The sequence below is a fragment of the Talpa europaea genome (genome assembly GCF_964194135.1).
Source record: "Talpa europaea genome assembly, chromosome: 11".
NCBI lineage: Eukaryota > Metazoa > Chordata > Mammalia > Eulipotyphla > Talpidae > Talpa > Talpa europaea.
In genome coordinates, this window is record NC_140078.1 from 17,652,207 (window position 1) to 17,783,979 (window position 131,773).

The following is a 131,773-nucleotide window of genomic DNA, read 5'->3' on the forward strand; positions in this document are numbered from 1 at the left end:
GGTGATGTCCAGTTATTCAGTTTTTACTTTCATGGATTTTGCTTTTGGTGTCTTTGCCTAACTTCAGGTCACAATATTCTAAAGGTTTGATGACTTTACATTTAAATGCATAATCTGTCTTGTTATTTTTACGTAAGGTGAGGTTTGGGTTAAAGTTCATGGTTTTGCATGTGGGTGTCCAAGTGTTCCAAAACCACTTCGAGAAAAGAGCGCTTTTCTCCATTGAACTGTCTGTGTTTTTGTCAAAATTCATTTGATCATACTCATTTGGGTCTATATACCTGCATTCTGTTCTTTTGATCTGTTTTATCTCTTTGCCAATACCAACATTTTGATAACTGTAGCTTTGTCTTAAAATTAGTGTGATTTTGCCAGTCTTATTTTTCATTTGCAAAATTGTTTTGGTTATTATAGTTCATTAGAATTTATTTTTTAAGCCTTTGCACTGGTCTTTGTCGTTTACCTGGAAAATTTGTTTATTTATGTTTAATATAATTAGTTGTGTAAATGTAACTTTTCTGTTTCTTAGGTTCTGGATTTATTTCTTCTCTTAGCATTCTTATGAATTTTTTTTTTTAAACATTTTTTTAAAGATTTATTTGTTTGTTTATTTATTTATTTATTTATACAAGCACTGGGTACAGTCAGAAGTGCAGGAGGGTGAGAGAATTCACCAGAGCCAGAGCCGGGAGCAGAGCAGGCAGAAGGAACCGAAGTACACTGCTGAGGGGAGCAGCGGGCGGCAGGAGAGGTCTGCGCGCCATGTGGGACCCTCCTCTGGTGCCAGGGGGGCAGCCGGGGATCGAACTGGTGCCACAGAGGCTGCGGACAGCTTCGCAACCCAGCCCTCAACCGCTGTGCCATCGGGGAGGCCCTTCTTATGAATTTTTATCATTCTATTACCCTACCTTTTCTAAAATTGGAATACATGATATTTTTTGTTCTATAAATAGGTATTTTAATTTGGAACCATAACTTAATCAGAATAATATTAATCACTAGTCAGTTTGTGAATTTTTCCATGAATATTCTCCTTTTTTACACTTTACTTTCAGCTCAAATCATCCAAATAAGTTGATTGTTCTTTTATCATCTTTCTTTAGAGATACTTACAGAATATAGAATTTTAATTTGGCAAGGTTTTTTTCCTTTTAGCACACTGTAGGCATTAATTAAACTCTTTGTTTCCTTGTTGCTCTTGGAAAATCAGCTGTTCTAATGTTGCTCCTTTTGAATGTAATCCATCTTCTTTCCTTGTTTTTCTGATTTCCCTTTGTAGTTCTGCTACTTTATTTTGTTTGGTTGGTTGTGAATTTCTTCTTATTGATTTTGTTTGGAACTTGAAGCCTTCTGGAATGTGATTGTGTCTGATTGCTTTTGGGAAATTTTCAACTGTTACCTCCTCAAGTATTGCCTTTGCCCTTTCCCGTTTTCTCCTTTTCTTCTATTCTGATTAAACTATTCAAATCATTTCACAGTATTATTCCTCTTATTTTTCCATAGTTTTAACTTTACTGCTACATTGTCATTCATGTCATGCTTATCTTCCAGTTCCTTAGTTTTCTCTTTAGCTACAGTTAATTTTTATTTCTAAAAGTTCTATTTTGTTCTTTCACTTTTTGGAATCTGCTGTTATTTTTATAAAGTGTCTTGTTCCTGCAGATATTCTGAAACTTACCTCATTTTGATAAGCATGGTTCTCGTAGTTTTTTTGTTGTTGTTTGTTTTTCAAGTTTGAGTCTGATAGATCAGGAGTCTGTGGATCATTAGTATTCTTTTCCTGCCAGTTCTTATTCTTGGTGTCTTCCTTCATCACCTTATTATCTTTGATTACAAGTTGGGTGTATTTGAAAAAAAATATTTGTAGGAGTAGTTGAAAGTCAATAGCAAGATACTTTATTCTACAGAGAGTTTGCTAATTTCAATTATTTGTGGACATTGCTTAAAACAAGCTTGAGAGCTGATATTTCCTACATAGGGCCGTAATTCTCTCCACCACCCCACCACCCCCATTTACTTGCTCTAAAATTGCAACCTTCTGAAATCTCACCCTCTAATAGAGTGTCTTCTACTAGACTCCTCACCTTGTAAGGGTCGTGGGGTTTGGTGTCTGTCATGACAAAATTCTAATTTTAAGGGATCATCAAAGAGCCTTTGAACTTGCTTGCTTTTCTCTCTGGGTTCTCATTTTCTCTTCACTTTTGGCTATAATTGCTAATCTGTCTTGTTTAAGAATGAGAGAATTTAATTCATACTCCTTAGTTGTCTCAGTGGGAGAGTTGACCCAAATAACCACCTTTATTGAAAAAAGGAATATTACCTGCAAAAATGATTTCTTTACTTTGAAAATTGACAAGCTCTAATCACATAGTCAGTGCTCATCTACACCCACTAGCTTGGTTGTTCTCTTGGCATTTTGCCTTATAACTTCTGCATTAGAGCTGATTTGTATGTGGAGAAGAGAAAGGAAAAGAGTGAGATCTGGATTGCAATGGTTATGTGAATTCATAATTCATGTTTTAAAGGTACACACAATAATGTATAAGTAGAATAGACTAGTGATTCTCTCAATCATAATATAAAAGAGTTGCTGATACTTAGCGAATAACAAGGTATGCCTACTTTGGTTATTTTAAGGTACAAAATTATAGGCTTCAACACTCTTTAAAATATTATTTTACAATTTCTTATTTCAATGTTTTTCACCTGTATGTCCTGTGCATCCTCCAAAACTAAGCTTACATGTTATTTTTTTCTCCTGACAGGTTTTCCCCAAACCTTGAGGTATTCCGTAAGAATTTGTTGAGTGAATGATAATGGGTTAGTGGGTGACTTAAGTTCCCTTCAGTGACTGCAGAGCATCATGATTAGTTCTTTCAGGCACTGATCATTTGAGATTTTGTAATTGCCTGTTTGTCAGAGGGCAGAGATACTTTCACTTTATTCTCCAGGTCTAAAGAAAGAAGCCCTTCTTGGCAGTCAGGCACGTATTTCCTGGTACATAGATAAATGTTCAATAAAATGCTTACTGAATGAACAGTCCATTCTTGATTTGAAAGGAAGGGAAAATTGGAAACTAAGGGTATCTGTGGACATTTGAAATAAGAAATTAAAATAGTATTAATGCCTTTTGTGTACATATGCCTAAGTAGTGCCACTTTTGTAAATGGAAAAGGCAAGTTTGTATGATTAAATTTTATCTTGTTTCTACAAGTCATGGACATATACATAGTTAGGCGCGCTCGTAAGTTCCACAAATTCTGTATATTTCTTACCAATGTATGCTGCCTGCTTGCTAAGAAAAAGTTTATTCTCTGAAGCAGTGATTAAGAGGTGTTTTCTTCACACAGCTGCTTTTCCTCTAAACAAATAGTCCTAAATCATGCAGTCAGTGCAATATGAACACGTTACACATTCTTTACTCTAGAAATCTTTGTTCATTTTGGAGTACTGAAATCTTGTCCACTTACTATGGTTAATCCGGGGTGGGGGGGTTGTTGTTTTTTGGGTTGGTTTGTCTGAAAATGGAGACCCTGATTAAATAATATTTGCTGAGCATCCTACAGAACGCAAAACCTTGAGCTGGATACTGAAAGTAAAATAAATCAGACAGATTTTGACTTTGGGGAACTGAGGGTCTATTGATAAGGAACTTAAAGTTTGAAGACCACTATATATGAGGGTACAAAGTGACGAGTTCTGTAGCAATAAGTAGAGTTGAATCTTGGAAGACTAGTGACTTGACTTTGAATCTCAACTCCATCTCTGTTGGATATTTTAGAAAGAAACATCTACCTCATAGAATTGCTAAAGGATTAGAGGTTTAAAACTTAGGGGCTTTGTTAACTGCAGACCTGTACTATCTCATCGCTTATTCGCTTATCTTTTAAATGTTGCAAAGCTATTTTAGTGTAATTCCTGTGTACTCTCTTGAAGAATGTTTTCTATCTTCATGAGTGGCATCAACAATCTAGCCAGAAATCTTCAAAGTCACCTCCTATTGCTTAACCCATTTTCCAGAGTTACTGATTCTGCACCATAAATTTTGTTCCTCACATTAGTCCACTTATCTCCATTGTTGCTACCATATGTCAGGGTTTCATCATCTCTCAGGTTTCATTCTCTCATCTCATCACTACTCTCAGGATCGGTTACTGTTAAAACAGCCTTTTGTCTCCCTAAATCTACTCTCTGCTTATCCCACATTCAGTTTTAATAAGCTTTTTAAAACTGCCCATGAGCCATTTTTCTGTTTAAAACTCTTCAATGAATTTCCATTATTCTTAACAGATTAAAACTTTAATGGTGTAGGGCCTCCCTGGTGGCTCAGGAATTAAAGTCAGTGCTATCAAGCTATCTCCAGCCACAACAGCGTGAGTTTGATCCCCAGCCAGAATGCTGAATCACATGGCACAGCAGACCTCTCCTGTCTCGCCCACTGCTCCCCTCAACAGTGTATTTCAATAGATCTGCCTGTTCTGCTCCCCACTCTGTCTTTGGTGTTTCCTCTCACCTTCGCACCTCTTTTCTGCACCCCAGTTCTTGTATGCATAAATAAATAAATCGTTTATTAAAAAAAAGTTTTAATGGTATATTTGTCTTACCTGCTTTCTCCCTTTTTCATTATTATATTCCCAAGCCTTATTAACACAGTAATTTTTTACAGTAAGTAGATGCTCATATTTTTAAGGGATGAAACAAGGACAGAACATATAAAAGACCAAACCAATAATTAAGAAATGTAGGCTGTTCTTGCTCTTCATTCCTGTTAGAGTACATGTGACTATACATACATTTATAAAAGTGTGATGAAATATTAGTTCTGAATAAAATGTTTATCTTTTTTTTACTTTCCTTCCAGTCTTCTTACACCCCCCCCCCGAATCCCCAAACTATTTCCTTCCCCCACTTCTCTTTGCATCATTTTATCTAAAGTTTCCCAGCCACAGTTGAAGAACCCCCTACTTTACACTCCCTTATAATTAATGAAGGCCAACCATTTAAAATCTGTGCCATTTAAAATCTGTGCGGATGACTCTTAGTATAAGCAGATTTTGTATGCATGACAGTAAAGTAAGGCATCTTTTTGGGCTACTGCAAAACAGCTAGTTGTCCTCCCAGTGGAGAAGCAACTCCACCAGTTCATAAATTAGGTCCCAGCTGGTGAGGCAGAAAGCTGCAGGGGTCAGTCAGACAACTACTTGGGAATCTCAGGAGTTTCATTAGTGATTAGTTTTGTTCTGCTCTTCACAGAGAATACTAAGACCTTAGAGTGCAGAGGAAGAGTCAGTGATAAGGATGATAGACACATGGGCTAGTAAATGAGAGTTGGGAAATATTTTCCATGTGAAAGGATTTCTTAGAGAAATCCCCTTTCACATCTTGTAATATCATTCCTTTTTTATTCTTTTGTTTTTAAGATTTATTTATTTATGCATACAAGAACTGAGGTGTAGGGGGTGTGAGAGGACTCAACAAAGACGGTGGGGAACAGAACAAGCGGATTGGCCAAAACACACTGCTGAGGGGACCTGCGGGCCAACCAAGAGAGGTCTGCTGCACCCATGAGGGTCACCTCCCTGGCCAGGGATCAAACTCAGGCTGTAGTGGCTGCAGATTGCTTCACAGTGCTGTGCTTAACCCCTTGCACCATCAGGGAGGCCCCTCTTTTTTTTTTTTTTTTTTTAAAGCTTTATTTGTTTATGCATACAAGAGCTAGGGTGTAAACCAGAGGTGGGAGAGGTGAGAGGATTCACCAGACACAGAGTGGGGAGCAGAACAGGTAGATCTACTGAAATACACTGCTGAGGGGAACAGTGGGCGACACAGGAGAGGTCTACTATGCCCTGTGGGTCAACTCCCTGGCCGAGGATCGAACTCGGTGGTGTGGAGGCTCTCGATAGCTTCATAGTGTTAAGACTTAACCCCTTGTGCCACCAGGGAGTCCCCATTCCATTTTTTGTTTTTTGTTTTTGTTTTTTAAGGAAAACTATGAAAACCACAACCTTTTAAAATAGATTTCTGGTCATTTCCATTAAGAGCTGTGGCATAGTCATCATTTAATAATTTACTTAGGTTTGGTGTTTCTGAGCCCTTTCTTTAAGATCATCTCATTTGATCTTCCCTTCAGTCTGCAGGTGCTGTTAGGCAGGTTTTATAAGTGACAAACCAAAGCTGGATAAAATCCAATAAAGGACCTGTAGTTAATGAGGGATTTGAATCCAGAACTCCACCGCTATTTCATCACCCTGTTGTATTTAGTCTGCATTACTGAATTTGTGTTGGTTGTACTGATAGGGAGAGGACTTTGAAATCTACAGATAAAAAGTTATTTTATAGCTATAAATTATCAACCAAAATAATACGATGCCTATAAAAGAATACAGAAACTAAAGGGAAAAAATACTTTTCTCAGAGAAGAAACTAAAAATTTTAAAGTTCAGTGTCTTAAAGTTACAGATTTTTAGGGACAATGTTTCTCCTGGTTTCCTGCCATTATCTTTACTGTTACAGTTGTGCACATACACACATTTGTCCATCTTCCTAGCATCTTTTGCTGTTAGTACAGACATAGGAGTCACAAAAAGTCAGCAATTCTGCAATAATAAGTGTCCTTGTTTCTTTGAAAATAGAGAAGTCACGATAACGATGGCAGCTTTCTGGTTTCTGACTTTACTTAATATTAGGTAAAGATAAGTTACATTAGTACTGCCCAGATTATTTTATAAAAGCAAATAAATATTTGAAAATAATTTTAGTGACAGTTTTGTTTCATTATTTCATAAGTGTTTGAATAATTTTATTTTTCTGGTCATTTAAATTTTATATTCATGGGACACCATAAAATTTTGATTGGAATAGGGACAAGTTTTAAGGACTTTGTGGCTGGGAGAATTCATAAGTAGACCTATGGATCTTGTGATCTCATGTTTAGGGTTAGGGAGAATCACTGGTTGTGCTTGTCATACTTAAGGAGTACAGCATCAACATCCATCTTAGTCTCTTGCTTTTCTCTGAAAGCCTTCAACTCCTGAAACCATGAGTATAAAGAGATGCTATTCTGACTTAAACCTTCTTTGGTTATGGTAAATAAGCTCCAGTTTAACTATGGTACTGGGAAAATGTACAACTTGTAATAAATCTCTTAGAGCTCTCAAATAGGCAGAGTTCTAAACACTATAGTTTTTACATTGAATCTTTATCACAAACATGAAATAAATAGAATTATCCCTATTTTATAGTTTGGTTGAATGTTGACTCCTTCTAGCTGTTAAGTTCTTTGGTAAGTTAGTTAACCCTTCAGTTTCTTCATAGAGAGTAATCCCACACATATCCTTGTGTGGTGAGAATTAAAAGAAGTAGCCCACCTAAAATACATAGTAAATGTACATGCCTGGCACATGAATACTTCTAGATGTTGTTAATTAGTTTATGATTACATGGCTAAAAAGATCTGTATCACAATAATTAGAGGTTTGTTTTCTGGTTCTACTCTGCAGAAACATATGATGTGGGTACATTTTCCTCTTTCTGGGCCTCAGTTTTCTTATACCGGTTGCTTTACAGTTTTTATATTTAGAAGTAACTTCAAATTTACATATGAGGCCAAAAAACAAACATAGTTGTGGCACCAAGAGCCTGGTCAACAAACGACAAAATAGATAAATTGGACTTCATCAAAACTAAAAGTTTCATACATCAGAGGATACTATCAAAAGAATGAAAAGCCAACCTACAGAGCAGGAAAAAATATTTGCAAATCATGTGTATCTGATAAGGGATTAAATCTAGATTATGTAGAAACTCCCCAAAATCAAAAAACCTATTAAAAAAAAAAGGCAAAAATGATGAAAGCTCAGTATTATTAATCATTAGGGAAATGCAAATCAAAAACACAATGAGATGTATCTCTTTACATATTAGGACTAGACTATTAAAAATACACATAGAAAGAAAATAAATGCTGACAAAAAATTAGAACGTTCATGCATTGCTGATGGGAATATAAAATAACCTAGGCACTGTGGAATAGTATGGTGGTGCTTCAAAAAATTAAACAGGCCTCCCTGGTGGCGCAAGGGGTTAAGACACAACCTATGAAGCTATCCCCAGCCACTGCAGCATGAGTTCAATTCCCAGCCAGGGAGCTACCCACATGGTGCAACAGACCTCTCCTGCCTTGCCCGCTGTTCCCCTCAGCAATGTATTTCAGTCAGTCTGCCTGTTCTGTTCCCCACTCTGTCTCTGGTGAATCCTCTCACCCCCAACACACACCTCTGGCTTGTAACCCAGTTCTTGTATGCATACATAAATAAATCTTTCCCAAGAAATTAACCATATGGACCAACAATTCCATTTCTGGGTATATATACAGAAGAATTGAAAGCAGGAATTCTAAACAATAATTGTACAGTGGTCATGGTATCATTCACAGTAGTGTTAATGGTGGAAGCAACTCAAATGCCCATCCCTGAAGCACTGGATAAAATGTGGAATATTCCGCCTAACAAGTGTATCTGAACAACCAGGTACACTCTGAGAAATGCCTTGTTAGGCAGTTTCTTTATTATTTGAATATCTTAGGGTAATCACACAAACTGAGCTAGTGTGACTTACAAACCTATGGAATATCCTGTTGGGACCACTGTCATATATGTGGTCTGTGGTTGATTGAAATGTTAAGTGATGCATAACTTTGCATACATGGAATATTAGCCTTAAAACGGAAGCAAGTTCTGCAAAAGCACAAAGCACAACATGGATGAACTTTGAACACATGGGAAACTGGCAAAGCATTAAAGGACAGATATAATATGATGCAGCTTATATGAGGTATCCAGAAAATTCAAACTCACAAGGACCAAAAAAATAGAATAGGGAGGAGAGAGCTGGAAGGGGGAAGGGAGTATTTAATGCATACGAAGTTTTGATTTGGGATGGTGGAAAATTTCTAGAGATAGATGGTGTGGGGATGGTTGCACAAGAGTGTTTATGTATTGAATGCCATATGGTTAAATTGGTAAATTTTGTGGCTATTTTACCACAGTTTTCAAAAATAGATGTTTCAACAAAAAAATTATAAAAGAACATCTGTATTCCCTTCACCTAGATTTGCCTATTTGTAATGTTTTACTCCCATTTGCACTGTCATGTGCACATATACTCATGCATACACCTAACCTACCATCTAAATTCCAGTATTCTTAGTTGATATAATAGTATTGTTTTTTATTTATTTTTTTTAAAGATTTATTTATTTATACAAGCACTGGGTACAGTCAGAAGCGTGGGAGGGTGAGAGAATTCACGGAGCCAGAGCGGGGAGCAGAAGGACCGAAGTACACTGCTGAGGGGAGCAGCTGGTGGCAGGAGAGGTCTGCGTGCCATGTGGGACCCGCCTCCGGTGGCCAGGGAGCAGCCAGGGATTGAACTGGCACTGCAGAGGCTGCGGGCATCTTCGCAACCCAGCGCTCAACCGCTGCATCACTGGGGAGGCCCCAGTATTGTTTTTTAACAGAAATTTTCTCATTTTCTGATTTTGTAATTAGAGTAAGGTTAAATAATCTTGGATAGAAAAATGCACAGGTGATGTGTTCATCTCAGCTTATGAGATCTGGAGACTGAATACATTTTCAGTTAAATGCTATAGGAGAAGTTGGGGATGTGGGGGGATGCTGTAGGAATTTCACAGAACTGAGAATTACATTTGAATGGTCAGGAAAGAATCATAAAGGAGACATTACTTACTGATTTTTTTAGAAATTGCATTTCTAAAATTTTACAATTTCTTTTTTGCATTAGTTGTTTGTATATTACTATCTCTTACCTGTTTTTATTAAGCTGGCTCCAGTATTGAATAAATCAAGAACATTACTGATTCTTTTTTTTAAATTTAATAAAATCAGGTATGCCTTTCAAATGGTGTTAAGGAATCTGTTGATTATAAAGCGCCCCCCCCAAATGACTTGAGTTTATATAAAATTACATTGGACTTTGATGTATGAGAACAATTCTCTTCCCTTGCTGGTTTCATCAAATATTAGAGACTAACAATTTATACTCAGCTTTTCTACCATTCTAGAACCTTTTAGCACTGTGCTTGAGCTGTAGAAAGCTGCTGAAAGGAAAGCACTGTTGTCAATACCTTTTGAAGAATGTATAGATAATAGTTATGCTGAGGGTCTATCCTTAATGCCCTTTTTCCCTTCCAGGCTATTTTAAAAGCAGCGAAACTTTCCATGAGAAAGTAACAAACTACTTTGCAGAATAGGATTAGGGTCATTACCAGTTTCAGCATGTTTTTTGATTTATTTTATTCATATTACAGATTGAGATATATTTATTGGCTAATTGCTAGGAGAGCTAGAGGTATATTTGAGGGCTTTATTAGTAAGATGGTTATTTTTTGTTTGTTTTTTCCCCACATACTTATAATTTCTTGGCCTTTGTGCATTTTGTTTCTGCAGTTTGAAGAAAACAGGTCTGAAAGGAGGTCTTACCCTCCTCCCCCCGCCTCTTTACAAAGTGATTGCCAGATCTCCAAACATCAAGTCCAGCTTTGTCTGCCAACCTGTCTGACATGTCGGGACCCGTGCCAAGCAGGGCCAGAGTTTACACAGATGTTAATACACACAGACCCCGAGAGTACTGGGATTACGAGTCACATGTGGTGGAATGGGGGTAATTATTTCCTTTTACTTCTGTATACTCTCCCAAAGGGTTGACTCTCCTGGATCTGTTGAAAAATCTTAGAAAACTTCCTTGGCTGCGTTTTTTTAAAACCTCCAGCTTGAACCCCAATTTGTGTTTTCTTGTGCAACAAAGAAGCAAGAACATAAGCTTTGGCATGTTAACTCTCAACAGGCTTACCATTTAAATATCATTTCAGTCTCTTAATCTTTTCTCTGATTTATGTACTCTACAAAACTGGTAACAAGTTGCCTATCAGCTTGCTAAAGGCTTTACAGTAAGGTGAGACTGGATACTTGACAGACTTTGAAAACACCACACTCTTATATAAAGTATTTTTGAGGTCAGAGAATATTGTCCCATGATGATACTAAAGGATGAAACAGTTCTCCATGAAGGTGTCCTCTTTCTAATGAGAAGCAAAATTAAACCCTTAAACATTTGCCTTTATCAGGAGACTAGCTATGTAGAACATGGCATTCAGTCCAGATTCCATCTTGGACAGTTGCAGTGTGCTTTGACAGCTGTGTTTGCCCTCCTAATTCTCTGTGCAGTCTCATTTGGACATTTGTATTTCTTGTGCCAACGTGGTATGTATTTAGTTGATAGGGTTATACTTTTTTATGATGAAAGCATCTTGACATTTAAATATTTTTAAAAACCATAAAAAAACCCAGCTCCCATATACTACATTTTATGCCTGTCACATAAGATGTCCATTTCCTGCAAGTAGCTAAAGACAGTTTCTCAAAAATTGCCATAGTGTATATTTTAATCCTGATTGGGCCTTGATTTTTAACAATAAATATATTTTCACTGCACAAGAAGTCATAGTTGTGCTTCAGAGATACAATCAAGAACCAATAGTACAATTCCAGAAAAAAAAAAAAGAACCAATAGTACAATTCCAATAAGTGATGGTGTCATTACTGATAACCTAACAATTCCCCTCTTATATTGGAGGCTTTGGACTCTAGGAATACCTGTGTTTTACTGCAGAAATTTCAAGCACCCTCTTCAATTTGAGTGTTTTGCACTTAGTTGTGCCTAAATAGCACTTAATAGCCCTGTTGAGTTTTGGCATGGTGCCATTTGCTTGCTTGCATTTGTTGGTTATTCTCTCACAGGAGGACAGCTCAAACAGAATAGCTTCCTTCCCCTAGATCTGTCATTATCACTGTATTGTGCATTGTCTTCTCTGTTCATTCACTCTGTTTTTAGTTGCTTAAGGAAAATGAAAGGCTGATGAGTCTTAGTGTCTCTAGTGGGAGTATAGGAATTTAGGCCTTATTAAAAGTACCCCAATTGTCATTCGTTGGAGCAAAGTTCTCTGTGTTGTAAGCAGGGGCAGGGAGAAAATGTTGGCATACTTCTGTTGCTTATTTTTTGTGGAGTATGAGTAAATGGAAAGAAAGAAACAGACTCCAACCTGTGGTTTCGTGATCTGTACAGAAGTTCGCAAATTCCAGTGAAATATTATCCTCAGAACTTGCCTCAGAGAGCAAGCAGGAGGTCAAACCTATATTTGAAGCCACTTATGGGCGGGTGTTGAACCCACCAAAAATCAGCTGTTCCCAAATTGTGGCTGAATTGAAATATTACTACAAGTTATATATGGCCTTCTGCTGGTTACCAGCATGGAGTCAAGACCAGGGTTCAGGAACATATAAAACTGTCCTCCAAGGGAAAGCTCTTTGTTGTTGGAGCCAAACATATATAACGAACCCTATGTGTAGAATGCCAGTTGAGGTGTAAACAATTTGGGATTTGAAGAATTATTAAAAAGCCTAAATTTTTTTAATCCTAACATTTGGAACACACATTTTTTTATTAACCCAATTTTAAAAATACAGTGACACCAACTTGGGAATTATTTGAAATTCCTCATTTCTTTTATTCCTAGTGGTAATAGTTTTATAAATTAAATTGGTACTTGATAATTTGAACTTTTAATCATTGTGTGTCTTTGACTCTTTGTTCACAGAAATCAAGATGACTACCAGTTGGTTCGAAAATTAGGCCGGGGTAAATACAGTGAAGTATTTGAAGCCATCAACATCACAAATAATGAAAAAGTTGTTGTTAAAATTCTCAAGGTCAGTACATGCAGAGAGATTATAATTTTAGAGGTATTTGGAATTAGATTTTTTAAAGTAATAGTGATTCCTTTTTTTAAGTAGAATTTATTTAGAAGGGTTTTTGGAGTGCTTTGTTGTATCCTCTGAAGTCAGTTGAAGAGGTTGCCTTCATTTGACAGATCAGGAAACTGAAGCAAGAGAAGTGATTTGACTCAAGTCATGTAGCTAGATTGTGGCAGAAGAGAGGTTCAGTCTCCTCTCTCCTGAGTCTTGCTTAATACCAACTTCATATATTTTTGGTTATATTTCATGCTTCTGTTTTCAGTAAATTGTTACTTCTACTTTGTAAGCCTATAGAGGGCAAGCAGATCACATCAGTGCAGTTAGTCTGATGCAAGTGCCCATGATAAGAGAATGTGAGTGATGACTGCTGCAGCAGACTCCAGCTCATTGTCCTGTAGTAATGCAAGGCCAGTGTGACTTAATGCTCTCTTGCAAAGGGAAACCGGACATTTACGTATTTTAACTCCCCTGGTATTTAAATATTGGCTCAGGAGTTCTTGAACACACTGTACAGGCCACCTTTGGCCAATGAGCTACCAATGTGGAACTTGTAATTTTTATTGCACTGTAATTAAAACTGTAATTTATACTGAGTAATTTATACTCATTTAACAGGAACTTAGTATATAATGCCTTGCCATAGGAACTTTTCCATATCTGACACTAAGGAACAGGGGTTCTCACACTATCTCAATTTATAGCACTTATATTGTCTTAGTTGCTTACTGACGGTACCCCTGAGCCAAAAGAAATATCTAACACTTCTGTATATGAAATACTTAAGTCCAAATAATTAAGAGTGTATTTTAACTTAGTACCCTATTCGAAAAAAGTTAAATACACAAATTGAAAAAAAAGAAAACAGGGCGTCCCTGGTGGCTCAGGGGGTTAAGTCTTAGCACTATGAAGCTAGCCGCAGCAACTACAGCACAAGTTCAATACTGGCCAGGGAGCTAACCCACATGGCAAAGCAGACCTCTCCTGTCTCATCTGCTGCTCCCCTCTGCAGTGTATTTCAGTAGATCGGCCTGTTCTGCTCCCCACTCTATCTCTGGTGAATCCTGTCACTCCCTCCCCACACCTCTGGCCTGCACCCCAGCTCTTGTATGCATAAATAAATGAAATCTTTTTTTTTTAAGAACACTATTTTAATACAACTATAATTAATTGCTGTTGGAATAAATATGCCTGTTAATCACTGCATAGTTTCTCAAATGTTGGAATCAGTTTGGACATTAGTAGCTTCATTGCCTATTCCACAGTGATTTTTGTGTAATACTCGCTTCCCTACACTCACACACACAGCAGCTACTGAAAATCTGGCATCTCAAAATGTCATTAAAAAGTGTAGTGCAATCTAATGTTGAAATTATGAACTACCTCAAGCTGGTAGTGCATTTAGTGTCTGGAAGATACCAAGAATTGATGAGTATTTCCCTCAAAAATTAAAGCAATCCCACAGGCCCTCTGTCACTTTAACCTAAGATATATTTGTTCATCTATAAAAATGAGATAATTTTGTTTAACCTATCTTTCTCAGTTATGAGAATCAAATGCAGTTTTGCGTATAGAAATAAATTGGGAGACTGCAGTTCATATAATAGTAGGATGACATTCATGTGGTATATCCTAGAATGAGGTGATATTTAAAGTCACATGAAAGGCACAGGGTCTTCTAGCTTAGAAGTTAGTGGTGGAGCTATTATCAGGCCCCAAATTGGAGGAGGATTTGGATAGGTGTAGGTTAGAGTGGGAAGCATGATCTAGAATGCACGAGATAAAGAGGAAAACATAAGTGAATAATAAGAATGTCTCTTGTGGAAGATGTCATAGGAGGTAAACTTAGAAAGGGAGATTAATAAATTGATGATGGCTTGGAAAGCATAATCATGCATTTCCTTCCAATCTTTTTTTTTTTTTTAACTTTAATGCTCCAAAGAACCCTATTTCATTTATTTATTTATTTATGTAAAGATTTATTTATTTACACAAGCACTGGGGTACAGGCCAGAGGCACAGGAGGGTGAGAGAATTCACCAGAGACAGAGCAGGAAGCAGAACAGGCAGAAGGACCGAAAGCACTGCTGAGGGGAGCAGCAGGCAAGACAGGAGAGGTCTGCCGTGCCATGTGAATCTCCCTGGCCAGCTGGGAATCAAACCAGTGCTGCAGAGGCTGCAGACAGCTTCGCAGCACTGTGCTCAATCCGCTACACCACCGGGGAGGCCCTCCTTCCAGTCTTAACAATTAGAATTTGTTTTTCTTGTAGTTAGTTAGGAGCTGGTGATGGTTTTGCATCAAGGGTGGTTAAGAAAGATTATCTTTCAGTCTTTTCCTACCTGTACTATATGTTTTACTATAGTGTCTCCCCTGTTGAAGACAAAAGTTGTATTGATCCCATTAAATTAGGGTTTAAGTCACCTGTCTGGTCTATCATAAACCAGCTTTGTAAGTTTATAGATTTTTAAGGATTCTGTAAAATAGAGATTTTTGTCAACCAGTAGCTTTTGCCATAGACCATCAGTTGGGAAATAGAAATGTAAACATAACAGAATATAGATCTCCCATATGCTGTAGCAGATCAGAAAGATCTTATACTTGAAATAAGAAAACATCTGATCGGCTTGTTTCCTGGTCTCTGTTCTAAGTTCTCATAGAAGCAAGACTTCAAGGCCTTGGATTGAATTAAATTTGGACTATGTGGATGTCGCTACAAACAGCGTTTCCGTTATTGTCTACGTTACAGTGAGCCCTGTTCTAACTGTTAATGTGTACATCACAATTCTCCAAGATAAATACAGTCCCTCCCCAGCAGTGATAAAAATAAAGCTGAAAAATACTTAAGTACTTTTCTCAAAGCTACACTGCCATGAAGCCAGGTTAAGAGGACAATCTTACCAAAACTTGCTTTGTGTGGAACCATTTGCTTAGGACTTAAGATGAGGTTCAAATAGTGAAGTTTGCTAGTTCCGAGACCTGGCTCTTCAACTTGGAATCATCTAGAAATAATCTCTGGCTTCATTCCTAAGATTCTGATTCAGTAAGTCTAGGTAGGCCCTGGGAATTGATATATTTTATTTGAAATATAAAAAGCCAGGTGATTATGAAAACTTAGCAGTCATTGGTCTTATTCATGAAGAGATGAAATATACTTTAAACAATTTCTAAGAATTGTATGATGTGCATTAGTACTCTTGAGGTCTTTCACACCCTAAGAAAGACTTGCAGACATATACCACATGTGGCTATTTGAGAATTTGAAATATGACTGGTGCAAACTGAGATATGTGTATGGATAAAATACATCAGATTTCAAAGACTTCGTACAAAAAAGTGTAAGATTATTCATTAATAATTAACAGTGTTTTGATTTTATATTAATTTGATACATTGATTTGGTTGCATGAGGTTTTAGATATATCTTGTTAAGTATATTATTACAATTTTAACTATCTTTTTACTTTTTTAACATTGGTATTAGAACATTTAAAATACACTTGTGGCTTACATTATATTTTTTTGAGCCAGCACAGTTTAAGACTATTTAGAAGGAAGTTTTTTGGAGGAGGTACAGTTGAACCAAAGCTCGCCTCAGAAAAATGAAAAGGATTTCTGTACCAGAACAGATGTGGAAATGATGGGTGAGAACAAAAGAATCTGAACACACATTCAGAGGGTTTTGCAGAGTAGTCTTTTAGAATGAGGACATTAATTTTTACAGAAATACTGGTTATAAGGCTAGACAAGTATGTATTATGCCTGAGACACATTCTGAGATCATTTCAGTTACCACATTTGATTCTTGGAATGAGATAGATATTCCTGTTGAAAGACTTAGAGAGGTTATGTAACTTGCCCATAGGCACACAGCCAGCAGGTGGTGAAGGTAGAATTTGCATTCAGCAGTCTGACTCCAAGATCCACACTTACCCACAGGTTATACTGCATGTGCAAAGATGGTTTGGCCATCCCACTATTGATCCTGATTTCCTTCATTTCTACAGGGTGTTTGTAGACTTAGAAGAAGGAACAGAAAGAGCTCGTGTTTCATCCTAGTTGACAGAAGTATTTTACTAGATAGATACGTTACTATTAGTTACCATTTTACATTCCTAGTTTTGTATGGTTTTCATAAGTTAACATTAAGATTGAACATTGGGATTAAATGCTAATTCTGTGGTGGTCTGGTCTTTGGGATGGAAATCTTCTTTTCTTTCAATATTTGCAAAGTACCTGCAGAATGCCTACCTCAGGGCTAGAAGGGGATTCAGAAAGATCTGACATTTCCTTCCTTCAAGGAGCTCATAAGTAAGCCATTTACATACTATATTACCTGTTGAAAATACTCTGAAATAATTTACTTCACTTATGTATTTTGTTTTCCCTTTCAGCCAGTAAAGAAGAAGAAAATCAAGCGTGAAATAAAGATTTTGGAGAATTTGCGAGGTGGTCCCAACATCATCACATTGGCAGACATTGTAAAAGACCCTGTGGTGAGTACAGTAGCTACTAGCGAGGCCCACCAGGGCTGAGGTGATGTTTTGACTTGGAGAACAACTGGCCTCTTTCTGTTCCCCCCTCTACCATTAAGTCCTGCTTTAAAGTGCTTAATCAGTTATACCATTTAACTAGCTTGGGTCTTTGTTTGAAAGAGACCTCCACCCACAGACTATTTCTTATTCTTCTAGGCTAAGAGACTGATAGCACTGGAAACTGAAATGTGTTAATCCATTTTGCAAACTCAGGTCCGATGCCGATGGGCGATGGGCGCATTGTCGGGCTGCCTAGAGCCTGGTGAGACTTCAGCTCCATGTCTTCTGTTTGAAATCCATCCCAAAAATGACCTAAGTGTGGTGATGATCAGAGCGGGGAGGGCTTTTAGCAATAGAGGGTTTCCTTCTACTGAGGCGAGGACTGCAAAGTTCACCACGTAGCATCGAAAACATTGTGCCCACTAAAGCTGCCAGTGCTGTTGCTAATGTGTGTTTTCTTTTTCTTTCCCCTAGTCACGAACCCCTGCCTTGGTCTTTGAACACGTAAACAACACAGATTTCAAGGTATATATGACCAACTGTTCAAGTTGTTGGGTTTTCAGACAACATAGAAAGCATTCTAGGGGACCTCCCTGATGGTACAAGGGTTGGGTCTCAGCCTGGCTATCAGCAGCCACTGCTGCACGCACGGTTCAATCCCGGACTGGGAGGTAGCCGACATGACATGGCAGACCTCTCCTGTTTTGCCTGCTGCTCCTCTCAGCAGTGTATTTCAGTTAGTCCACCTGTTCTGCTCCCTACTCTGTCTCTGGTGAATCCTCTTGCCCCCACACCTCTGACCTGCACCCCAGCTCTTGTATGCATAAATAGATGAAATAGTCTTTAGAAAGAAAGAAAGGGCCTCACCTGGTGGCGCAGCGGTTGAGTGCTGGGCTGCGAAGCTGCCTGCAGCCTCTGTGGCACCGGTTCGATCCCCAGCCGCCAGTTAGGGTCCCACATGGCGTGCAGACCTCTCCTGCTGCGCCCTCTGCTCCCCTCAGCAGTGTATTTCGTCAGTCTGCCTGCTCTGCTCCCCGCTCTGGCTCTGGTGAATTCTCTCACCCTCCCGCGCTTCTGACTGTACCCAGTGCTTGTATAAATAAGTAAATAAATCTTTAGAAAAAGAAAAAGAAAGAAAGCATTCTAGGGATGACAGAAGAACTTGCTTCTAGCTTGCTTAAAATGGGATTTTCATCCTTATAGTGCTTAAATTTAAAATAGAAAATTCCTGTATAAGCAATACCCGTCCACATATTCCTGTCCACATCTTGGTATTTTTTGTTCAGGAAACAACTGTTCAAGAAGGAATGCATAGTATACATAAATGCAAGAACTGCTTGCATCTTAGGATGTCTCAAAAATGATAGGCTATAGGTTTTAAAAGGGAGTGAGATGGGGAAAACTTTATCAGGGACGACATCACTAGTCATTTAGTGATATGTACATGTTTTTTAAGTCTGCAGCTCTGGAAATTAGAATGGATATACATTTATGTTTGCTTTCAACTTGGCAGGATTAGTTTAAATTGACTTTACAGATTTGTCAGCAAGTCATTTGAATGCCTTCTGGTGATCTGCAGTGCCTATAACTATATAAGTCAAAGATGGGTTAGTTCCCCCTTAAAGTGTTGAGAAAATCTGAAGGTAGATGAAAAACAAACTAAATTGTGAATGTGTATCTGTGCATGTTGTTGCATATAGGAGTTTATGTTCCCAACAGTGAATTTTATGACTTTGGCAACACAAGTTTAAGTAATTCCTCACATTTGCTTACAGACTTAAAGTTCCAAAGTAAGTCTTTAAAGTGAATGCTATGTTGAAGAAGTAGAGAACACCAACAGATCTCGAAACAATGGCAAATGGACCAAGTATTAGTTTATATTACTACAAAGGATGGGACATAGCGTTCCTATCAGCATTTTTTCATGGTTCCAATGTATTTGTCTTTAACAGCAATTGTACCAGACATTAACGGACTATGATATTCGATTTTACATGTATGAGATTCTGAAGGTAAGAGCACCCTGGATATTAATAAGTATCTTTAGATTGATTTTCCCTTTGTTGAGTAGTCCAGCTGACTATAGAAAAGCCATGGGTTAACTTTGTCAAGTGTTTTGAAAGAAGGAACCTCTTCATATAAGTCTTACTAAGTTAAGAGCATCAGAACCTTTGTGCTCTAATGTAAGGAATATATAACATGAATATGGAAAGGACATTTAAAGACAGCTGGATCCTTTAACAAATATTTGTAACCTCTGTCTTGCTCCTATGAAAGTTAAATTGATCAAAACTTGTAAAAAATACCTCCTGATATGCTGGCTTTGGTATCCTTTTTTCACTTAAAGCTCCACAAGTAAAACAGTAAACTTAATTCAACCCTCAAAAGTTGTCATAAGGATTATGTAATCTTTGCTTAGAGATGACTGATTTAGAGCAGACTTTGATTTCTAAAGTGGAATCATCAACTGTATCTTGCTCCCAGTAGTCACAAGATCAACTTTATAGATAATTATTAAGACATGGCCAAAGTTACTGATCAGGGGATTGAAAAGTCTGTGCTTGAATCTTAGATGTGCCTTAAAGAGACTGCCAGCAGAAATATTTGATATTTTCCATGGCTCATGCAGTCTTGTGGCAATCAGGGTTTAACAAAATTAAGGATATACTTGCTTAGCACTGGGAACCATAGGAAACCCAGCAGCCCATAACCAGTGACGTTCGCTGACTTACAGGCCAGGATTAAGAAAACCCAAAGGTTATGCCACTCTGTTCACCTTAATTTGAAACTGGATATGGTTTTCAAGTTGGATTTGATGTTAAAAGTGAAATTTTACAGCTTTGCAGCCCTTTGGGTCTTTCTTACATTACTACACTCTGCTGTTGTTGTACACACGCAGCCATTGGTAGATAATATGCAAGCAAATACACGTGGCTGTGTTCCAATAAAATATTCACAAAAATAGGCAGCAGGCAGTATTTGGCAAGAGGACTATGGTAAGTTCTTAAAGTAAGAGGTTTGTAGTAGTGTAGGCCAGTTTCCTTCCTTTGAGAGACCTGTTTGTGAAAATCATTCAGGCTTTGGTAAGAGGAAGAAATTAGAAGGGAATAATTGATGTATACTTTGGGTCTCTTTGAATAGAAAGGATGTGAAACAACAGTGCAAGAACAGAACTTGAAGTTCAGAGATGTGCGTTTTCTTGACTATGGGATCTTAAGCCAAGTCTGAAGAATAGTTACGGGAGCAGTTGTCCTAACCCTGACTCCCTGGGGTGTTCTGAGACTAGAAAGAAAGCCATGGAGAAAAAGTATGGAATTTAAAACTAAAAAATCACTCTTATATGCAAGCTAATTCCCTTTTCTTACTTGTACCTCCCACAGGCGTTGGATTACTGTCATAGTATGGGCATTATGCACAGAGATGTGAAGCCTCATAATGTCATGATTGATCATGAGCACAGAAAGGTAAAGTGATAGACTAACAAGTCTTATTTATCGACATTATAAACACTTTATTCCTAGCATCTGTCTTAATAACACTTAATTCCTAGAATAATAACACTATTAACACTTTAATAACACTTTATTCCTAGCATCTGTCTCATTCCTTAGTACCTTTTAAGTATTTGATAAATATTTGGTGTGTGAGTGAGCAAATCAGAATGTTTAAACTGTTACTCATTTTCCTAAGAATACTATCAAGAAGGCAGCAGATTTGTGTAGTTGGCAAAACATTAGTTTTGAGCAAGAAAACTGACTTTTAGTCTTACTGAAGACTACTTTCTTGGGAAACTCCTTTTTCATGCTCCTTTTTCTTACCTATATAAAGGACATAATAATATTTGGCCAAGATGTCATTAGGTTATTGTGAGATTTAAGTGTGCACACTTGTGGAATGAATAAAATATTCAGAAAATGCTGCTTACTAGCAAGTGTCACGAGGACCCTGAGCTCTTCAGGTGTTTTCAGTGAGAACCTAACTGACCACATACTTTTTTTTTTTTTTTTTTTTTTTTTAATACAAGCACTGGGTACAGTCAGAAGCGTGGGAGGGTGAGAGAATTCACCAGAGCCAGAGTGGGGAGCAGAGCAGACAGAAGGACCGAAGTACACTGCTGAGGGGAGCAGCGGGCGGCAGGAGAGGTCTGCGCGCCATGTGGGACCCTCCGGTGGCCGGGGAGCAGTGGGAATTGAACGGGCGCTGCAGAGGCTGCAGGCAGCTTTGCAACCCAGCGCTCAACCGCTGCGCCACCGGGGAGGCCCAGACCATACTTTTAACACTTCGGTCTTTTGCATTATTATTTTCTTTTTTTTTTTCTTTTTTTTTTAAGATTTATTTATTTATTTATACAAGCACTGGGTATAGTCAGAGGCACGGGAGGGTGAGAGAATTCACCAGAGCCAGAGTGGGGAGCAGAGCAGGCAGAAGGACCGAAGTACACTGCTGAGGGGAGCAGCGGGCGACAGGAGAGGTCAGCGCGCCATACGGGACCCTCCTCCAGTGGCCAGGGAGCAGCCGGGGATCGAACCGGCGCTGCAGAGGCTGCGGGCAGCCTCGCAACCCAGCGCTCAACCGCTGCGCCACTGGGGAGGCCCTGTATTATTATTTTCTTACATCATTGTTCATTTTTGTACAATATTTTATTTCTCCCCTCATGTGTAGTTTCCATTAATTCTCCTACCACACAGCACCCATGACCATCACCATAGTCCCTTGTGCTCTTCCTGCCCCTGGTTCTTTTTTTTTTTTTTTTTTGTGGGACCCTCGCCGGTGGCCGGGGATCGAACTGGCGCTGCAGAGGCTGCAGGCAGCCTCACAACCCAGTGCTCAACCACTGTGCCACCAGGGGAGGCCCTCCTCCCCTGTTTTGACCCTTCTCTTCTCCTTCCCCAGCTGCTGTATGCCTCAGATATATGGTTTGCCTGCAAGATTTGTCTTTTTCGGGCCTCCCCGGTGGCACAGCAGTTGAGCGCTGGGTTGCGAAGCTGCCTGCAGCCTCTGCAGCGCCGGTTCGATCCCCGGCTGCTCCCCGGCCACTGGGGGAGGGTCCCACGTGGCGTGCTGACCTCTCCTGCCGCCCGCTGCTCCCCTCAGCAGTGTACTTCCGTCCTTCTGCCTGCTCTGCTCCCTGCTCTGGCTCTGGTGAATTCTCTCACCCTCCCACGCTTCTGACTGTACCCAGTGCTTGTATGTACGTATACATAAATAAATAAATAAATCTTCCCCAAAAAAAAGAAAGTTGAAAGTGATGCGAAGGAGTAATTAGGAATAGGGAATGGTGATGGAGTGTTACAATTTTAAATTAGATGATTAGAGGGAAGGTTTCTTTAGAGAAGACTTGAAGGGAACCAGGTCATAGTCTCTGAAAGAAGTGTCAGAGGCAAAGGAAGTTGTAGAGGCAAAGGCTGTGGGGCCAAACTGTACCTGACCTGTGACAGCAGCAAGGGTGGAACTGGGATCAAATGACCCAGAGGGGAAAGAAATGAGGTCAAAGAGGTAAAGAGAGCTGGATCATTTAAAACCTCAAAGATCATTGTGAGACATTCTCACTGACGGTGCAAAATTTTTGCAGGGCTTGAATAGAAAGTTGGCGTGTTTTCATTTGCTTTTTTACTGCACATCATAATAGAATAGCTAAAATGAAAAATGACGATACTAAATGCTAGCAAGGATACAGAGAAACTCAGTCATTTACATCTTGCTGATGGGAATGTAAAGTTTTTACATTTTTGGAAAATACCAAACAACTCTTTTATAATTTGTCAGTTTCTTAAAAACCTGTGTGCTCACCAAATGATCCAGTGATGGAATTTATCCCAGAGAAATGAAAACACAAACGTACACATGAATGCTGCTTTATTTGTAATAGCTCAGAATTGGAAAAAAACTTCAATGTCTTCTGTGGGTGATTAATCAAATTGTGGCAAGTTCATACCAAATGTAGTAATCATTATCAAGTAATATTACTGAGTAGTATTACTCAGCAATAAAAAGAAATAGACCATTGATAATACAACTTAGATGGATATCATGCTTAAGTGGGGAAAAAAGTAATCTCAAAAAGTTATACTGATGATTCCATTTATATATATCATTTTCAAAATGACAAAATTACAGTTAGAGAACAGAGGATTAGTCAGGGGTTAGAAAGGGATGGAAAGTAAAGGGAAAGGCAGGTATAATTGGAGCAGTTCTGTACCCTGTGGTGGAAATTATGTGAATCTTTATGGGACAATAAGATGTAATTGTTAGGGGAAACTAGGTGAAAGGTAGGTACACAGTATACTTCCAACTTCTGTGAATTTATTACCTTTTTTAAATAAAAAGGCTTTTTAAAATGAATCATACTGATTGCCGGTTAGAGAATGGAGGGACAAGAGTGAAAGCGGGCAGACCAATAGGGTGAGGGGACAATTGCAGCAAATGAGACGAGATGATGGTGACATGGGTGAAGGTAGTGGCAATGGGGGGATGATAATGGTGACAATACGGTAGAGCCAACAGAATTTGTTAACTGATTTTTTTGTGGTATGTCAGGGAAATTAGTCCAAGATGACTAATTTTGGGCCTGAATGTGAAGATGAAAGAAATGGGGAGGTTGTGGGAGAAGCAGGTTTTGTAAGGAATCATCAGAGGTTTAGTTTTGAGATGTCTGTTAAGTGATCATGAAGATGAGACTGGTTGGAGGCATAGGCTGGATTATGGGTGTGAAGCCACAAGACCAGAAATGGTCACTTGGGAATGCTTGTCAGGAACAGCTGTGGAGTGCTGATGTTAAAGGGTTGTAGAGAATGACTAAAAAAAATAAGCTACACGTTCTCTAATTTTGATAACTTTCCTTGGCTTATTAAAACAAGGAAGACTGGGCCTCCCCGGTGGCGCAGTGGTTGAGCACTGGGTTGCGAAGCTGCCCGCGGCCTCTGCGGCGCCGGTTCGATCCCCGGCCACCGGAGGAGGGTCCCACATGGCGCGCAGACCTCTCCTGCTGCCCACTGCTCCCCTCAGCAGTGTACTTCGGTCCTTCTGCCTGCTCTGCTCCCCGCTCTGGCTCTGGTGAATTCTCTCACCCTCCCGCGCTTCTGACTGTATCCAGTGCATGTATAAACAAAACAAACAAACAAACAAATAAATAATAAAACATGCCTCTATTAAAAAAAAAGGAAAACCACTGTATCTAATAGTTAACAGTGATCTTAGCAGAGACAGTGCCAGAGCAGTTGGGAATTACTTAGTTCCTACTACTCCCACATAAAATAATGACCATACTTTGCACAGTGGGCAAATAAAGATACCAGTCATATCAAATATGATACATTTTGGTAAGAGCTATTTTGTGTGGCTTTTGTCTTCACATAGCTTTTTTTTTTTTTTTTTTTTTTTTATTTAATACTTCTATGTGCTGGGCATTTTGTTGAATTCTCAAGTTACAAAGTAAATAAAATAGTCCTTACCTTTAAGAAACTTACAGTCCATATTGAAAAAGAACGATAAAAAATAAATACAATAAAGAGTTGTAGATTCTATTAAAGAAATAAATCTGATATTCTGGGGCGTTAAAGATAATAATGATCACTACTTGGACAATTAGAAAATACTGTTAAAGGAATTAAATATCTCAGAAATATAAAATTGCTCATAATTCATTCTTTTTTTTTTTTTTTTTTTCCTTTTCAGCTACGGCTAATAGACTGGGGTTTGGCCGAGTTTTACCATCCTGGCCAAGAATATAATGTCCGAGTTGCTTCCCGATACTTCAAAGGTCCTGAGCTGCTTGTAGACTATCAGGTGAGAAGAGATGAGCAGATAAAATTTCTGTTCTATGTTTGTTTTGCATATAACTTGTGAAAAACGTCATTTTGTGCTTTTGAGTAGGCCACTTATGCACATCCATTGCTGTCTGTTTTGTATATGGTTTTTTTTGTTTGTTTGTTTTTTAAGATTACTTTGCATACAAGAACTGGGTACAGGCCAGAGATGCAGGGGTTGAGAGGATTCACGAGAGACAGAGTGGGGAACAGAACAGGCAGATTGACTGAAATACACTGCTGAGGGGAGCAGCGGGCAAGACAGGAGAGGTCTGCTTTGCCATGTGGGTTGCTCCCTGGCCAGCCGGGGATGGAACTCATGCCGCAGAGGTTGCGGGCAGCTTCATAGTGCATTGCTCAACACCTTGTACCACCTGGGAGGCCCCCTTTTGTATGTTTTTATTGTCATGTCATTAGAATATGAATAGGTCTGCATTTCATTTGACTCTGAGGGGAAAGTACACCAAAGATATTTTTTCAATCGGAAATTTCCAAACTAGTTAAAGAATTGCTAGCTAGGTTTAACCAACCTTTAAGTAAAAATGTAAAAAAAAAAAAAAAAAAAAAGTGATTTTCCTAAAGGTAATCTCCTACCAGAAAGGAAAAAGCTTTCTCCTTACAGAAAAACAAAATAATCCTTGGGATTACCTTTCATGCCCAGTATTCCTGGGTGTTATTATTGCATACCTAAACTTTAGTTCACATTCTTAGTCCTAGGATCTTGAAGACATTATCTGAGCTCAAAACATATTTTATGCCTAAAAGTTTTCTTTATAGCATTTTAATGGTGAACACTGAAACACTTTCCTATTATAGGGAGATTATAGATTAAGCTCAAACCTTTATGCAGTAAAATTAATGATACATATTAGAAGGTTTCCATAGGCTAACAATTTGGGAATGTTCGTCCGTAAGTGAAAAAAGGGATTCAAAGTCATCTATACAAATTGTTTTTAAATGGGATGGGAGGGTAGGTGGGATATATAGAAGAATGAAAAGGAATACATGAAGATGTTACTAGCAATTGATGTTGAGTCATGGAGTACTTTTTTTTTTAAGTTAAATAATTTATTTTGAAATTACAAGATATTTCATATATGAATACAATGATGTTTTCTTTAATGCAGATGTACGATTATAGTTTGGATATGTGGAGCTTGGGTTGTATGCTGGCAAGTATGATCTTTCGGAAGGAGCCATTTTTCCATGGACATGATAATTATGATCAGGTGATTTATGTTATTCCCATCAGGGAACTAATTGGTATAACCTTGTGATGACCAAATCTGCCTACTCAGTTGGAACTGCACTGGATATTACTAAAATACAGATGCCTAACCCCCACTGGAGACCTATTAATTCAGAATTTCCGAGGACGGGGTCCTAGAATAATTTTCAGTTTACAGCTTGTTCAGCAACTTGACGTTCATCCTCAGATTACTTTGGGAGCTACCAGTTTAGTTTTTGATTCCAGAGTTTTTTCCATCTTCTTAATATGCATTGCTTGTTTTATTGTGAAATATAGCTACACAATATTTTATGATACAAAAGTCAAAGAATAATTGTTTGAGAACTAGGACTTTACCTTAGAATTTCTTTTTTTTTTTTTTAAATAGAGGCATGTTTTTATTTATTTATTTATTATATTTGTTTGTTTTGTTTATACATGCACTGGGTACAGTCAGAAGCGCGGGAGGGTGAGAGAATTCACCAGAGCTAGAGCGGGGAGCAGAGCAGGCAGAAGGACCGAAGTACACTGCTGAGGGGAGCAGCGGGTGGCAGGAGAGGTCTGCGCACCATGTGGGATCCTCCTCCGGTGGCCGGGGAGCAGCCGGGGATCGAACCGGCGTCGCAGAGGCCGCGGGCAGCTTCGCAACCCAGCGCTCAACCGCTGCGCCACCGGGGAGGCCCTACCTTAGAATTTCTTAATATGAACTTGCCTAGAGCTGGAAATGTTTTCTCATTGTGTTGATATGTGCTGTTTCTATGATCCTTTTGTCTCTTAGAGCGATTGAATTGATGTATGTTGGTAGAAATAGAAATGGTGTTTTTTAAGATCAAGGGGTCATTTCATTTGAGAGGATCTAGAATGATGCTAGGATTAGAGGTACCTAGTATTGCTTTATTTGAGCACAACGACCACTTTTAATATGAGTCAAAGAATACCACCTAAATTAAGTTAAACGCAGCAACTCTACTGGGCTCCATGCAAGATTGAGAAATACAGGGAAAAAAGAGAATAGTGCCTCCTTTCAAATAGTTCATAGTCTACTAAGGGAACTAAACACACAAAGAAATGTTAGGTCATAAATGCCAGAGTAGAAATGTAGACAAGGCACAAAAGGTAGCTGTAGTGGGAGTGGTCTGAGTGTTTGGGGAGCTTCCCAAAAGAATAGCATTAGCTAGGTTGTGAGGGTGAAAAATTAAGATTCACCAGGAATACATTTCAAGGGGAAGAAACCAGGTTATTAAGTGGGGTTTGATATTTTTTCTTGATATCGCCACACGGAATAATAATATGGGGAATTTTAGGGAGCAATCCATTTCTGCTGTGCACAGAAATTTGGAGTAAATTAAGGTGTAACATTCATACTTGTAGCAATGACAATCCCTTGCTGTTAATTCGATTGTGCTTGTTTGTTGATTTAATCATGTAATATGCTTGTGGTGTGGGTTTTTCTTTTCAATCCTAGTTGGTGAGGATAGCCAAAGTTCTGGGGACAGAAGATTTATATGACTATATTGACAAATACAACATTGAATTAGATCCACGTTTCAATGATATCTTGGGCAGGTAAGTTATAAAATGAAATCTGTTCTAAAGCTCTGTGGGTGTAAACTGACCATTTGTTCCCAGATAGCTATTTTCTCTTTGCCATCAATGGCATAGTAGCTATAGTATGGTGCCACAGCATGTTGCATGTATGGGCAGCCCTGTAGTGAAAGCATTGCACAGACATTTTTCCAATTCACTTTTAGAAGTCTGAAAGTGAAATGATAGTCATGATTCCTGTGAAGTGATGAAAATGTAGATTCTAGTAAAAGGATCACAGTTGAATCAGAAATCAGAGTCTCTTAATTTCACTTGCCTTTTCCAAATGACAAAGCCTTTGCTAAAAGAAAATATATATAAATAGAAAACAAGACATACAGATACACAGACACTGGACTCTGAAATTAGTGATTGACATAATTCTAATTCATTGACCACTTAACAGGTAGAGGTGGACTTCCCTGATGCAAGGCTTTTGCTGACCAAGTGGCAGAAGTGCTGGGAATGTGTATGGGGATGGGAAAGAGTCCTGGTTGGCACAGCCCACTGACCTTCCTTGCTGCACATTCAACCCTGTAAAGTAACCTGAATTATGTTTCATAAAATTATAGGACCCAGATTTTTCTTCTCTGCAACACTGCTATTTCCAGTCTTTCCAATTAGCCTTTTTGTCTCCCCAGAGGCAGAGTAGTACAAGACTAATCTCTTGAGTTTTAATAATCCCTCTTTACTATTGGCTGGGCTCCTAGCCACTAAGAAAACTTAGGAGTGAAATTTTGGGCTTTTTTACCCCTTGGTCCATTTCTGATTATTTGTTTTGGCCCTGCAGACACTCCCGTAAGCGATGGGAACGCTTTGTCCACAGTGAAAACCAGCACCTTGTCAGCCCAGAGGCCTTGGATTTCCTGGACAAGCTGCTGCGATATGACCACCAGTCACGGCTTACCGCAAGAGAGGCCATGGAGCACCCCTATTTCTGTGAGTCCAACTGCCTAGTCCATAGAGCCTGTGCAGGCCTGTCCAGCAGACTGTGCAAGGCAAAAGACAGTATATGCAATGGGAAATAAGCTCTGGGCCCAGAGTCCTACAGAACAGAGTTGGAATCCCAGTTCTCCTTAGCTTACCACAAAGGTACTTAGCCACCATGGGCTTCAGTTTCTTCAAATGGGGACAGCAGTGGCAACTGTCTTTAAAATTGTTGTCTTACTGTGTGGGCAGTGCTTCTCATTGACTGGTCTGGAGTGGTTATTTTAGGACAAACAGCCCTATATCTGTCTGTCGTGTCTGTTATTCATTGGTGAGAACCAAGCAGGTTTGAAATCTGCTTATGAACATTTGATTGAGTTTGTTAGTGTAACTAATTGTGCTGTCTTGGGTTAAATGCCACGTAGATTAACTCCATCCTCACTGGGATGTTAGCTTCAGTATTGGATTGTTCCTTTGGGGTATGGTTATGTGGAGAATCACTAACATTCTTGCCCAGCTCCTATATCTGAAGCAGACTTCCAGGCTGAGAATAGAGTGAAGTCTGTAGTCATATACTACCTACCCAAACTTAATAACACTGGCCTGGTTGGCACCACATTTGACCAGCTGCACTGTGGACTGCAATGCAACCAATTCACTGATAGTGTATTACTGTCTTTGACAGGTTAGATTGTTTTGTCTCATTATATCCTAATAGGGTCATTTTTATTTTAAGTTAGCTCTACTATGGGTAATTAACTCATTTTCCTACCATTTAGCTTAGGAGTGGACCTTTACCATTGTTTGACAGGAGAAATAATTCTGATGTATATTAGTTGTCTAATTCATGGTGAAGGTATTTGCTACCTACCTTCTGGGAACAATAGCGGGTATTAAATGAAATGCAAAGAATGAGGGTCACTTCATTAAGGCCCCAGACTGTTAGTTTAATCCTTCAGGCATAACAGAACCTAATCCTTTGTCTTTTTTTCTAGACACTGTTGTGAAAGACCAGGCTCGAATGGGTTCATCTAACATGCCAGGGGGCAGTACGCCTGTCAGCAGCGCCAATATGATGTCAGGTCAGTTCATTATTCTTAGTTTTGCTCCTTCATTATGGCCTGATTTCTTTGGACCGTCTCTTCTCTGTCATGATTATCTTATCAATATATTGGCATGTCTGACTCACCCCGAACAGGTTTCAAAATGCTTAAACAAATGGGGCATGGAGGAGTTTGTGCCTGGGTTTATATATGTACATAAGAAAGATTCTCCACATTTTTTCCCAGAGCAACTAAAGTGTGCCTGGTAAATTGTAAAGGCGTATATGAAATTATTATTCATTGTTGAGTCATCATGATTTAGAGCAAGTTTTTAGACTATGTACACAATTATTCAAAAGAAAGCATAGGCCCAATGCCTAAGAATTGTACTTTGGGGCTTCCCTGGTGGCACAGGGGTTAAAGTCTCACCACTATCAAGCTGTCACTAGCCACTGTGGCATGAGCTCAATCCCCAGCCAGGGAGCTAACCCATATGGCCAGCAGACCTCTCCTGTCCTGCCCACTGCTCCCCTCAGCAGTGTATTTCAGTAGATCTGCTTGTTCTGCTCACCACTCTGTCTCTGGTGAATCCTCTCACCCTCCTCCCCCCACACCCCCCTCTGGTGTACACCTCAGTTCTTGTATACATACAATCTTTAAAAAAAGAAGAAAAGAATTGTACTTTGTAGGCATTACCCACATTGGTAAACTTGTAGTGAGAGCATTTACTCAGATACCCTCAAAAGAATTCCTGTTGTCCCTATTATTTTTTAAAGAACTAATCGCCTTCTAGTGTTTAGCCTCTGGGTATCTTGTCTATTTATAAAATGATGTATATCCAGCTTTGCTTATTGCACTCGTCTTTGTAATAGAAAACATTGAAACTAACTCTCTGTAGGGAACTGATTAAATGAATTATGGGACTGCCATTTCAGAGGGATGTTATACAGCCAGAGAAAAGGATGAGTGTTTCATGTTCTTTTCTTGCTCCAACACCAAGGTAATAATGTAACATGATAAAAAGCAAGATACAAAACCATATCCAAGACCCCAGGAGTGGACAAAAATATATGTCATGTTTTTATATATGATTCTTATATGCATGTCATGCATGCACACGAAGTATTTCTGGAAGAATACACCCCAAAAATGGTGCCCTAAGTTGGTCGGGTGAAATTTTTCACTGTAAACTCTTTTGAACCTTTTGTATTTTGAATCATATGAATATATTGCCTGTTCAAAAAACACATACAGCATATGAAGATTAAAGAACTTAGCTGATTGAGAGCCATGTAATGGATAATTTGGGTCATTGGATGAATGGTAGAAATCAGATAGAAATAAATTCTAAAATACAATTTTAGCTTAGAAATAGGAAATGCTCCTTTGTCCCACTGAAAATCACTTTAGTATAATAGTTTCCCCTTAACCTATGGTTTCACTTTCCACAGTTGCAGTTACCCACAATGAACTACAGTGCAAGAATACATACAATAAAATATTTTGAGAGGCCACATTCATGTAGCTTTTATTATAGTATTTTGTTATTAATCATGCTTTTTAATGTCTTACTGTGCCTAACTTAAAAAATTGAAGTTTATCATACCTATGATTTATCATAGATTTATCACAGGGGAAAAAAAGGTAGTACACTAGTCACTAGTAAGTGTGTATATGTATATATATACACATACATACACACATATTAGCATATATATATATATATCTCAGAGGGAGTTCTGTACTCTGCTTACATATCCACTTATCTTAAAAGTTATCCCCCACAAATGTGGGGGATGAGGGATTATTACTATTTAGTTTGAAAGCGGCCAGCTACCTTGGCATTGTGGTATAAGAACTTTGACTCTGACCCTCTGCTGTTTGGTATGACTATTAAAATCGAAAAATTTAGAAATCAGTTCTTTGGTTAACATTAGCCACATTTCAAGTACTCAGTAGCCACATGTGGCTGTTGACCACTGTGTTAGCACAGATTATAGTGGATAGTGCCACCCTTTGACAGGCCTCAGTTGGAATCCAATCACAGTTGCCACTTACTAGCCTTGAACACACTGCTTAACACTCTGCAGGTTTATCTGTCTCCTAAATTTATTAGAACTTGCTTTTTTTAAGTGTGAAGATTTAATTTGAAATTATGTTTCATTTGTAAAAATTAGGTTTAGAAAAGTCCCGCTATAAAAAGAGAATTGTTATTGTGTTGCTTTTGAGATAGTTACTATGGAAAAATTGGTCACTAAGATTTCCATGGCTCACTGTCACCTGTTTTTCTTTCAGGGATTTCTTCAGTGCCAACCCCTTCACCCCTCGGACCTCTGGCAGGCTCACCAGTGATTGCTGCTGCCAACCCCCTTGGGATGCCTGTTCCAGCTACCGCTGGCGCTCAGCAGTAATGGCCCCTTCTGTCTCCTGATGCCTGAGCAGAGGTGGGGGAGTCCACTCTCTCCTTGATGCAGCTTGCGCCTGGCGGGGAGGGGTGAAATACTTCAGAAGCACCGTGTCTGAACCGTTGCTTGTGGATTTATAGTAGTACAGTCATAAAAAAAAAAAATTATAATAGGCTGATTTTCTTTTTCTTTTCTTTTCTTTTTTTTTTTTAAACTCGAACTTTTCATAACTCAGGGGAGTCCCTGAAAAATTACTTGCAGGTGGAATATTTCACGGACAAATTTTTTTCTCCCCTTCCAAATTCAGTTCCTCATCACTGAAGAACAAAGATAAACCAGCCTCAATCCCAGCTGCTGCGTTTGGGTGGAGATTTCTTCCCATGCCCACCATTGCTCCCCCATCATCCCACACTTGGGGAGTTTGTATCTCATGCTTTTCTCCAGAGATTACAAAAATGTAGCTTCTCAAGGGCAATGGGAAGGAAGGAGAAAGGAAGGGCCCAATAGTGTACTGCTCGTCACTTATATCACTTTACTACAGAAGTGCTTCAGTGGGTTTATCCTGGTGAATCTAGTGGAAATATGTCTTAGTAAACACTGAGATACTGAAAGTCTACCCAAAAGTGCAGACAGGTCCTAAAAACTCGTGTTCGGTATGAATCATGTCTTATTGACCTAATTCTCAGTCCAGCTCACTTAAGATTTTAGTTTCCATTTAATCTAAAACTTTAACAACGTCCTTCCCCAACTTCTTGGTCCTCTCCCCTTTCATCTCCTGATATGCTCCTCAGCAGGTAGGAGAGGGAAGGCAAAACCTTTTCCAGTTTTTTTCAACTTGGCCATTTTGAGTTCAGTTATTTACTGGGTATAACCTAATACTTTTTACAGGAGAAGGAAACATTGTAGAGGTTTCATGAGCGCAATTCTTTAAGAGCTAATGGGAGATGTGGCCACATTGAGTTTCATTTAAGCTTTCTACAGTCTTTTCCTCCTGCCTTCCCCTTCCCTCACATACCATCCTGTGAGAAGACCTGCCCCATGGTCTTGTAAATGTGTCTGAGAGGTAGAAGCAGAGCCACTATCTCCAGTGAAACTGAAATGGTAGACCTGTAATTGTGGGAAAATGATAAACTCTCTTGTTACAGCCCTGCCACCCCTTGCTGTGTGTACATATATAATACTTTTGTCCTTCATATGTGAAAGATCCAGTGTTGGAATTCTTTGGTGTAAATAAACGTTTGGTTTTATTTATCAAGGTTAGATTTAAGTTCCCTGTGTAAAGGTCTCGCTGGGTGGGTGTCTCACGTTCACATCTGAGGGGCCTGCAGCCCTGTACCGTGGAGGCTTCCTTAGGCCCCCATTTTTATACACCCCTCATTCGACCCATGGTACCGGGCAGGGCAGAGAGGCCTTAAAAAAGCACCACAAGCCAAAGCGTCTCTGGGGATTAAGGATCCTTTGCCATAAAATTCATTTTGTGTCTCAGCAATGCAGGGATTGGGGATGGAAAAAGTCGCCAGTTTTGTGTGTTTGTGTGTGTGTAAAGTGGATTTTCCACTGTAATCCAACCACCTAAGTTTATCAGGTGCTTCACTGAAGAAGCCTAGTTTTTTAAGCACAATAGCAAAACCATCAGCTCTGTATTTTCTCCTGTTACTTCATTACAGTAGCTGCTTGTGGGGACTAGGAAAAATTCTTCCAACATATTTTAAAGCCTAAAATCTTAGTTCCCCATTCTCCTACCTTTATAGATTCACAAACCTTTCTCACCTGGGCATCATAAACATAACTGTTTGAGGAGTTGAATTTAATGAATTTATCTAACTTTGTAATCCATCTTGGCTTAAGTAACTTTAACAAGGTTGGTGGCTTTAGTGAATATAGCGGTAAACTTTAGAGGAAGCTAAAGCCTTCTTTTATAATGCTTCTCAACTGGTAGGGAAAACATTCTGTTGTGGCAGGTGATTTTCTTCCTTGTGGCCACTTACAGTGGATATTTATTGTTCTTGACCCTTTTATGCCCTAGAATGCTGTGAGGGTTACCATGTTGAATTTCTGCAGAAGCTAAAAGCACCAGATGTGCCAGAGATGCAATTTGTGATTACGTTTGCACTGGATTGTGATTTGAACAGAATATTTACGACTAATGAATTCTTTCTTTTGAGGTGGGGAGGAAGGTTGTAAATCAAGACTTCACATCCCACCCTTATAGGTCAGAGAATCTAGGTATAGCTGAGGCTGATGTGGGGAGCTGCAGACAGCTGGACCTCCTAAAACGCATCAGACCTGGCAAGAAACTGAAGGTGAATGCAGAGGACTCTGAATTGCCACCCAAGAGCCTTTTAAAATAAACACAAGTTTTAAAAATGCTTATGGAGTCACTGCAGAAGCATGGGAGAAGAAAAAAAAAGACCCAGTTGGGTGGGTGGGAGGGGCAAGGGTTTACAGAGTAACAACTTCTGTGTTGTTGTAAATTACCTCATCTGTATACCTTGTATTGGGACACTTTCTCAGCACTACCTGTGTCTGCATTGATTAGATGACAGGAAACGGAATGCCAATATAAGGCAGCTGTGTTGGCAATTACTCTGAAAGGTTTTTTAAGTATTTTTTAACTTTGTTTGAAGTGCCCCCCCCTTTTTTTTTAAGTTTGAAGTCAGACGATCCCTCTCCTCCCTGATTTATTGGTTGTAATTGTATTGTAATTGGTATAACTAAAATACAACTGTGCTGGGAAGAAGTTGTGCCATGAAGGTCTTTAATTTTTTTTTAAATAAAAACATTTAAACAAATGAAATGTCCCTGCAGCCTGAGCAATATGCTTCTCCAACCGACACCGTATGTGATAGATGGCTTAGTTCTCACGTGCTTTAAATTTAATATTGGGTTGATGGAGATGTAAAATGGGGTGGATTAAGATTGGTTAAGGAGCGCTGAAGTCTGGGAGTGCAGTGAAGAGCATGATGTTATTAAACAGCACTGGTTTCAATGTTGCCCTTATGACAGACTTAACTATTAGCAAGTTACTTAACTTCCAAATCAGTTTCATCATCTATAATTTAGGGCCATTGCTTTCTTGGAATTGAATGAGTAAATTTCAGGAGTCTGGCACTTGTTGTGCTCTTGATAAACTTACTTCCTCTCTTTCCCACCTCACCTCCCCCATTGGATTAGTCCTTGTTCCTGACTTTACAAGTAATTAGTGTGATCTCTGTGGAAGGCCCTTTTCTCTCCTTAGGACCTTTGTGTGTTCAGTCAGTGAAGCTGGGTAAGGTGTCTTCTGAATTCCTTTTTAGTTTTAATGCTGAGTTTAGTAAGTTTGAGAAATATTTAAAGGGCCTATTGAGATAATTGGTTCATTATCAGAAAAGGCCATTGTTCTGTGAGTGAAAGTGAGCCCGGTGGAGGTCAACCTTGGAGACATCCCCAGCCCTGTAGGCAACTAAGTCTCTGGGCCTGAAATGAAGGTGTGCTGGGAGCCTAATTAAAACGCGATTAAACGGACTTTGAGGTGAGAAACAGTTTACTTGCTTATTGATGCCAAATGAGTGAATTCTACAGAATATATACTTGGATTGCTATTTACTCTTTCTCATTTAACCACAATTTTAAAAGAATTGAAATCAAGAAATGCTATTATCCCAAATATATAATTTCCCTTAAATGTTTACTGCATACTATTTCGTGGCATTCACTTGTTTTTAATATTGGTAATTGAGATGTGTGGTTTAGTGAAAAGTATTATGTACTACCTCATATCTGAAGTACCTTCTAACTCACATAAACTTTAATTTCTGACATTTATTCCCATTTTACACATGTGATAGATAGGAAGATTATTAAATTGTTAGAGTGTGAGTCTTTTAAGGACTGGGATGTATTTTGTAAAATGGACCTTCAAGGAGTAGCTTATCATTTAGTCCTAAAATAGAGAAAATTGGAGTTTGATTAGCAGATTTGGGAATTTTCATTCCCTCTTAGTCTTTGTAGATAGACATGGTCTTAGTCCTATGTAAGTAGACATAGGACTGACCATTTGAGCATCTCTTGTAAAATCTGTGTAGTTCTACTACGTACAGATTTCCACCAGCAGATTCTCTCTGAAGATCAGTATTAGGCTTGAGCATTTAGTTGTTTATCAGTCCTTGCCTGCCTCCCTACTGGTAATTTGTGCCTCAGACTTGTGTCTCAGCTAGACTTTTCCAGTTTGAGGAAAGGATGAACCAAAGGGCTTTGAAGTAAAGTAGGTCTGAAACGTTGGTTATCGTTGACAGCTCTACTGTATCTAGTCACTTCTCCCTGTTTCCCTCCACTGCTGTCACTACCCCCTTTCCTTTTTTCCTCATAAACACCTCAACTTCTGTTGATATTGTATCTCTCCCCACCTGCATGTAAACTCCTTGTGGCCTTTTATGCCTTATAATCTGTGGGTCTTTTATAAGTACCTTTTAAAGAGTGTGCCAGTAAGCCTCAGAATTGAAGTGGATTGAATGGAGTAGCACAAGAAATATGCTTAGCACCATACCGGCTGATAATAGGTGCTTAATAAATGATAATTCCATCCTCCATTCCCACTTTCACCTCCCTCAATCTTCCCTCTCACCCTAAGCAGTAAGTTAATGAAGTATTTTACATAAAGAACATCACAAGACCAGAAGAACCTTGCCTTAGGTTTATAGCTGTAATAATAAACCACAGGCTGAATGAACATGACAACAAAGTGTTTATTGAAGAGCTCTTCATGAAATTGTGACTGAAGACTAAGCAATCATCATGAACAATTCAGTAAACTTAAATGGTAAAATAGCCCTGCTTTCTACACTTTTATATAAGAAATTCAGACTATTCTCCAAGTACTAAATGTAGTGAGAGCATCACAAGTCTGGTTCTGTAGTCTGACTTAATATAGACAAATACTCTAAATGTTATAACCTCAATGATTCTGTGCTAAATTTAACCACTTCAGAGATACAACCTAGTAAAACTGCAGGTGTCCGGGTTCTAATCAGAGTTCTGTCTGGCTCTGTGGTTTTGAATCAGTTACTTAACCTCTGAGTTTAAGTGATATAAATTACTATTGTAAATCATTTGAGGCATGTGCCAAATTATGAATAAACTAACCTATGCACCAACTGCCCAGTCTACATTACTAATACAGATGAAGCCCATTTGCCCTTCCCTTTCATCTTTTCCTCTCTGCCCCAGAGGTCCTAATAATTTCTTCAATTGTAAAATTGGGGTATAAATATCCATTTTGTAGGGTGTTTCTGATTAGATGATAAATGTATGGAAAGTTCCTGTCACACTGGCACATAGAGTTGGACTAAATGTCACTTTCCACACTGAGTTGTGTAATTGTGCAAATTATATACAGGGAAAAGATGCCACACATACAGGAATGCCAGATTTGTGTATTCATTCTTATAGTTTCATGATAGGTGGCAGTAAAGTGTTTTAGAAGGAAAAAATATCCATGCAATAAGTATTGCAGGTTAAAAGTCAAGTTTCTAATTGAATGAAGGCCACCCCCCTCTAACTCTTCCACTCTAATATTCTATCATTGTCTCTAGAATATTTCTTTTGAAATATTGTGAAGCAAACTATAATCTGGTGGCCTAGGGATTAAGGCCGGGCACTATCATCACTATCCCCAGCTAGGGAACTGACCTGCGCATAAAATGCAGCAGACCTCTTGTATCACCTGCTGCTCCCCTTAGCAAATGTATTTAAATCCACCTGCTCTGCTCTCCACTCTGTGGTGAATCCTCTCAACCCCCTGTACCTCTGGCCTAAATTCCAGTTCTTCTACATGCAAAAAAAAAAAAAAAAACCTATAATCTGATTTTGTGTCCCTGTAACCATAATCACCAGGGAATCTAAGTTACCACAATGTAAGTTCTTCCCCAGGTACCTCCTCCAGGTGGGAGCCTATGGAATGGCCACTCCATTTCTTGGACGAGTTCCTAAGGGAAATGGGTATTTCTGACTCAGCTTCATTCTTGCATCACCTGCTTTGATAGTTTCCTTAGCTCCTCTAATGAGAAAAAAGGAAAAGCAACAGCAGCTGGTAAGTGGTTTTCTGGCCTCACCACCCTGTATCAGTCTCAGCTATCAGATAATTGTAGATTTATCTAGAAAGGAAGAGCCTTGCTTCTGTGTATTGAACAGTTATGGGAACTCCATTGTCAACTTCCTGTGAAGATTAAATACCTACAGCTCTCAGTACCATGGAATGTACCTCATTCTGTTCCTCACTCAGTTCCATCCCCTCAGCCCAGGGTTGTTAATGCACTCACCTTCTTGACTAGTCTTTACAGAGTCTGTTTACAAAGATATCCTTCAACAAATATTTGTTAGCATCTCTGCGCCTGACTGCTAAACACTGGCAACTGAAAGAGGTGAGAGGAAGCCCATGGGAAAGTATACATTGTCAAATAGAAAAACAGAAAACAGTTGTGTGTAGGCAATAATTTCCACAGTTTGAAAAAAAGGGAAAAAATCAGATTGCCCGTCAACATGGTTGAGTAGGATCAGTAGCAACCTACTGCTCCAAATGTGTGAGGATACTGACTAGAATAACATGATTTACTTTAAAATTAAATAGCCAGCTTCAAAAGAAGAAATTCCCAGGCGGCATAAAGGAAAACCATTAATAGTGAAGGTAAGTGGATTTTGAAGTCATAGTGGCACCCGCTACACTGGGCTTGGATACTGAAGGGCTTAACAGACTAAGGACTAGGTTTTGACTCCCCATAAGGGAAGGAAAAATAGCTTCAGGACCTATCTATTAATAGGTAGAAACTAAACTATCCCTTGGCTCTGAAAAGGCTTCTATTAGGAAAAGATTGGAAGGGAACAAAACATTAACTCTATTTGTCTCTGGGAAGTGAAATTTAAATGGATGTCACAGGGCCTCCCCTGGTGATGCAGCGGTTGAGCGCTGGGCTGCAAAGCTGCACGCAGCCTCTGCAGCACCAGTTCGATCCCCGGCCGCCGGCGAGGGTCCCACATGGTGTGGCAGACCTCTCCTGTCGTGCCTGCTGTTCCCCTCAGCAGTGTATTTCGTCAGTCTGCCTGTTCTGTTCCCCACTCTGGCTCTGGTCAATTCTCTCACCCTCCCGCACTTCTGACTATACCCAGTACTTGTATAAATAAATAAATAAATGTTTAAAAAAAAATGAATGTCACAGAAAAAGTTGAATATCTGAGCTTTTAGTTAAGGGGGGCTGTTCAGAGAAGCTTTCCAGAAAAGGGACTGCCGGAACTGGCTGGGGAGAGAGCCCTAACCTCCGCAAGTTGGTGCTGTCAGGGTCTATACCTGGGATCAGAACCCGTGTCACCTAACTCAGTTCCCTGGATTGATTTTGCGTAACTCTGCTTCTAGGAATCCCTGTCCAGGCTTCTAGCCAGTATTTATGTGTAAACTTTCTCACAAAAACATCCTTACACAGATCTCTAGTCAATTATAGTTGAACTGCTTTAAACTGGCTTCACCCAAGCAGCTTGACAGTGTTGGTTGAGTATTGGCTTGCCAGGCTCCTGTATTGATTGGATTTTGGTTTGTTCCATGTGGTTCTTTCTGTGTCCCATGCTGAAGTTACAGCAACTACATGGGTTATATACTCATGGTGGATTACTGGAGCACAGCAGGTCAAATGAAAACACATGGACACATTCCAACTTTCTGCTTGTATCATGTACTATTGGCCAAAGCAAGTCATATAATCAAGCCCAATATCACTGGGGACAGGGAGGTGTACCCTTGTGTTGCAAGAGCTATGCAAAATTAAATGGTAAAAGGTGTAATAATTTCATTACAGGGAGGTGAAGAATTGAAACCAACAATACTGTTGACCCTACTATCCGAGGCCCATATATTAATATGTATTATCTGTGTATATGTATATGTTTGATTCACTGAGGGGATGAATTATGGTTAATTTATTAGCTCTTAAATATAACTCATGCAGACTATCTTGCAGGAGTGCAAAGACATACTATACCCAGAGTTACGTCAATTTGCATTATTCAGGGAGAATTCTTGTTTTCAAGCAACACGAATCCAGGCTTTGAAGTTCTGTGATCAGAAATATTCAAAGCTTCCAATGGGCACAGGTAGTCTCTGGGGCTAGCAATGTTCTGTTTATCTGGGTAGTGGTTATGTGTGATATATGCTCTGTAGTTATTTGCTAAACTTGCGCATTTATTTTCGAGGTGTTTGGGGAGTTTCTCAGTGTTTAAACATTTGTTTAAACATTTAAAAAAAAACTAAGCAACTTAAAACTGAAACGGTAATTATTAACTTGGGGGGAAATGGAAGGAGTTGTGAAATGAAGGAAATTTAAATATCCTAATTTGGATACTATTTACATAGTCATAGTGGATATAGAACATTGGTCTAACCAAAATTATGGTGTAATAAGGAAAGGATGCGTGATGGGAAGTATGGGTATGTGTGGTTATTGTTGGTAATAGGGAGAAGCAATTTTTTAAAGCTCTTAACTCTTGTCTTTTATAATGAGAAGTAAGTAATGCCCATAATTGAGAAAGCAACAATTACTATATACATACTACTTTGAAGTAAGAAGATGAACACTAAAAGTAGCTCAGTTCTGAGTAGAAATTGAAAAGGTAAAGGATACTCTAATTTTGTTGTGAACATGCTAACACTGTTTACTTTTAAAACTATGATTATTCCTCTGTTAAAGAAAAAGTAAATTTTAATAAATGGATATATATCTTCAGTATGCCCACTTCCCACCATTCCAACTACCAAAATCTTCATCCCAGGTAACCACTGCCACCGCCAAATAACTGCTATTGACACCTTCCTATCTTTCTTGATTACTGATTCATCCTATACCTTGAAGCCAGAAAAATCTTTCAAAAACATGTCCTATATCAATCCCTCGCTTACTTTCAAAGACTCCTGATTGCAGACATTGTTATTGGCTCCCATGAGCCATACTTCCCATCTATGTTGACAAATCCCCAATTAAAGAGGGGATATCCACCCTACCCCTTGTGATCCAGGGTTTATTGTGACTGGCTTAGAGTGGACACTTAAAGAGAGGTCTGGAAAGCCAAGCTTCATGGGCAATCAGTGGCTCCAAATTAAGGAAAGAGAAAAATAAGATAACAGGTAAAATACGAGCACTGTTTAATTGGCATAGAACTAGTGTACACTGGTGAAAAGACCAGAGAAACTTCAGCCTTTTGAGGATTTTTTTTTTTTTTTTACAGTTGACTGTAAAAGAATGTTTACAGTTAAAGAATGTTTTCATGAAATGTGTCATGGTAAAGATCTGGATACAGAATTAGCAACTGCAGTGGAAGATCACTATACTCCACCCAAACCCTTCTTCCAGATCTCCCTATTGAATAAAAACCTTAATTTGTGAAGGGAAGAGTAGCCAACACCCACTTCCCACCATTCCAACTACCAAAATCTGTGAAATTCCTTTGCATCTGAGGGGAAAAACTGGGGTGGAAACTTGCCAATAGGCAGGGCCAGAAATATATACTAGTCCTAGAACTACAACTACAACTGGAGCAATAAAGAGACCATGGCCCCCCAAGACTTGGGCAACGTGCCAGACAAAGACTGAGACTCAGAAAAACAAAGAATGCCCTCCCCCATCTACCAAATCTAAGCTAACAAGCATTGAGTAAAAAGTAACAGTACTGCTGCGAGATGGACAAGAGCATGCCGAGAAGACCTTGTCTGAGGTACAGACAGCCCTCTGGGAAACCAGCATGCGCTCTTTAAGTCCAAAATGTCATTAGAGAAGTTTGAAATTTGGGCATTGGTGGTAACCACAACAGTAAGGCTCCAACCCAGCCAAAGTCTTTTTTATTTTTTTAAGATTTATTTAATTTATTTATACAAGCACTGGGTACGGTCAGAAGCACGGGAGGGTAAGAGAATTCACCAGAGCCAGAACGGGGAACAGAACAGGCAGACTGACAAAAATACACTGCTGAGGGGAGCAGCGAGCGGCAGGAGAGGTCTGCAGTGCCATGTGGGACCCTCGCCAGGGGCCAGGAATCGAGGCGGCACTGCAGAGGTTGCGCGCAGCTTCGCAGCCCAGCGCAGCGCTCAACCACTGCGCCACCAGGGGAGGTCCCCCAGCCAAAGCCTTACCTAGAATAACTAGTCCCAGTATTAATAGCCTCACAGAAGAGGTGTACCCATTTCACATATACAAACTTTTAACCTTGACCTCTTTTGTTCTACACAAAATGTCCAATTTTCACCAAAACTTAGCATACCAAAAGGAAAACTTTGTTTTGTCAATTGACAAAACAATCTTAAGACTTAGATACAACACATTGGAGCTATCTGATAAGGAATTTAAAATAACATGCTAAAGATTCAAAGGGGGATAAGATCAGATGTGTAATCTTAAGGAAAAAAGATGTTAAACATGCAAAAAATAAACTCAACAGGTGAAAATTTCCTTCCATGGGCTGAACAGTGGACTCATCACAGCCCAGGAAAGGATGAGTTAACTTGAAGATGATCAGTAGAAATTACCCAAACTGAAAACACAAAGGCAGAAAAGAATGAAAGAAGTAACAAAAACCAGCATCTCGTAGCTGGTGGGACAATATCAAACAATCTAATGTGTAGTTAGATTCCCAGAAAAGAGAATAGAACTAAAGAAATACTTGCAGAAATAAAGCTTAGGAAGTTCCCAAAATTAAGGACAGATGCCAAGCCACAAATCCAAGAAGCTCAAAGAATATGAGAGGAAATCTATACACATAAAACTAGGTATATCATACTCAAATTGCTAAAACAAAAGACAGAAATCTTGAAAGGCAGCTCAGGGGAATAAATGACACATTATATATAGAGGAAGCTAAGATTTATCAGAAACCACACAAGCAACAAGATACTGGAATGACTTTAGTGCTGAAGAAGAAAAACAATCTGTCAACCCAGAATCCTGTATCCTGTGCAAATATCTTTTAAATGAAGGCAAGATAAAGCCATTCTTAGACAAAAAGCATTGTCACTCCTTCACAAGAAATACTAAAGGAGGTTCTTCAGGCAGATGTAATGTACTAGACTTGGATCTATGGAATGACAAACTAGGATTGGAATAAGTTAAAATAACTCTTTTTGCCTTAAAAATAAATGAAGTTTAAAGGAGGAGGTCAACAAACTAAAGGAACAAATAACTATTTTAGGCTTTGTGGGTCATATGATCTCCATTGCAGCCACTCAACTCTAATGTATTATGAAGGTAGTCTTAGACAATTAGTAAATTAATGAGCATGACTATTTCAACAAATATTTTTAGACTCAGATTTGAATTTATTTTTCATGCCACAAATTATTCTACACTTGTTTTATTTTTATTTTTCACTTAAAATTGTTAGAGCAGTTCTTAGCTGATGAACCACCCAAAATCAGGCAGTGGACTGGTTTTTATTTTCAGACAGGCCATGCTTTGCTAACCCCTGGTCTGAAGCAAAAATATTAGCAATGAATTTTGTATTGATAGTACCTGTAAGAACAAAAGATAAGTGAATTATGATACAGCACTATGGTGAAATGTTACTCAACAGTAAAAGGAAACTTGATAATGCAACAACATGGATTAATCTTTATGCTGAGTGAAAGCCAGACAAAAAGAACTACATACTACATGATTCATCTATATAAATTCTAGAAAATGCAAACTAAAATTTCTAGTGACAGAATGTAGATAAGTAGTTTGTCAGCAAATGGGTGGGGAGGAGTGGAGGTTGGCAAGCATAGGAGAAAGGGAGGACAGATTTAAGAAAAGTGTATGGCAACAGCATGAAGAAGAAGGAAATGGGCCTCCCTGGTGGCGTAAGGGGTTAAACACAGCATTATGAAGCTATCCGAGGCCTCTGCAGCACTAGTTGAATTCCTCAGCTGGCCAGGGAGCTATCCACATGACACAACAGACCTCTCCTGACAACACCTGCTGTTCCCTTCATCACCTTAGTTCAGTCAGTCTGCCTGTTCTGTTCCCCACTCTGTCTCTGGTGAATCCTCTCACCCCCTACACCTCTGGCCTATATCCCAGTTCTTGTATGCATAAATAAATAAATCTTTTCTTAAAAATACAAAAAAAGAAGAAGAGGGAAGAAATGAGAATATACTGTTGTAAGGTTTTCATGCTATTTATGAAGCAGGATATTATTTGAAAGGAAACTGGTTATGATTCCTAGGGCAATTACTAAGATTTATCTCTCCTGCCTTATTCCCACTGTCTTCCAGGGTTTTGGGCAGGGCTTCGCCCATCAGCATGTGGTGGCCAAGGTGATTGGTTCAGAACCTAGGCAGGGGACACAGAACCAGTGAGAAATATCAAGACTTTGCTTGGAATTACTGGGACAAAGAGGGCTGCTGTATTCCAAAGGATCGGATGTAGAAATTCTGCAAGTATCAGAGTCATGAGCCCAAGGCCTATGGGAGAATGCAGTTAACATGAAGAGGTGGACAGCTGACAGATGGGAGAAGGGCAATGCAGAAGAACCAGACTAATAAATCCTTTTTGCCTGAACTTGTCCTGGGTGAGATTTTTAGTCATTGGGCTGTGTAACAAAATAGCAGAAATTTCACAACTTCAAACAACACAAACATCTTTTTTTCCACACCAAACTAGTTGCTCTTTATTTTAATTTTTAAATGTATTTTTTTTCCTTATTGTTAGTTTTGGCATAGTGATTTCTCCTTTCAGGTGTCACCATGTGCTCCACCATGTTCCCTTGTGCTCTTCCCACCCCCATTATGATTATAAAGCAAAATAACCAGCTTTCCCTATCATGCTGTCATGTTACAGTTCTGGGATGATGACGTGCAGTTTGGTAATGTGCTATCCAGAAAATGAGGGACCTATCTGGAGACAGAAACTGGGTTTGGGGACACTTTGTGCATTGCCTTGCTGAGCACTTGACAGTAGCTTAACCATTTCTCCCTTGTCCCTGAGAACCAGTCACTTCTTTGTTTTACAGAGCAGCTGACCCAAGCCTACAATAACCACACACTGCTTAGTCCTAATGTAATGGAGAGGGGAAGGGTCACCGTCTCATCACTGTTGCAAGGACAGATTCACTGATGAGCACAGTAACTGAAAAGGAAGTAAGTACCCCAAATGGTTCCACCCAAATTGGGATAATTTAATTCTTTTTTCAGGCCAATTAGCCTTTTAACTTCAACTATGATTTAATAAAGACCAGAAATGTTTCTTGATGTTAACATTTTTGTGTTAAGGGAGCTATGTAAATGTAATTCTTTAAATTCTTATCATATTTAAGATAATTTTGAGAATTTTAACATTTATGTATTAGTTACAAATAGACTTGCAGTTTTCTTAGACTTGAAATTTTATGTTGAAATAATACTAGGTTTGTATTGACATTTTAAAATGTATGACTCAATGTATTTACAAGCTTGTTTATTACATTTACAAGGATTACATAAGGACTCAGTTTTGTTAGAAAATTGTAATACTTAAAAAAAGGAAGTGAATTATTTAATTTGTAATTGCAGTTTCAAATTTTCAAAGGAATTTAATTAACCAAGTATATTAATGGGATGAAAGAAGTGATTGCTAAAGTTTACTAGATTTATGAGTGAACTGTAAAATTTGTCAGTTGAAATTAAGAACAAGGTTTGGGATTTCGAAATTTAGTAAATTGAATATTAGTTCTAAAAACCAGGTTACCTTCAGAGTAATCAATTTTGCTCCTGTAAGGTACCCAGAGAAACTTTTTTTTTAAAAGATTTATTTATTTATACAAGCACTGGGTACAGTCAGAAGCGCGGGAGGGTGAGGGAATTCACCAGAGCCAAAGCGGGGAACAGAACAGGCAGACTGATGAAATACACCGCTGAGGGGAGCAGCGGGCGCGGCAGGAGAGGTCTGTGGTTCCATGTGGGACCCTCGCCGGCAGCCAGGGATCTAACTGGCGCTGCAGAGGCTGCGGGCCTCTTTGCAGCCCAGCGTTCAACCGCTGCACCACCAGGGAGGCCCCAGAGAAACTTTTTAAAAAGGACTTACAATGTAATGGTGGGTCATGGAACCTGGATTGAAGGTTCAGGATGGGCATGAAACCCAGAGGAGCAAATAGCAGTGGCTTTCCGTGGGCTGAAGGTCTCAGGAAAAGGAAACACTTATGGTCGGGGGTCGTGCAGCAGCCAGAATAATGGAAACTTCATTCCATTATGGGGCCTGGCATTGGCGATTTGGGAGATGGGACAGTTTGGGGCCACCAGGATGGGGGTGCCACGAAAGGAATGGGTGATATTTGAGAGAAGAGATTAGCACTGGAGATGCGAGACCTCACAAGCCTGATGGCTCATTTTATTTTATTTTTTTTATAAATTTTATTGTTATATTCCCCATACAATTGCAGCCCCCCCATTCTGACCCCAATCCCTCCCCTCCCGCCCCCGCCCCCCTAAAAGTTTCTCTGGTTCATAGTTTTTTGTTGATTTTGATTTTCACTTTCTTATATTCATTTTCCTGGTCCCTTATTTAAGTTTTCTAGATTCCTGCTATGAGTGAGACCATCCGGTATTTTTCTTTTTCTTTTTGGTTTATTTCGCTGAGCATGATCCCTTCCAGCGCTGATGGCTCATTTTATAGGAGTGACCGGGTGGAATCAAAGAGGGCACACTGCTCACATAATCGCTGCGTGAATAATGCCTCCTGGCGTTGTGGTGTGTGGTTCCCCTTAGCCCTGAATTCGCCAAGGACAAAGACGAGTACTTTTGAGCAGGTGAGACATGAGGTAAAATCCCTGGCAGGCAACACCAGTAGTGCGTAATACCGGAATAGTTACCACACGCTTGGTGTATTCCAAGCCCTTCCCAGTAACTGGGGGCCGGGCCTTTCCTTACCACCAGGGCCATCTTACAGATAAAATCATAAGAAAGTGTTATAGGGCACCCAAAAGGACAGTACTCGTTGGTCCTCAACGCCCTCGGTCAACAGCGCCGCACTCTAAGGTTCAAACGCAGCTAACTCCCGGGCGCGCTCCCGGCAGGCTCCAGTCAGGGCTGAAGGCGCCTGCGCGCGTGCCCCGGCGACGGCCGCCGGCCCCTACGTAGCGAAAGGTCACGTGCCGACGCGGGGGCGGGGCTGGCGCGGGGACGCCTGCGCGCCTGCGCGCCTGCGCGCCGCAGGCTGACGGAACCGAGCCTGCCCGGCGGTGCCGGCGCTGGGCTCCGCGGCCGCAGCCTCGTCTTCTCTCGGCTCCGCCACCTGCCGGGGCTCGGGCCTGAGCCCGGGCCCCCGGAGCATGGGTCTCCGGAGTGCTCAGGACGACGCCTCCACGTCCAGCGGCTGGACCCGAGACGCGCAGAAAGCAGGTACGGAAGCCGGCCGGGCGCGGGGGAGCGACCTGCCAGGGCGGCCAGAGGGGCCAGAGGGGCCAGAGGGGCCGGCGACGGCGGTCGGAGAAGCGGCCCCGCGCCCAGGGGGTGCCGGGGGGTCGGGGCGCGGGCTGGGGGGGCCCAGGGAGGCTGCGCGGGGCCCCCCGGGCCAGGACCAGAAGAGGAAAGGCTGACGGGCCCGGCTGACGTCTGAGGGGGAAGCGAGCCCGGAGGGGGGGGGTCGGCGGATGCCGCGGAGCCGGGGGACCGTGGTGGCCGCGCCGCGTCCCTGCCCGGAAGGAGGGCGGGGGCTCTCGCTCCCCCCGGACTCCGTGGCGTCCGAGCAGAGTTGGGTCTCCGAGAGCCGAGGCCGTCCCAGCCCGGCCCCGCTGCCGCGCCACGTCCGCGAACCCCGCCGCTGCCTCTCTGGCTGTCAGGGAGGCTTGTCAAACTTCATTCATCCGTCGCCGTCTCATTTGCCCGGTGTATCCTTGTACCACCGATTTCTTTTCGTTGCCATAAAGTGCACAATTCAGAGCATTCACAGGTTGGGCGACCCTCACCGCTCGTAATTACAGAACATTTCTTTCTCACCCAAAAGAAAACCCATCCACTCCCCATTCCCCAGTCTCCACAGCTCCTGGCAACCACTGATCTACTTTCTGCCTCAGTCCTTTGTCACCTGTTTTAATGCATTTAACTGTAAATAGCCATTCTTCCTGTTTTTATATTTTTTCTCACAAAGCAATAATTTCTATAAAACAGTGATTCCTTGTGTTTTTAAATATGTTTTACATACAATTAATGCATAGCTAAAATTATGATTGTTTACTCTGTGCCAAGTAAAATAATCTTTTTCCCCTTGGGGAAGACTAAGGTAACTTTTCCACTTTTCCATCTTCTCATAGGTGGTACCCATAATAGGGTCAAGCGTACATTCACATAACCCATATATTTTAATGAAGCACCTGCTATCCACATCTTGTTTTTCTCTGGATTCATTTTCTGTTATCCCCTTTTTCTCGGGTCCCACTCCTGGGTGGAAATGGTGCTCGCGCCTCATATTAAGTAATACAGGCCCTTTGACATTGTAACCCTTTGCTGGCATTTGTATGACATCTGTCCTCGTGGCTTAATAGTCAGTGCCCCAAGAGATATAGTCTTGTGACCTGTTGCAATGCTGTGCCTAGGTTTCGGGACTTTCCCACCTCAGTTTCCTTAATTTTGCTTCTTTGGGTGAATGGAAGGAATTTAGACATGAGAGTTTGGTAGGGAGGGTTCTCCTTTTTAAAATTTTTTTGTGTTGTTTTTAATCATATTGGAGAATTGTTGGCATAGTTAACTCAAAGCCCTCCTTTATAGAGTTTCTGATCAAATTGGTTTGCTCTCTAGAATGGCTCTCTGTTGTTGGGGTAAAACAGTTTGTCTTAATATGTGCTTGTCTTTATGTTCCAGGTAGTTAATGAATCTGCTAATTTGGATACTGTTTGTTGGCACTAATTGGGAGTTGGGACCTCAGAAAACAGAGGCTACTTTGTTTTGTTTTTGTTTTTAGTGGGAACCTTAGATCAGAATAAAGTAAGGTTTTCCTCACCTACTGTCATTCTTTGACACAGATATGAGGTTCAAGTTTAAATTGTTAATTTTTACTGTCAACAAAGGAATTTAAGGGGTGGGATAGAAGAAACATCTGAGGGAATCTCTCCCTCTGTTTCTGACAGTCTTTTCCATTGTTATGATTAAGGCTAACATTGCTTAGTTTGCATTTGACTTCTGTTTAAAGACTGTAAGTTTTTATTTTTTTTAAAGATTTATTTATTTATGTATACAAGAACTGGGGTACAGGCCAGAGGTGAAGGGGTGGTGGTGAGAGGATTCACCAGAGAAAGTGGGGAGCAGAACAGGCAGATCTACTGAAATACACTGCTGAGGGGAGCAGCAGGCGAGTCAGAAGAGGTCTGCTGCCTGCTGCGGCATATGGATTGCTCCCAGCTGGGGAGGCTGGGGATCTAACTTGTGCTGCAGTGGCTGGTGATAGCTTGATAGCGCTGTTTTTAACCCCTGCGCCACCAGGGAGGTCCTAAAGACTATAAGTCTTAACATGCAAGCTTAAATCAAATAATCAGTATGGGATTTTGTACTCACATATGATTCCATTAGATCATTTACCTGCTATAAGTCACTAATAGGTATTTCACTGATGTGGTACAACTTTTAAAGGGAGCTTGTGCTCTTTGGTCTTCTATTTTTTTCCCCAAGCCAGGGGCTTTAGGAGGTACCTGTTGCTCTGAGGAGACAGAATTCTTTACCTGGGTTCTGTAGCCAAAGTTGGGAGAGGTTTGAGACAATAATGAACTCAACCACTTTTATCCGTTGTTAAGAACTATTTCAGTTTCCCTTATTAAAATGATTGTTTTAATGGAGACCTTGCCAAGCACTGAGTGCCTGTATCAGTTCTTTTTCCTATGTTGAATGAATTACTTTTCAGGCATCAGAAATTTATTTATAGCAGTGTCATTTTGCAGCCAGCTGTAGGATAGTCATTTCATTCTGTCTTGGTTATGATAGCCAAGACCTTTGCTATAAAAGAACTTGGAAGGTACCAGCTCTGGAATATATAATACATCTCTCTTATGCGTGGAACAGTAAAGGAATTGAAGAAGAATGGATTCAGGGGGATTTGAATTTCATATATACAACTTTCAGATAAAATGTGTGCTTTTATCCTGAGCCCAAATATAAGCATTCTCAAGTTCAGAAATGTGTATCCCACTCCAGAATGCATATATAAAATTTAAGATAAAATAGATAGTAAACATTAATTTTAATCTCCAGAGCATCTCAAGGGTAGTTATGCTTTTTCTGAGATGAAGAGGATATGTGTAAATTATTTGGCTATTTGATACAACTGCTAACCCTGTAATTTATATAGCTTTAGTTTTCTGTCTTCTCTTTTTATGTCACAATAAGAGCTTATCCATTAGATGCAATAAAAAATTTGGGCACATATGGGCATGTTAGACCTCATCTTCGATTAACATTTGATCAGCCTGAATGTGCAGTCACCAAAATCCACATATGAGCAACATTCTACTCTGGAAAGCACCAGTAGCTACAAAAAGTCTACAAATCCAAGTTTGCAGTATTTAAAGCATATTTGTTCAACCAATATGAGGAAAATAATGTCATTTACTATAGGTCAAATTTTCCCAGAGAGTAATAGGTAAATAATTATTTCTTTCTGCATGTATTTATTGAGTTCCCACAGAGTGCCAACAGAAAGAAGATAGTAACTTTGAAATACAGGATTAAAAATGGAATCACAGCAATGTTAAAAGGAGTATTGAAGCTGTGATTTGGTTCAGAATTAGTTAAAATTCTGACATATTATTTGCTAAGATCTAATGGAAATCCAGCTGATTTCAAACTGTTATTTTCCCCCAAATATAAGCAACAGTTTTCTTTTCTCCTAGGTTTTGAATAACTTGGAAAGAGGGGCATGGGTCGATCCATATCTAAACAAATTGAGGAAAATTTTCTAGTCTTAGCAAACAGGTTAACAAGCTCTCTAAATACCAGCTTGCCACAAGCAGTAGTATTAACTACTTAAGCGCTTTTAATTTGTGATGTATAAAAAGTGCAAGGGCACACTAACTTTAAAAAAAATATCTGGTAGATTTTTTGTTGTTGTTGGAAATTAATTCAAATCCGGCTCATATTTTGTCTTAGCCTATGCTGTATTGTCTTCTCTGTTTCGTATTGTGAACTCAAGGACTACGAGGAAGTCGTAGTCATCTTTTTATCCCCAGTACATGCTTAGTACTAGTAGATGCTTATTAAATAATAGACTGAGAAATGAATGGAATAATGGTAGGTGGGAGGGTGCATAAATTAAATGACGCACCCACATTTATACACACCAAGAGCTTGAAGCACCTTGTGAGCAAACATTTAGTTAGTTAAGTACTATGCTGAAAGAAGGAATTAGAACTTGACTTTTCTTCATTCTAGGTAATGTAGCCATTTAATGCATTAAATTAATTTTGTCTCCAGACTGAGACATTTTTGAGAATGCAGAAAGCGGAGGGGTTTGCTTGGAACAATATGCCAGGACTGTAGTTGTAAACCAAGAATCTCTCAGACAAACTGGAACAAATGGTCACCCTGCTAGGTTACCAGGGGAAATAACAGAACAGTCTAGCCAGGAGAACAGGTTTACCTAGGCTTAAAGTCACCTCTGTTATTTTCCTGTCTGTCTCAACTGCATATGACTCCAAACTCGTACCTTTCTTTATATGACAGCACAGCTGTCATATGTATATAGGCAGGATCATGGGTGCCAGCTTTCATGTATGCTGATGAAATGTGCCGCTTGTCATGGAAATAGTTTGAAGGCTGTTGTTTCAGAATAGAACATTACTACGGGTAGCCTTTAGTGTCCCTTTTTAAGACCTAATCTACTTTCTGATGTTAGTCCCTTCTAAAGCCTAACTTTGGTGCTAGTCCTCTGTAAAGTCTAACCTACCTTCCCGTGTTATCTTCCACTTTATATCATACTGTTTTCTATTTACTGTTATGTTTTTGAATGAGTCTATTTACTGTTAAGGGAAAGGGCCTTATGTTTCTTGTCCCGAAACCTCCTCTCTTCCCTCCCACCCAGTCTCTCAAAAGCTTGCTGAACTTCCTTTAAAATTGCACTCTTCAGTCATGCTGTCTCAGCAGCCTGACCCATAGCAGTCTCGAAGCGCTTGTTGTCTGCACATGCCTTTTTTTGGCAATTACTGTACACTGCTTTGTAACATCTCCTCGGTGTTGTCTTATTTAACTTTTCTTATGCTTGCCATGCCTAAAGTTAGAAATTCTGCATGAAAACCCTGGGAACCTGTTGCCCCAATATTCTAAATTGAAAAATTATTTGATAGAAATCAGTCACAGACTCTCAGCCAATTTCCTAAAAGGTAATTTGAGCACAACTAAAGGCCAGTATATAAATAGCAACTATCACATAAGGATATCAGATGCTTGAAATATTACTTCCTGATCACTAGTTATTTATTAACTGTTAATAAACCGTTGCAATCAATCAATCAATAAAAGAAACAGTTGCTTTGTGTTACTACCAGCCACACTAGAAGTGTAAGTTTACCCTTTGGCGTTCTGCTCTTGAAAATAGCTGTGATTCTGCCATTTTACCAGTCATGTTAGCATGAACTGAAGACCTTTTCCACATTTGGTTTTGTTTAAAAACTGTATTACTGGGCCTCCCCTGGTGGCGCAGTGGTGCCTGCAGCCTCTGCAGCACCGGTTCGTTCCCCGGCCGCCGGCGAGGGTCCCACAAAAAAAAAAAAAACTGTATTACTGAATTTTGGTGACATACATTTTTCCTCTGTGAACAATAGGAAAATATTATTTATTTATTTTTTTAATAGAGGCATTTTATTTATTTATTTATTTGTTTAATTTGTTTGTTTTGTTTATACATGCACTGGGTACAGTCAGAAGCGCGGGAGGGTGAGAGAATTCACCAGAGCCAGAGCAGGGAGCAGAACAGGCAGAAGGACCGAAGTACACTGCTGAGGGGAGCAGCGGGCGGCAGGAGAGGTCTGCGCACCATGTGGGATCCTCCTCCGGTGGCCGGGGAGCAGCCGGGGATCGAACCAGCGCCGCAGAGGCCGGGGGCAGCTTCGCATCCCAGCGCTCAACCTCTGCGCCACCGGGGAGGCCCGGAAAATATTATTAAGAGATATGAATGCTTTATAAACTTTGGTATTAACAAAATCATTCTGTTAGAAAAATATTAATAGTAACTGTTAGATATGCCTGAATTCATTGAGCATTTATTATAACTGCAATTCATTGCTCAGTGCTTATCTCTCCTTAGTGGTTTGTATTTTGTCTACTAATTAAATATCTGTAGGTTCACTTTAAAAATAGCTACCTGGGTCCTCCCTGGTGGCCTAGGGGTTAAGTCTCAGTGCTATCGCCCTGAGGGCCTGAGTTCGATCCCCTGCCAGGGAGCTAACCCACATGGTGCAGCGGACCTCTCCTGTCTCACCCAATGCTCCCCTCATCAGTGTAGTTCAGTAGATCTGCCTGTTGTGCTCCCCACTATGTCTTGGTGAATCCTCTCACTGCCCTGTCCCCCCACCCCCCACGCCTCTGGCCTATAATCCAGTTCTTGTATGCATAAATAAATAAAAATAAATCTTAAAAAAAAAAAAAAAACAAGAAAAGCAGAATGATTTAAAAAAAAAAAATCTACCTGTACCGCAAATGAAATAAGAACATTGAGCCCTGAACAGGAAATGTACAGATGCTGAGTATGTGCCTCATGCCTTTTCTCCCCTTGTTTTGCAGACTTTAATGCCAAAAGAAAGAAGAAAGTAGCAGATATAAACCAGGCTCTGAACAGTGATCCCACAGATGTGGCTGCCCTTAGGCGCATGGCTATCAGTGAGGGCGGGCTCCTGACTGATGAGATCAGGCAAAAAGTATGGCCCAAGCTCCTCAATGTCAACACCAATGACCCACCTCTTATATCAGGTAAGGGGCGTGTGTACTGTGAAGAAAGCCTGTTCAGGAGATAAGGGAAAAAAAAAAAAAAAACATTTCCAGAATTTTTACTGTTTTCACCCATTTCTGCAAGAGTGGATAAGTAAATCTGAAGCATTTTTGGATATGCTTGGACCCACTCTGAAAATAAGGCCAACCTGGCAAGTAAGGGAGTTTATTAAAACTGCATGTTGCTGTCAGAATTCACCTAGAGACAGGATGTAGGTGTCAGTGTTTTATTAAGCACCCCACCTAAGTCTGATGTGGCTGGTCTACATTTGGAAAAACATTAGGTTATAGGGAGAGATTACAACTTTTGGTCTTTTTTTTTTTTTTTTATGATGCCAGTTTTATTTTTTTTTTATTTTTTATTTTTTTAAATAATAAATTTTATTTTTTATATTCCCCATACAATCGCAACCCCCCCATTCTGACCCCAATCCCTCCCCTCCCGCCCCCCACCCCCCAAAACTTTTGGTCTTTAAACAAACAAAACCATATTTTTATTCAAAATACTAAGATCCTTTTGAACTCTAAAATTCTGTGATTCTATGAAAAGGCATTACTTAACTGTTTCTGCAAGGCCCATGAAATAAAGTTCCTTGGAATACAGTACAAAATACATAAGAAAGTACTGTAGAGGAGTGGCTCCACTCGTCATTCCTTCACTCACTCAACAAACATTTATTGCTTTTTTACTACATAGGACAAAAGTCCAGGTGCTAGAATTCTTTCATTCATTTGACAGATGCTAGCTGTGCTCTTACTTTGTGGTAGGTACTGGCCATGATTAAAACAGCCCCTGCCAATAAAGCATTCAGTGTCGCGGTGCAACCATGTAGGTGGTAAGTTGCCACTTACTATCTTTGGCACCAACTCCCTCAGAGCAGTTAGCTTTTTATTGGAAGGACTGGGCAGTGCCATCTTCACACTCTAAATGTCAGATTCCAAATTTCCCACATTTTAATAAGATGAGGTCTGTGTTGGGGCAAGTATTACACAGGTTCTTCTGCTATTTTTTGATTTCTGTTGCAAGGAAGTTTACTTGTTATGTAACACTTGCTTTAGGCTGAGAGAAATGTACACTTGTTGCACATGTAACAGCTAGAGTCTTCTTTCTTTCATACTGTTGGGGCTTATCAGCTGAGCACAAATACTATCTCTTATTTGCAGGGCCTTAGTTATAGAATTTCAGGGTCAACAGAGGTTAGGTTCTTCTTTATGTGAGTTTATCTTAATATTCCTCTCTGAACAGTGGCGTATTCCCTTAACTTTATAGATGGTAGAGTTCTTTCAGGGGTCTCTGGTTTCCATATTCATGATCCTTACAGTAACCTGGGAAATACATAGGGAATTTTATAGATGTGGGCCTTGAAATTCCGAGCATTTCCCCAGCAGCACACAGCGGCTGCCTACACTTGGCCTCTGTCTTCCTGACTTCTCCGCTGCTTTTTCCACCTCACTCTCTTACCTCCCAGACAGTCTGTGTTCCTCCTTTACAGTCATCATGACTTGCAGGAAATAGCATGTTTAAAACTAGAGATCCGGGCCTCCCCAGTGGCGCAGCGGTTGAGCACTGGGTTGCGAAGCTGCCCACAGCCTCTGCAGCGCTGGTTCAATCCCCGGCTGCTCCCCAGCCACTGGAGGAGGGTCCCACATGGCGCACAGACCTCTCCTGCCACCCACTGCTCCCCTCAGCAGTGTACTTTGGTCCTTCTGCCTGCTCTGCTCCCCACTCTGGCTCTGGTGAATTCTCTCACCCTCCCACACTTCTGACTGTACCCAGTGCTTGTATAAATAAATAAAAATAAATCTTAAAAAATAAAAATTAAAAAAAAAATAAAACTAGAGATTCCTCTCCAGATGTTGTAACGTGAATCATACCTCTTCCAGAAAAAGCCGAAGCATGTGCTCCAGGCTTGGGTGTCATACCAGAGTGTTTTGCTCCTGGTCTGGCTTCCAGACATTCTCGCAGTAACATGTTGCCTTTTCTCCGATAGGAAAGAATCTACGACAGATGAGCAAGGACTACCAACAAGTGCTACTGGACGTCAGGCGGTCTTTACGGCGGTTCCCTCCTGGTGAGAAGCTCTCCTGGTCTTGTCATAGGAGGGTTTCTGTCCCAGCTGCACTTACTTTCTTGCGTTGGTGCTTGCTAGTCCCAGGGAGTTTCCATCCCAGCAACCTACCGGACCCTGCCTCCTCAGGGTCCCGTGGGCACCCCGTCTGCTGAGCTAGCCTTACATTGACTCCACCACATTCAGGTCTTCACTGGGAAATCCTGAGCCAGAGATTTCTCTTGACCTAGAGATGGTGAATGAGAGAAAAGGTTTTTCTCCCCGCTTCAGAACTATAGAAGTGACTTCACAGAAATTGTTAGAGTCATCAGTCTGGCTTTAGAGAGTAGGTTGGTTTAGAAGTGGGTCCTAACTAGAACTATTAATATCTTCATTTGACTAGATTTACAAATAGTGGTATCTTACACATACATACTTTGGACTGGAAGAGAAGTCATTCTCGGCATGTTTAGAGTCTATTCCCAAAATTACCTTTCTGCTTCCCCTAAGAATGAGATTGATGACTGTTGTCTCCATTTTCTCTTCCTTTGACAACTCCACCATTAGGTGCATGAAGAGAGGAAAATTGCTAAAAGGAACAAGAGCCTCAAACCCGTTGCTTCACTCTTCTGAAACTATACTCTGGCTTGCACTCTGTCTATTAAAGGGCCTTCTTTCCTGATTGCACCCTTGCTCCCTGGAGAGGCTTCTGTGATTCCTGAGGAGCCATTGGCCTGCTGGCTTTTGGTTTTGATAAAAATATAAGCCCATGGTCAGTCCCCTTGCCCTATCCTGCTGGAATGGACATCACAGGACAGTTGCCTCCAAGTTTGTTCCTTAGATGGCCTGCTACCTCTCTGAGTCCTTTCTTCCTCTTCCATTTTTGTGACATCAGTCTGTTATATTCTCTCTGTAGGCTGAACTTTCCATATAGTTTCATATTCTTTTTCATTAAAGTTCCTCTGAGCTTCGCTGACCACTTTATACTAAAGATTCAAACGGGATATAATTTTTTTGTCTCTTATTACTTTACTTTAGCTACATAGTTCTTATTTTATCCCATTTTCTTTTTATCTTTTAGAGTATGCCACTTTTCTTTTTTTAAGTACACCTTTTTGAGAACTGGTGGGAGCTTTGCTCTCACTGTAAGCCCTTTGTTCAGTTTAGTCTGGGCCTTTACATTAACTGTTTTCTCTCACAATATTTGTTTTTAACTGGAAAAGTTAACAGTATAGCAAGGCTATGCTTTGTGCCATTCTAAAGCTGTTCACAAGGCCAATGTTTGGCCTTTTTATAAATTCAGATGAGCTGAGGAGCCACCCTGACCACAGCCAGAGCTAGCTGCATATGCTGAACGAGCTCTGGGGACAGGGTGGCCTGTTTCCAGCTGAATCTTTGGATCGAGAAGATAAGTTTTTCCTGTGATATTTAGTTTGCTTTAGAAAGGAACATACAACTGTTAAATTTTGTATTTGTATAGTTTTATACCTATGGAAAAGTTACAGAATAGGACAAAGAATTCCCCAGATACCTTTTACTTCAGATTTCTGTATATGTTTTTTTTCAAAGATTTATTTATTTATGCATACAAGAGCTGGGGTACAGGCCAGAGATGCGGGGAGGTGAGAGGAGTCACCAGAGACAGCGTGGGGAACAGAACAGGCAGACTGACCGAAATACACTGCTGAGGGGAGCAGCGGGCGAGTCAGGAGAGGTCTGCTTCACTGTAGGTTGCTCCCTGGCTAGCCGGGGATCGAACTCGTGCTGCAGAGGCTGTGGATTTGCTTCACAGTGTGGTGCTTAACCCCTTGCACCACCAGGAAAGCCCCAAATTTCTTTATATGTTAACATTTTGTTATATTTACTTTATTATTACTTTTCTTTCCTCCATACACACATGTAATTTTTTTCAGAACTGTTTAAGAATAAATGACAGACATGGCACCCATTTGTCCCTAAATATTTCAAAGCGTATTTCCTAAGAACAAGAGTCTTACATAATTGCAAGTACACTTACAAATAGTACCAGCATTGAAAAAGACTTATCTACAGCTTTTATTCAGATTTATCCTTGTAATGCACTTTAAAGGAAAGGAAATACAAATTTATATATTTCCCATTCAGTCATATATCTTTAGCTTCCTTTAACCTAGAATAGTTCCTTTGTACATTATTATTAGCCATTTATTTTACAAAATTCTGTCAATTTGGTTCTGTCAGGTATTTTCTTATTAGATCCAGATTTATGCACTCTTGATTGGAATTCCACAGACCTGATGTTCAGTTCTTTTAAGTGAGCACATCTAGAGGCATATTTTGTCAAATGGTCACACTGCTAGCAATGTGAAAGATAGTGACCTGTCTACAGGTTCCCTCACTGTAAGATTGCTAATCTGTGGTTCTTTCCTATATGCCAGGTGGTATCAGTGCTGTGCGATCTTGATACGTGTTTCCAAAATTGTTTGCAACTAATATTCTTTTATTCAAAATCCATTGCCAACTGTCTTCCAAACCTCTGTATTACTAGGCTGCTTGCCATGTTCAAGTGCACCCATCCCCCTCCCACCCTCTCCCTTCCCCAGGCATGCCAGATGAAGAGAGAGAAGGACTCCAGGAAGAACTGATTGATATCATCCTCCTCATCTTGGAGCGCAACCCTCAGCTGCACTACTACCAGGGTTACCATGACATCGTGGTGACATTTCTACTGGTAGTAGGCGAGAGACTGGCAACATCCCTGGTAGAAAAATTATCTACCCACCATCTAAGGTACCAGTGCAGAGGAGCAAAAGAGCATGAGGTCACTCCTCAGGACCCCCCTGGGTTAACTGCTCCGCCCATTTTCTAGTCAATTGTTTCAATTTGAGCCTCATTCCACTCCCCCACCCCTGGTCTAAATGTTAGGTCTGACTTTGCTTATTGAGCTGTCTCCCTCTAGGGATTTCATGGACCCAACAATGGACAACACCAGGCATATATTAAACTATATGATGCCCATCATTGACCAGGTGAATCCAGAACTCCATGACTTCATGCAGAGGTACATATGTGTCATATTTGTGTGTGTGCACACACACCCCTTCAGCTTTCTTCTCACCTTTATTTCCTCATAAATTTAGCTCAATTTCTTCATCATCCTATGGTGTTAGTGTTAAGTTCTTCAGGGATGTCTTCTCCTGTTACCAGCAATCTGGATAATTCAGTTCTGTACACAGTTTTAGAGCACTTTGTAGGTATTGTGCTCTTTTGGGGGATACAAGAAATGTCACAGCTCATGCCTAAGTAGACTTTAAGGTTATCGCCACAAGAGAAGTAAAAAGAGGCCTCCCGTGGTGGTGCAGCGGTTGAGCACTGGGTTGCGAAGCTGCTATAGCCTCTGCAGCGCCAGTTCGATCCCCAGCCACCGGCGAGGGTCCCACATGGCACGCAGGCCTCTCCTGCCGCCCGCTGCTCCCCTCAGCAGTGTACTTCGGTCCTTCTGCCTGTTCTGCTCCCCGCTCTGGCTCTGGAGAATCCTCTCACGCTCTCGTGCTTCTGACTGTACCTAGTGCTTGTATGAATAAATAAATAAATCTTAAAAAAAAAAATTTAATTTTTAAAAAATTAAAGAGAAGTAAAAAGTCCTTTAGAATCCAGAGGCAAGGGGCCTCCCCGGTGGCACAGCGGTTGAGCGCTGGGTTGCGAAGCTGCCTGCATTCTCTGCTGCGCCGGTTCAATCCCCGGCTGCTCCCAAGCCACCGGAGGAGGGACCCACATGGCGCACAGACCTCTCCTGCCCCCCGCTGCTCCCCTCAGCAGTGTATTTCGTCAGTCTGCCTGCTCTGCTCCCCGCTCTGGCTCTGGTGAATTCTCCCACCGTCCCGCGCTTCTGACTCTACCCAGTGCTTGTATAAATAAATAAATAAATCTTTAAAAAAAAAAAAAAATAGACTACTTGTCAGAGTTATTTAAAAAAAAAAAAAAATCCAGAGGCAAGGAAGACAGAGCCGTTTATGGAAGGTTTTAATAACCATGTCCAAAGGAGGAGCAATATTTCTTTTCCCTCCTCTCTTTAGTTGACCAATGCCTCACTTTTTTTTTTTTTTTAAAGATTTATTTATTTATTTATACAAGCACTGGGTACAGTCAGAAGCACGGGAGGGTGAGAGAATTCACCAGAGCCAGAGCGGGGAGCAGAGCAGGCAGAAGGACCAAAGTACACTGCTGAGGGGAGCAGCGGGCGGCAGGAGAGGTCTGCGCACCATGTGGGACCCTCCTCCAGTGGCCGGGGAGCAGCCAAGGATTGAACTGGTGCTGCAGAGGCTGCGGGCAGCTTCGCAACCGCTGCGCCACCAGGGAGGCCCACCAATGCCTTACTTTTAAAAAGAAAAAAATAATAATGGCAGTGTCTTAATGTATTTCAGTTGTGTCATGTTAACTGAAAAATTAATGCGGTTGTGTTTTCCAGCCTGAGAATATATGCCTGTGCTCCTGAAAAGCATAATGACTTTCTCAGGTAGAAAATCCTGGTGTAGTTCTCTGGAAAGTTACTTTTTATTCTTGTAATTGACAATTGTTGGCCATCAGGCAGCACTCAGTGAGATAAGGAAGCCAGGATCCTATTGAGATATTAGTGTCATCTGGTGGGTACAACTTAAGTGTTTTGTATTTGTGAAGAGAAAATGCTGAATTTGTGAAGAGAAGGTGGCTGAATTTTCCAGAGAACGTATTTCCCAAATGTTTCCTTATCACAGCACTGAGGACAAAAGCAGCCTCAGGAAGGGATCTCAGCAGGGAACCTAACATCTGGATTTCCTTGCTTCCAGTGCTGAAGTGGGGACCATCTTTGCCCTCAGCTGGCTCATCACCTGGTTTGGGCACGTCCTGTCTGACTTCAGGCATGTAGTGCGGTTATACGACTTCTTCCTGGCCTGCCACCCGCTGATGCCCATTTACTTTGCAGCTGTGGTAGGTACAGGCCATGAGCCAGCAGCTAGCTTCACCATCACCTAGTCCAGCCTGATTGTTTTTCCATAAAGGGAGGCCTCCTGCTGATTGTGGAAAGATGTGAAAGGCAGCATTTCCCAGACTGGTGTCCCTGGACATGGTTCTCTGCTATATTAATGGGAGTGTCTGGAAAAAACTGCTGTAAAATAAGTTTGGGAAATGCCAGTTAAACAGAGTTAAATAGATTTGTTTATTTCATGGTTCTGAACCTTTCAAATACTCCTTAAAGAGAACACAACCTTTCTTTGTACTATTTGGAACCATTTATTCTGTGCGGAAGCTCCCGGAGTCTTCCATAATCCTACTCCTTTTCATCCTTCTAGAAGAATCGCCTTCATTTAATTGGTCAGCCTTTCACTTTGCCTGTAGCAGCCCAGTAAGAAAATCACTCAGATATGCTCTAGCAAACAGCGGGGAAAGGACAAACTCTTAAATAATTGGTGCTATACATTATTATTCCTATATGGATATAAGAGTTGGCTGAATATTTGGAGTGAGCTCTGTCTGTTACCAATTTGAATTCATCAGTAAGAAGGCCTGGTGTGTTCTGGTCTCTGATATAAGACTCTGCTCCCACAGATCGTGTTGTATCGAGAGCAGGAAGTCCTGGATTGTGACTGTGACATGGCCTCGGTCCACCACCTGTTATCCCAGATTCCTCAGGACCTGCCCTATGAGACGCTGATCAGTAGAGCAGGAGACCTCTTTGTTCAGTTTCCCCCATCTGAACTCGCCCGGGAGGCAGCTGCCCAACAGGAAGCCAAGAAGTAAGTGAGGCGAAGGCCCTGGTTGAGTGAGAGGTATCTGTAAGTGAGCAGCAGTGATGGCAGATTGTGTCAGCTGGGAGACAGGGCTAAGGGGAAGGAATCCCCATTTTAGACTTTAGGGGTCTTTATCAAGCAGTGCTTACTGAGTAATGAATGACTCTGCCCTTAGCCTCTTTAATCTAGTTCCTTCTTTCATAGCATTTCCTTCTTTCTGTCTCTTCTCCCTCTGCAGAACAGCTGCTTCTACCTTCAAAGACTTTGAACTGGCATCAGCCCAGCAGAGGCCTGACATGGTGCTGCGGCAGCGGTTTCAGGGACTTCTGCGACCTGAGGATCGAACAAAAGATGTCCTGACTAAACCAAGGACCAACCGTTTCGTGAAGCTGGCAGTGATGGGGCTGACGGTGGCGCTGGGAGCAGCTGCTCTGGCTGTGGTGAAAAGTGCTCTGGAGTGGGCCCCGAAGTTCCAACTACAGCTGTTTCCCTAAATGCCAGAGAAGACACTTCCTCTTACATTGCATTAAGGTCTCACCCTTCCATGCAAGGATTGGGAGGGGGTAGAATTTCCTTTATTAAAAGGGTTTCTGTCAAGGGTTTTCTATTCCTACCACCCTTCCCTGTCGGGCTATGGTTTGCCTTTGCTTCAGAGGCCAATAGCAGAGCCTGCCTGACAGTAGGCACTTGGGGGTGTTTGGGCATATAACTTCTTCCTCCCTGACAGTGGGCTCTCCCCTATCTCCTCTTGTGTTGGAGGAATAGCTTCCAGAAGCCTTTGGTACCCATTGGGCCGGGTAACTGGGGAACTTCTTAATTGCCCAGCAGTAAGTAAGCTGGACCGTGAGTGCCCTCCTCTCAGCTCCTCATGTTCTGTCTGCTTCAGCTGGACAGAGAAGGGAAGAGCTGCTGCTAAAGAAGTCAGACCTTGAAAAGACAGCAAGAGGGCCAAGGATGTTAGCCTGGGAACAAGATTAGCCTCACTTAAGAGCAGCTGTATTCCTGGTCAGAAATCAAAGCAACAGATGTAAACTAGGTTACTAGGTAAATCCTACGTATGTTCAGCCTAGAAGTCACTGGGCGTTTCCAGTGAAGCAGGAAGGAGTATTAGTTTTTAGGGCCCAGACATAGACTAGTTTTGCCTGCTTATTTATTTTTGTTCCCTATTCTTTTCTGCAAACCATACAGTGTTGCTTATAAAAGACATTTTTATTGCTAGTTTTTAGAATAACATATACCCAACATATAAATAATAGTTCCTTCTTGAAAAAATGATAGTTCTCACAGAAGGATGAGCTTCTAAGATTCCAAAGTTTTCTTTCTATTGAATTATTTCACGTCTCACAGGACCCAGAGTTGCTATCCGTAAACTCCACTCCCCAGGCGCCCCTTGTCGTCCAGCTTTCCTTCCTCACTGTTTTCTTCACATCATCCCTCTACTCCTATGCAGGTACCCATTCACTCTTTCTCAGCTTTGTTTTTCTTGGGCTTGATTGATTTCTTTATGGCTAGTCTCTCCTTCCTAGTTGGAAATGTCATGGGAACTTGTCCGAATGGGACAGACTGCCGCCTGCAGAGCATGGTAGACGCCTGGAACAGCCAGCCCCGCTGTCCCACGCTTCCCGGGGACGCTGCAGGCTTCGGGGAACAAGACAGATCATTCAGTCCTTCTGGGACTTTTCTTGTAAGCAAAGCCAGGTTTGCTTTAGATTAAATCTGGCTTGAAAAAAGTGCCTTTTGCTGCTTTAAAGAATTGGGGCGTATAGTATGAAGCAGCCATGTACTTTTATTTTCCTGGTCTCTCTCGGGCACTGTTCTCTCTTGGTAGATAAGTTTTCTTAAGGTGAACATGCCAGAAGCACTCCACCCATCATACCCAAACCTCCACAGCCTTTCCACGTGCCCACCATATGCAGAGTGTAGTTAGCGTGCCAGGCAGCTGGTTAGCCCAGAGCAGTTAGGAGAGGTATCTATGCCAAGTTACACTAAGCACTTTAAAACCAAAAATAGCTCCAAATAATGGGTCATTCTCCACAGCAGGAGTGCCACCTGGGGTGGTTATGATGTGGATGGATTCATCTAGAAAATGGTAGATTCATTAAGACAAAGGAAATTCTCCCAGGATCCACAGGTGATGTTATGACAGGTATTCCCAGTCTTCTCCCACAGCACGGGCGTCCTCTTGTCATCTGTACACATGGACAATCGCTCTGGCCCCGCCTGCCACGGGCGCTCGGCCTGTCTGTAAACACTGAAGGAACTGATGGGAAAGAGGAAAGGAGGTGTGTGTGATAGGGTCCCAGAGCCACAGCTGTTTAGATCCCATGAAGGAAGTAGCATTTGCTTCTGTTGTGGCCTAAGGAGAAAGTTCATTTTGTTTTACAGCTTTGCTGACATCAGAATTCTCCTCTGCCAGTGAGAAAAGAAGCATTCTCTTTTTACCTTCAGGTGGTTTACTATTCTGTAAAGAATATGTGTAAATATTTTGTACAGAGCCCTGTATGAAATAAACAGCCATATGTGGTTACTAATCTCTTCTGTCCTTGTCCTCCCCTTGCTGGGTGTGAACTCTGCTCTTTAGACATCTGGCCTAGCTGCTTCCCCGCCTGTCCACCCCGACCCAGGACTGCTGTGGTCTGGGCTCTTGGTTGGCCTTAATCTGCCTGGAGAGCTTGGGCAAGTCTTGCAGTCCTGTTTCTACTTCATCTGCGCAATTTATGACCTGTGCACTCCTGCTGCTGCCTGAGCGCGCTGGCCATGGGCACACGAAGTGGTGTGTATAGTAGTCTGAGTGACCTTGACTTTTTCACACGCCGTTCTGGAAATGCCTTCCGCTGTGAAGGCTGAAAGGAAGAGTACACCACAGGCTTTGCCAGATGCAGCCAAGAGGTGGTCTCTGTCCTGTTGCTGTCCTACATCCCGTCTGCTTTCTGCTGGTGGTTCCTGCTGCCTTTCCCCCCATCCTCACAGAGGCCCTTTCACTCACTAAGAGTCTTTTCTCCAGATTTACTTATGGTTGGAGTTTGCCCAGCTGTCTGTGAGCAGACAAGATCATGGGCTCACCTCCAACTCCCTACTTTTTAAGCGAGTGGCTTTTGTGCCAGGCCCAAACTCTAGAGGAAATCACGTGTTAGCTCTGGCATGGCTGGGGGACCCATCCTCCACTTCTGCCCTTGCCACCAGCAGCTGCTCTTCAAGCAGGGGCCTTCCGTCACCTTCCCCTGCTCTCCCTGCTTTGGTGACAAGGTTGTGGCACAAAATATATTTGCAACCACCTGCTTCTTCCTTGGGTAGGTGGTTTTGAATTCCAGGCCCCTTAGCATAAGCTGTGGGATAAGACCAGCTCTTGTGCACCTGGCAATCGAAGCTGCTTGCAGACAGTGCAAGTGGCAGTGGGGGATGGGCAATTTACTGCCCACCACCAGAGGCCCCACTGGGACTCTGGCTGCAGGCAGAGGCCAACAGTGATGGTGGGTGACTGGTTCCTTTACCATGCTGCCCCAGGGCATGCAGCCCCAGTGGGGCTGCAGAGCTAAGGCTGCCCTCTGGCCAGCACAAGCTGTGGCATAGAAAGCAACTGCTAGCCCCACCCCCTGGTTCAGGGCTGCAGGGAGGAGGTTGGGGCCCTACTGGGACAGCTCCACCCCTGTGGCTGCACCAGCTGCGGGCAGTAGAGAGACCAGTGGGACCAAGCACGTGCAAGCTGTGAGCTGATTGATGGGGGCCAATCAGACCTGTGGGTGGGGCACCCTGAAAGAGGATATAAGGCAGGTGAGGAGCCAGCTTAGTACTCACTCTGCTCCTGAGAAAGACTTCCTGGCCTCCGAAGCAGCATCCAGCAGTCGACAAGCAGCAGGCCCTCGTTGGAGGACGGCGCTATCCTGAACGGGTGGCGTTTCTGGACACCGCATACTATCCGGGTGAGACAGCTGGCCATGTGTGGCCTTAGAAACTGCTTCCCATTTGTTAACTAAAGCCCATTGTTGTTCCCTGAGCCTGAGTGGTCTTGCAATTGCACACGTGGGTGAAAACCCACAGTGACTTGTCCTCTACTGGCCACTGTCCTGAGGTTATAGCTGTAGCCCGGCTCAGCATTCTTGCCGTTTGAATTCAAGGCCGCTGCGGCTTGGTTTCACGTTTTCCCCGGAGAGTCGGTACTGGGTTCTCAATCCTGGGGTCTAGACATGGGGTGACCCTTTGGGAGGGGGTGGCCTCTCTCCTTGGCCCTTCAGTACACAGCACGTGTGAGCTTGTCCATCTAAGACCCTTCCCTGCTGGCATGTTAAGCAGAGCACAGTAAGCACGCTAGAACCCAGGGCAGTCCTGCATCCCCGTTTGTGGCGGACACAGACTTGCTGCCCATGTGGATGCAGATGGAGTGGCCGAGTCATAAGGCCAGACACCCCCTCCGCTGTCCCGTCTTCACCTTTCACACGGCCAGGGTGAAGAGATGTTTCATTAACACCTCCCGGTACTTACTAGAAAAGAACAATGCCAGGGCGCAGAAAAGCATGGTAGGGGTGAGGATGGCAGAGACAGACAATGCTTGATGACTCCACTCCTGCCGCGTGGAAATGAGCACCCAGGCTCACTTTTTAAAGAGTTTTAAAAGAAGCTGGGCATCTAGGTTTTTATTGTAGCATCTCTCAATTTTAAAATGTTGGCAACTGCTTCAAATTTCTACATCAACATTGGGTGAACGAACCTGTGGTTTGCCAGTTTGCACTCTCTATACCAATGTAGTAAGTCTCTGCCCTCAAGGGATGCCAAGAAAGACCCTGAAGATGAGGGAAGAGCTGGTAAGAGAAATGCGTCTGCCCCAGGCTGGGTTCGGCCTCACTCTTGCAGCCAGCTCTCCTCAGCGCTTCTGACCCTTCTCACTCCCAGGGCCGGGGCGGCGGCCTGGGGCTGCCCTTCATCAGCTGTGACAGTTGCCAGCTGCCATGAGCCAGTGCTGACAGAGGAGGGCACTCACCTCTGCTCCCTCTGCGGTCAGCTGTTTCAAGGCCTGGCCTCGGGGGTGGCAATGCTTTCCCAGGGCTGATGCAAGCGCCGACCACATGCCCCAACTTCTGGACCCTGGCACTCAGGCCTGCCTGATGCTTCCCATCAACGCTCAACGTGTTCACCGTCGAATACCAGCTCTCAACAGCGGAAGGGCGGGGACGTCAGAGAATGACGAGACACAGAATGGACGAATGGACCGGGCACTACGCCGAGTTCCTGCTGGGCTGTGCGTCTTACCTGAGATGTTAAAGTTGGGATGGGCAACCTCCCCGCTCAATGGCAGCAGCTTCCCTCATTCTGCAGTGTTTCTGCTCCCCAACTCTACATACTCACAGGCCAGAAGGGAGCAAGGCTTTCCTGCAAGCCTCAGCTGCTGCCTAGGTCCGCCCTCCCCCTTAACGCTCATTGATGAGCCCTTGCTTTGTGGACGTTAACGCTGCAAACTTCTCCCTGTGCAGGGTAGTGTTAACCAAGAGCATCCTGCCCCTCAAGTCAGGCACACGGGTGCAAATTTGGCACAAGGATGCACGGTGCTCAGTCACACTCTTTTCCCACCATCGAAAATGGCTGATAGATCCACATTCTGCTGCTATCCCCAGAGTCTGGGATCCGGCCTGTGTGTAGTCCCACCCTATGACCCTCTCATTCCCTCTCACAGACGACACTCAGCCCTTCCTGGAAAACCATTTAATTACCTTACTATGGCAGCAAAGAGGGAGACACAGAAGCTGGACCTAATGGGCTGTGCTTTAAAAACTGCCAGGTCTCCCTCCTGGCTCAGAACAGAATTAGCAGCAATTCTAAGAGGCCAGGCCTCCAAGAGCAAAGGACGGGAAGGGTCACCCCCAGAAAGCTGACGGGGTATGTGGTAGGCTGTGAGAAATCAGCGCTCAGCAAGCAGGGGTGGTGGGAGCGTGGACTCACACAGGGCTTTCAGATACCATCCAGCAAGACCTCTGGCCAGGCTGAATTTCAGGCTGAATCAGGCAGAGGTGGGAGGCGCAGAGGAGACGAGAGGTCTGGCTGGCGAGTCCCAAGGGAAGGACCAAGGCACTGAAGCAACAGCCCATTCAGGGCACATCCTTCACAAACAAGGCTGTCCATGCAGCCAGGGGCTTGGCCCCACTGGGCCCATCTTAGCCAACCACAAAGGCCTCTCACAGGCCAGAAATCAGCCAAAGCACCAGCCCCGTCCCACAGCAGCTTGTGGAGGTGGGGCTGTTTCAACTGGACCAGAATATCCTCATCTCAGTGGCAGTTCTGACAGCTGGGGTGGCAAGGAATCCCATTCACGCGGCAGCGGCAGCCCCCACTGGTGTCTCCTGGGCCCTAAAGGGAGGGGACGGAAGGGAGAGAAAGTCAGGGCAGTGCAGACAGTGCCCCAACGCAGCGCCTGCTCCTATCCGGGCCTTGGTTCGGATGGGTCCCCCTGCTAAGAACGGCCTTCCAGCCTCAGAAACCTGACACAGGCAGTCATGAAGGTCTTTCTGGGCTCCCAAAGCACCCCCAATTACACGGTCTCAGTCTCCCACACCTAGACCCGGAGCAGGGAGACCACCTGCATGTCCTGGGCCGGTCAGCACACCAGAAGCACAGGAAAGGGCAGCTCCCTCTGTCGCTTCCTGTCTTTTTGGGTTTTTGCCTCTTCCTGTCTTGGCATCCACCCTCATAGAACAAGCAGCAGCCCCAGGTCCAAGAACAGATCTGGATAACGTCAGCTACCGCGTGCAGAGCACTCGCCAGGGACAGGCCCCGGCTAAGCACTCTGCTAGCATTTTTGTTCCACTTGATTCTGACAACCAGCCTGAGACAGGCCCTGCTATCACCTCCATACTCTCTCTGCAGATGAAGAAAGCGGGGCACAGCCTCATCACGCAGCAATGTATGTGCCGGCGGATCCCAGGTCTGCAGCCTCTCTCTGCAGAGAGCCAGACACTTGTAGGCTTTGCGGCCCAGTCTCTGCCTTTGTGGTGCAAAAGCAAGCACAGCAAGCGTGTCAGTGAACGAGGCTGGCAGTGCTTCCGTAACTCTAGTACAAATATAGGTGGTGGGTTACATTTGTCCCATGGGCTGTACTTTTCCAGTCCCCGCTCTTGGGCAAGGCCCACAAGTGCCCTCCCCATGCCCCTCCCCAGTCCTCTGCTCCTGGAGACTCACCCCTGGGCCCCAGCGGGGGCCCTTCGTGACCCAGCAGATCTCGGTGTGGCAGACGGTGCAGCGGATCCAGTCGCAGCCGTCCTTCTTCTGCACCACGATCTGGCACTGCGGGCAGTACATGGCCTCGCCCTGCTGCAGCATGGTCTGGAGCAGAGCAGATGCTGACCTCCGGGCCAGGATGGGGCAGCCGCCTCGTTAGCCCCTCCCCCGGCCCCTTGTGCACTGAAGAAGGACACTGTCCACCCCTTGGGAAGAGCGGAGTCACCCCTATGCTTCTCCACCCGGCCAGGCTCCATCCAGCCTCCTCGCCTTCGGTTCTAGTTTCCTCCCTCCACTGAGATGCTGTCCCCGCTGCCCCCCACCTGACCGCTTGTCCTGAGTCTCATGTCTAGATGGCAGTAGCAGAACAGGGGTGAGAATCTCCAAAGATTCTCCCTTCTGAGAAGCCCCCAAAGCCAGAAGCTGAAGCCCAAAGCCCCAAACCAGCCTCACCTTCAGCATCGCTGTCGTCTGCTGAGCAGCCACATCATTCTGAGCCCGCAGGGCCAGGTCGTCCTGGTACTCCTTACAGTTCATCTTTTCGTGAATGGCCTGCAGGGGTGAGAAGATGCAAGAGTTGAGCAGGCATCCATTCAAGCGAGCACTGAACGCCTCTGGATACTGAGGCTGAGGAGCTCGCTGTGTAAACCAGACGCCCACTTTCCAGGAGAGGACTCCTAGGCCAGGCAGGTGAAGTCAGGTCACACTAAGTAGTAACAACACATGCTTATTTAATGATGGGTACAGAAACCCCTAGACCTCTCCCAGGCTGTAGGCCACCCTATGGCTAAGCCTAATGTGTGGAGATGGAGCGTGCCTGGGCTGCGACCAGGTTCAGGCCTGACTGCTCACTGAGAGCCAGTCTCTGAGGTGATGGGGGCAGGGAGGTCAGCCTGAGGTAAAGGCCAGGACTCAGTCCAGGACGGGTGGACGCTCAGTTTGGGGTGAGGGTTGGGCTGCTCTGTGACTGGAATTGGGTTCAGAGGTGGGCTGTGGCTTTGTCTGGGGTGAGGGCTCAGTCTAGGGTCAGGGCAGGGTGCAGGTGCAGGTGAATCAGGGCAGTTAGGTCAGGACCACAGCCTCATTCCCAGTAGAGCAAGCCCTGAACAGCAGCGAGCTGGGTGCCAGGGCAGCAGGCCCCACCTTGCAGAGCAGGCAGTTAATGTGGGAACACACGGGGCAGGTGAACTCATTGACATCATCCTCGAAGAAGCACCATCCCTTGCAGTCTGGGGTCTTGCAGTGGTAGCTGAAGGCACTGCGGTTTTCAGCAATGGAGATGCCCAGGTCCAGGAAACGCTGGTAATCCTCAGGGGGGAGGAGCTGCCGACAGACCACCGCTTAGATGCCCTGGATTCAGTATGGCCCCCCTGCCTCCAACCCGCCAAGTCCAACCAAGCCCCATCCTATTTTCTTCAACCACACTCAGTGTTTACAAATTCCATTTAAAAGGAGGGAACTGGGCCTCCCTGGGGGCCTAGGGGTTAAGCCCCTGCACTTCCACCTCTATGGCCTGAGTTCAACCCCCAGGCAGGTTGCTGATCCACATGGCGCAGCAGACCTCTCCTGTCTCGCCCGCTGCTCCCCTCAGCAGTGTATTTCTGTCATCTGCCTGTTCTGTTCCCCGCTCTGTCTCTGGTGGATCCTCTCACCTCCCCCGCCTCCCCCCACCTCTGCCCTACACTCCAGTTCTACACTAAATAAATAAAAATCTTACACTAAAGGAATATTTAAAAAAATAAAAGGGGGAAGCCCTGGACGTGAATGGTGGCCATGACTGCACAACAGTGTGAATGCTACTAAGGCCACAGGACTTTCCATTCCAATATAGCTAAATGGTGAATTTTGTTAAGTGTATTTTACCACAATTTTAAAAAATGGACAAAGATATGTAGTTATGCCAGTGCCTGGCACATCTTACTCGGAGAAACAGTGTCAATACAGGTTTAACCAACTCAAGCTTTCTGACATTCTAAGGTCATTCCCTTTCTATGAGCTTTTCCTAAGAAAATAGTATGTAAGAAAGAAGAGACACCAGGCCAAGTGTTCCTTGAAGCAGCCCTAAGACACTGGGAAACTAGAATTACTGAGAGAAGAGGGATTAACAGGATAGAAGCCGTTGAGCTTTAAAAATAATCTTTAGAAAGAGTCTGCTGTGTAACAGCAAAAGCGGTCGTACTGATGCTGGTCACAATGAAGTAGAAATCATGCCTCGATTCTGCGATTCTTCACTGCACACTCACAGTGGGTGTGTGGAACTGTGTGTAGCGTGCACCTTAATAAACTAGATTTAAAAAGGAAAAAATCCTATCTGCCCCGGGATACCAAGGGAAGCAGGAGAAAACGCCGTGGAAGATGGTGGGGTACTGGTGACTTTTCTTTGACTTCTGCTCTGGCTCTCTGTGGCTCAGGCAGGTTTTTTGTAAAAGCAACATCCACCGCGTTACTCTGCTGATCCCTGCCCCTTTCTCTGCCACTCTTGACCACTCTGAAGCGTGGGTCAACTCCCAGGGCAGCCTGGCCCCGCAGCCCCTTGGAGTGAACTCTGGTCCCCTGACAGTGACCCCAGGCAGGGTGGACTCCAGGGGGAAAGTGGGGGCAAGGACTGCGGGTGCCGCAGAGCATGGGAAGACCTATGTCTTAGGGCCTCCCCCGGCCAGGGCACACAGGCCTCAGCCCCCATCCAGAGCCAGGCTTCTCGGATACCCCACAGAGACAGCTGAGCTTGGGGCTGCCCTGGGGCCACAGATGGCGTCTCCCAGGCCCTACCTCTTCCAGCTTCCCTTCTTCCCCCCTTTGAGGCCCCAGGAAATACTTGAAATAGAAGGTTTCTTTTTTCACTTTTTTTAATGTTTTGAAAGGACAGGTTTATTAGGAAAAAGAAAAAGAGGCAGCTGTGTAGTCACAGTGGGCAGGAGAGCTGCTGCTGCTGCTGCTGCTGGGCAAAGGGAAAGGTTTGTGAAAAGAAACACCTGCACATCACCCGCAGGTGGAGAGCTGCAGAAATAGCGGGTTTCTCAGGAGGAGGGCCGTGAGAGGGAGAGGAGTGCTGGGAAGAAACGGGGTCCTGTGTATGTGCCTGCAGGAGTCCCCCATTAGGATCTCAGCCGCTTTCAGCCCTGCCTCCATGTTTTGGCCTAAGAATTCCAATTCTGGAAAGGCCATTCCCCTATGGTTTAAAAACCCAAGAACCAAGTCCAACAATCCACTTTACAGATGGGGAAATGAAGACCCAGAGGAGGGAGAGGACTTGCTCAAGACCACGCTCAGTCAGGGAGGGCGCTTGGCACAGTGACACCAGCGAGTAAGCAGACGCGGCCGCCACTGACAAACGCCAAGGCCCTAACGTAGTCATGTCTCCCTGACTCCACAGGCACAGAGGAGGGGTCTCCCGGATGGATTCTGGAGCATGTGATTAGCTTTGGCCAATGGGACAGCCGTGAGCGAGACGCGAGCGAGACCTGCGCAGAGACTGGCAAAGCTCTCTTCCACCCGGCTCCCCGCTGGCTGCTCCTGTGTAAGGTAAATGAATCAATCAGGCTTTTTATGCCACTAGCCTCTGTGGCCATCACATGTGGCCTTGATCATGTTCATGCAGAAGGTGTCTGGGGGCGTGGGCGCGGGGCACGCATGGCTGATTGTGGACACTGGAGCATGGGTGTGGGCATGCATCAGTGTGCATGCCTGGGCCTAGAGGCGGGACAGAAGCAGCAGCAGCAGTATGAGGACAGCAGCGTGACGACAGATGAGATGAGATCACATTATGATGAGCGAGAAAATTCCAGAGACCAGAGAAAGAGCATAAAGATTCGAAGGGAACTGGGAGGCTCAGTTGTCAGCCTGGCTCCCAGCACCCCCTGCCCAGCCCATGCCTGCCTCCTTGCATGCCAGCCTCCCTACCTGGCTGCCTTGTGTACCTGGTTCCCTGAGAGACCATTAAAACCTAAAAAACCCACAGAGGGCTCTGGGACTCTCCTTTACCCATCTGCCTGAATCAATAGTGAAGCTGCCCTGTGCGTGCTGGCACTAGATCCTGGAAGTGTGCGGTCACTACCATGTGAACAGGAAATGGTCAGCTTGCTGGCCGAGGAGAGGCCAGAGAAGAAAGAGGCCCCAGCCATTCCAGCCACCGCACACAAGATCATCATAAATCAGTTCAAGGCAGCTGGTCCACCAGCTAAGCCCAGGTGAGATCAGCCAGCCTGGACCGGAGATATCTGCCAGCTCAGCCCACTCAAGTGACTAATTAGCATATTCACGAGCTATAAATAAGCAGCGGTTGTTTTAAGCCACTAAGTCAGGAGTGGTTTGTCACACAGCAGACTGCTGCCAGGGCCTGCCTTGTGTCCAACATCACTCGAAATTCTCCATACTTCTCTGCTGCTATCATCTTTGAAACCCTGGAAATAGAAATGAACTCTAACTGACCCTAACTAACCCGGATGAGAAAGCTGAGGACCAGAGGCTGAGCACCATACCTGAGGTCACCCCGGCCATCTGGGCACAGGGCTCTTAACCATTTTGCTGCTTTTCTACCACAGGGGTGCCCCTAACTCCTGTCCTGCTCACAGCCTGGGCCCCCGCACCCTACACAGGGGTAAAAGCCTCGCCACCTGAGATGGACGTCTGAAACGTTCCCACCTAACAGCCCAGGGGGCCGGTGCCCCCCTCCCAGGCCTTACCGCTCGGATCTCTCTCTCCTGCAGCTTGCTCGAGCATGAGTAGTTGGTATCAATGAAAGGGCAGGTGATCTCTGCCTCCTGGCTGTTGCGGATGGTGCCCTGCAGACACTCCCTGCGGGTGGAGGGTGGAGGTTAGTTCATCTGAACCCCATCCCTGGGACTCTACCCCTCACCTGGCAAAGTCTGACTCCAGAGGCGTCTCCTTAATATCTCCCTACCTTCCTGTCCATCCATCATGTTCACCGCTAGTGTCCAGGTTCCCATCAACTTTGGCTGGAGGGCTGCCACAGCCTCCTCCTAGGCTCCGGGCAATCCATCTGGCCCCTAGTCTGCTCTCAGCACAGCCCTCCCCAGTGGCCTCCATCTGCCTTGCCCAGAACAAACCCAAAACCCTGGCTGCAGATGCCCCGGAAACTCACTCCTCCCCCAAACCTCTGTCTACCCCTCTGCTCCCTGAGCCCCTGCTCATATCGGCTCGACCAGGCACACACTCACACCAGATCTCTGCTTGAGTGCTGCTTCCCTCAGAGCACCCTGGCCCTGGGAGCAGGGCCCATTGTTCTGATCATAACCCACTGGCACCTGGCATTCGACAGGCGGAGGTCAGGATTATGTCATTAACATTGGCCTCCATGCAGGAATGGAACCTCTTGGGGACACTGAGCTTTCTGTTTACTCCTGGGTCCCCAGGCCTCGCACAGCCCCTGGCACCCAGGGCAGCTCAGCAAATGCTGCTAGGCTCATGGAGGGCTCAGTCTCAACAGCACAGAGACATAGGTCAGGAGGGAGCCTCAAAGGAAGGCACACTGCCCTCCACCGAGGTAGAGGGTGGGGTTGGCAGGCTGCCAGGGCCTGTCTTGGTAGGCCTCATACCCTTGCTCCAGTCTGGGAGGTGGTGGCTCAGGTATATGCCTGAGCCGTGTGGCCTTGAGCAGTTGCTAGGCCTCTCTGTACCTCACAAAAGAAGAAATACAGGGAGAAGGAGCCTACCTCACAGGTTTTTGTAGGGGTCCAAAGAGATGTAAGAGCACAGGCCCCACCCACTCTCGGCCCTGGGAATGGGCCGCTGTGCTAAGGCTGCGCGGCGGGGGTGGGGTGGGGGCCGCACCTGCAGAAGATGTGCAGACACTCACGCAGCACCACCGCCTCACCAGGCCCCAGCACCGAGTAGCACACGGGGCACTCGGCGGGCTCAGCATTCAGCACCAGGCTCCTCTGGTCCAGCTGGACGTGCCGCAGGTAGTTCCCCTCCTGCTGCTGCTGCTTCCGCTGGGCAGACGGGGACGGGGCCACGGGGTGGTGAGGGTCTCAGGGGCAGGCGGGACCAGAAAGGGAACAGGACCACCGGACCCATCAGACAGGATGTGCCAAGCCAGGAGAGTCAGGATCCCAGGTGTGATTCCGGGGTGAGGAGGGGCCAGCTAGGCAGTGGGCAGGAGCAGAAGACTTGGGGAAGTTGGGAAGACTGGGCAGGAAGCAGCCAGGCAGTCAGGCTGGGCTTAGGGCCGCAGCCAAGGGCCAAGTGAGGCCAGAGCGCGATGGTGAGAGAAAAAGATGGGGCCAGGGCCTGAGTGGGGAAGGCCCACATCAGCAGGGTAGGGCTGGCATCAGGGGGTGAAGGCGGAGCAGGATCAAGGTCACAGTGTCAGGTGTGGGGAGGTGGGTGAGGATACAACTAGCAGAGCCGGGGGCAGGTGCAGCCGGGCAGCATTTGAGAACAGTAGTAAGGTCCTGGCTGGGGGAGGGTGGGAAGGGCAGCCCTGATTCCCAGGGGAATGCAGGTGTGGTTGGGGCCTCCAATCAAATTAGGGCAACACTCAGGATGAGGGATCTGTAATTAGTGCAGGTGTCAGGATAGGGGGTGTGGCTAAAGGAGGGGCAAGACAGAGGGCGGGGTCAACCTCCCAGATTGCAGTGAGGGGTGGGAGTGAAGGGTGTCCTGGGTCACAGGAAGTCGGGGATGGCCTGCAGCCAGAGAGGGAGGTGGGGTCAGAAGTAGTGGAGTCCAGGGTGAGGTCATGGCCAGGTGGCTCAGGAGGTAGGTCACAGGCAGATGAGGGCGTGGCCAGTTGGAGTTAAGGTCACTGCTAGAGAGACTGGTGTCAAGGTCAGGGGCAGAGTCACAGCCCCCTTGGGGAAAGGGGTCTGGGGAAGGCCAGGGAACAGGGTCTCCTGGAGAAGAGTGGTCAGTCAAGTAGAGTCACCGCCAGTGTTGTGGTCACAGGGGGCAAAGCAGCAGTGGGGGAGGAGAGGCAGTAGAAGGGGCTTCCCTTCCTGGCCTAGCTGCCCCCTCCAGGGTGCAGCTGCTGGTCAGGGACTTTGGTGCCCACCTGCTGGTACTGGCGCAGCGCCTCCTCCTCGCTGGCCAGACGTGCTCGCTCCTCCTCATCAGGCTGGTAGGAGGCCGGGACTTGGTAGGCCTCAGGCCGTGCCCGGCAGCACATCTCGCAGCCTGGCCGCGTGGGCTTGTTGATGAAGGTGCACCCGGGGCACTGCCAGCCCACCTGGGGGCAGAGGGGTGGTGAGCAGAGATGCAGGGCAGGAAGTGTCAGGGGCATGCTGAGGTGGCTTACCGGTGGGGGCTCAGGCACAGCATCTGGCTGCCCCCGCCCTGGCTCCTGGGGGACCCCAGGCTTCGGTGGACCAGTCTCCAGGGGACCCCGTGACTGCAGCGTGAGGTCCTTGAAGCCCAGATCTGCAGAGGAGGGTGAAGGGGGTGATGGATCCATGATGCCAACCCCCTCCACAGCCTGAGCCACAGCCTAAGCCAGTTAGGAACCCCTGCACTAACCTCCTTTTTGGCCTCTCCCTCCCTGGAGCTATCTTCAGCTGGGTCCTGCCAGGTGACCCAGCCTGGCTGAGCATCCTGACTCCCACAGGGTCAGTGTCTACTCCAGCCAAGTCTGTTCCTGCGTACTCCAGGCTAAAAATCCCTGCTGAAAATGTACTCCTATAGCCTAAAGGGATGATCCAGAGGGACACACTTCTGAGGTGCTCCCACCATAATACTGAATCTGAACTCACTGACAAGGAGCCATCACATTAAAAAAAAAAAAAAAACTGGCCCGGACTCTTCAAGTACCAGAAAGTCAAGGGAAGGCTGAGAGGAAACCAAAGATTGAAAGAGGGAGCACAGCCCAGGAGTCACAGCTTGCACCCAGAAGTGTCCTGTAAATGAGCCTTTCACTAAACTCCTGTTTATGAATCCTCTGCCATGTGTCAGGCACTGTTCTAGGCTCTGAGTTCAGAGCAGTAAACAAACTCCTGGTCTCCACAGAACAGACTTCTAACTGAACTCTGGAGACAGCAAGTACATGCACGGTGGCTGCCTACCAGGTCTCTGCTGTAACAGACAGTGAGGCAGCTGGTGAAATGGGGGTAAGACCTGCAGGTTAGACAACAGAACTGTCTCGTGTTGTCTATAGTAGTTATGTGAGCTAATATAAAAAAATGATCCCCTGTTTTTTAAAGGAAATACAAGTATTTACAGGACAGTGTCTGCAACCTACTCTTAAAACAGTTCAGAGAAAAATTACTTACATGTCTAGAAAGTTATATGTTAAGTACAGGTAGATGAGTAATTTTTATAAATAATTTTACACAGAAAGAGTTAAAAAAGCAAAGCTTTTGGTAAAAAATGTTAATACTTTGGGCCTTCCATAGGAAGCGGACATGGGAATTCTGCAATTTTGCAACCTGTCTATAGGTAGGAAACATCTCAAAATAAGAACAAAGTTTAACATAAACACTATCTATTAGCATCATCATACCCCATTTTCAGATTTGGAAAACTGAGGAACAGGGATAGGAAGGGACTTATCCAAAGTGACCCAGCTGGGCCTCCCCGGTGGCGCAGCGGTTGAGCGCTGGGTTGCGAAGCTGCCCGCAGCCTCTGCAGCGCCGGGCGAGGGTCCCACCGGGCGAGGGTCCCACATGGTGCGCAGACCTCTCCTGCCACCCGCTGCTCCCCTCAGCAGTGTACTTCATCAGTCTGCCTGCTCTATTCCCCACTCTGGCTCTGGTGAATTCTTTCACTCTCCTGCGCTTCTGACTGTACCCAGTGCTTGTATAAATAAATAAATAAATCTTTAAAAAAAAAAAAAAAAAAGTCACACAGCTGATTAATGCCAGAGCCAGGGCTGAACTCAGTTCCTCTGCCCCGGGCCAGCTGTTCTTAAACTCTGAAATAGCCTCCAGGTGTCCTTTGTCCTCTCTTCCCCACTCTGTATAAGGTTCTGGGGAGGTGCGGGGGAAGGGGGGTGGTGTGGGGGAGGGGGGTGGGCCTCACTGAAAGCCCCTGTGCCCTGCTCCCTCTCATCTAGACTTCAGCTGAGTTCAGGGTCCCAAAGCCCCTTTGTGCCCAGGGCCTGCACCTCACCTTCCAGCATCCGCAACTGCCGCTCCCGCTGCAGCTCCTGAGGGTTGAGTGAGGTGTTGCGGGCAGACAGCAGATACAGGTAGGCACTGTCCCCATTCCGCCGTACCCCGTGCGAGTGCAGGGTCTCCTGGTCCCTGGCCAAGCGCTGCCCAATCACCCACTGCTGCAGGGTTGGTGGGAAGCCATAGTCCAGGAATACCTGGCAAGGGGCATGGAGAGAGGGAGAGTGGGAAGGGTGGACTGCAGTATAGAGGCAGGGGCCAAATGGGGAGCACTTCACTCACCATGTCCTTGAGAGAAGCCACCGTCATATCAGGGCGCACGGTGAGCCAGATGGTGACGGTGTGCATCTGCGCATCCTCCACACTCACCCACAGCCTGCAGAAAAGGGGAAAGGTTCTGGCCACAGTCCAACCTAAGCCACTAGGCATATGCATGTACATGTTTGCACACCTGCGCATATAGCGCACACACACACACACCCCTGTGCTTGTGCATACATGACCCCCTGTTTGGACTAGGGGCCTCTCCTGGATCCCCACATTCCTGTGCATCCTCCTTTATCAAAATGCACTGTTTCAGCCTCTCCGATGGCCCCACACTGCTCTTGGAACCAAATCCAAACTCCTGGTGGCACACAAAGGCTCATGATGGCTCCATGATTCCCCCTTCTACAGCTTCTTCCATCTCTCTCCTTTGTCCCTTAGCCAGACCACCAGGATGCCATTTACTATATGCCAAGACTATCCCAAGCACTTAACCTGTGCTAACTAATTTAATCTTCTCAACCGACCCAGGAGGGTACTATTGTCACAGAGAGGTTATAGCATCTCCAAGCAGGCAATTAAGAACTGTCAGAGACAGAATTTAAACCCAAACAGTCAGACTCCAGAGAAAGCGGTTGAAATGACAACTCTCTCCAGCATCTGCATACACTTCTGGAAAACCAAAGGCATGAAAAAGAAGGGCTGTGGTGAAAAAAGGAGAACTGATCCCAAAGGATTACAGAGATAAATCAGGGGCACAACAATAACCCCAGTAACATCTGAGTATCCTCAAGGGGTCCAGGGAGACACGGGCAGTAAGCGAGACCCAGAGAAGGCAGAACATGGGGAAGAGCCCCCAGAAATGTAGAAAGTGACTACTGACTAGCCTAAACTTTTGCTACAAGTGCAAGTTCATCAAAAAAATTGGAGATTTTAAACTATGCACTGATGAGGCAATTTATAAATAGAGAATGAGGAAAATCCTGAAGGTTAAAGACCGGGTTTCTTAAAAAAAATATCAATGGTATAAAAATCGAAAGGGAGAATAAAAGAGACTTAGACAAGATTAAAGAATGCTACAGGGGTATGGGGGGAAGAAGAAGGATTAGGGTCAAAGTAAGGGGGGGGTGCAACTGTATGGGGAATATAACCAAAATGAAAATGCATACATTGTGCAAAAATGAATAATGATGTAAGAATTATATAAAATATTAAAAAAAATAAAATGATGAATCAATAGCAAAAAAAAAAGAATGCTACATGTAGGTCTTGTTTGGCTCCTGATTGGAACAAACCAACTATGAAAAGCAGGAATGAGATAATCAGGATGTTTACATATAAAGAGTATTGGGGGGAGTTAAGGACTTACCGATATTTTTTAAGTGAGATCATTGTATTGAAGTTATTTTTCAAAGACAGCTATCAAAATATTTATGAATAAAATGATATCTGAGATGTTTTAAAATACTCCAAAAACTACCCTCAAAATTCCCCAGGAGAATGATTTTCAACACCTAGCCAACAATCAATGAAAGGAAAAGGCAAATGTTGACATTTTTAGACATGTAAAGACTCCAAAAGTTTACCATTCCCTTTTCTTTTTTAACTAAAATAGCATTCATTAGAAAAGTTTTTGAAATACAACAAACAAGAATAGTTGGGTCTATGCAGAATGGAAGAAAACAACAAAAAGAATTAAAAGAAGGACTAGATCATAACCTTCAACACATTCTTCTCCAAGCCATAGGGATTTTGAAACATAAAAATGAATAGTTTCAACTGCATTGCTTCTTGCACAGTGAGTGGTATTTCCACAATTAAAATACAATGAATGCAGTTTTAGTGGGTTTGCATTTTTAGAAGCTATCTAGAGGCAAAGCACTGCAATGTTATTTATAGTTAGAAAACAAACATCTGAAAACACTACCCTAATACCAATAACAAAAAACATAGCCAGAGCCCTAGTATCCAATGCCATCATGATAAGTAGGAATAATTTAATCAGAAAATTCATTAAAGCAGATAATAATCACAAAAATAGACAATCTTATCAAAAAGCTACTGTCATATCCCATTTTATTTTATTTTTTTAAATAAATTTTATTTTTTTAAAGATTTATTTACTTATGCACAGAAGTACTCAGGTACAGGCCAGAGGTGCGGGGGGTGACAGGATTCACCAGACAGAGTGGGGAACAGAACAGGCAGATCAACTGAAATACACTGCTGAGGGGAGCAGTGGGCAAGACAGGAGAGGTCTGCTGCACCATGTGAGTTGCTCCCTGGCCAGCCAGGCAGCTCGTGTTGCAGAAGCTGCAGATCGCTTCACAGTGCTGTGCTAAACCCCTTGTGCCACCAGGGAGGCCCTGTTATATCCCACTGTAAAATGGAAAAAACTGAAACTCTGAGAGGGGAAGAGTCCAGCCCCTGATTTCAGTTGATTAGTGACAGAGCTAGGTCTCCTGATATCAGAACCTGCCACTGAGAACAATTAATCTATAGGCAAGAATATGCTGGCCCACAGCGGGGTTGGAAGTCCTAAGTTCTTGGCCAGCCATGCATTCCTCACCTGATGTCCTGTGAGGGGTAGACCTCGGGCTTCAGCTTCACACTCAGAGGCACCCGTTGCTCTGCCAGCCAGATGGCACATTCCACAGCCGCCTGTTCATCCCCGCCTGCCACTGCTCGGGTGAGTCTCAGGGCCATCTCCTCGGCTGAAAGCCAATGGAAGCAGGTTAGCACAGGATTTATTTTTCAGGAGTTGGAGTCAGGAGTTGTAGGATGAAGTGGTCTTTTGTACATGCTGCTTCCTTTCTACCTTCTATGTGAACTCCTACATACCCTTCAGCACCCAGCTTAAAAAGCCCCTTTCTCCGGGAGGCCGTCTATGACATGATCCCTCTACTCATACCTCCTCTGGTTCTACTTTTCCTTCATACTTCTATTCATTTATCTGATAAACATTACTGAGCTCCTACTGTGTACCTGACACTGTCCTAGAAACTGGGATTTAGCAGTGATTAAGATAAACAGGGTTCCTCTCCTCATTGAACCTGGAAGCAGCCAAGTGAGGAGACAACAAATTTAACAAGAGAGAAAAATAATTCAGATGTGAGCCAAGCTGGCAAGGGAACAGAGTAAGGAGATCAGGGAAGGTCTATAAGAGGATGTGACACTGAAGATGAGACATGATGGAGAAGCTGGACAGGTCAAGACCCAATTGGAGAAAAACATTCCAGATAGAGAAAAAAAGTAAGAACAAAACACATGGGCAAGAAATGGCTGGATTAAAACAGAAAGCAGCCAACAGGGCTCCAGCAGAGTGAGTAAGGGGGTGAAGAAGGGACGACTGTGTGGTCAGAGAAGCCAGCAGGGCCCTGATTGACCCAAGGACTCAGGGCTTGGTTCTAAGAACACAGGGGCAGAGGGGAGGTCCTGGCAGCATGGTGACATGGCCTCACTTATGCTCTACAAAGCTGGGTGAAGTGGGCAGGAGGGGAGGGAATTGAGGTCTATCTCCTCGGTCAGCCTAGGGGCCTCTCACCCCATCTCAGCCCAGAGCTGGTCCAAGGAGGCCTTAAGGAAGTCAAATAAATAAATGACAAAATACCTCTGGAGGGCCTCCCTGGTGGCACAAGGGGTTAGAGCACCGCACTATGAAGCAATCCACAGCCTCGGCAGCATGTGCTTGATCCCCAGTTGTCCAGGGAACAACCCACATGGTGAGGCAGACCTCTCCTGTCTCGCCCACCGCTCCCCTCAGCAGTGTATTTCGTCAGTCTGCCTGTTCTGTTCCCCACTCCGTCTCTGGTGAATCCTCTCACCCTCCCGCACATCTGGCCTGTACCCCGGTTCTTGCATGCATAAATAAATAAATCTTAAAAAAAAAAACCTCCGGAGCAACCAGTCCCTAAGGAAAGAAACTGAAGGGCAGGTGGGTGGCAGGTGGGCAGAGTTGAAGGCCCCTCTCCCAGGCCCTTCTGGGAAGGCAAGGCAGGTTCTCCAGGGCCCGCCTCCCGCACGCAGCTCCCCAGTCACCCGCAGGCCATGCCCACCTTTCTTGGTCTTCTCGTCCATCCGGCCTGGTTGCGCCCATCCCCCCGGGCAGGGGCTGCAGCTCGGAGAAGTGCCGCCTCCCGGCGCCCTGGGAGAGGCGGCCACCGACCTACGGCGCGGCCCTCGCCCTCGCGGTGCCTCGGTGTCCCAGGGGGCAGTCGCGCAGCATCGCACCACCTGGGGGCAGGGGATGAGGCCGGGATGGGCGCGGGCGCGACGCCGAGTGGGAGGTCAAAGGGCAGAGGTCACTGAACAAGCCGCTAGAGGCGACCGAGGATACGAGGGGAAGGGCCGCCGCTGGACGTACACAGCGAGGGCCCCGACTTTTCCCAGCTGGGGGCGCCCCGGACGCCTAGAATTTCCGCCCAACCGGAAGGTACCGAGCGGGTAGGTGAGCGGTCCGGGCGGAAGAGAAAGCGAAAGTGGCGGCCCCGGAAGTGGGGCGGGGGGAGTCGCCCGGGCCAGGCCCCCAGCCCCGCTCGCCTTCGCGGGGCAGAGGCCCAGGTAGTTTTCAGCGACCCCGCCCTGCTCAGGGTCGCGGCGGCCCCGGGCGCCGCCCCCACCCCGGCTCCCCTGGCTGACCCGGGGCACCCCGGCCTCACTCACGCGCCGGGCCGCGCAGCTGGAGGGGCGGGGCGGGGCCGGGCCGGGCGCGGGGCGGGGACTGGACGCGCTGGGGCGGGGCTGGGGCGGGAGCGTGGATTGGGCTGCGTCGGAGACGGGGCGGGTTGTGGGCGGGGACTGGGCCGGGGCTGCGGGCGGGGCGGGGCGGGAGCGCGGATTGGGCTGCGTCGGAGATGGGGCGGGTCTGTGGGCGGGGACTGGGCCGCGGACGGGGCGGGGCGGGAGTTCGGATTGGGCTGCGTCGGAGACGGGGCGGGGCTGAGGGCGGGGACCGGGCCGCGGGCGGGGCGGGGCGGGGCGGGGCGCTCGGCCGCCCTGCGCAGCGGCGCGGTCCGCAGCCGGGGGTTGAGCAGTCTTCAGCTCGCTGTGCGGAAGACTTGAGCGGGCTGTTTAGGACCTGCCGAAGGCCAAGCAGTGGAATTTTTTTTTTTTTTTTAAGATTTATCTATCCATGCATACAAGAGCTGGGGTACAGGCCAGAGATGCGGGGGGGTGAGAGGATTCACCGGAGACAGCAGAACAGGCAGACGGACCGAAGTACACTGCTGAGGGGAGCAGCGGAGGAGACAGGAGAGGTCTGCTGCGTCATGTGGGTTTCTCTCTGGCCGGCCGGGGATTGAACTCGTGCTGCACAGGCTGCGGACAGCTTCACAGGGCAGCGCTTAACCCACTGCGCCGCCGGGGAGGCCTTCCTGCACAGATTTGTACTGAGGACAGATACATTCTCCCAGGTTTTCTGGTCTTGTTAGGGGGAAAAGGATGTCCCAAAGCAAATTCCATATAGGCTTTGTGGACTCCACCCCCACCCCAGGTCAAAGCCAAAGACACTGGGAACTCCAAATCCCATCACCACCAAAGGGAAGGTGGCTGGGACCTGAGGGTGGGGTTAAGCAGCCAGGTGGATACAAAAGGCAGACACGTGGGCTTTGGGGCGCTCTCTCCATTTTGGCTCTCCGCCAGCTCACAGCGGTCCGGCCAGCTCTGAGGGTGACTTTGGGTTTCCAGGTCGTCGGATCGAGTAGGACGCATTAAAGACTTTATTTCCCTATTTTCTCCCTGAGTTGTACATTTTCCTTATTTTTCTCTTGTAAATAAACCTTTTATTAACCCTTTTGCGTGTCTGTAGTAGAGTATTCATAAGTCCCTTTAAAGCGCGCGGGTGAGGACCCACAGCCAGGAACCCGTTTAATATCGGGGTTGCTCTATAACAGTCTTAGCCTTGACATTCATTTGAACTTCCGTCATCCAGTGGATAATTGTAGTCATTCAAACCTTAGTTCAATCCCAAGGCTCAGCAGCTGTGTGACCCTGGACATGAGAGTTCCCCTCTCAGGGCCTCAGTTTCCTTTTCTGTACAACAGTGATCGTGATGGTCCCGCCTTCAGAGGGCAGTTACCTGGATCTGAATCAGTTGTTGGTTACTGATACAAAACACATTACCCTAAAATTTGGTGGCTTAAGACAGCATTAAACATGTTGACCTCTCATTGAGTCTATGGGCTAAGAATTCAGGAGGATCTTCTTAGGTGGTTTTGGCTCAAGGTCTCTCATGAGGTTGTAGTTACAATTTGTCTAAGACTTCAGTGATCTAAAGGCTTTTGTTGTATAACAAAACACCCCAACACTTAAAACAAAATTTTATTTAGCTCGTGATTCTGTTTCAGCTGGGCGCATCTTCACCTGGGCCAGCCTGACTGTTGCGGTCATCAGATGCTGACTGGTGGCTCCGTGACCTAGACCTGCCTTGTCTGCAGTTAGCAGGCTGCGGACTGAAAGGTTCGGCGCGGTAAAGAAAAGGAGAGCCAGGCTAAATTTCTCAAAGGGAGGGAAAGTTTATTGCGCCCCGGGCGGACCTCACAGACCCAAGGCGGGGGTCAATGGAGTCGCGCACGTTGTTAGGGGGAAGCAGGGTTTTATAGGGTGAGGAGAGGTCAGGTGGGTAGTTGGGCTCCTACAACGGGAAAAGTTTGTAGGGCGTGTTGGGGCAGGTAGAGGTTCTTTGTCTGAGAAGAGACTCGTAGGGGGAGGGGGGAGGCTCACTGCCTGAATCCTCCAGGCAGGTATCTACATTCCTGCCCCCCAGGTGGGCTCCGGGTAGGCTTTTGCATTCCGGCCTGCTGCATGGACCTTTCACGGACCAAGGCACCTGTTTCCTACTCAGCTTTCTCCAATTATCTCCTCCCTCTTAGAATTTTATTTTGCTCGGGCGCCACTCCCCCTCCCACAAGTAGCAAGAGCCTCAAGGAGGTTATTCCCACCTAGAGATCCAGGATTAGCATGATTAATTGGTGTAATTGCATTCCCTTGCCAGTTGGCCAGGAAAGAGCATGTGACCCAGTGGAGGACAATGGGATATGTGGAAATGTCTGGAGTGCTTCCGGGAAAGCTTTCCCCATCTCCAGGAAAACACCAACAACTAACTCTTTCTGAGGTCTTCTTATGTCAGGCACTGTGTATTCTAAGTGCTTAACATAAAATAACCCATCCAATTCTCATGAGTTAGGTACTATTATCTCTCATTTTACAGATGAGAAATCTGAGGCGCAGACTGGTTAAGAAACTTGCTGAGGGTCAAGCAGCTAGTGAGTGGTAGAGCCAGGATTAAACACCAGGCATCCTGACTCCTACTACAATGCCGCCTTCCTTCTTCCTCTAGCCACAGATCTCTTTAATGTGACACCCAGGACTGCTGTAGCTATTGTGCTAGCGGTGACCAGGGGAAACAGCAACCAGACAGAATGAGCTGGGAGCTGGGGTCCTTGCTAATAGCTCTGAGAGCTAATCAACCAGCACTGAAGCCCACCCCACTGGTTGACTTCTTGTTTTGCATGAAATACATTTTTAAATCACTTTGACTGAGGGCTTCTGATGCTTGAGGGCATGTTGGAAGACCTGCTGTGTCTTCTGTTCTCACAAACAAACCACTCAGCTGAGATTGACTCACCAGGCTTTTGGCCCTTTAGCAAGGGGCTGGCTTTGGAGGCAGGGAAAACTAGTAGAAGATGGGGAGGAAAGTATTAAAGAAATATCAGTCTTGTATAATTCCTTTATTAGGTATAAAGTAAAAACATAAGTTCATGGCATCAAAACACAATATGGGGTCCTGGACCCCAAAAGTCCCCAGAACAGGGCTTAGGACGTTCCAGGAGGCCAGGGGTCAGACCCTGCCTAATCCTGTGCCCCAATTCTGTGCTCAGGATAGAGACCACTGAGCATTTCAAACCACTGCTGGAGTTAGATGAGGACCAGCTCCAGAGTTTGCACTCCCTTGGCCAAGAGGACAGAGATGCAGAGCACGATCCCCAACATGGCCTGGGCTCTGGAGTCCTAAATTGCAGGGGAGAAGCCTGGAGCCTTTGGCACAAGGATGCTCCCATTCTCTGAAAGGGTGCAAGACACGAAGGCAGCTGGGGTGTTTGTGAAAGGAACTGTGCTGTGTCAGAGGGGCCCAGGCAGTAGCACAAGTAGATGCTGACTAGCACGAAGGGTGCTCAGAAGAGACACTGCCCTTGTCAGCTCTGGGATAGGAATTCTGTGTCTTCTTCACTGCTGTTCCAGCACCTGGAGCAGGGCTTGGCACACAAGCTCCCAAATGTTGAATGCATCGCCCATGTACACGGGTGACTGGAGCAACACACGTGTGCATATAACCCACATGTGTGCATATAACCCACATGTGTGCATATAACCCACACTGCACACATCTCCGCCGCCCCCCCACCTAGAAGGCACTTAAGGTTTGGCTCTGTTCAAAGAGGCAAGAGAAAGTTCAGAGACACCTCAAATTCAACCTACTGTTGGCAGCTGAGGGTCTAATCAAGTGGCCCTAGCCATATAGACCCACTTCGCTTTCTTCCGCTTCTTCAGCCTCCTCCAGCCCTGGCCCATCAGGAACCACCTGATCAGCCTCCCAGAGAAGGGATCGGGATGAGACTGAAGGGATCGGGTTCTCCCGAAGCCAGGGGTGCAGCAGGATGCCCGTGGCAGTGAGCCGCTCAGCTGGTTCCCGTCGAAGGAGGCAGCGGACCAGGCAGCGGGCAGGGGCCGAGAGGCCCTCAGGCAAGGCAAATGCCCCTCGGCGGATCTTGCCAAAAAGCAGGGCAGGCTCTGAGTCCTGAAAGGGGTAGTGGCCAGCCAGCATGGTGAAGAGTGCCACGCCCAGGCTCCAGACATCCGCAGCCTTGCCGGAGTAGGAGGCCCGTGAGCTGAGGATCTCGGGCCCCACGTAGGCTGGGCATGCGTGCTTGTCCCAGAGGGAGTCATCCGGCCCGGTCAGTACACATGCATCCTCCAGGTTCTCCAGCACCAGCTTTGTTCTGCAGCCAGAAGAGAGACACAGGGGTTAGCTCCTATGGGGACCCCCGTGCCATCAGCTCAAACTGTTACCCTTAATAGACCCATTCCCTGAGTCCCTGAGCTGGTATTTGGCAGACATAAGCCAGTTCTGTGAGGCTGAACAACTGATCCCTTTTACAAATGAGGAAGTGCAGGCTCAGAGAGGCCAAGTCATTGTTGAAGGTCACAGAGCAATTACATTTGAACTAAGACTCTGAGAGGAACACATTTCCCAACAGGCCCTCAGGGAAGGCGGTTGAGGGGGCCTCAGGCAGATAATGAGAGAGATAGGAAGTGAGGACTCTGCCAAGCCTGAGCAGATACCTGCCTCTAAGAGCCGTACTGTCAACACTTAGGGAGATATGGGAACTCTTTGGACTAACTGGGTAATTTTTTTGAAAGTCTGAAAGTATTTCAAAAAAGTTTAAAAACTGTAATAGGGTTACCTTCCTCACACACACAAACCCCGCCAAATCTGGAAATGAAATCGATGCACCCAGGAATATCCATATGGACCTGGCAGCTTGGCATGTTCCCGACACACCCTGCTTACCCACAGGCACCTGGGAAGGGGATAGAAGGTCGCACCCCTTTCTGTTCCCCCTTCTCCAAAAATCACTGATTCTCAGTTTCACAGAAACACTTCGTATGTAGGAAAACTCAGGGTCAGTTCAGGCTGTTGCATGTAGCCCTGAAGTTATGAAAATATCCTGACAAGCTCTCCCTTACCAATGAAGAATCTGAGGTCCAGACCCTGAGTTACCCAGAGTCAGCAGGAGCCCAGCCAGCCCCCCACTCCTAAGGCTCGGAGTGGACAAGGACCTGGGCTCTGGAGTCACATCCCCACACAAATCCCAGCTCTGCATTTATTTAGTGGTGGGATCTTGGGTGTCAACTGACCTCTCTGGGCCTATTGCTCACCTCCCACATGGGGACAATGGCCACTGCCTCTTATGTGTAAGGCTCTAGGGCAGCTTGGGAGTGCAGGTGTGCTCTTGCTCTGCCCACTGTCGGGATTGTTGCACAGGCCTGCTCCACTCCCCAGGGGCTTCCAACAGGAAGGGCTCCACTTTGTCCTGGGGACTAGGCAGTGGGGCCAGCCCAGGCTTTTCCACTTGGCCATCCTGAGCCTCAGTTTCCCCACTGTGACCGACCTCTGAGTGTCTCTGTGACCACACTCACCTCTCACAGTTGGTGAAGACAAAGCGACGCAGCTTGAGGTCTCGCAGGACGAGGCCGTGCTGGTGGCAGTGCGCCAGGGTGGCAGCCATCTGGCGGAAGAGCGCGGCGGCCTCGGGCTCGGGCAGGCGGCGGCGCTGGCGCACCAGGCTGTGCATGTCCCCGTGCGGCCTCGGGAAAAAGGTGTAGAGGTGCTGGGTGCCTGCCAGGATGTCAGTGGGCCGGGCCACGTACCCGTGGTGGGGCAGCTGAGAGTAGGGCTCCAGGACTGCCATGGCTTCAGAGAGGGGGTACAACTGTGGGCAGAGCACAGTGTCAGCACAGATGGGGAAGGGGCACAGCTGGGCTGGCCTCTGAGACATTCACAGCCAACCCTTCAGACAAGCTGTGTGCCAGATGTGGGCCAGAGGCTGCAGTAGCAAGTCACTCAACAGGACAGAGCTGCCCTGCCAGCAAGTGGCAGAACCAGAGATTCCAACCAATGCACCTCATCATCGCTGCTTTTAATTGCATCTTACAAGGCATTAAGCTTCAGATACTTGAAAAATAACAAGTAACCCAGAAAGCAGATAGTGTAGAAGTAACTTGGTTGCATCGTCACAGTTGCTATTCTGGGCCACTCACTCCATAGGCGGGCATTGTGCCCGCCTGTGCCAGCACCGGGAATCTAACTCGACTGGCATGGCCCCTGTCCAGTGCTCCTGGTTCAAACAGGATATAGTAAAGAGGCCAAGAAACAAAATATCTACCAAATCTGAAAAGTGCTGCAAGTGAACTAAAAAATGCTGGAGTAGAAAATGTTTCGGAATGGAGCGCCTGTTTAAGAAAGTGGTCCAGAAGGGACTCTAAGGAGGAGCGACCAAAATGATTCAGAGACATAGAATAAGATTTCCAGGTGGGGGCCTCCCCAGTGGCGCAGCGGTTGAGCACTGGGTTGTGAAGCTGCCCACAGCCTCTGCAGCGCCAGTTCGATCCCCGGCTGCATCCCGGCCACCGGAGGAGGGTCCCGCATGGCACACAGACCTCTCCTGCCACCCGCTGCTCCCCTCAGCAGTGTACTTCGTTCCTTCTGCCTGCTCTGCTCCCCGCTCTGGCTCTGGTGAATTCTCTCACCCTCCCGCGCTTCTGACTGTACCCAGTGCTTGTATAAATAAATAAATAAATCTTTAAAAAAAAAAAAAGATTTCCAGGTGGGGGCACAGGCAGTACAAAGACCCTGATGCCAGAAAAAAAAAAACTTGCCTAGAAACCCAGCCAAGAATCATAATGGCTGCGGTGGGGTGGGAGAGGAGAGGGGGCATGTGGCAAGGTTGTCCAGAAAACAGCTCGGGGCTTTAGGGACATGAGATGCAAACCTCACCATTACCCTGAATGGTGTGTCCCGTGTAAGTGATGTTCAGAGAAGGAAAGTGACTTGCAATGCATACAGCTAGTCAGCAGCAGAGCTGGCATACTCGCTTTGATTTGTGAGGGGGAGAGAGAGAGAACTCCTGGCGTGCTTTTGTACTTTGCATCTCCATGGGTGGCGTGAATGAAATAATCCAAAAACATACCCTACTGATAAATTTCAGGCAAGCACATTCCTGCTTCTGTGCACTTGCACTTGCCTTTCCTGCTGCCTGGCTCGCCCCACTCATGCGAGTCTCTGCTCAGTTGTCAGCTCTTCAGAGAGGTCTCCCTGCTCCCCAGCTAAAATCACCTGCACCTCTTACTCTCCCACCCCCCCTCCCAGTTCGAGCTTTTGTGCCACAGCACTTATGATCCTGACATATATTTCACTTATTCTCTTGCTTACTGTCCCTGTCCCCCACGTGAATGGCGATTAGAATGAGAGCAGAACTTTGTTTCTGAACCACAGCATGGTGCCTGGCACACATGGGTGCTCATGGAAGGTTTGCTGTATTAACAAATAAGATGCTAATCTACAAAGATAGACTGTTGATCTTTCCACAGTGACCAGAGGACCCTAGGCGATGTGGAAGTGCTAATAGGTCAGCCCCATAGTTCAAGCTGGCGTGAGATAGCATGTCGGAGTAGGCTCCCAAAATGTTTCTGAATAATTGCACAGGCCTGTCCATGGATAAACATGGCGCTGCTGGTCCCAGCCTGCTTTGCTCACTCCTCTCTGCATGGATCTCCTCCCCAGGGGGAACAGAGGAGAACCTGTGATACCACAGGAAGAGGCCCCATAGTTCAGAGGTTCCATAAAACACCGGTAGTAGAGCACTGGTGACCCATATTAGGCAGTCCAGAGCCCAGAAAAAGTGGCAGCTGGATCCTATGTCCACATCTACCCCTGAGCAGCCGCTCAGTCTTGGGCCACAGGTCAGGCCCAGTTACCTCCAGGAGTTCTGCTGTCAACCACGTCTCACCCTTTCCTTGCACTAATATCTTTAATGGCTCCCCACAGCCCAGCAGAAACTTCCTGATGCGTCCATAACCAGTGGTCAGGGAAGCCCCCTTCATTCTCTGCAGAGCCACGCCCCCTCCCCTAGACCTCTGCGCAGCTTCTCTCCTCTGTGAACTCCCTTCTCTCCCTCTTCCTTGCTGACTGACTCCTACTCAGCCTTTTCCAATACCCTATCCTCCCGGCCCCCCACCCCCAATACACTAGAAGCTTCTCTGTGCTCTTAAGGACCTATGTGCCACCTAAGCTGTGAATTACTGCAGGCCTGGGGCCATCTGTTTCCCCTTCCTGGCCTCAGTCTAGTCCTGGGGTTGACAGAGAGTTGGGAGCTCACTGGCTGCTTCCTCAATAAACACAGGAATAAATTAATGTAAGTACTCCCTAGCTCCTGGCAACTCCCTTGAGTCCAGGCCCTCTCCAGGGTCCCGAGAAGAGTGGCATGTCACCACTGTGCAACATACCTTACAAGTATACTCGGTGCCTGTGGGGCAGTGCAGGGACCGGTAGGCCCGGCCGCCCTCCTCGGGCTCCAGGAGGACATAGGGCCCAAGCCGGGAGGCAGTGGTCACTCCAGGGGCTGGGGCTGGAGCAGGGGGCAGGCTCAGGGGCAGGAGGCAGGCGGGCAGCCTGGGCTGGAGCCCACTTCGAGCTTGTTTCCGTCTGGTATACTCAGAGTCGAGGTCATCATCCAACTCCAGCCTCTTTTTCCTGGAGCGAGAATCTGCAGGGGCAGCCAGAGGGGTGACTCGCATCTAGAAAGAAGGGGAGAAAGGCACTAAGTAAAGCTGTTTGGTGCCTCTGATGGTGGGAGGGTATAGGAGGGTACACTGCACAGTCTACAGAGAGTGGCTTGGTAGTGTGTGTTCAAACAACTAATGCACATACCCTTGACTGGGTGTCTCGCTTCTAGGAATTTATCCTCCAATTACAATGGTCAGGAAAATAATAAATATGTAAAGAGCTATTCATCAGAACCTTGTGTCTGATGGTAAAAGGCAGGACACACTCCCAGATGTCCAACAATAGGAGATTGGTTTAAACATCATTGTACAGTCGCACCACAGAAAACTATACGACCCTGAAAAAGGACCAGGCAGTTCCCTACATACTATGTGGCCTGATTGCCAAGAAAAGCAAAACACAGAATTATGTGTAAACTATACTCTTATGTTTAAAATGTTATACAACTATATGTGTAGCTTGTTTGCATATGTAGACACTTTGTGGAAAGATATATAACAGAATGAAAAGAGGCTTTCATTTTAATACTTTTTGAATTCCAAACCATGGGAATGGATTTCCTAATCAGAAATTTACCTTTAAAGAAATAAATACCTATCTGAACACACAGCTTGTTTCCAAAAATTATAATCAAGCCATCATACAAGACATGAGTCTGGTACATTCACAGATAGGAGAGATATGATCCCATTTATTCATTCAACACTCCCTGGGCAGGGTACTAGGGACAGAGATGAATGAGAAACCATTCTCTCCCTAATCATCCTGTGCAGGCAGGTAACCATAGAATCATATCTAGTGTGATCAGTCCTATAATTAGGGGAAGCATGGGACTGTGGGGAACCAGAGAGGCCTCTGTCCCAAGCTAGAAGGTCAAGAGAGGACCTCCTGGAAGAGGTGACATTTAAACAAAGGAGAAAGGTGATGTGGAAAGGTCGAGTCTCTTTCTGTGGTTCTCAAACTTGAGCAGCCCCTGCAATCATTTGGAGGCTTTGTTAAGTGGGGACATTGTTAGTCCCCACTTTTAGAGGTCTGCAGTGGGTTCTGAGAATCTACGTTTCTAACAAGCTCCCAGGTTAGGTTGATACTGTTATTGCTAGAATTTGCTATTCTAGGAAGAGGGAAGAGGCAAAAGAACATAACTACAGTTGGGAAATCAGTGTTATTGCAGAAAACCATGAAAGTATTAAATATTTAAGGTTGGCGAGATTAGGGAAGGCACCCCTGTGAAGGGCTCTTCAAGCATCATATTGCAGCTAAATATCAGCATGTGGCTAACAGGATATAAGCTGAAGCATTGTGTGCATCTCCCAGTGAAATGTCCTTATTCCCTCCTCCCTGTAGGCTGGAATGTGAACCTGACTGCTGGAGCCACAGCATCCATCTTGGACCTAGAAATACTACACACAACCAAGCAATCACTGAGAATCCCGAGTCCCTGAACCCAGTCCCGCCCTGGGCTGCCTGCTTCCAGGTTTTTGAAATGTTTCTATTTCATTTTAGCTGCTGTTGGGTTGGCTGTTTATTACAGTTGAGTCTAACCCTAATTAGGACTGGTGATATTTGGACTTTGTCCAGAAGACACTGGGGAGCCAACTCCTAGCACGGGAACAACACATGTTTAGGGTGGATTTGAGAGAACAAGACAGGACCAGGGGGACCAGCAAGGAAGCCAGCTCACAATCCAGACAAGAGAGGACGACTAGGAGGCGCGAGTGGGAATACAGACACAGGTCAAGGGCTCAATGGGGGGAGGAGGGGACCAAGAGGACTCAGTGAGGGGCTTGGACCTGGGGGTGAGGAAGCAGGCAGAGCCAAGAGCAAGTCCAGCCTTCAGCTCCTTGGTGAGGAGGGGTGGTGCTTCATTTCCTGAGCCAAGGAAGGAGTCTTTATTTGGGAGATGCTGAAGAAAACTGTTGAGTTTAACTTGGGGTGAATTTTGACAATATCAACATGAAACCCAAAATGTGCTTTGATAGAGGCATGGTTTTTTTTTTGTTTGTTTGTTTGTTTTTTTATTTTATTTGTTTGTTTGTTTTGTTTATACAAGCACTGGGTACAGTCAGAAGCGTGGGAGGGTGAGAGAATTCACCAGAGCCAGAGCGGGGAGCAGAGCAGGCAGAAGGACCGAAGTACACTGCTGAGGGGAGCAGCGGGTGGCAGGAGAGGTCTGCGCGCCACGTGGGACCCTCCTCCGGTGGCCGGGGAGCAGCCGGGGATTGAACCGGCGCCGCAGAGGCTGCGGGCAGCTTCGCAACCCAGCGCTCAACCGCTGCGCCACCCAGGAGGCCCTAAAAATGTGCTTTGATTCAACAATTACTATCATTGCTAGGAATCTACCACATAACATATGTGCACACGTGGGGAGGAAGAAAGAGATGATGGTACAAGGTTATTCCTGCAGCCCATGTGATCGAAACAACTGAATGTCCATCATTAGGGAACTGGTTTAAAAAAATTGTATTTTATCCATCATGGTACAATTTGTAGTCATCTAAAAGATGGAGGAGATTCTTTATGCGTTCTGAAGACCTCCAGAGTGAACTGTTAAGTGAAGAAGTGGGGGCGGGGGCAGATGGACTTGGTCAGGGAGAGGGAAGAAGAGACACTTTGTACTGTGTTTGTTGAATGTTGTGATGTAAGCCCCCATTGCCTTTGAAAGGGAGAGAGGAAAGAAAGAAAGGAGGGAAGGCAGATGAAGGATGATGAATAAATGAGGGATGTACTGAAAGTAACCCTGAATGTATTCTGGAATAGAATAAAGTGAACAAAGCAAGCAGTTGAACAATACACCTGACACACTGCTTAGGGGGAAAAAAAAAAAAAACACCAGCCTTTAAAACAGTGTTTTGAGGGAAAAGGAGGGATTGGGGTCAAAATAAGGGGGTTGCAATTTTGTATGAGGAATATAAAAATAAAATTTAAATTTAAAAAAAATTTTAAAAATTTAAAAAAAATAAAAGCATTGGGGGAAAATCAGCTGCATTTTAAAATACTAAAATATTTGTATTGAAATATATTATAAAATATAAAACATTCAATGTTATAAAATAGAAAAAAATAAATAAAACAGTGTTTTGAATATATGTACTGACAGATGTGTAAACGCACAGGAAAAGCTCTGGAAGGACCCAGACTGAACTGGCCATAGTAGCTCCAGGCTTCCTGGAAATCTTCCTGAAGAAATTTGGAAGGGAGACAAGGGAATTTTCAGTTCCAACATTTTAAAATAAGGATTCTACCTTCATTTATTGCTTGAGTATTTCAAAACAGATGGAGAGTATTTTTTTCAAATGCAAACTTTACCTACTATTGCCTGAGGGCCAAGAGCTAAGGGTACCCCAAGGTCTACATGCCTTAGTCCACCAGACAGATCAGTTTCACCATCAGGTAAGAACTGAGGCAGGGCAGGGAGGGTCTCTCCACGGCCCCAGATCCATTCATTCTACTATGGCGGAGGCCACACTGAGCAGCTGTGTCACGGGGAGCCAGGTGAATGAAGGAGAGGACACTGGCAGGGCAGGACAAAGAGGTTCTCTCCATTTGCCATTTCAACTTCCAGGTGAGGGATGAGAAGTCCAGGTGTGAGGTGTTAGAGGGAGAGACTTGAGCCCAGTTAAAGACTTCCCCAACGATCGAGGCAGGATTAACGACAAACATCCTTCCAAATCAGTTACCAGACAGGGGACCCGTCTCAATTTTGCTTCTCCCAAATGCTGGGGCTGCCTTGGGAGGGAGGGAGCCCCGACAACAGAAGGCCATTAATCCCTCTGGTCAGAATACAATAGGGGGTGGCTGTAAACAGTCCAGACTCAGACCCTTCCTGCTCAGGTAGCCCTGGGCACATTCTCCAACCTTCCTGAGCCTCAGTTCTCTTCTCTCTAAAGTGGGAACAAGATACAAAACCCACATGATTTTTTTTTTTAAGATTTATTTTTTATTTCTTTATGCATGCAAGAACTGGAGGGTAGGCAAGAGGTGGGGGTGAGAGGACTCACCAGAGACAGAGTGGGGAGCAGAACAGGCGGATCTACTGAAACAGAGAGCAGTGGGAGAGACAGGAGAGGTCTGGTCTGGTCTGCTGCCATGTGGGTCAGCTCCCTGGCTGGCAATAGCTTGATAGTGCTGAGACTTTAACCCCTGTGCCACCTGGGAGGCCCAAGATTTTTGTGTTCATACAACGAAAACACAAATAAATCAGGATGGCCCCTTTGCAGGGTAGTTGTCAGCAAACGGTCACTACTATGGTACCATTAGATTATTGTTTTTGTTATTCTTAGCTGAAGGTGCTTAAGTGCCACCCTGGGGAGTCTTAGAAATCTCCCCAGGGGCCAGACTGGAATGACAGTCCTTACCTCACAGGGTGTTCTGAGAGTCAAGCTCCGTGGTGCCTAGTTGATGCTCGGTACCGCGGGAAGCACTAGATTCCCGGGAAGCACTAGCCTCAGGGTTTGGCAGGGCCTGGGGGTAAATTCCCCCGCACAGATGGGGCGACTGAGTCTGTAGAAGAGCAGACTTGGCCGGCCACACTGGGGGCTGGAGGCGGCCCAGTATATCCACTTCTTCCGGATCCCTGACATTGGGGGTGGGGGGGAAACTACCAGGTCAGACCAAACACATTCACACCACCCAGGGCGGACGGGTGAATACATGCCCCTCAGAAACACACTCTGTCTAAGCCAGCCGAGGCAGAGAGGGGCACGCACGTCCTCAGGTGGGATACGCTTACTCCACGGCCCTCCCGAGTCGTCACGCTGAGGACCGCGGGGGGTAATACCCAGCGTCCGCGGGCGCGGTGGGACCCCGGCCTAGAGCGGGGGTGTGGCCCCGCGGCCAGGCGCCTTTGCTGCGCCGGCAAGCAGTGGCCCCGGGGGTCCCGGAGGAGAGGTTCGGCGGAAACCCAGAGGTGGCAGCGAGGGTGGCGGGAGGGGCTGGGAAGGAGTGAGGCAAAGGGGAGGAGGCTGAGCCCCAGGGCAGGGGGAACCGGCGGATGTGGGCCCTCGCCCCCCAAGCCGCGGTTGGCAGGCCGGACACCCACCGCCTGCAGGAGCTAAACACGCGCGCACGTGACCGCGCAGACCGCAGCCGCCGCGACCCCCGCGCCCGCTCGCCCTGCACCCCCAGCCCGTCCCGCCCCCCAGCCGGACCTGGCCGGGTCCCCCGCGCTGCCAGCAGCCGCCACCAGGAACCCAGCCCTCCCGGTGGCTCACACCGTCCGCGGAGACGCAGAACTCCAGACACCGGCCCTCTCGGACCCCACGGCCCCTCGCCGAGCCCCACAGTTGCAAAGACCCCACGACAGTGCCCAGCCTCTCCCAGGCCCCACGCACAGGCTCCCGCACCGGGCACACCACCCCCCAGCGCACTCACACAGAGCAAACAACCGCACGCCACTATCTGGGCGACACCTGGACACCTCAGCCTCGGTTCCAGGCGCCCTCCGCCGCGGGGCACAGCTGCCACTTCGGGGGGTCCGCGCCCTCGCCCCACGGAGACACACTCGGGCGCCCCCACGCCCTTCGAGGCCGTGTCACCTGCGGTCTGGCGGCGACAGGGTCGGCGGGGACACTCGGCCCAGGTAGCCCTCCAGACGTGTGTGTGTGTGTGTGTGTGTGTGTGTGTGTGTGACACGGGGCAGCCCGCAGACGCAGTCCTGCCGCCCGTCCAACCCGCCGGCCACGCGGCCGCGCTCCGCTCCCCGCCAGGTACCTTGCCCTCGCGCGCCCTGGGGTCCTGCTGTCGCCCGAGGTCAGAGTCGGCGGGGCGGCCCCGGTGGACCGGACCCCGCAGCGCGGCGACTGAGCTGGGGATCCGGGCGCAGCTCCGGCCCCCGCCTCCGTCGCGGGACGCGCGCCGAACGGTCGCAGCCCGGGCTGCGAGTGTCTCGTGGGCGCCGGGCGCGGGGCAGGGGCTCGGCGGGGTGATGTAAACCTGCGCTAATCGGCCGCCGCCTGACGCCCTCGGGCGGGGCATTGCACCATCCCCGCTCCGCCCCGGGGGTCACCGCCCGGCACGCCCCGCCCCTGCCCCGCCCGCTCACGCCAGCCGCGGCCTCCCTACCTATCACCTGGGCATTTTGCGCTTCTGAGCTGACTCAGTTTCCCCATCTGTGCGATGGGAACGGCCTTCCTAGTCAGTATGGCCTTGAGGAGAGCAAACCACGGCTAGTTCCTGGTTCCCCTCGTTGCTTTATTAACCCCCCCCACCCCAGGAGGATCCTGTGCAGGCAGAAAGTTCATTCTCCCCTTTCTACTAAGGGCAGCCTGAGGCCCAGCTGTGGGAAAGCCGTCCAGAGCTTCGCAAAGAACACAGGCTTACCTAGGAGCTGACACCGAGCTCAAAAGAGCCAGTCAGGTGCCCTGCGGGAGCCTGAGGTGGGTGCGCTTCGCAGCAGTCATTTCATAGAAGCCTCGTGGTTAAGGGCAAGCACCCTAGAACCAGTGTACCCCCCTCTGCACTCCACCTCTGCCCAGACCCCTTGTGCGACTTCAGGAGAGGGATTTAAAACTCTGCTTCATAAAATGGGCTCCTACCACACACTCGACAGGCTCGCTGCTTGGGTTTAGTAAGTTAGTACAGGGTAAGATGCTTAGAACAGCTGTGGCACAGGTGGGTGCTCAATAACGAGAGTGGGAGAGGGAAGGGGCGTATACAGGAAGCAGCCAGTGCTCTCTGGTCTCTGCACAGCCCCAGAGCTCCAGCTCCTTTCTTAGAAATCCCTTTTCAGTCTTGGTGTCTGAATTTACCAGTGTCCAAAAATAACTCCTCCAGGTACAGGTGGAGCCGGAGGTAGATGCAGTCGCCTTTGTTTTCCTGATTCCAGAACCCCAGGGATCGGCTTACCAGTGTCTCCTAGCCTTCCAGGGAGTTCTGGGATCTCATTTAACCCTGGAGACTCCCCTGCCTGGGAAGGATGAATGAACTTATTTTCTATGCAGGACAGGTAGACTCCAGTGGGAAGGCCCCACAGCTGTCAGGGGCAGAGAAGGCAGGAAGGCTGTCCTCTGAGCATCTGTGCTCACTTCACTCATCCATTCCTGATTGGTGCCATCAGCCCCTGTTCTAAATGCCAGGGACTCAGCTGCAGCAAGACGGACCCAACCCTGTCTTCATGTAGCTTATAAATTGATAGGGAGACAGACTGTTATCAAGAAAATAAAATTAATAACTAGGATCATTCAAATAGAGGGTAAGTAATAAAAATAAGGATAAGGAATAAAAATAGGACCAATTTGTTCTCTATCAGATTATGATTGAGGGGTGGCTATTTCTACTAGGATTTCTCAGGAAGGTGATGTTTAAACTAAGATCTTCAGAAAGAGAAGGGGTGTGGAGTGCAGAGGTGTGAAGGGAGACAGAGGGAAAAGTCAGTGCAAAGGTCCTGAGGCACTTAAGGAGCTTTAAGATGGGCACTGTCACCTCTGTCACCTCTGTTTACTAGTCAAGGCCATGGGCTTACCCAAGACCACCCAGCTTGTTCTATGGGGCACATACAAGATTTGAACCTGGGCTAGCTGACACCAGTGCCCACACTGACCAAGAACATTTCACCATCTTTGCAACCCAGCAGCTTTCATCTGGATTAAGGTTATGACCACTAGGTCTGGACCTTGGGCATGGCCATTGGCTACGGGCCTGGCCAAATCCCAATTCTCAAGACCAGCACTCTCCCATAGAACATAATGTGAGCCCCATATGAATTTAAAATGTCCAAATCACACATTAAAAAGGAGTAGAAATAAATAGGTGAAAATAATTTTAAGAACATATTCTATTGAATCCACTAGATCTAGCATATTATCATTTCAACTGATAATTTAAATTTTTTTTTTAAGATTTATTTATTTATTTATACAAGCACTGGATACAGTCAGAAGCGTGGGAGGGTGAGCGAATACACCAGAGCCAGAGCGGGGAGCGGGGAGCAGAGCAGGCAGAAGGACCGAGGTACACTGCTGAGGGGAGCAGCGGGCAGCAGGAGAGGTCTGCGTGCCATGCGGGACCCTCCTCTGGTGGCCGGGGAGCAACCAGGTATCGAACCGGTGTTGCAGAAGCTGCGGCAGCTTCGCAACCCAGCGCTCAACTGCTGCGCCACCAGGGAGGCCCAATTTAAAATTATTAAAGCAATCATCTAAAAAAATTTCAGACTAATGCCTTTAAAATCTGGTGGGGATTTTACACGGAGCTACAAGTCAGCATGGAAGCTAAATTGTCAATGGTTAAAGTGAATATTGTCTGACCAAAAAAAAAAATGAAGTTGTGTTTAAAGGGGGAAATAGTCTACCTGTTTTAAAATTAAAATTCAACAAAAAATGCATCTCCTCAGTCACACTAGCCACATTTGATGCTCAGTAGCCACCGGTGGCAAATGGCTGCCTTACTCAGCAGCAGAATCCTAGACCCAGAATTCCTGACACCTGTGGTCCTGACACATAAAGAAGAGACGAGCCTATTCTGTTAGGTCTATAGCATAGATACCGAGTAGCCTTGAGCCTCAGTTTCTGCATCTATAAAATGGGGTTAATTATACCTTCTGTGCTGCATAGTCCCAGGGAGTGAATGCACTGAGACAGCCTTGTGTCATAGTCAAACCACCTGGTTCAACTCTTACTGCTTCCAAGTGGGGACACTTGGGGTAAGTTACCTGAGCTCTATGCCTGTCTCTGTGCTCATGTTTGTGAAATGCCTGCAATATAATTGCTTTATAAAGCATTTGTTTAAAAAAAGTGAGAAAATAAATGGTGACTAGCCCCCCCAACTTAAATGCAAAATTGTACGCTTTTCTGGAGAGGTCAGCGTTCATGAGCTTCCTTCTCTCCAAGCTCAGAAAGTCCGCTACCAAGGGGAAGAGCCACGCAGGCTGCCTTCTTACCTGCCCCGGGCCTGTGAGCCCAGTGTCTGACCTCAGCGCCATGACCTCCAGGGTAGGGGTTCTGGATTGCTAAAATCAGGGCCATGCCCACCTTCTGCCTTTTTACTTTGACTGCTGAGTGTCTGAAATCCCATCATGGGGTCCTCACAACTTTCCTCTTTACAACTTTTTTTTTTTAAAGATTTTTTTTTTAATTTTTAATTTATTTTTGCATAGAAGAACTGGGGTACAGGCCAGAGATGTAGGGATCAAGAGGATTCACCAGAGACAGAGTGGGAAGCAGAACAGGCAGATCGACTGAAATACACTGCTGAGGAGAGCAGCGGGCGAGACAGGAGAGGTCTGCCGCGCCATGTGGGTAGCTCACTGGCTGGGGATCGAACTCAGGCCATAGTGGTGACAGCGCTGAGTCTTAATCCCTAGGCCCCCAGAGAGGGCCTTCTTTATAACTTCTCCCCACAAAAGTGAAAAGGTGCCTTGGACAGACCCTGTGAGATCATGGGCTCATCACCTCCCCTCTTGGGGCATTCATTTTCTGATCTGAAAAATAGGAAGAGAGAGTTAGATTAGGTTGGTGTTTTCCAAAATCATATAATGGTAGGATGCTGGATGGTCTTAGGGTCTCAGGACTCTATGAAGTATCGTTGAATTATATTGTTATACACGTATTTCCTTTTGATTTTCTTCCTGTTCCTCCAATTACTCAGAGAAAGTCTTAACAGCTTTCATGTCTTGAACATGTCACTTGTGAAGGAAGAGAGGACAGGGCTCAGTTGAGAGGCTCCAGCGACAAACAGGATGTAGCTCAAATTAAGAATCTTGTTTTATTTCCCTTGTATTCAAGTTTACAGCTGATTCCTCCTTCTGGCAAGCGATGGTGGTTTTCGGTTTGAGACCAGTGCTTTCAATATTCCATTCAAAATAAATTTGCCTAAGTTTTAAAAATGAGCTGACAGAAAGAAAAAAAAAAAAAACAGGACATGTTATACAGGTAGGTGAATGGATTGGGGCCAATCGATTTGGGAAAGACTGTGGCTGATTCAAGAGTTGCAGCTCTAGCCTTGAGCTCCTCTTGGGGAGCCCTTATTAGGAGACTGGGCACCTCCCTTTTCTCTGGGGCTTCCCAAGGGCTTTGCAGAAATCCTTCATCATCCATGGGAGGCCTGTGCATTTTATGCAGCATCTGCCCGGGGAGTGCCCGGGGCAACCATAGCCCCCTGAGCCTTCTGAGTCTGCCCTGTGGGCCCAGATTTGCAACTCAGAAAGAATGCGACTCTTGACCCGTGGATGGGGCAGGGCCCTGTGTGGGAGCTTCCCTTACATCAGCTCACTGCCTCCTCAGGCCTCCACACCAACTTGCCTTTTCATCTCTGGAGACAGATGAGGAAACTAGGGCTCAATGAGGTGACATCACTGGTCTATGGAATGAGGGGGCTGTGGGTGGGGTTCAAAGCCCAGGTGGTCTTTGTCTACTGCTATATGCCACCTGCTTGGCCTGTCCCAGTTGCATGCCGCTGGCAAGTCACACAGCTACTCTGAGAGCCAGAGCTTCATCTGTAATTTGGAATGAACAGCAATACCCTTCCGTTAGGGTTATGGAACTGCTTATTGTTTCTGGGGACTGTTGTTTGATTCAATGGAGGATTCAATGAGTTAATGCAGGTCAAGTGCTTGGGAAGTCCCTGCACACGAAAGCACCTGACAAGTGGCCGGTAGTATTTCCACGGGGCCCAGCTGCCCTCTCACTCCCCCTGCTTCCTCGTCTCCCCACACACTTACCCCTTGAGAGCTGAGGGTGAAGTTTGAGATAGACAATTTCCATCTCAAGTGAGTGATGGGTGTCAGTCACATGGCAGGCCTGGCTGCTTTCTCGTGAATTCCTGACCACAACCCTGTGAGCTAAGGATGAATTGATGCCCATTTTGGCCAGTGAGAAAACCAGGTGTCAGAGAGGGAGAGTAATTTGCCCAGGATCACACAGCAAGTGGGGGGCCGGGGGTTGAACCCAGGTCTGTGTGGTTCAAGCTCGTGCAGTTCCAGCACTTCAGGAGCCTCAAAGAGATTGAGTAAAAGTTTCCGGGAAGTCCCAGGCCCTCCTCCAAGGCAAGGGGGCCTCTCTGTGTGGTTGGAGGAGCTCAGGCAGCAGCTGTGCCTGAAGACCTGCGGGAAGAAAGCTAGGTTTGGATCTGACTTTGCCTCTGACAGTCAGGTGGCCTTGGGCAGCCACCAGTCCCTCTCCAGGCTCAGCCACATAATTGCTGCTTTGTGTTTGTAGGGGGTGGGGGGGAGATTCTCTACACTTCCAGGGATTCTGTTTCTTTCTCTTACCTTCCAGCTGGGGGAAGGAAGCCATCCAGATCCATCCCCTCCTTACACTGGAGTTACTGAGTTATCTGGTTCCTGCCCTGATGCCTTCCTTCCTGCCTGCCTCCTGCTGGACCTGAAGCCCTCAGGGCGAGGGAAGGAAAGGGCTTGTGTGTTCAGTCCAGGCCTCTGCCCAGCCCTTCCCTTTCTGAGAAAAGCTTGTGAGGTGGGGGTGGGGGCGGCCAATGTGTCCAGCCAACAGCCAGTTGCATCAGAAAGCCTTGCGCAAGGTCCTCCTGGTTCGGCACGGAGTCCTGACCCCTAGCCCTTACCCCCTCCTGCCCTCCTGGGGTGCCAAAGTATTAGGCCTATGTCCCTATTGGGGACACTGAGTCAGGTCTGGCCTTCAAGGTGTGATCTGGGGAGTAGAGAGGATAGTAGGTAGGGTTTGGGGCAGGCAATGAAACTTTAGCCTGGAAGGTGCTCCTTCAGGAGTCCGGGTATCCCCACCTGGCAGCGCTTCCCTGGAGAAGGAGGAACCAAGTACCCGAGACCCTGACTGAGCCCTGATCCTTGACTCTGGCCACAGACTGAGCCCCAATCCCCGACTGAATGCTGACTTACCACTGCCCTCAGCCATGGTGAAATCCTGACTCCGCCCCCAAACCGAGCCCTGACTTGGTCACTGACTGGGCACCTCTGCAGACAAACAAAGCTCTAGCTGATTGCCCCTGACCCCAGGCCCCAGGTAAACCCCAGCACTGGCCCCCGCCGAGTCTGGATACTTTCTCCAGAATCAAGATTGCCTGCTCAGACTTGAAGCGCTTAGGACCTGCTGGCATCCCCCTCTTGTCACTTCACACCCTTCCAGGCTGAGGGTAACCCAAAGGCTGGATGAACTGGGGGCCCCCTGGAGCTGTTCCCTGACTAGCCCAAGGCTGTGACTCAGCAGGGTGGGGACCGGAGGTGGAATCAGGTAGGGCTATTGGGGCTGGATCCAGGGCAGGTGCTGAGTCAGAGCAAGGAGAGGACAGTGAGGTTAGAGCTATGCAGGGGTGGGGGGAGGCCCAGGTCTGGATATGGAGGGTGTGCGGGGCAGCCAGGTGGGCAAGGTAAACAGCCAGCCCAGGTCCTGTCCTCCTCCACCTACCCATTCATGCCCGTTTTCCTATCACCCGACCACTGTGTTCTTTCAGCGCGTCCTATTCTTTTCCTTTATGGCACATGTTAGAATTTAGAATTTAGAATTATATTTTAGTGTCTGTCTTCCCCCCTAAACTAAACTCCCTTAGGGAGGGCATCTGCCCACTTGGCTTATCAGAGTCTCACCAGCACCTGGTACACTGTCTGGCGCGCGGTCAGTGCCCAGTAATACATTCATTCATCTCTCGTCCATCCATTTACCATTTACTCATAACCCATTCCTTCCCATTGCCCCCCATTCCTCTCCCCATTCAACTTTATCCTATTGTCTCTTCATCCTTCCATGTACCCTCCCTTGACCAGCATCTATCAACCAGGCATCCATCCATCCACCTACATATCTTTCCAGCATTCATCAAACCGTATTCATTCAACAAATATTTACTCAGTATCTACTATTTGCCAGACAGTTTTAAATATTGGGGATACTGCAGTGATGATAACAGATAAAAATGGTGCTTACTTGCCAGTAGAAAGAGAAGATTCAAGACATAAATAATAAAGACTTAAACCATAAGGTATGCTAGAGAATGAAGGTGCTAGGGTGAAAAGTTAAGAAAAGATAGAGGGCAACTGGAGAAGGCCTGAGGGCCTGGTGGAGGCCGTGACTGCAGTGAGTGGGGTGGCCAGGGGGTGCCGTGAGACTGTCTGGAGGACACACTATTTGGGCAGGAGGAGTGGCTCATGCAAAGCTCCAGGGTTGGCTGGGGTGCCAGCATTGGGGGTCCGTGTAGCCACAGTGGGACAAGTAAGGCAAGGTGGTGGGAGATGAGGTCACAAAGGCGGGGATCCAGACCATCTGGAGCTTTGAGGTTTTTGAAAGGACTCGGGAGAAGGGAGCAGATGTTGCAATAATTCAGGTGAGAACCTGCGGTGGCTCAGAGCAGGGCTAGGGCTGTGCAGGTGGTGAGATGGGATTGGGTTTGGTGTATTTAAAAGGTGAAGCCAATGGAATGATGTTTCAGATGTGCAGTATGAGGGAAAGGATGTGTCCAAGATGTCTCCAAGGCTCTTGCAAGTGTGGAGCTGAGATGAGCAAGGTGCCTTGGGGAAGAGCAGACTTTCGAGTTTGACTGTGTCACTGAAGGCATCATGGAGGAGGTGTCTCATCATAGAGGAGGTGTCTCAGGGAGCGGGAGGTGGCCATCTGTGTCCAAGCTGTTGATCAGTCAAGAAGATGAAGACTGGGGCCTCCCCGATGGCGCAGCGGTTGAGAGTTGGGTTGCGAGGCTGCCTGCAGCCTCTGCATCACCGGCTGCTCCCTGGCCCCTAGAGGAGGGTCCCACATGGCGCGCAGACCTCTCCTGCCGCCCGCTGCTCCCCTCAGCAGTGTACTTCCGTCCTTCTGCCTGCTTTGCACCCCGGTCTGGCTCTGGTGAATTCTCTCACCCTCCCGCGCTTCTGACTGTACCCAGTGCTTGTATAAATAAATAAATAAATCTTTTAAAAAAAAAAAAAAAGATGAAGACTGAGAGTTGACCCTGGGATTTAGGAGCATGGTAACCTTGCCAAGAGCAATTTCAGTGGGGGTGGTATATGGTGGGCAGTTAGGAGTGTGGCTGGGATGGAATTAAGAAATAAGAGGAATTAAAGACTGTGAGAATAGACTTTTTTTTTTTTTGTGGGACCCTCGCCGGCGGCAGGGGAACTAACCGGCGCTGCAGAGGCTGCAGGCAGCTTCACAGCCCAGCGCTCAACCGCTGCGCCACCAGGGGAGGCCCGAGAATAGACTTTTATTCCAGTACCTTTGCTACAGAGGGGAGAAAAGAAGGGGTGGTAGAAGTGGAGAAGGTTCTGGGGTCAAAGAAAGGCTGTTGCCTGAAGAGCCATGCATCCACGTTCACCCAGGAATCTATTCACCCACCATCTGTCCCTACCTGTCCGTTCACCATCCACTCCTCATCAGTGAGCCTGAACTCCAAAGCATCCTGGCTCCCATGCCAGCACCGGGTGGGGGGTGGAGGACAAGAAATGGAGACCCCAGAATCTGGCACGTGGTAGGTACTCAGTTTAGGTGGGTACAGTGAATTCAATACAGGGCAAGGAGACGTGGTGCCTGCCCTCCAGGGTGCCGGTCTGGCAGGAGCCACAGAATGTAGATGGGACACTGTCTGGGTGTCACCAATATACTAACCAGAGAGAGTGAGTGCCCTGCCTGCGGTCCGTGTGGGTCAGCCATGTAACCAGGACTCACACTCTGGCCTCCTGTCTCTGCAGAGAGACTTCTCTTCCAAGACGTTCTGCCCAGGGAAATAGAAGTTAGCCAAGGGCAGGGGAGTAAATATGAATATGGCATTATCAAGAGGACAGCTTTTAAAAGATTTTTATTAACTTTCTTATTTTGGGGCTAAAAATTCAAAAAGCACATGGGTGATACTTGAAAAGTCTCCCTCCTATTCCTCTCTCCAGCCCCCCAAGTTTCTATTTCTTGAGGGGCTGAATTTTCTGAGTGCAATCATAAGGTATGGCTATTGGGCCTCCCCAGTGGCGCAGTGGGTTGAGCGCAGCGCTGTGCAGCTGTCTGCAGCCTCTGCAGCGCGGGTTTGATCCTGGCAGGCCAGGGAGATTCCCACATGGCGAGGCAGACCTCTCTTGTCTCGCCCACTGCTCCCCTCAGCAGTGTATTTCTGTCGTCTGCCTGTTCTGCTCCCTGCTCTGCCTCTGGTGGGTCCTCTCACCCTCCCCATGCCTCTGGCCTGTACCCCAGCTCTAAATCTTTAAAAATAAAAAAAAAATTAAAAATAAATTATGGCTATTTGTTGGCCCCTTTTGTCACAGAGGAGAGCACACACAGTTCCTCAGCTTGCTCTTTTTTTCCTACTTAACAATTTGTCTTGGGGATTATCCTATATCTGTTCAGAAAGAGCTTCCTGAATTTTCTTTTTTTTACAGCTCTGTAGTATTCCATCATAGGGATGTGCTGGTTTATTGAAACCATCTCTTGCCGATGAACATTTCATTATTTCCAGTCTTTTACTCTAACAAACAATACTGCAATATTTATAAATGGGGAAGTAGGGAGAAACTCTCAGCTGAATTCCTTGGAAGCAGAATGGCTAAGTCAGTACGAAGTTTGTGTACTTGTGCTTTTAATGGAAATTTCTAGCTATTCTCCACAGAGATGTGCCAATCTACCTCCTGTTAGCAAAGCACGTGGCTGCTGCTTCCCTGCTGCATTGACCACACACTGTGTTATTGAAGTTTTTGATCTTTACTAATCTGATCCAGGAAAAAAAACATGTGTCTTAACGCGGCTTCCCTGCGGCTGTTGTTCTGGTCACTGAGTCTTCTCACATTTTACAGGAATCAAGGCAGATGAGAAAGAAGAGCTTACCGAGGTTGGCGCTGCCCAGGCTGCCCTGGTGAGCAGTGAGTGCAGAGGTGACCCAGCAGAGGTGCAGGAGGCCAGCGAGGAGGCAGGCAAGTTGGCTGGGCTTCTGGGCTGCACTTCTGAAAATATTCTCAACTCCCTCCACTTTCTTTGTTCATGGCTCCCCCCACCCCCAGAGGTGGCTGGCTCTCCTGTGTCTATCTCCCCCACAGACACCCTAGCGTTTCTACCTCTTCCTTAGAAAGCCTTTTTTTCTTTCTTTTTTTAAAGATTTATTTATTTATGCATACAAGAGCTGAGGTACAGGCCAGAGATGTGGGGGGTGAGAGGATTCACCAGAGACAGAGCGGGGAGTAGAACAGGCAGATCTACTGAAATACACTGCTGAGGGGAGCAGTGGATGAGACAGGAGAGGTCTGCTGCGCCATGTGGGTTTCTCCCTGACTGGCCGGGGATCGAACTCGTGTTGCAGAAACTGCTGGCAGCTTCATAGTGCGGTGCTTAGCCCCTTGTGCCACCAGGGAGGCCCTGAAAGCCTTTCTTTCTTTCTTCCTGTCATTTAACCTTTTCTTGACCTAGAGTTTCAAGAATGCTGGGCTTCTTCCATATCCAGGCCTCCTAAGTGCCCCAGTAAGACACCAGGGAAAATGTTAGAATCTTAATCTCAGCCTCTCTGGTTCTTAGTGACAGTCATACCCACACCCCATCACTGAGGGTCACTCAGGTGCGGTTACTTGTGCAATGTGCTCACCTTGCTGTGTGGCTGCCTGCAATACACGACAACGCTGGACCAGATCTCTGCACAGCAGGAATGGTCGACGGAGCTACCCTTGCCAGCCTGCCTAGTTGGCTCCTGCTGCTCCAGCCACAGCCCCTTGTCCTAGACCTCCCAGCACTTGGTCTGTGAGTGGCCTCTTCGGCCTGGATCCTAGACCTGGAGATAAAGGCCTCCAAGCAGAGACCCCTCAGCACAGACCTCTCCACTAGGAGCCCCGAGTTGTGAGAATATTAGCAGCCCAAAGCCCCACCTCGGGGCCCAAATGTGTAGGTGTACCCAGGCAAGCGCCCTACATCCCAGGCACCAAGGGTCCTCCAGGACATACCCTCAACATCATGCATCTTCTGGGTGCCCATGGGAGGCCACAGCCTGGCAGCTATTTGCCAGAGTCCCCACTCTGGGCACAGGCACCATGCTAAGTGCTTTGGAGACACTCCAACGCTGGGCGTGTCAGCCTCTCTGAACCCCATGGGTGATAACAGCTTTGATATAAGGTAGGCCAGGGACAGGGGGAGACTTGGGAGAGGGAAGAAAGAGGTTGTGCTGTGCTCACGGAACACACATTGGTGGGCTGGGCCATCACTTCTGCAAACACGCTCACACGCCCCTCATGCACACTCACTCTTGGTCCCCTAGATATGTTGATGACCCCTGTTCCCAGAGCCCCTCTGCAAGCTAAGGATCCTTTCAGCTCCCCTACCTGACGGCATCTTTCAAGCTCTGGGCTTTGCAATGGCAGCCTGTGCACCCCTGTGCACCCCTGTTCACCCCTTTTCACCAGACAGCCCAGCCCAGCCTAGGGCCAGCCCAGAGCAGGTGCTTAGGATTCATGGAAAAGAGAACTTCCCTCCCTCCTGCTTCCCTTTATTAACTTATCACCCCCTCTTCTCCCCTCTCCTCTCTCCTTGGGGCCTCAGTGATTAGGCAATGCTGCAGTCCCATCCCCCTTTCACCCTCTCCTTCCCTCTCAGCATGCAGCTGCTGAGTGCCCATTAGATGCCAAGCCCTGGCAGCTCTTCCCCTGATAAACCCAGCCTGTGGGCCCTGCCCAGTGCACACATCAGCGGACATCCTGTTTTCCTCCCTCCTCCCTGCCCTGCCCACATGTCCTGAGCCAGATGCTTATGAAATCCTATGAGTTCTTCCATCATCAGGCTCCTGATGGCCCGCTGCCCAGGACTTGGCTTTGAGTCATGTGCTCTGGGGCTTGGCGAGGCTGGGCAGGAAGTTCGCAGCCCGCAGTGATGCCAGCCCAGGATGAAACTTGGAGCAGGGCCAGAGTCACTGGTCCCATCGCCATGCCCACAGGGCACACCTGTGAACAAACAAGTTAGGATGTGGCCCGGAAAAGGACATGGTGTGCCCAAGGTCATAGGGAAGGTCAGTGTGGGAACGTCACCTTGGCACAGCTGTCCACTCACGCATACATCTGCACAGCAGTGGAGATGGACTGCCCTGCTTTATATTACAGGGCCTGGGCTTGAGTCCCAGCCATTTACTAGCTGTGTGACCTTGGTAAGTCACTTGAGTCTCTGAGCCTTATCATTACTTACACATAATAGACACTCCATAGATATAGGCCCTAAAAATATCTGCAGCAGATAAAGTACAAAAACACACAGTTGTCAGCACTCTATAGACATAGCATCATTTTTATGCACATGTCTTATCCACGCGCATATGAATATACATCAGTGTCACCCACGCCTGTAGCATGTCCATATGGGTCTAGTCTACATGCAGCTGTGAGGTGAGGTCATCTGAGCTGGTTATTTTTTCCAACAGTGCACACCATTCTTGGTGTGGTTTTCCAGAGGATTTTCCTGAGCTCTTGTCACGGGCAGGAACTGCTGTTTATCTTACCTGTGTTGCATGTGGAGCTCAGCGAGGGGTTGCAAGCACACACGCACTCCTTATCAGGCTGGCTGGTTGGTAGTTAGTGAGGCCTGGGGTCATTTCTTCATTCATAGATGCCAGAGGTAGGGGCATTCTGGACCTGGGCTGTTTGAGTTCAAGTCTACCCTAAGCAACCTTGACAGGATGCTTACACACTGTGCCCAGCTTCCTTTACCTGAGGAAAATGGCAACCACCTCGTGGAGTGCAGAGTAAATGTCAACCGGGACTAAAAGAGTTAGTGCACGTGGAGCACTGAGGGCCGAGCCTGCCAGAGGCCAGTGTTTGTCCTGTGTGGCATAGTTGCTACCACCTCGTCCTATTACAGCGCTTGCTCTGTTAGATCTGCACTGTCTCTGGCAATTCCCCCCCCCCCAGACCATGAGTCCCTGCAGCGGGACCGTGCCTGAGTCAGCCGTACCATGGCCTGTGTGTTGCCTGCTCACTCGCCACCTCCGGTCCGTCCTCTCCCATCGTCATAGCATTTAGCAGGCACTTGCATGTGCCACACACTGTGCTAAGCTTGTTAGGTCTCCAAACAATCTCAAGAGATTGGCATCCTTGTTGTCCCTAGTTTAGAGACAACGAAACTGGGGCTCAGAGAGGTTGAGAAACTGCCCAAGCTCACACAGCAAGCTCACTGTGCGCCTGCACTGAAGACGGAGGAAGAGTCTGGGCTTCCACTGTAGTTGACTGCCCACCTCTCCGACTCCTCCCTCTCAGCTGGCTCCCTCTCCTTCCCCTCCTTGCCCCGCTGCCCAGCCATGTGAATATCCCCTTGTTTCTCTTCTTCACCCTGGGGCATCTCAGCTCCCTGCCCTGGCACAGCACCTGAGGTGGGGCAAGGACCCCGGATCACCCCTCCTTTGGTCTGATTCTAGGTGAGGTGAAGATGGCCTTCAGAGGATGAAGGTACCAAGACTCAGCGGGAGGGAAGGGCAGCCTCCCAGTGGTGTGCAGTTAGGTATCAGGATAAAAAGGGGTGGAACAGAATGTCCTCTTCATCCTCGTTCAGCCTTCTTGCCTCTCCCAGCCTCCCCAGCGGGAAGGGGAGGGGCCTGCAAGCCAGAGGAAGCCCAACTGGTAGGAGGAAGCTGTCAAACCACTGAGAGACACCAGAGGGCACCCTGAGGCCTCTCGGGTTCTGTGTCTATTTCACCCCCCACTTGTCCCTTGGGTCCCTAGGAGCCACTGAGGCTTTGGGTATTTGGCTGTTGTTGGGTAAAATGCTCTTGAAACACCAATTAGGGCAAACTGGTTTGACCAATTAGATCAGATCTTCCACAGCCTTACTGATTTCCTGTCTGCTTGCTTCATCATTTATTGAGAAATCTATGCTGTGTCTGGAAACTCCTGGAAGTCAGCTGGGGCAGTTACGGGGCTCCTTCCATTCATTCATTCATGTCCGTGCCTGATTCTTCCAGGAGGGTTATCCTGAGTCCTGTTACTTCATCTCAACCAAAGCCTTTGCGTTATTCTCATTTTACCTTCCTTTTTTTTTTTAAGGTATATTTTATTTATTCATGTATACAAGAGCTGGGGTGTAAGCTAGAGGTGTGGGGAGTGAGAGGATTCACTAGAGAGAGTGGGGTGCAGAACAGGCAGAATGACGGAAATACACTGCTGAGGGGAGCAGCGGGCGAGATAGAGAGGTCTGCTGCCCATGTAGGGGTAGTCCCAGGCCATCCAGGAATGGAACTCTTGCTGCAGAGGCTGCACATAGCTTCACAGTGCTGCATCCTAACCTCTTGCACCACCAGGAAGGCCCTCTTTTATTTTTTAACTTGATTATTTTTTTAAAAAATGTGATGCGTTCACATGACTCAATAGGAGAAAGAATATGAGGTGGCAATCTCCCCCCACCCTTTCCCACACGGCCACCAAAGCCCATGGAGATTCATGCGCGTGCAGTGTCTACACACATTCTCTTTTCAACACATACATTTTGGAAATATTCATGTGCTCTGCACCTTGTACCTTCTCACCTTCACTTGGAGATCACATCAGGCTGGTACAAAGGGCTTTCCATGTGTTCACAGGAGGTACCACGATTTATTAACTAGTCTCCTCTGCTCATTTCCAGTGCTTTCTGTTAGAAACAATGCCACAGGGTTCCAACATGGAGAACTTAACCTGCAGATACACCTGTCCTCAAGGGAAGGCTCAAAAGGCATGTGTGTTTTCCATTTTGATACTGCCCTACAGCCTCTCTTACAGCAGTTTACACCCCTTACTAGTGTTCTCAGGCTGCTGAACAAAGTGCTACAAACTAGGTGGCTTAAAACAATGAAAAGGCCGGGGCCTCCTTGGTGGTGCAAGGGGTTAAGCACAGTACTATGAAGCTGTCTGCAGCCACTGCAGCAAGAGCTTGATCCCCTGCCAAGGAGCTAACCCACATGGTGCAGGAGACCTCTCCTGTCTCACCCGCTGCTCCCCTCAGCAGTGTATTTCAGTCAATCTGCCTGTTCTGGTCCCCACTCTGTCTCCGGTGAATCCTCTCACCCTGCCCCACCCCCACACCTCTGGCCTGTACCCCAGCTCTTATATGCATAAATAAATCTTTAAAAAAAAAAAACAGCCAAGGGCCTCTCCGGTGGCGCAGCGGTTGAGCGCTGGGTTGCGAAGCTGCCCGCAGCCTCTGCGGCACCGGTTCGATCCCCGGCTGCTCCTCGGCCACCGGAGGAGGGTCCCACATGGCACGCAGACCTCTCCTGCCACCCGCTGCTCCCCTCAGCAGTGTACTTTGGTCCTTCTGCCTGCTCTGCTCCCCACTCTGGCTCTGGTGAATCCTCTCACCCTCCTGCGCTTCTGACTGTACCCAGTGCATGTATAAACAAACAAACAAAACAAATAAATAAATAAATAAAACATGCCTTTTAAAAAAAAAAAAAAACAGCCAAAAGGTATCACCTCATAGCACTGAGGCTAGAAGTTGGCCTTCAAGGCGTGGGCAGGATCATGCTCCCTCTGGGCTGGGGTAGAACCTCCCTTGCCTCCGCTGGTAGCCAGTGTCGACAGGCTCCTGCGTGCTCCTCGGCCTGTGGACATTTCACTCCAGTCTCCACCTCCATCTTCACGTGGCTGTCTTCCCTCTGCATGTGCCATGTCCAGATTTCTCTCTTCCAGCAGGATACTGGATTAGGACCCATCCTAATCCTATGACCTCATCTTAGTTTTATCATATCTGTGGTGATCCTATTTGCAGACAAGGCCATATTCACAGATTCAGGTGGCTATGAACTTATGAGAAATGCTGTTCAATCCCAGACACATCCCCCTAGCAGGTAGGAGACTGAACCTGAACTTCCTTAAACATACTTCAAAGATTCACATGACACCAGGCCTTGGGGGGGGGGGGGATTAATTTTAGTTGTTGGATTCTGTTTCTTTGAGGGAGATACTCTGTGAGGACTGGGCTGCGTGGGGGCCTGAGCACTCTAGGTTCTAGGGTTGTAGGTTCTAGGGTTATAGGCAAGGATTGGCTTTCAAGTGGCAGCTGGGAAGGAACGCTAACGTGACATAGATATTCTGGGGTGTGGTTCTACCTCAGTTTTCCAAGCGATTTTGTCAGTGTGAAGCTCGGTCTCAGGCCCTCAGCTGTGGGCACTAACCCAGTGTCCAGGTCAGAGGTCAGCTCACAGGGTGAAGCTGTCCCAGGGAATATTTTATCTCCCACAGTACTTCATCCATTTTTGAAATGGATACTCAGGTTTAAAAATTAATACATTTCATATAAAACTTTAGATTCCTGACTTCTCTAGGGGAAAAAAATCAGCTATGAACACTGTGCTCAAATTTCTACACAGCAACTGCCTGTGGGTATAACTGTTGGCACTTAATGCTGTGTCTCCAGGCTCCAGGCAGTCAAACCAAGGGGCGGTCTAGGGCAGTGGGCTAAGCTGTAACTTGGACCCCAGCTGCCTGCGATTGAACCCCAGCTGTGCATCCTGGGCACGTTGCTTCATGTCGCTAAGCCTCACTGTCCTCACCTGTAGAATGAGGGTAGATTTATGCAAGGCGTTTTTATTGCATATCTGCTGTGTCTACTGTGTGCTGGGCATGTTGCAGGCTCTTGGGACATGCAAGTAAACAAAGCAAGATCCTGGCTCTTGCAGCGCTCATACTGTGGTGGGGTAGACAGGTAATAAACAGTGACAGAATAAATAGGTACGTCATGTGGTATATTGAAAGATGAGCAACGCTGTGGGGAAACAGAAACCCAAACCTAAAGCGCTCAGGGAATAGAGAATGGGGATATGGTCGCACTGATACTGGGCTGCTCAGGGAAAGTCTCACTGAGATGACATTTGTGCAAAAGTTTGAAGGAGGTGAGGGAACTGCCAAGGAGTCAATGGGGAGAGTCACCAGCAAAGGGAAACGTTAGGGGAAGGCCCTGAGAGGGAGCTGGGCTTGATATTGGAGGATCAAGGATGCCAGTTTGGCTGAGAGGAGACGGGGAGAGTAGTGGCAGTTGAGGTCACAGGGAAGAAAATGGGAGCGATATCCCCAAATCTTGTAGGAACTTGTATGCCACAGGGAGGACTGTGGCTTTTACTCTGAGCAAGGAAGGAGCCAGGGAGGGTTCTGAGCAGAGGTGCTGTAACAGAGGTGCCTGGTTGCTTGGGGTAGATTAGACTGGGGAGGAAGGTGGGGGGAGGGCAGGGGTGGGGAGATACTGAGCCACAATCCAGATGAGAGGTAGGTGTGGCTCAGGCCCGGGAACTAGCCTTGAGGATGGCAAGAAGCGGCTGGCTACAGGATACATTTGCAAGCTGAATTGACAGGACTTGCAGATGGATTCCGAGTGTAAGGAAAAAGAGGGGTCAGGATGATCCTGTCTGGAGGTGCCCCTCTCCAGGATGTGTGAATGGTGCAGCAGGTGAGGTGAGGGGGGTGAGGGGCGATGAGGGGGGAGTTGGGAATAGCTAAGCTGAGACTCGCCATGCAGGCGACTGCAGTGGGAAACAGGCCTGGAGTCTGGGAACAAGGTTTGGGAGAATAGTCCCGCCTCGAAGTTTATTGTGAGAGTGAAATGAATTCTTGTCTGTAACACACCAGAACAGGGTATGACCTGGGTAAATGGCGGCAGGGGTAGGGGCCTCCCTGGTGGCGCAGGGGTTGAGCACAACGCTGTGAAGGTGTCCGCAGCCTCTGCAGCGCTGTTCCGATTCCCTGCAGGCCAGGGAGGGACCCACATGGCGGCAGGCCAGGGAAGGACCCACATGGCGGCAGGCCAGGGAAGGACCCACATGGTGCAGCAGACCTCTCTTGCCTCCCCATTGCTCCCCTCAGCATTGTTTTTGGTCATCTGCCTGTTATGCTCCCTGCTTTGTCTCTGGTGAATCCTCTCACTCTCCCACACCTCTGGCCTGTACCCCAGTTCTTGTATGCATAAATAAATAAATCTTTAAAAAAATATTTTTTTTAAATGCCAGCAGGGGGTAGCTGTTTTCACTGCCCCAAAAGCCTGCACCTTGGACTCCAGCTCCCTGACCCAGCTCCCTGGCCTCCCTTCCCTCTGAGGACTGGAGCTGGGGGTTGAGGGCTGTCAACATGGCTGAGAAGTTTCCATCCCATCAGGCTAGCATTCACATTCACCAGGGAGAAGCCTTAGGAATGACTGCACTTCTCTGACCATTAGTTACCTCATCTGTAAAATGAAGATGATAATCCCCCTTATTGAAGGGTTTTCATGAGGAGCAAATGAGAAATAATGGATTTAATTGCCCAACACACAGTAGGTGCTTATAATCTAATCGTCCCTTTCCTTCCTCCCCATGCCTCAGTGATAGGGAGAAAAGAAGTCAAGTGTCCATCCCAGCTGTTTATTGAACAGGAGTGTGGGATGGAAAAGATGGACAGGGAAGGAGGGGAGGGGGCACCACAGGGCCATCAGGGCCTGCCTTGTAGGGGAGGCTGAGGCCCTCCCAGGAGGCCCCTCCAGGCAGGGGGTGAGACTGAGGACAGAAGCTTGGGGGGGGGGGGGGGAACCATCGTGCCTCTCTCCAGCTGTCCTAGAGCTCCCCCTGGCGGTAGCTAATTGAGGTGCTGCCTCTGTCTGGGGAGCCTGAAAATGGGGGGAGATTGGGCCTCCCAAAAGTCACATCTGTTACAGAGTAAGGTGAAGACCAGTGGGTGATGTTTCTAGGTAGATGGATTTTGAGAGACAAAAATATCCCAGTTCTCCTGCCCTAGCTCTTAGAAACCACTTCAATGCACATCCAAGTTATCTTGGGAACCCTACTGGGATCATCAGGTCTCCAGCTGGTCTCTCTGGACTCAACCTTTGTCTCCCAGCCCAGTCCCCCGCCCTCAGGTCGCCTGGCAACCAGGAAAGTGCAGCGCCCTGCTCCATTGTAGAAGAGGAGTTGGCCCAAGGGAGTCTAAAGTTGTGGACCCAAGTTCCTACAGACTGCCATTCTCCCTCACACCTCAGCCTGTAAGCCGGGGCTGGTACACTGAGGACCTCTGATGCCAAAATGCATGTAGAAAACATGGTGTGTGGGCAAGTGCTTTTGTGCCATTCTGGAGGGGAAGTCCAAGTGGGCAACTTCCAAGCCTTCCCGCAGAGGGCAGTGTTGGTGAATGAGAATGACCCGCTCCCCCTCCCCCCACCCTCCTTGCCTGTGGAGGGCAGTGCTTACACTCTGGGGAGAGAAGGGGAGTCCTGCAACTCTAGAGTTTGGCACAAACTTCTTATAGCACAGAGGCAGGAACCAGTGACCTGAAAGGGCATGGGGCTTACCCAAGGTCACACAGAGAAAGCGAGGTTAGGCTGAGGGAGAAGTCTTCTGCTCCTGAAGGGCCTTAGAAAGGAGGGGTGAGCAGGAAGTTTAGGAAGGACTTGAGGAAGGTCAGCCTCTTGGATGAGTTGCAGCCCTGGAGCATAGGCCTGAGAATGTGGGCTCCAGACTTACTGACCAGAAGCTGGGCCTTCTGGGGGCTTAGATGGAATGGGAGAATTTAGGGACACAGTAGGAGGGTGGGTGCATGGGGAGAAGGAAGGGCCCAGTCTGCAGGTCTGGCTCCTCCTGTGGCCATGTGGGTGGCTCAAGAGTCCCGTTTGGGCTGGATGGTCTGCACAGAGGACTGCCCAAAGGGGCTGGCGGGTGGTGAGAACCAAGACTGGCCACTGGCATTGTGGAAGATGGGGGACAGTTGCTGCTCTGGCTCATCCCCGAAGACCTCCACATGGCTGTCCATGTCCATGTCCAAGGGTTCTGCCTTGGTGCCGTGGCTCAGCCAGCCGGTCATAGCCCAGAACAGGCAGATGGCCAACAGGACCCCGGCCGCCACGCAGAGTGCTGTGCCTGCCAGACGACAGGTGCCCAGAGCCTGGTTGTAGTCGGCTGCCCGCTGATCCAGCACCAGGAACTCACCCTCTCCGATGCCCTCCAGCTTGGGCGGCACGGCATAGCCAGTGGTCAGGGCTGCCACGCCCAGCAGCAGAAGCAGGGTCCCTGAGGACAGGCTGATCTGGAGAGAGGTAGAGATTGGGAGGCAGTCAGGGTCAGCTGAGGGCCCTGGGCCCAGGGATCACCTTGGACCCCAACTGGACTAAAGGAAACCCCTTAAGAGATAGGACTCACAGACCATACCTGCTAGGATCTAACTGACAAGGGGCACAGACTGTTGTGTTCTATTAGGGATTTTGAGGTCTCTTTATTAATTTCCCTCCCACAGAGTGGGGAGTTTCTCCTGTCAACCTTAGTTCCCTTCCACCATTATTTGGGTCCTTTCTTATCCCCTGTCCTTTCTACCCTCTATCTCTCTGTCAGATCTCATCTCAAACCTCACCTTCTCAAGGAACCTTCTAGGACACCCCCAAAGTGGGTGAAGTCCCCTTCTCTGCACTTGTACAAACACTGCACATTCCTTCTTGGGTTCCCTCACCTTGGTCAACACCTGGAGGTAGACTTTGATTACTATGTAACCAAAGGTAGGGTCTGCCTGCCCCACCCACTGAGAGCCAGAGAGCAGGGACTGTTTTGGCTCCTTAGGTGTTTTTCAGATCTAGCTTGGTACTGGTACCAAGCAATAGCAGAATGAGTATTTGCAAAATAGCTGAATAAACTACAGCTAGAGCTCCTCGAAGACAAAGACATGTTCCCAAGAGCCTGTCCCCACTGCCTGGCAATGGGATGCTCAAAATTTTAAAATACCTACTCAATTTCTCCTAGAACTTCTTCTCCCCCAATCACCCCAGCACTAAGAGGATCTCTTCTTCTGGCATCCACTGCACACCTGGCTGGTGCATTCAGTCTGCACAGGTTGCTAACTCTTCTCCCCACTAGAGGGATGCCTTTTGAAAGCAGAGGAGAGGGGCCCTCTGTCTCAATCTCCCTACAGCAAAGTGCTATCCCCATTACCGGGACTAAGTTTACTTCTACTCCTACACTCTTACTTACATGCTGCACCCTGACCGACCATTCTCCCTGGCTATTATGAATTTGTCTCTCTCATGCCTTCCATTTCCCTGACAATAGCACCCTAATATATCATGGGGAAGTCACAGTAAAATTTAAATGGGATGCACCCCTCCTCCTGCCAGTCAGAGTAATATCTTCCTGGCCATAGTGATCAGTTCATGGCTGAGCAAGTGACCCAGTTAAAGCCAATTGCTTTCCAGGACTTCTAGAAATGAAAAGCATCATTTCTTTTCTGAAGGAAATCCTAGAGAAAATTCTGATTTCCCTTGAATGGTGCAGAATGGAAAGACCCAGTGATAGTGGACATCTAATGAGCACGCAGGGAGAGTCTAAAGCCTACAGGACTGCAAGGATGGGGGCACATGAGGGAGTCTAAAAACCAAGAGAAATCTTGAGTCTTCAGTGTGATGGCTGAACTGCTGGATCGAACTTTGCCTGAAGGTATCCAAACTCTGGTCTTTTCTATACAATGAGTAATATTTTCCCTTTATTATTGACACACATTTAAGTTGTTTTTTTGGTTTGAGCATGCAAGAGTCCTAACCACTACATCACCCCTTTTCTTTCTAGCCACTGGTCCTAACTCTTTCCTGAAATCACAGGAAATCACTGGAGCTGCTCTTCCTCTGGCCTTACCTTCCAGCACAGTGAGGGCCAGGGTCGGCGGGGACACAGCACAGGAGGTCCCTCAGGGTCATCACTGAGGGCAGTACCTGCGCAGTCCTCATAGAAGAGATGCAGATAGGAGCGGACCCCATACCACTTGCCATCTTCCACGTTAGGGCCATGGCTGCAGCCACAGGAACGGTCAAAGCTGGGCATCCTGGGATCCTGTGGGAAAGGTAAAGTGCAGCGGAGAGGGATCAGTGAGAGCTGGCCACAGTGACTCCCCCAAGCCCCCTGAATCTTTGTACCCCATCTACATCACTTTGTATTTTAGACAGCACTCATAACACAACCTTGATTCCGGCATCCTAGCCTGTCTTCCTCAGCACCAGGGAATGAGCCAGCGCACTGAGCTGCTTAGCCCAAAGTTTAACAATTGTCTGGAGGCCAGGCAGGGGCAGGTACTGTGGGTTCTAGAGTCTAACTGCCTGGATTGAAATCCTAGACCCAATACTTTCAGGCAGTCACTTTAAACAAGTGCTTTCACCTCCCTAAGCCTGTTTCCTCATCTGCAAAGCAGGGCTAACATTTATACCTGCTTCATACAGCTGCTGTTGGTGCCGAGAGATGGTAGATGTGATCAGTGTTACTGTAATTCCTTCCATTATTAGCTGCATACTGAAATTTTGGAGCCCCAGGTCTGGAGGGACATCCCCATTTCCTCTTGAATCATCTCCCCTTTCAGGACACTCTTGGCAATAAGTGTCATGACTGACACTTGTCCAATCAGGCAGAGCTTCCCAAACTACAAAGGCCTAAAAGCTCCCTCCCCAGAGCTGCCTCTCAGAAGACAACAACCTCCAAGTACCAAGGAATCTTGACTCTGCAGGAAATCAAAGTCAGGTGAGGCTCGTAGTAGCTCAAGGGCTCTCAGATTTCTAGAGAAACCAATCTAAGAGCTCTTCTTTTCACAAATGGAGAGAGATGCTGAGGCCTCGGGAATAGAACACCGTGTAGTCTGTGTAGCCGCACTCAGGTAGGACTAAAACCAAAGCTGGGGGCTACCGTGGGAAGAACTGACCCTCATGAGGTCCCTCTGAGCAGCTTCATACACAGCGAAGCAAGAGCCTAACCAAAGGGGGAGGCAAATTTCCACTGAATCCCCTGCACGGAGAGGCTCACCACACACGCACAGAGAAGTACACAGGCGCACGCAAAAAACAGACATCCACAGACGCCCGCAGACACACTCCACAGAAACACAGGCCAACACAGACGCAGCCAGACACACACATACACGGAGTCACACGCAGACGGACACACAGGACACACACCAGTTTGTGTTGGGGTGATTCTTGGCGTCCCCACGGATCCACACAAAAACACAAGAGCGCTGCCTTTAAATCGCGCCGTCACCCACAACTCGGGGGCGCGGGGGGGATGGAAAGACCAAAAAAAATTTCTTTTTTGAAGGAATGGAAGAGACCAAGACCTAGAGGCACAAACAGGGCGAGAGGCTCGGGAGGAAGGGGTGCCCCGAGGGGGCGGGGCGGGGCGCCGCGGGGGGCGGGGCGAGGGAGGACCCGACCCCGCCTGAGGCGCTCCGCCGGCCGGGGAGAGGGGGCGGGAGTGGGGGCGCGAGAGGCGGCCGGCGTCCCCGCGCAGGGATCTTTAATAAAGAAACCCTGGGGAGGGCGGGAGTGGGGCGGAGGGGCTGCGGGGCTGGGTTAGGTCCTCGCCTGCAACCCCCAGCCCCCCTCCTCCAAAAACACGCGGGCTCTCCAGCCTGCCGGCACCAAGGAAGGTGACCTTGACGCAGCCCCACCTCGGTCTGGCCCCTCCCCCTCCCAGGTTGGGGTACCCAGAGGGGGTGCGGCAGGCGGTGGGGGCAGGGGAGGAGGGAAAGGACGCGCAGCACCCGAGCGCGGGCACCCGGGGCGAGGGTTGCCATAGGAACCGCTGGGCGTGCCCCTCCGCGGGATGGGGAAGGGGGTCGCGGCGAAGAGGAGGGGGCGCGGGGCCCGAGGGGTGGGAGGCTGCGGCGGAGCAGGCGCGGTGGGGAGGCGCGGGGCAGGGGACGGGCGCCGGGCCTGACGGTGGACGGACTCGCGCGCCTCGGAGCGGCCTGGCCCAGCTCTGCTCGCCGGGGCCCCGGACCCGCCCACTCCCGCGTGCGGGGCGCCCAGATGCCGAGATGGGGTGTCCTCGTGGGGGGCGAGGCCCGGGAAATTAGGCCAATTCTCCCCGAGCTGGGCACACTAGTTTCTGACCGGACCACCCTTGCTGGGTGGGGACAGGCTGCACCCCTCCTCCTAGAGGGAAACAGACAGGTGGGGTGGGGGTGGGTTTTAGTGGAGAGGTGGGGTAGGGGGTCTTGCCCTTTGAAACCGCCACCCAGGCCATCAGCTCTGAGGTGTCTCGGGGCGCTGGGGCCGGTGAGGTCTCTGCTTCCTACTACTTTCCCGGAACCCCACCTCCCCAAATCTGAGCGCACCAGGGCTTGGGCGCTGCCGTCCTGCCCGAAACGCGACACGGACCCGGCTGGGGGTGCGGGCAGGGGTGGACGGTTCTCCGGAACCGGGGGAGGGTGGAGTGGGGGGTCGAGCTGCGCGTGGAGCGGGGCTGAGCTCACCTCTGCTTGCTGTCTCCGCTGAGCAGCAGCCGCACTCGAGCCGAGCAAAAGTGGGTTCAGTCAGCGCCTGCGCCGCAGTCGGGGGTGGGGGGGTTTGGGGGGGACGTTTGATACTGGGTTGGGAGGGGGCCCCCGTCCGCCTCAAAGGCTGGCTCTGCAGACTGCAGACCCCTGCAGGATTGCGAACCCAGATCTCCTTCCAGAGTTCCGTTCACTCGCTGAGAGTACAGGCCCCTCACCGAGACCCCACCACCTCCCTGCACCCACCCCTTCAAGCATCCCTCAACCGCTCATGGACCTTTCCATTTCTCGCTCCAGACCCTCCCCTCCAAGCGAAGACCCTTGCCCTTCCCGAACCTTCATTTCCTCCCGGTACCGTCAATTTTCTCTCTGGTCTCCATTCCCCTCATGGAGTCCCCACCCCTGTCTACAAACCTTCATCTCACTGACTCCCCAACCCTCTTCACAGACACCCATCCCCCTCTCTGCTCCCAGCCCATGGTTGAGTCCCAACTCTCAGTGGGTTCCTCCCAGGAAATACCCTCCTGCTTGTATGGGGGGTCCCCTCTTTTGTTACCCCTCTGATGACTCTGGGGTCATGATCTGTGGGAAGAACACGGGCTGCATGTCTGTGTGTTTGGCAGAGTCAGGACAGGTGGGTGTGAAGAAGGCCGCTGGCACCCCAGCTCGGGGTCAGGGTGCCCCTGGACAGGGGGGACAGGAGGGTGTGATGGGGGTGCAGAGATCAGGGGAGAAAGACCATCTCATAAGGAACCTGGCTCAATGGGGGAAGACAGCCCAGGAGGGAGCAGAAGGATCTAGAAGAAGACACAGGGATTCTAGACTGAGGGACAGTAGACAATGAAGTAAAAAAATAGTTGTATGGGAAAGGGAGTGGAAGTCAGAGTGTGGGCCCCTGTAGTTAAAGATTTTAGATGTGGAACCTCATAGGGAATGAGCAGTTCTGTCCCTGCTGCTCAATAGAAGTTTCTGCAAATATTCTCTGTGATGCCCATGGGGGAGCCATTGGCCACATTTGGCTATTAAGCATTTGAAATGTGGCTAAAACAACTGAGCAACTGAATTCTAAATTTTATTTAATTTTCATTATGGTAAATATAAGTTTAAAGATTTATTTATTTATGTATACAAGAGTTGGGGTATAGGCCAGAGATGCGGGGGGGTGAGAGGATTCACCAGAGACATAGTGCGGAACAGAACAGGCAGATTGACTGAAGTACACTGCTGAGGGGAGCAGCGGGCGAGTCAGGAGAGGTCTGCGGTGCCATGTGAGCTGCTCCCTGGCCAGGATCAAACTCATGTTACAGTGGCTGCAGATAGCTTCATAGGTTGTGTCTTAACCCCTCATGCCACCAGGAAGGCCCCAGTGAGTCCGTTTGAATGTTCCAGTCCACTCAAGCCCCCAGATAACATCAGATGAGCAGATCATCCCACTGGATCCCATAAACCCATAGAATCTTGAGAGATAAAATGGTGGTGTTTTAAGCTATTAAGTTGTGAGATGGTCAGTCAGTCAGCCGATCTCCATGCAGCTTGGCTTGGGTTACTTTAGCAAGGGGTCTGGGGACCAAAAGGGAAACTTCCACAGTTGAGTGTTCCTCGGGGACTAAGGGGAAAGAGAGAAATTGTGACCTCTTAAAAGTTAGGTTCAGGGCCTCCCTGGTGGTGCAAGGGATTAAGACACAACCTATGAGGCTGTCAGCAGCCACTGCAGCTAGAGTTTGACCCCTGGCCAGGGAGCTACCCACATAGTGCAGCAGACCTCTCCTGGCTTGCCCGCTGCTCCCCTCAGCAGTGTGTTTCGGTTGATCTGCCTGTTCTGTTCCCCACTCAGTCTCTGGCGAATCCTCTCACCCCCCACAACTCTGGCCTGTACCCCAGCTCTTGTATGCACAAATAAATAAAACTTAAAAAAATGTTAGGTTCACACTGGCACAGCATTACTTTCACCTCTATTGGTTAAAGCAACCCTTACTGTGGCCTCTAAGGCCTTAGGTGATCTGTAACCCCACCCCCTACAACCTTTCCTCCCTCCTTGATCTCATCTTCCCCACCCCCTCAGTCATGGTATCCCAGCCATGGTGAACCTCTTGAATGGCTCAGCCATGGTGAACCTCTTGCACGGGGAAAACTCCTATCTCAAAGCTTCAAAGCCTTGGAACTTGTTCATTTCCCTGCTTTTATCGCTCTTTATCCAGATATCTGCGGATCTGTGAGCAACATGACTGCTGTTGTTTTGAATTGGTATGTTATAAAACAATAGCAACCGGAAAAATTCTTTGGCCCAGAGGTGACCCTCATAGCTCTGCTCGTAGCACATTGGCCAGATTAATCACATGGCTTTGTCTAACTTCCGTGAGACTGGGAATTATATGTGAAGCACATGGAAATTTGGTGAATAGGTTATGTTTTTACCAGTATTTAAATGAAAACCTCTTTGCCAAGATGACATATAAGCAGAGACCTGAATAAAATAAGAAACCAGCTTCCCCAGCCTATCCTGACTGATACAACCCCCTCCTCTAAAACAGTGCCCTCTCCTCACTTTATCCCATTCATCACATGACATTGTCACGTATGGATCTCTTCACTGGATGTGGATTTCCATCAACTGTTGTGTAAGCTTATGAAGGCAAGGCTTGCTTGCTCATTAATGAATTCCCAATCCTAAAACAGTGCTCAGCACACAATAGGCGCTCAGTAAAAATTTGTTGAAAGAGTGAAGAAATTTAGCAGTTGAATCTCACACACATAGGAGAGGGGAGGGCCTAAGGATACCCTGACATTATTCATAATTTGCAACAAAAGCCAGAGAGGTCAGGAATCTTCTTTCAGTCACACAGTAAATCTTCCATTGATCTCACACCCCAGGCCACTTCCCTTCTGGGTTTGTATCTAATCTCCAAAGTGATCCTCAGTCTCAGATTATTTTTGAGAAGAGAAAGCAGAACTTGACATTCATTTAGTTAACAGGAAACCCTAAAATCAACAGAGAATGAGAAATTGGGTTGCTAAGAAACATAGGATGATGGGGGAAAGTGTTGGCATACATTGCTAGGCAACCTGGAAGAAGCTAGACAGGCAGATTTGGCTAGAAGCCCCTTTCTCCCACCTTTCCATAGCTTCTAGAATGCCAAGGTAGATATGTGTTTTAAGACTTCTGGTTCAACTACGTACCTATACAGATGGGAAATGAGGCCTCAAAGGCTAGGTGGTTAGGCCAAGACTCCTCCAGTTTCTCAACAAGAGGAAAGGCAAATGTTGTAGGACACAGGACAGTCACCTGGTATGGCTGAGGCAGTTTCAGGATAGAGGCTATAGCTTGAAGGGCCTGTTTATAAAACAATAAAGAAGTTAATGGCAAAAGACCTTGAATGTCAGGCTAAGAATGTTATAGGGCAGCCCTGATACAAAACGGGTGCCTGACTGTGGGTCCTCACCCGCACGCTTAAAAGGACTTATCAATGCTCTACTGCAGGCACACGCAAAAGGTTAATAAAAGGTTTATTTACAAGGGAAGGGCAAATGAGGAAATGTATAGCTCAGGGAGAAAAATGGGAGACAAAGTTTTAAATGCGTCCTACCCGATCCGCTGATCTGGAATCCCAAATGGCACTCTGAGAGCTGGCCGCGAGCCAGGAGCCGTGAAGCCAGGAGGCGAGCGATAGCAAGCCCCCCCAAGGCCCACGTGTTTGGTTTTTATACCCAACCTGGCTGCCCAACTCCACCCTCAGGTCCCAGCCACCTTCCCTTTGGTAGTGACGGGATTTGTCTTTCCCAATGTCTTGATGGCTTTGGTCTGGAGTGGGGGTGGAGCCCACAAAGCCTGCATGGAATTAGCTCAGGACATCCTTTCCCCCTAACAAGAACTTTATAATTTTAAAAGATTTATTTTATTGATTTATGCATACAAGAACTGGGGTGTAGGCCAGAGGTGCAGGCTTGAGTGGGGGGGGGCAGCGGTGAGAGGACACACCAGAGACAGAGTGGGAAGCAGAACAGGCAGATCGACTGAAATACACTGCTGAGGGGAGCAGCAGGAGAGGTCTGCTGCGCCTTGTGGGTCAGCCCCCTGGCCAGGATGTGCTGCGGTGGCTGCTGATAGCTTCGTAGTGCTGACTTAAGTCCTTGTGCCACGAGGGAGGCCTTCAAGCCAAGAACTTTAGACTTTATCCCAAGGGCAATGGGAAGTCCTGGAAAGGCTTTAGGTGGGGGTCAGATCTGTATTTTTTTTTTCAAGATTTATTTATTTATGCATACAAGAGCTGGGGTACAGGCCAGAGACTCGGAGGGTGAGAGGACCCACCAGAGACAGAGGGGAACAGGGCAGGCAGACTGAACTACATTGCTGAGGGGAGCAGCGGGCGAGACAGGAGAGGTCTGCTGTGCCATGTGGGTTGCTCCCTGGCCGGCCGGGGATCAAACTTGTGCTTCAGAGGCTGCGGATTGCTTCATATAGTGCGGTGCTTAACCCCTTGTGCCACCAGGGAGGCCCCAGATTTGTATTTTCAAAGGCCCATTTGGACTGCAGTGTAAAGACTCAGGATAAAGTCCAAATGCCAAGGTCTTTCACGGTCTTGCTGGTTCATCTCCTCTCTCTCTTCCCATTGCCCCCTTTAGGCACAAATTTTTCCTGTGTTGGCTATTCTTGCTGAGTCTTCACACTTGCTGAGACTTACTGGCATCTGGAAAGCTTTTTACTTCATTTGAATCTACCTCATCCTAGCTTATGATGAATTATAAGAATGAACCTTCCTCACTCTAGTTATAATCGGCACTAAAAAAACTGCCATAAGACTTAGCGGGTGTGCATTTCATTATGCAAAGAGACTGCAGAGCAAGAGGTGGCTTGTCTTTGCTCCATGATGGCTGAGCGTCGACTGGGAAGACATCATGGCTTTAGTGGGGGTTGGGATCATCTGGAGGTTTCTTCACTCACATGCTTAGCGCCTGGGCAGCTGCCTGCATCCACTGGGGTACCTATCCACGATCTGTTTATCTTGGGCTTCTTCACTACAGCATGGTCTTAGGATTATTAGAGTTTTTTTTTTAAGATTTATTTATTTATGCATACAAGAACTGGGGTATAGGCCAGAGGGGTGGGGGGTGGGGTGAGAGGATTCACCAGAGACAAAGTGGGGAGCTGAACAGGCAGACTGACTGAAATACACTGCTGAGGAGAGCAGCAGGGGAGACAGGAGAGGTCTGCTGCACCATGTGGGTTGCTCCCTGGCTGACCAGGGATCTACCTCATGCTGCAGAAACTGCAGATAGCTTCATAGTGCTGTGCTTAACCCCTAGCGCCACCAGGGAAACCCTGTTAGAGTTCTTCTAAGGTAGTTCAGGTGCCTTGGAAATTCACAGCATCTGCTGCATCCTACTATGATGTCCTGGTTACAAGGAGATAATGAAGGCCAGTCCAGGTTCAAAGGGAAGGAAATTTATAGGAGGAATGTCAAAGAACTAAGACTCTAACAACTTACAGAGATTATCGGTCACAGCCTAGACATCACCCCTCCAGGAGGTGACCTGATTATGCCCTGCTTCACATCTGAGTGTGCCTCCTGTGTCCCTGTAGGGGTAGAAATGACCACTGAGCAGGTTTTCTGGGTAAAGGAGACAGGGTAAAGGAGGACAGGGTAAAGGAGGAGTCAGAGTCCTCAGTGGCTTTTGCATGTCTTTTATTTAGATTTACCAGGCATATGGCAGGCAGGGGTGCGGGGGGAAGGGGGGGAAAGGCTGGCAGTCCTCCCAGCCCCCAGCAAATCCTCACTCTCTCTGGGCTCTCTGGCGTCCTCTCTGCTTCTCTTCTCCTCTCGGCTTCCGTTCGTTCTTGGCTTCTGCTGGCGTCCCCGTGATGCCACCCTTAAAAACTCAGTCTCTCAGCCCAGGTGTACCCACTTCAGGCGCCCGCCATCAGGCATGCGTTCAGGACCACAGGGTTCCCTCGTCTAGCCTAATGGCGGGAGGGCAGAAAAGCCTGATACTTTTACCTTACTCTACAGTCCCCTCAATCCCTCTGTTCCTCTCCGCCCGCCTCCTTTCCATCCTTGTTTGTTTCTTCTTCACACCTATGGGCGCAGTGAGAATGAGCCATGTCTCTCTTCCCACCTTGGTATGCCCAGCTCCTAGCTCAGAGCTGAGTAAAAGCTGACCCTTGATAAATATTAGTTGAATGAGTAATTGAGCGAGTTAAGGTGTGGAGTGCAATGCAGAGGCATTAAGTAAAGTGAGGTTGTGATGGGGCCCATCTGGACTCTCGCCCTAGGCTTCCTACTGCTTCCAGCCACTAGGTGTCCCCAGAGTCCACTTAAGGCAGTCTCTCCCACCCTCTCCCAGGTCAGAATCCATTTCCTTCCCAAATGAAAGGAATCAAACTAACAATAAATGGTCTCGCTCCTATTCCTAGTTTCCTCCCCCACTGCAACTTTACAAATGGGGAAACCAAGGCCTATGATAGGGAGGGTCTTCTCCTGTGTCCCACAGCGCTCTGGCACTCTCTGACATTTCACCCTCACCCTGCCTGGGCAGCCATTCTGAAGGGCTCTGCCTCTCTCTCAGATCAGGGGAGGGATTTGCAAGAGAATGACTGCACCAGAGGGCCCCGGAGGGTGGGGTGAGGTGGAGTCTCTACCCAAATCCCTCCAGTAAGCGTGTGGCCAGGGATTGGGAGCTGATGTTGCTGGTGGAGAATAAACTCCCCCCAGAGGTAGGGCACCAGCTAAGCCTCGCTGGAGTTGGGACCCAATTTTCTTTGTTCAGCCCTTTGCACTCTTCCTGGCAGACTGGATCCTTCAGAAGCAGACACCAAGACTGAGTTCAGGGTGCAAGATTATTTATTGAGAATAAACACCTGTGAAAAGAAGAGGGGGAGGAAGCAGGATTGGATACAGGAAGTCAGGCTGTGCTGCGGGGCGGACAAAGCCTCACCCATCCAGGGGTGAGTAGTACCAGGAAGGGCTGCAATGCAAGTTCTGCCAGCCAGGACCTGACCCACACTGAACTAAAATGGCCAGGGGGATAGACCTGGCCCGACACAGGCACCAGATGCATGTCTCTTGGGAGAAGTAGCTCTGTGCCGCTACAGCAGACCCTGAAAAAGTCAACAGCTGCAGGCTGTGCACAGACCACACTTCCCCCGCCGGAGTTCTGGGTGGCACCTTATCTGTCTTCCACATGTTCTCAATTCTTTCTTACAGGATTTTTTTTTTTTTAACCATCTTGCTTCCAATCAGACCAAGAGGAAGTAGTCATTGCAATTCCTACATCCCCAGTGCCATTTTGTGGGCCCCCAGTCCTCCCAAAGCTGCTAGAGCCCTCTTGCAGGGTCTGTGGGTACCTCAGTCCCTGAACACCCTCTCTGAATAAGATCTGCATACTCAGCCGTCATTCTTACTGGGAACCCAGATTTGTCAGCTTAGGGATTCATTGGACCTAGTAGAGGAAGAACTAAGGAGTAGCAAGGGCTTTTCTGGAAAAGCCATGGTCACACTGCTAAGAATCTCAAAGACAAGACTCCTTGAGGCTTCCGTTGCTCCTTAGCCATACAATAAACCTACACTGTGGGCCAGTTATGTGCCAGGCACCGGGACAACCCCACCACCCCAACCTGAGCGGCCTAACCCCACCTGCAGCCCTGGACAAGAGGCAGCTCACCAAAACAAGATTTGGGGTCCTGTGTCTGCCCTTGGCTGCTAGCAGGCCCTCCTACAAGTTGTTTCACCACCCTGACCCTCAGTTGCCTCCTCTGGACAACTGCATAGTACCATTTATGGAGCACCGTTCTAAATGCTTATCACCTCAGACTACATTTCACCCTTGAAACAGGTACTATTATCCTGTGTTCCACAAATGGAAAGTTAGGGTGAAATGAACTTGCTCAAGGTCACAGAGGTGTCAGTGGAGCCCAGACAGTGTGGCCCATCTGCTGCTTCCTCCTCAAGAGCAGGGAGCAGGATCAAACTAGCCCTACACAAGGTGTGTGCTTACTTCATGTGGGCCCCATAGATTTTAAAATTTCTAGCTCTTTTGAAACTGAGATGATTCATAGAAACATCTAGTTATCTGCCTTCTCATGAAAAACCTCGCCCTCTAGCCAGGCTGGGCGCATTCCCACAGGGTCACAAATGGCAGCAGGTGGTCAGTTGCACTCCTGCTGGAGGAGGTGGGTCATGAAGTCGGTGTCCACCAGACTCTCATTCACTTACGTTACCTGCCCGCCCCTGCCTGGCACCTGCAGGTGTGTGCCATCCTTGAGGGACACCAGGAGTCCTGAGATGGAGACAGAGGCCTACAGGGTCCAGGTACCTTGCCTGGGGACCCCAGGTTCTTTTTGATGGTGCTAAACCACATGGATTTTTGAATCTGGCAAACTGGGGAGGAGAGAGGAAGGCACAGACATGTAGAACCACAGGGCGAGGTCGGGGCAAATACACTTTATTCAATCCTGGCATCAAACTGGCGAAGTCCTGCTGTGGGTGCCAGTGCCCCAGACTGGAGGGACCCCTCCCCTTAGCTACGAGACTAGTTCTCCAAGACCACAGACAGTGACATCTCTTCACTCACATGACGTTTTCTGGTTTTTTTTCATTGTCTTTTTTTGTTGTTGTTGTTTTTCTTTTAAAAAAAAAAAGAAAAAGAAGAAAGAGAGAGCGAAAGAGAGAGAGAGAGCACGAGAAAGGCCCAGAGCCGGAGCACCAAGCTTAAAGGAGGCAGCTGGTGGCTTTGTCAGCGACGGGAACGCGTGGGGCAGAGACCTGCAGAGACCCTGGGCGCGGGCCCCGGAGGACTCTGGGACCGTTTGTTCCTGAGATTTGTGTGTGTGAATGAGAGTGTGTGTACACCCGGGGGCGCACACACGCCGGTGAGATCCAGGTAGTGAGGGCGGGGGGTGGGAGGCCGGAGGGGCGGGGCTCGGGCGGGGGCTGGAGAGAGAGGGGGTAACAGCTGGAGGGGCAGGGTCCCGGGGGCGCCCGAGCCGGGCAGGGTCTTCCCGCAGCAGCGCCGGCCCCGCTCTCCGCAAGCCACGGGCGCCAACGGCCCGCCGCCTCCGCGTCTCTGGCGCCGCAGGCTCCCGGGCCGGGGCCGGCGTCTCTCGCGCCCGCCGAGCGCAGCGGCCCCTCGCGCCCCGCCCGCCCCCCGCGCTCCCGGCGCCCTCCCCGGCCCTGGGGGCGGGCTGGGCCGGGCCGGGCCGGGCGGCGGGCTCGGGAGGCGCCCAGGCGGGCAGCAAGGGCCCGTCCCCGCGCGGACTGAGGTGGCGTGGGCGCCAGGCTTTCCCGGGCAGCCCCCCTCCCGCGCTGCTTTCCCGAGCAAGACCCGCCGCCCGCCCGGCCCCAGGCGGGGAGGAAGGGAAGTTTCTGGAGCGGCCGGGACCGCGGCCGGCAGCGCGCGGCGGGCGGTGCACGTGGGCCGGGCGACCCCTCCGGGGAAAAGGCCGCGCCGCGGGAGAAGCACCTTCCGAGCGCGCAGCGAGCGCCCGTCCCCACTTCCGACTGCCCCTCCCGTTAAGGCAGCGACGCCCGTCGGGATGAAAGGGAGCCGCGGTCCTCGGGGAGGCTTTCCCAGGGCGGCTCCAGACCCCCTCTCGCCCGGCGCCCGGCCGGCCCCCTCCTCCGGGCGGCAGGCGTGCGCGGGAAGGGGCGGGCGCGCTCCCTCGGGAGGGGGCGCAAGGGAGGGGCGCGCGGGGCCGCCCGGCCGCAGCACCCCCGAAAGAGAAAGGAGGCGGGCGAGGCGAGAGCGGAGGGATCCTGAAGGGCAGGGGCGT

The 131,773-nt window shown here is 47.0% G+C and overlaps 5 protein-coding genes across 13 annotated transcripts; 2 read left to right on the top strand and 3 right to left on the bottom strand.

The window, feature by feature from the left end:
* Positions 1–10,579: 10,579 nt before the first annotated feature.
* Positions 10,580–32,679, top strand: CSNK2A1 (casein kinase 2 alpha 1; the record flags this gene model as incomplete). 4 transcript variants are annotated; one of them, XM_084246465.1, is made up of 12 exons in its annotated part: positions 10,580–10,680; positions 12,674–12,785; positions 17,220–17,321; positions 17,835–17,885; positions 19,313–19,372; positions 20,741–20,824; positions 25,035–25,145; positions 26,293–26,394; positions 27,859–27,959; positions 28,768–28,916; positions 29,900–29,986; positions 32,243–32,679. In XM_084246465.1, the coding sequence occupies 12 exons, from the start codon at positions 10,580–10,582 to the stop codon at positions 32,356–32,358; spliced, it is 1,176 nt and encodes a 391-aa protein (XP_084102591.1). In that variant the 3' UTR covers positions 32,359–32,679. The 4 variants fall into 4 exon arrangements, with proteins under 4 accessions (XP_084102591.1, XP_084102593.1, XP_084102594.1 ...); XM_084246467.1 differs by lacking the exon at positions 29,900–29,986; XM_084246468.1 differs by lacking the exon at positions 26,293–26,394.
* A 14,961-nt stretch (positions 32,680–47,640) lies between these two features.
* On the top strand, positions 47,641–62,755 carry TBC1D20 (TBC1 domain family member 20; the record flags this gene model as incomplete). Its single annotated transcript, XM_084246922.1, has 8 exons — positions 47,641–47,710; positions 54,071–54,256; positions 56,266–56,346; positions 58,905–59,091; positions 59,261–59,362; positions 61,128–61,269; positions 61,888–62,075; positions 62,308–62,755. The coding sequence occupies 8 exons, from the start codon at positions 47,641–47,643 to the stop codon at positions 62,561–62,563; spliced, it is 1,212 nt and encodes a 403-aa protein (XP_084103048.1). The 3' UTR covers positions 62,564–62,755.
* Positions 62,756–68,307: 5,552 nt separating this feature from the next.
* Positions 68,308–82,801, bottom strand: RBCK1 (RANBP2-type and C3HC4-type zinc finger containing 1; the record flags this gene model as incomplete). 6 transcript variants are annotated; one of them, XM_084247537.1, is made up of 12 exons in its annotated part: positions 82,654–82,801; positions 81,168–81,312; positions 78,617–78,710; positions 78,333–78,531; positions 76,528–76,649; positions 76,285–76,458; positions 75,063–75,187; positions 73,955–74,066; positions 70,416–70,595; positions 69,726–69,824; positions 69,234–69,377; positions 68,308–68,405 (listed from the first exon to the last, which is right to left on the bottom strand). In XM_084247537.1, exons 1-12 carry the CDS (start codon positions 82,673–82,675, stop codon positions 68,325–68,327), a joined length of 1,497 nt encoding a protein of 498 aa, XP_084103663.1. In that variant the 5' UTR covers positions 82,676–82,801. The 6 variants fall into 6 exon arrangements, with proteins under 6 accessions (XP_084103663.1, XP_084103662.1, XP_084103664.1 ...); XM_084247536.1 differs by having other exon boundaries at positions 75,063–75,223; XM_084247538.1 differs by lacking the exon at positions 81,168–81,312 and having other exon boundaries at positions 75,063–75,223.
* Positions 82,802–87,042: 4,241 nt separating this feature from the next.
* On the bottom strand, positions 87,043–91,993 carry TRIB3 (tribbles pseudokinase 3). The gene is made up of 3 exons (XM_084248236.1): positions 91,661–91,993; positions 88,796–89,088; positions 87,043–87,594 (listed from the first exon to the last, which is right to left on the bottom strand). The coding sequence occupies exons 1-3, from the start codon at positions 91,949–91,951 to the stop codon at positions 87,105–87,107; spliced, it is 1,074 nt and encodes a 357-aa protein (XP_084104362.1). The 5' UTR covers positions 91,952–91,993; the 3' UTR covers positions 87,043–87,104.
* Positions 91,994–117,315: 25,322 nt separating this feature from the next.
* NRSN2 (neurensin 2) lies at positions 117,316–119,573 on the bottom strand (the record flags this gene model as incomplete). Its single annotated transcript, XM_084246469.1, has 2 exons — positions 117,316–117,798; positions 119,388–119,573. 2 exons carry the CDS (start codon positions 119,571–119,573, stop codon positions 117,373–117,375), a joined length of 612 nt encoding a protein of 203 aa, XP_084102595.1. The 3' UTR covers positions 117,316–117,372.
* Between the last annotated feature and the right edge of the window lie 12,200 nt (positions 119,574–131,773).

Excerpts from the sequence above, each read along its gene's own strand:
- TRIB3 (XM_084248236.1), bottom strand. The coding sequence starts at position 91,951 with ATGCGAGTCACCCCTCTGGCTGCCCCTGCAGATTCTCGCTCCAGGAAA. Across the intron at positions 89,089-91,660 it reads GCACCGAGTATACTTGTAAG|TTGTACCCCCTCTCTGAAGC; the intron begins GTATGTTGCACA and ends CTCTGCCCACAG. Across the intron at positions 87,595-88,795 it reads GTCTTCACCAACTGTGAGAG|AACAAAGCTGGTGCTGGAGA; the intron begins GTGAGTGTGGTC and ends TTCTGGCTGCAG.